Raw genomic sequence first — 144179 nt, forward strand, 5'->3', positions numbered from 1 at the left:
GCCTCTCGTTGGTGCGTGGAGGCGATCTCGGGCATCTTCCGCGACACGAGGGCGCCCGGGGCAGCAGCCTTGGGTTTGACGGAGGAGGTGGCCTCTTCTTCGCCGGAGAGGGTCGGCCTGCGGTTGGTGGTGGTGGATTTTTGATCTATCATCACCAGCCGGCGGTGAGATGGAGGTGCATGGAAGCCGGCGATGGTGTCGCCGGTGGAGGGTTGGGTTGGCCAGCCCGGGATGGTCGCCGACGTGGGGGTCCGGCCTGAATAAAGGCGGCGGTCCTAGGGCCTCTCTTGCGTGAAGAGGAGGACCTACCGGAGGCCTGGACTCGTGATCTGGCCGGAGGGTTGAGTTCCGGAAGGCTCCGCCGGCGAATGTAACAGTGTTTTGCCTGGAGTTTGTTGGATCAGAGGTATTCGGTCGTGCGCACCCATGCGTTTATTCCGACCGTTTGGTTCTGGAGGGAGCGGCGCGAAGCTCTTTTTCTGTGTTGACATCAAGTGACTATGGATCCATGATGAAAGTCGGAAGAAGAGAATTTCATGAAGGCCGGAGGGAGGACTAGCTAAGGGAGGTTCAAGTCTCCGCGCTGTTGAGGGGCTTGCTTGGTGTCCGGGCTTCACAGCAGCGGTATGAAAGTGGGGGCGACAACACATGTGAAGCGCGAGTCCTACCTTTCGGGGTGAAAATCCAAGGTCCGGCCTTAACCGGTTGTGCCCGGCGGTGACCTTGGTGGAGGCATTGTTTTGAGAGTGGGGACTATCTTCGGGGTGAAAACCTAAGATCTTTGATCGGGCGACGACGGTGTTGGGGCACTGTTCCCTTCTTGGAGGCGTCGTTTTTTGGAGAGTCTGCAATTCAGGTGTTGTCATAGTGGTGGATGTATTGCTGTTGTTAGGTTCGTGATACTGTAGCGGGACTTTTGTTTCTTAGTTTTCTTTTCGTTTTTTTGGCTGTGTGCATCCGTAGTGCTATTAGGGTGGTGCGTTGTTGCAGAGGCTGGGTGTAATTGGTATCTCTCGATATTAATATATTCCCTTTATCGAAAAAACAAACAGAGATTTCCTAGAGGTCGACACAGGAGACACAGACACTTCAACTTCGCAGCTGATAATTGTTTCTGTTATAATGGCTGACGCAGTTGTCGTATACATGCGTAATTTTGTTCGTGTTTCTGGCAGATGTCTCGTACAAAATGTGTTCTTTCTTACAACACCATAATAGAAAAACTGTGTTCTTTCTTACAACACCAGAATAGTAGAATGTCTCATAAAAGTGAAATATTCATTCAGTGGGAGGTGATCTTTCCGTCAACAGCGAGGGGTCTATGGTGACTTCGTTAATTTCAAGACCCAATTCGCCGGCTCAGTCTTCTGAAGGTGCTCATAAAGGTAGGATGTGTGTGTGCGTTCATAGGAGTTAGTGTATACACGTGTATGTGAGCATCTACGTTTGTACTGCGTTTCTAAAAAAAAAAAGAGCCATGCATAGTCTCACATCACTGACAAGTTCAAAACCGTTTGGCGAGTAAGTCAGCAAAGCAGATTCTCAGAAGTCCCTGAACTGAATGTTATATAGCTGAAACAAACTGTACCCATTGCTAGTTCACGTGCCTTATCTGGTGGATGAGCGAGCGCTTTGAGTATCGTGGTCGATCATATAGTCAGTGCAATCCTTGATGGGGAAAACAAAATTTATGCAACAAGAATATGACACTTATTTTGAGCTTTATCATGTGCTGCCAGCTTTGCGCGCACGCTATGCTTCCCTCAGTTTCAAGGGCATATTCGCTCTTTGGTTGCGCAATGTAGAAGCTAAGGACAAGCTCCAGGACTGGGTGAAATGGGTTGTTTAGTGCATGAAAATTTGGCTAAAAAAAGTATGTTCATTGCTGTAGAAAATTGCGTTAGTTAAAAGAGATAGGTTCAGTGTCTGAATATATAGAGAAATTTGAAAATTTTCATAATCGGTTGGTACTCTATAATCCTGCATTGGATGAAAGCTTCTTCGTAGATGAGTTCGTAGAGGGGTTAAAGCCTGACATTGTGCAATTCAATTACATCTTCCTGAAGATCTAGACATTGTTAGTTTGTTGGCCTTGCTGCAGGGAGAAGAATTGGAGTCATTGCCCTCTCTTTCTTACAAGCAATTCAAATACAGTAAAGATAGATCTGACACAAAACTGAGGATGTCAAGAAACGAGACACTGACAGCTGGGAGGACAAACTGGACACTCTCAAATCTTACAGAAGATCCAAGGGCCTCTGTTTTGTCTTTGGAGATTTATGGAGAAAAACACACGAGTGCCCAGAACAAGAGCCACTGCATGTCATTGAGGAGTTATTCGATGTGTCGTTGGATAGTACTGCATTCCAACATGCCAACAATGACACTGAATCTGAACCAAGATGATCTTATGATGTTAGCAGCAGTATGATCAAGTTGATATTGGTGGCAGTGCTTCCTCTTTCATCAGCCAGAACTTAGTGACGACATTGCAGTGCGCAAGAACAATGGCTTCAGCTCAGTTTATAGTTGCAAAAGGTACACCAAATGCACATCACTTCAATGTAGGGGATTCTGGAGAAGAAAAGGCAGAGTTGAGGTGACATTGAGAGGACAAGAAAGTCTGAAAGGGCGAAGCGCAAAATATTCGAAGCGAGGGGACACAAATAAGTGAGATGATCCCGTCCTTTCCTTTTAGATCCATCCGTCCAGGGCCGTTGTTTTCAGGGTATCATGCCAAGGCCAGTATCACTAGATATTCTCTCGTTGTTAGGGCTGCTGCAGACTAGTGGAAGCTGCTTAGTTTAGTCACACCTCGCCTAGGGGAAGAGGATACGACCAACTTATAAGGGGGAGTTTCCCTCCTATCTTCAGTTCGGGTTTGTGGGATGGAGTGGGCTCGCACTTGTAGCTGGGATGTATGTGCATAAACGTCCTAACCTGGGAGTCAGGATGTAAATGGCTCGTCCGCTGGACATAAATGGAGACACCGCTTCGGCCGCATACGCGAATACAAGTTTTTGTGGCAGCCGCTAATTATTTTCGGCGGCTTCGTGCGGATTTGTGGCGCCGCTTCGGCCGCATACGACGATTGTACTCTGTTGCATGTGGCGCTCTGTTCTCCTTCTCTTTTTTTATAGTGGCGCCACAACGTAGCTGGCGGAGAGCGCGGCGGAGGTGTCCCCGGTGGAGGCGCATCCGACGCCGGCGATGGGGCGGGAGAGCGGGGCGGCGGAGGCGGTTGACCTGGCTGACGAGCACGGTCATGCCGATGTCCTTGAAGGAGCCGGTGTGGGAGATGCCGCAGTGCTTGACCCAGAGGTCCTTCATGCCGCCGAGGTGGTCGCGGCCGAGGCGCTCGGCCCAGAAGAGGTTGGAGTTGCCCTCGAAGAGGGAGACGATGTGGTCGGGGTGGATCCCGGGGAGGACCAACTCCTTCTTGGACCAGACGCCGGAGCCGTAGGACCAGGTGGTGCGGCCGACGCGGGAGTCGAAGAAGTCCCGCCAGTAGGAGCCCGGGTGGCGGGCCAGGGCGTCCATGTCGTGGCGCACGTCGAGGAGGCCCCCCGAGCCGGAGCGGTACACGATCTCGTCCATGTCGTGCGGGTCGCCGTCGGGCCCCGGCGGGAAGGGCTCGTACTCAGGGCGGAGAAGTCGTTGCTCGGGGCGCGGTGCCGTGCCGCCTCCTCGCGGATGTTCTCGTCCGCCGGGCGCCGGTGCTTGGCGGGGGCGGCCGGGGCCGCGGCGGCGTCGGTGGCGCAGCGGAGGCGGTGGGGGGGAGAGGGGCGGAGGCGGAGCGGGGGGGCGGCGGAGTGGGGGAGAGGAGGAAGGAGAGGGAGGGGACGTGCTTGACCCGCTCAGTTCAGCTACGTGTAGCCAGCACGTTGCGAGTTGCGCCGCCGGCTCCGGCGGACTATGCGGCTCGCCACTTTAGCCACTTAACCGATGCGGCTTGCCGCAACGGCCATATAAATGTTTTTTCGCGGGCGGCGTATGTGGATCCGTCAGACGCCGCTGCCATTTACATCCTGATTTAGGAGTGTTGGGCTAAGCCTGAGTGGACACTAACATCTGATATCAGAGTCAGCATCTCCATGCCTTCCTGAGGGGTTTCTTAAGGGGTAGGATGTTAAGACTGTGACCTGTGGAGGCTGCTTAGCTTAGTCCCACATCGTCTAGGGGAAGAGGCTACAACCATCTTATAAGGTGGAGTTTCCCTCCTTCTCATTCCGGGCTTTTGGAATGAAGTCGGCTTTCCTCTTGTAGTTGGGACGTATGCGCATAACCTAGATGAGTGTTGGGTTAAACTTGAATGGACGCTAACAAATGTGTTGTCATTATGCTGCTATGACATGATTTGGGAAAAATAGCTAGAAAATTACAGTCCCTTGTGGGTCCACTAGAAGCGACAGATCATATGGTTTACTCACTAGAGACACCATATTACACTGCATGGGGCCGGGTACATACAATTACTCACAATTGAAAAAATCTGCATAAAAATGTGGAGCATGCTTCGCTGAGGCACCTTCACGCATGCCGCGCAGACCATTAACCATAAATGTGCATCCACTTGCTCTTTGGAAAAGTCGAGCAACAAAAGCAGAGTGAGGTCACACCACTGGCTCCCCTGTCAGCAGAACTGTTGGAGAAATATAATTATGTGTTTGGAGAACCTAGTTGAAAGGATCGTATGACACCTAGGGGGGTGAATAGGTGTAATCTCAAATTTTAATACTTCTTCAAATTAGGTTTGACACAAAGGTAAATTCTCTAGATATGCAACTAAGAGAATTCACCTATATGACAAGATAGCAAGCAACAATACAAGATACACGTAGTAAAGGCGGTGAGAGGATAGAGGTAACCGAGGTGGAGCACACGGAGAGACGATGATATGATTCCTGTAGTTCCCTTCCTTTGCAAGAAGGTACGTCTACGTTCGGAGGGGTGTGGTGACACGAAGTCCAACCAATGCCACGAAGGCTCATCCTATTCTCCTGTGAGCAACGCCACAAAGGCCTAGCCCACGCTCCACTAAGCGGTTGCCTTGAGGTCGCAACCAGCACCTTTACACGAAGCTTGGGGCACACATCCACAACCAAATTGGAGGCTCCCAAGATGTAACCACGAAGCTTTACACGAAGAGTAGCTTCGAGGTCACCTCACAAAGATCCACTAAGAATGTTGATGAAACACAAATTCCTTTGGTGGAAGAGTAGATCTAGGTCATCTCTAGCAAATCCTCAAGTATGGTAAAGTTTGGGTTGAGGAGTAGAGAGATCTAGGCAAAATGGAGCTCAACAATGGTGTCTCAGATTTTGGGGAAGAAGTGAGTCAAAGAACTATTGGAGAAGACTAGTAAAATGCCCGTGCGTTGCCACGGGTAACATAACATGTAAAGAAAAAAGTTAAAATACAAACATCAACCATCCCTAAACACATATAAAAATGACTCGGATTTTTGGTTCTCAGGAGACCAACACATAAATAAATTCAAAGTATAGTTGACACATAGGAATATAAACTATTACAGCCCACAGGTTACAAAACATGTAATCAAGACCAACACATAAATAACTTTAAAATAATAGTTGTCACATAGGAACATAAACTACTATAGCCCACGGAGTTTACACACCACATTTCTGAATGTGTACTTCAGGTGCACTCCTCATCCCAAAGCAGACTGGTCTGAAGCAAATCATCACTTAAAGTAGCTTTGTAGGCTCATGCAAGAAACTCAACAATATTAGATTTATATGGTGATGTACTTTCACTCGATTTCTTAGTAAAATATTGGCCTATCACCTCTTATAAGATGTTCTCATAGGCTATAACAGACGTATAATATTTTTGGCAAGCAAGTTAATAAATATTTTAGTTTGCAGTAATATAAAAATAAAAGACCTACAATCTGGACTATTACAATTGAAGCTAAAATAACTGAAAATGGTGAAAAACGCATGTACCGCCTGCTATCCTAACCTACTCCTCGTCGTCGTCGAGCGGGAAGAATTCCGGTATCTTCCACGGCTAGTTGGCAACCGGCAGAACATACGCCGGTGCCGCCGGTGGTGGAGGTGGAGGTGGAGGAGCCCACGGGTTGAAGACGGAGGTGGAGGCGGCGGCGGGTGCGGGGCCAAGTTCTGCAACGCCCCTTGTAGGGCTTCGTCCTCCGTAAGGCCTGGCGGCATGATGTCGGTGGCGTACCGGGGCAGCGACGGCTGCATCGGTCGGTCCACTTGCGACACGAGGACGCCGAGCTTCTCGATCTCCTTGTCGGTCATCGTCGGCGGGTAATCGAACTTCCGGCCCTCCGCCATGGCCGCCCGCCGCCAGTCGTGGAAGACGTAGGCGACAAAGTCGTCTGAATCGTCCTTGGATTCCTCGTTGTGGATGGCCAGTGCGTCGTATTCTTCGTCGTCTTGTGGATGCGCAGGAGGAGCCGGCGGCTACAATGTTCGACGACGAGGCGGCGGTGGCCGCTCAAACGGGAAGTCCCGGTCGCCGAGGAAGCTCGCCTTCCTCCTCAGTCTGGTGCCAGGTGTGCCATTGATTGGAGTCTACGACGAAGGCGAGATCGTCGCGAGGTCCGGCGGCCCCCGTATCTCGGGGCTCCTCTTAGGCTCGCGACGGGGCACCAACGGGACAGGCACCCGGCGACAACTGAGCCACCAGCCGCCGCCAGGCAAGTGGACGTCCCCTCAGCGGTTGCATGTCACCCAGTTTGCGTGCAACACCAGCGCCATATTGACGGGGAGGGGCACCATGTTCGTCCGCGTGTCCTTCTTGGTGCCGTTATTGGACGCCTCGGAGTCGTGCTTCTTCTTCCCAATGGTGATGCGGCGGCCCGGTGGTGAGGGTGGGAGCGGAGGTGCCGATGGTGTGGGCGATGGCAGGAACGATTTCGATCACCTTTTAAAGGCCAGGCACGCGGGGACACGATACTATTGATGGTGGATTGGTGGCGCAGAAGTCTAGCCGATACGACGGTCGCGGAAGCGATGCGCTCGAAACAGGCTTCTAGACCGATGCCAGACGGACGCATCCGAGACGCAAATATGCGTTGCGTATGCGTCTTCGCGGACAACCTGATCACAATTGCTGAACCTGGGTAGAGGCGCATTTTTCAACCGTGCGGTGGCAAATAGTCTCTCCGCTTCTATTTGCGTTGGGTCATTGGAGATGCGTTTATCTGAAGTAGATAATGATCGTGTGAAGCAACGCGTCTCCAGTAGCGTGACGCTGCTTGCAAGTGGTCCGCTCCACCAGCATGAACATAGTGATTGCTATGGAACGGGGAAGATGGCAAAGGGCAGCTTTCGACTATATCGTTCTCCGTCCTCGTGCCGATCACCGCCCAACAAACAGAGATTTCCTAGAGGTCGACACAGGAGACACAGACACTTCAACTTCGCAGCTGATAATTGTTTCTGTTATAATGGCTGACGCAGTTGTCGTATACATGCGTAATTTTGTTCGTGTTTCTGGCAGATGTCTCGTACAAAATGTGTTCTTTCTTACAACACCATAATAGAAAAACTGTGTTCTTTCTTACAACACCAGAATAGTAGAATGTCTCATAAAAGTGAAATATTCATTCAGTGGGAGGTGATCTTTCCGTCAACAGCGAGGGTCTACGGTGACTTCGTTAATTTCAGCACCCATTCGCCGGCTCGATCTTCCGAAGGTGCTCATAAAGGTAGGGTGTGCGTGTGTGCGTTCATAGGAGTTAGTGTATACATGTGTATGTGAGCGTCTACGTTTGTACTGCGTTTCTAAAAAAAATAAGAGCCATGCATAATCTCACATCACTGGCAAGTTCAAAACCGTTTGGCGAGCAGTAACTGTTAAGTCAGCAATGCAGATTCTCATAAGTCCCTGAACTTAATGTTATATAGCTGAAACAAACTGTACCCATTGCTAGTTCACGTGCCTTATCTGGTGGATGAGCGAGCGCTTTGAGTATCGTGGTCGATCATATAGTCAGTGCAATCCTTGATGGGGAAAACAAAATTTATGCAACAAGAATATGACACTTATTTTGAGCTTTATCATGTGCTGCCAGCTTTGCGCGCACGCTATGCTTCCCTCAGTTTCAAGGGCATATTCGCTCTTTGGTTGCGCAATGTAGAAGCTAAGGACAAGCTCCAGGACTGGGTGAAATGGGTTGTTTAGTGCATGAAAATTTGGCTAAAAAAAGTATGTTCATTGCTGTAGAAAATTGCGTTAGTTAAAAGAGATAGGTTCAGTGTCTGAATATATAGAGAAATTTGAAAATTTTCATAATCGGTTGGTACTCTATAATCCTGCATTGGATGAAAGCTTCTTCGTAGATGAGTTCGTAGAGGGGTTAAAGCCTGACATTGTGCAATTCAATTACATCTTCCTGAAGATCTAGACATTGTTAGTTTGTTGGCCTTGCTGCAGGGAGAAGAATTGGAGTCATTGCCCTCTCTTTCTTACAAGCAATTCAAATACAGTAAAGATAGATCTGACACAAAACTGAGGATGTCAAGAAACGAGACACTGACAGCTGGGAGGACAAACTGGACACTCTCAAATCTTACAGAAGATCCAAGGGCCTCTGTTTTGTCTTTGGAGATTTATGGAGAAAAACACACGAGTGCCCAGAACAAGAGCCACTGCATGTCATTGAGGAGTTATTCGATGTGTCGTTGGATAGTACTGCATTCCAACATGCCAACAATGACACTGAATCTGAACCAAGATGATCTTATGATGTTAGCAGCAGTATGATCAAGTTGATATTGGTGGCAGTGCTTCCTCTTTCATCAGCCAGAACTTAGTGACGACATTGCAGTGCGCAAGAACAATGGCTTCAGCTCAGTTTATAGTTGCAAAAGGTACACCAAATGCACATCACTTCAATGTAGGGGATTCTGGAGAAGAAAAGGCAGAGTTGAGGTGACATTGAGAGGACAAGAAAGTCTGAAAGGGCGAAGCGCAAAATATTCGAAGCGAGGGGACACAAATAAGTGAGATGATCCCGTCCTTTCCTTTTAGATCCATCCGTCCAGGGCCGTTGTGTTCAAGGTATCATGCCAAGGCCAGTATCACTAGATATTCTCTCATTGTTAGGGCTGCTGCAGACCAGTGAAAGCTGCTCGGTTTAGTCACAGCTCGCCTAGGGGAAGAGGATACGACCAGCTTATAAGGGGGAGTTTCCCTCCTATCTTCAGTTCGGGTTTGTGGGATGGAGTGGGCTCGCACTTGTAGCTGGGATGTGTGTACATAAATGTCCAAACCCGGGAGTCAGGATGTAAATGGCTCGTCCGCTGGACATAAATGGAGACACCGCTTCGGCCGCATACGCGAATACAAGTTTTTGTGGCAGCCGCTAATTATTTTCGGCGGCTTCGTGCGGATTTGTGGCGCCGCTTCGGCCGCATACGACGATTGTACTCTGTTGCATGTGGCGCTCTGTTCTCCTTCTCTTTTTTTATAGTGGCGCCACAACGTAGCTGGCGGAGAGCGCGGCGGAGGTGTCCCCGGTGGAGGCGCATCCGACGCCGGCGATGGGGCGGGAGAGCGGGGCGGCAGAGGCGGTTGACCTGGCTGACGAGCACGGTCATGCCGATGTCCTTGAAGGAGCCGGTGTGGGAGATGCCGCAGTGCTTGACCCAGAGGTCCTTCATGCCGCCGAGGTGGTCGCGGCCGAGGCGCTCGGCCCAGAAGAGGTTGGAGTTGCCCTCGAAGAGGGAGACGATGTGGTCGGGGTGGATCCCGGGGAGGACCAACTCCTTCTTGGACCAGACGCCGGAGCCGTAGGACCAGGTGGTGCGGCCGACGCGGGAGTCGAAGAAGTCCCGCCAGTAGGAGCCCGGGTGGCGGGCCAGGGCGTCCATGTCGTGGCGCACGTCGAGGAGGCCCCCCCGAGCTGGAGCGGTACACGATCTCGTCCATGTCGTGCGGGTCGCCGTCGGGCCCCGGCGGGAAGGGCTCGTACCAGGCGGAGAAGTCGTTGCTCGGGGCGCGGTGCCGTGCCGCCTCCTCGCGGATGTTCTCGTCCGCCGGGCGCCGGTGCTTGGCGGGGGCGGCCGGGGCCGCGGCGGCGTCGGTGGCGCAGCGGAGGCGGTGGTGGGGAGAGGGGCGGAGGCGGAGCTGGGGGGCGGCGGAGTGGGGGAGAGGAGGAAGGAGAGGGAGGGGACGTGCTTGACCCGCTCAGTTCAGCTACGTGTAGCCAGCACGTTGCGAGTTGCGCCGCTGGCTCCAGCGGACTATGCGGCTCTGCCACTTTAGCCACTTAACTGATGCGGCTTGCCGCAACGGCCATATAAATGTTTTTTCGCGGGCGGCGTATGTGGATCCGTCAGACGCCGCTGCCATTTACATCCTGATCTAGGAGTGTTGGGCTAAGCCTGAGTGGACACTAACATCTGATATCAGAGTCAGCATCTCCATGCCTTCCTGAGGGGTTTCTTAGGGGGTAGGATGTTAAGACTGTGACCTGTGGAGGCTGCTTAGCTTAGTCCCACATCGTCTAGGGGAAGAGGCTACAACCATCTTATAAGGTGGAGTTTCCCTCCTTCTCATTCCGGGCTTTTGGAATGAAGTCGGCTTTCCTCTTGTAGTTGGGACGTATGCGCATAACCTAGATGAGTGTTGGGTTAAACTTGAATGGACGCTAACAAATGTGTTGTCATTATGCTGCTATGACATGATTTGGGAAAAATAGCTAGAAAATTACAGTCCCTTGTGGGTCCACTAGAAGCGACAGATCATATGGTTTACTCACTAGAGACACCATATTACACTGCATGGGGCCGGGTACATACAATTACTCACAATTGAAAAAATCTGCATAAAAATGTGGAGCATGCTTCGCTGAGGCACCTTCACGCATGCCGCGCAGACCATTAACCATAAATGTGCATCCACTTGCTCTTTGGAAAAGTCGAGCAACAAAAGCAGAGTGAGGTCACACCACTGGCTCCCCGTCGCGCAGAACTGTTGGAGAAATATAATTATGTGTTTGGAGAACCTAGTTGAAAGGATCGTATGACACCTAAGGGGGTGAATAGGTGTAATCTCAAATTTTAATACTTCTTCAAATTAGGTTTGACACAAAGGTAAATTCTCTAGATATGCAACTAAGAGAATTCACCTATATGACAAGATAGCAAGCAACAATACAAGATACACGTAGTAAAGGCGGTGAGAGGATAGAGGTAACCGAGGTGGAGCACACGGAGAGACGATGATATGATTCCTGTAGTTCCCTTCCTTTGCAAGAAGGTACGTCTACGTTCGGAGGGTGTGGTGACACGAAGTCCAACCAATGCCACGAAGGCTCATCCTATTCTCCTGTGAGCAACGCCACAAAGGCCTAGCCCACGCTCCACTAAGCGGTTGCCTTGAGGTCGCAACCAGCACCTTTACACGAAGCTTGGGGCACACATCCACAACCAAATTGGAGGCTCCCAAGATGTAACCACGAAGCTTTACACGAAGAGTAGCTTCGAGGTCACCTCACAAAGATCCACTAAGAATGTTGATGAAACACAAATTCCTTTGGTGGAAGAGTAGATCTAGGTCATCTCTAGCAAATCCTCAAGTATGGTAAAGTTTGGGTTGAGGAGTAGAGAGATCTAGGCAAAATGGAGCTCAACAATGGTGTCTCAGATTTTGGGGAAGAAGTGAGTCAAAGAACTATTGGAGAAGACTAGTAAAATGCCCGTGCGTTGCCACGGGTAACATAACATGTAAAGAAAAAAGTTAAAATACAAACATCAACCATCCCTAAACACATATAAAAATGACTCGGATTTTTGGTTCTCGGGAGACCAACACATAAATAAATTCAAAGTATAGTTGACACATAGGAATATAAACTATTACAGCCCACAGGTTACAAAACATGTAATCAAGACCAACACATAAATAACTTTAAAATAATAGTTGTCACATAGGAACATAAACTACTATAGCCCACGGAGTTTACACACCACATTTCTGAATGTGTACTTCAGGTGCACTCCTCATCCCAAAGCAGACTGGTCTGAAGCAAATCATCACTTAAAGTAGCTTTGTAGGCTCATGCAAGAAACTCAACAATATTAGATTTATATGGTGATGTACTTTCACTCGATTTCTTAGTAAAATATTGGCCTATCACCTCTTATAAGATGTTCTCATAGGCTATAACAGACGTATAATATTTTTGGCAAGCAAGTTAATAAATATTTTAGTTTGCAGTAATATAAAAATAAAAGACCTACAATCTGGACTATTACAATTGAAGCTAAAATAACTGAAAATGGTGAAAAACGGTGCTGAAATCTGGCTAAAAAGCTGTTGAAATCCTACTAAAGAACTAAATTCTCAAATTTTGAACTGCCTAAAATAAACGAAAACAATCCAGTAATTTTCGTCCAATTTGAGGATAAAGTTAGTGAGTAAATCTCATTTTATGTTCCAAGACCAAATTTTAAACTCAAAATTTATATTGCCACGAAAAATGTAAAATATCCAATAAATGCTATAAATTACGAATGTTTCGTCTGATTTGAGCATACGGTTTGTGAACAAACCTCATGTTAATTTCACGGGCAGAATTTGAACTCAAAATTCATACTTCCCATAAATTTTTGAAATAAATTCAGCAAATCATATAATTTGCATTATGCATTCTTGGGAAGTTTCAGTGAATTCATGGTTTGTGATTAAATACAATTTCAGTCCGGAAACGACTAAGGGTGGGGGAAATTTTGATTGCTCAACTCCTGTCCGTTGGATTGGCTTTGGATGGCGAGATGTCGCCAAAGTCCAGCGGTGACTTTTAATCTCAACGTCACTGGAAGCTGCATTCAATCTCACCATCTATATCATTCTCTTTTCTCTCTCTTTGACCAAATCCTCTCGCCATTGCCCCTCTCGACGGCACATCACAGTACTGAAATGCAACCTTGGGAGCTTGGGAGAAGTGCTTATATTAAAATTCTTTTAACTCTGCCATAAGAAAAAAAAAAGAGGTCAAAATCAAGAGTTACGCTCATTCCAAGATAACTTCTTGGATGCAGCCAAGAAATTGTAAAACCACTCAATGATTGTGTAACGACTATGCTCTCACTCACTTCTTCGTGGATGCAGCCTCTGGAGGTTTGAATGTGGGAGGCAAGCTGTACCTTTCCTCCAATACTCTCGCCAGTCGCAACATCCTCACCCCCTGAGGCGCTTCCTTCACTCTCATTTGTGTCTTCTTAGTTCTTCTGTTCAACAGAGCATTTGAACACAGAAGGAGAAAGTTGGTAAGCCATATGGTTTGGGGCGCCGTACTGTTGGTAGTAGCACACTCTTATTTGAGTTGTTAGCATAAAACCACCACATTTCCAGCTAAATGTCCATTTTAGTACCACTTTGTGTTTCGGGACCAAAAACCACCACATTGTGGTGGATTTCTGCTCCCGAAACACAAAGTGGTACCAAAATAGACATTCATATCCAATCTTTCCCTACATAGAAGGAGTAAGGAAGCAAGAACTTACTAATGTAGATAAGCCGATACACAATATCTTTTACATCCACACTCGATTTGCTGATTCCTCAATGATCATCCAATATCCTGTAGAGTAAGTAAGTTTTATTTAGAATTGCGTACTCAAATAACATTGTGCTGTTATTAGTAGTTTCATACCTGGTAGTATTTTCTTGTATGATGGAACAGCTCTTTGCCACTGTTATATTTTCTGTTTGCTGCGCATTGTCCTGCATAATGTAGGATGAGCCAATTAGGTGTACACAGTTATTAGTTAATTATGCAGCGTTAGCTTAAAGAATGAAAAGTCTTGGATGTAGATTGGTAGATGAATTTTAAGAACCAAACAGTATCTGTCAAAATATCTAGCGAGTGCATTTATACCGAATGAAAGCAAATCAGTTGGTAGAACAAATCTGAACGTAGAAAGGACAGGAGAGACACATATAACAATATAATTTGAACTATTAAACTGCCACTTGTAGTGGGCACTTTCCTGTGTGTGAATTGGAAAACATCACGTACCAGTGCACATAAGTTGGCAGGTTCAGTTTTGATAACCCAAGATACTATAGGTTTCAAAACCTGTTCAAGTGCAGGCTGTGCAGCAGATACTACAATATAGACAAATAGACCACAAATGAACTCTAATGTGAATGTGATATTTAGAACAAGCATCAAAACGAAATTGTAGACTTACAGAAGACTTGCGCTGGCAGAGATGTACATGCAGATGCAGTTCAGAAACTCAGAGAGGTTACTTTGGCCGTGACTGCAAATATTTATGGTGCATATACCACGTAACAAGTTCAAACTGTGAGATGTAGCTATGAAATGATAAGATGGCAGATACACGATCCAATGAGATAATACTCATGAGGATTGTATAGAAGATGCATGGAGAGAGAGGTCACCGGACGCATGAAACCGTCGACTGGCGAGCTACAGTATCACTGAATTCTTCCCGTGGAAGGGAAAATACTTCAGATTCGTGTGCATTGGTGTCCCCTCTATGACCGTAGAGTGGGAGTACAGGACGAGAAAGCCAACCTGGAGAGTCGAAGAGCCGGCCGATGGAGGTTCCTGGATGCTGGATCTGAGACATGGGGGCAATGTGATGCGGAGGCTATGGAGTTGGGTTCGATGGGGTGGGGGATGAGAGGCGATTATAATCTGGGCATAGCTTGTAGTGGGCGTAGCTTAGATGGTACGGCCGGGCTCGTGCTAGGCGGAGATCGAAAGGGAAGGCGACGTCTCGGGGCGGCAGCGGAACGCAAGGGGAGCTCCCATCGGTGGGCGATGGTACGAACGAAGGAAGGAACAGGGGAGTAGGTCGAAGAGGATGTGCGACGAAAGGGCTCTTGGATTATTAGATGGGCTTGGCCCAATTAAGCCCGTTCGGGCGATCGGAGAGACGACGCACGACGAAACGAGGAAGCGCGACGACGAAAGACGAAGCAACGAGGAAACGTATTGGGATGGCAGAATAAGGAACCAGTTTAGTCTTTTTAAGTAGTAGAGATAGAGATAGAGAAAGGGGTATAAATACCCCCGCAGGAAACAGCCGTTGGAAGTCTTACCGGTAGTACCGGCCAGGTTGGGGCAGTAGAACGGGCGGGGCCACTCGGAGCAGGCCACGGGGCCAGGAGCGCGCGGGCCGGGAGGGGAGACCGGAGCCTCCGGCCGGGGTACCGGCCGAGGTACCGCCGGGGCTCCAAACTCCCCTGGCAACCATCTGTGGCACACGGGCCACTTCCGGTACCTCGGGCGGTACCACGCCCAGAGCCTCCGGCCGTGGCCAGGCCGGCGGTACCGCCCGAGCCTCCGGCGGCGGCTCCCCTTCCTCTTTTTTTCTTCTCTTTATTTCTTCTCTTTTCTTCAATCCTCTTCTTCTTTTCTTTCCTTTGTTTTCTTTCTTTTCTCTCTTCCAATCTTTCTTCCAACAAGTCCAAGCAAGAAACACATTTCATTAACCGAAATAGATTCTTCAAGCTCTTCAACTCTTCGGCACAACGATCATCCCTTTATCCTTCAATTCTTATACAACAAAGTTAGTCGGATAGAAATATTGTAATCAACACCAAAACCACTTACTATAGGAGATATGTTCTTTCAATCTCCCCCTTTTTGGTTTCTTGATGACAACATAAGATTTGCATAAGAATTGAGAATTGAGCAACGAAATTATTAAAAGGATATAAGCTCCCCCTAGACATGTGCATCCAATAAAATTAGCATTTGACAAAGAAGCACATCATCTAGGATCAATATACTCTAGCAATTTAGATTAAGCAACAAGTGCAAGGGTAAAGGGTAAGCAAACAAAATCATCACTTGCATTTGAGAAGAGACAAAGCATATGAGTGTAAAGACAAGTGTTGAGTTTAGAGATCATACCACAAGTAGTCCACTTAGTCTTTACCATAGATAGCTAGATAGATAATGTCTCATACATAAATAGATAGCCCTATGTCTCACACACATAGATAAGGTCCATAAAACATAATAAGTAGTTCTCAACAATAGATAACCATAAGTCACAAGCATAAAGAGTCAAAGAAAACGCAAGCTTGTGACTTCCCATGCAAATCCCGAACCTAATAGAACTCTTCTACCCCTTTGAAATCAAGACGCCAAAAAGGTTGAAGAGCGATGCTAGCGTCCCGAGATACTCAAAGGAATTCCCCGCCAATATCGGAGTCGACATCGTAGGAGGGTCCGTCTTCACCATCAGACCACTGGCTATGAGCAGAAATCCACTGAGGCTTTGGAATGATATTCTCTTCAGATCCTGGAGGAGACACTTCCACACCAAGCTTTCTCATGATGCTCTTCTGACGGCGCCGAGCTTTCTTCTCGGCCACATAGGAGTCATACATACGCTCCTGAATATCCAGCTGGAGACAGAAGGTCTTCTTTACCTTGATCTTGAGCTTGGTGTACCAAGAAGGCTCGAGCACAGGGTCATATGCGGAGTTGGGCGGAGGGCCCCCAAGGGCCATATGAGCAATAAATCCATCGATCCGGCGAGCATGAGCAGTGGAAGGATCTGAAGGACCTGCTGTAGGAGCTGCTGTGTCTGAAGGAGCTTCTATGGCTGAAGGAGCTGCTGTGGCTGTGGCAGAAGGTGGGAGCCCATGATCTTTGATAAGGAGGTTCTTGCGAGGATGCTCAGTAAGTGGTGAGATTGGCTCCAGAATAGCACCATCAAATTTCTGACGCCACACCTCAGAAATATGCTTCATGATAAAGGGAGCAAGGAAGGAGACCTCTTTTCCACCATACGCAGAAAAATCTGGTTCCATAGGCAATCCATGACATCCATATTCACACCCTTGCCCCTCCGGAGGTGTGTTTGAAGCATCAAGTCAATGACAAAAGAGTGAATCTCATCAACGTTACCTACTTTGACGGCAACGGTCTCACGGTAGATGCGAAGCATGATATCATAGATGGGTTGGAGACCGGAAGTGAACCCAAGCTTGCATCTACTGGGCATATAGAGTGGCTCAAGAACATCCTTGGTGCTTGCATTAGAGTTCCCGTGAAACGTCCAACCACGATCACGGTCGTCCTCACAATTTTCCGGAATGGGATAGCCAAGAATCTGTCCAAAGTTGCTCCAATTGGTAGTGAGTACCTCATCACGAGTCATCCAAGTAATGGAGCGAGCTTTATCATCATGAAAATAGACCGTGGCATAAAACTGAGTCACAAGGTAAGGATCATAGTTGCATTGGAAGGTCATAATGGGAAGCATACCAAACTCCTGGCAAATCTCGAGTGCTTAATGAAAGTATGCATCCTTCTTCAAATGGTCAATGTTGATATACCATTGATCAACCACTTTTACCTTGGGAGGATAGACTTCATTGAAAATTCGCTCTTGGACCTCGGTGTAGAAGTGACGGTTGTGGACATGAGAAGCCCGTGGCCCCTCATAGGGGTTAGAGGTCCGGATAGCCATGTACGCATGAAGGCGTACGTTGCTATAGGACACAATAGCCTTCTTCCCTTTCTTCTTATTGGCCAAAGAAGCACCGCGAGCAGTAGTGGCACGAGGTAAAACTTCATCTTGTTCAACAATCTCGTCCTCAACGGACGGAACCCCTCGTCTATTCTGTGGTCTTGCCGAACATGATCCACTGGCACCTGTGAAATAGACGAACAGCGTAGATGGATGATACGTCCAAAACGTATCTACTTTCCCGAACACTTTTGTTATTGTTTTGCCTCTAATTTGTGTATTTTGGATGCAACTAACACGGACTAACGCTGTTTTCAGCAGAAGCTGTTACGAGTGTCTCGTTTTTGTGCAGAAATCCAACTTTCGGGAAAATCCTCGGAATTTATGCAGAAGGCCCTATTTTCCCAGAATACTGACGGAGCCAGAAGGACAAGTAAGGTGGAGGCCCGAGGGCCCCACACCATAAGGCGGCGCGGCCTAGGGGGGCCCACGCGGCACATGCGGGTACTTCTGCTGAATCTGAAAACTCTCATAATATTGATAATATTTCTGCTGTGCTTGATGATAGTGGTTCATTGGGATCTTTTCTAGATGCTACGATTGCTAGGTCTAGACAAATTGAAAATACTGAAACTCCTAATGCTACTACACTGTTAATTCACCTGAACTTGATTATTCTAGTGATGATCTCGATGAAGATTATGTGGAGCTTAATGATGATTTTATTGAAAAATGCAATGCTACTACTGATGCAAGAAAAATTAAAAAGTTGCTTGCGAGAACATGCTTCGTTAGATATAAAGCTGTCTCCCGATCCTAAGTTTGCCACATCTCCTATAAACATTAAGGATAAAGATTATGATTTTTCTCTTGATTTATCTCATATAGCTATTGTTGAGAAAACACCCTTTTGTGGTACTGAAAAAGAAAGTGCTGTTGAACACATGATTGAGCTATCTACTCTGAGTAGCTTGTTTTCTGATGATGTTAAGAAGCGTACTTACTTTGTTGCTAAAATCTTTCCATTCTCATTAAAGGATGACGCTAAAACTTGGTATAATAGTTTGCCACCTAATTCTATTAAAAGTCCAAAAGAATTGCTTGATGTTTTCTTCCGTAAATACTTTCCCTGCTAGTGCTCAACATATTGCTTTGCGAGAGAATCTAGAATTTTGACCAGGGAGATGGAGAGAAATTGCCGAGGCTTGGGCTAGATTTTGCTCTCTTATTAGAGCTCGGCACTGATCATGATTTGGAAAAGCATGATTTACTTGATATATTTTATAGTGGACTAACCATTGAGTCTAGGGCATACCTGGATAGTTGTGCTTGGTTGTGTTTTCAGGAAAAGAACTCCAGGACGATGCTGAAGAATTATTGGCTAAAATAGGCCGGAATCATGATGATTGGTCTACACCTGAACCAACACGACACCAATACTTGAAGAAGAGGGGTATGATTAAATTAAATGATGAAGATATGAGGGAAGCCAAGAAGTCTCTCAAGGAGAAAGGTATTAAATCTGAAGATGTGAAGAATCTTCCTCCCATAGAAGATATATGTGAGATAATTCCCCCTTCATCCATGATTGAGGTAAACTCCCTTCAACGCTTTACTAGGGAAGATATTCCGTATTCGAAACCTCCTGCACAATGCTTAGATGAGTTTGATAATTATATTGTTAAGCAAGAAAATTTTAATATGAGAGTAGAAAATCATTTAATGGAAAATTCTCGAGCTATTAGTGAATTGCATGATATTGTAGAGAGAACCTCCAATGATGTTAAGATGCTTGTTAAACATTTTCATATGGTTCAAACTCAAATTGATCAACTCACTAAAGTGCAAAATGACTTGTTGGGAAATAATTCTAAAGAAAAACATGCTTATGAAGTAACAACTAGAGGTGGTGTTTCTACTCAGGATCCTTTATATCCTGAGGGACATCCCAAAAGAGTTGAACAAGATTCTCAACGAACTAAAACTAGTGCTCCATCTAAGAAAAAGAAAAAGAAACATAAGAATGTTATAGAATCCTCTGAACCTGTTAATGATCCTAATAGCATTTCTATTTCTGATGCTGAAACTGAAAGTGGTAATGAACATGATAAAGATAATGATAAGAATGATGCTTCGATAAAGAAGATGTTGAAGAAGAACTCGAAAAGCATGCTAAAAATAAAAAGTACACTAAAGAAGATTTTATTGCTTGAGAAACATGGTAATGAAAGAGAACCTTGGGTCCAAAAGCAAATGCCTTTTCCTGCTAAGAAACTAAAATGAAAGGAAGAAGAACACTATAATAAATTTTGTGATTGGATGAAACCTTTATTCTTGCAAATCCCTTTGGTTGATGCTATTAAATTGCCTCCTTATTCAAAGTATATGAAAGATATTGTGTCTAACAAAAGGAAAATCCCCAATGAGGAAATTTCCACTATGCTTGCTAATTACTCTTTCAATGGCAAAGTTCCAAAGAAGTTGGGCGATCCGGGTATACCTACTATTCCTTGTTCTATTAAGAATAATTATGTTAAAACTGCTCTATGTGACTTGGGAGCCGGAGTTAGTGTTATGCCTTTTTCTCTTTATAAGAGACTTTACTTAGATAAGTTGATACCTACTGATATATCTTTGCAAATGGCTGATAAATCTACTTGCTATTCCTGTTGGTATATGTGAGGATGTTCCTGTTCAAGTTACTAATAAGCTGCTTGATATTAACTGATTTTGTTGTGTTGGAAATGCTGAAGATGATAATATGTCTATTATTCTTGGGAGACCTTTTCTTAACACCGCGAGGGCTGTTATTGATTGCAATAAAGGAAAGGTTACTTTCAATGTTGATGATAGGGAGCATACCGTTTATTTTCCCAAGAGGATTGAGAAAGCGTGTGGAGTTAATACTATTTCTAATGTGAGAACTATCAAAGTGGGAACTATTGATTGTCCTATATATGAGCCTAAAGAAGAATATCAAACTCTCGTGATTGGATCCATATCAATACAATTCAAGGTAACATGATTGATTTGAGGTTTATTTCTTCTTATGCTATGTAAAATTTATTTGATGGCAAGACTTGATCAACCTTGTTAACAAATACTTTTTATATGCATAGAGGCGGTAAACAACATCTCTTTCTCACTCCACTTGCTCTAGTTGCTGTAGCACTTTTAATTTGCAAAGTTCCTTAGTTAATTGGAGATTTCAAAAAATTTCCTGGCCAGTAATAATAAACTTAATACCCAGAAATGTGCATTTTTCAAAGTTTTAAAAAATTCGCAAAAATTATACCGTTGGTCCTATTTTTTGAAGAGGCACCTGGGAGCACCAGAGGATGACCTGTGGGGCACCCCAGGGTGCCACACCATAGGCCGGCGCGGCCAAGGAGGGGGGCGCGCCACCCTGTGGTGTGGGCCCCTCCTTGCCCCCACTACTAGGAAAAAGCCTATAGTTGGAGGCAATAGGTACCGGCGCACCACCAAGGACGTGCGCCGGTGGTCATTGTTGCCGGCGCACCTCATTGTCGCCGCGCCGGCGATGAAGGCCTTCTGCCGGCGCACCAGTGTTGTAGGCTCACCGGCGCTATTTCCTGGCATGGCCTCGGCCGATTCGGGCCAGGCCCAGAGTATTGCCGGCGCACCAACCCGGGGGTGCGCCGGGGGAACATTCTCTATTGCCGGCGCAGCCCTGGGCCGGTGCGCCGGCAATGATTCTTGGGCCTGGCCCGGGGTGATATAGCCGAAAGGGATATATGCTGCCGGCGCACCCATGCCCTGGTGCACCGGCAGTAACCTGGGCAGTTATTTCTGCTCAACAACCACTCCCCCCACTACTACCACTCCACTCCTCCACACAACCCGACCCTTCTCCCAACCCACCTATTTTTTGCCCATTTCTATCCCAAATTTAGCCAATTTGACCAAACAAAATCATATTTTTTTACCAAATCTTCCCTTCCTACATGCATCTCCCACATCCCCCTATGTAGATCTAGATCTACTATCCCGCATTGACCGCTCAATCTAGATCTAGATCTAGAAAGTCGGCTTCCATACGCCGTGGTAGCGGCGCGACGTCTCGATCTTGTTGATGAGTATATCAAACCAATAGGTGATTAATGAACAAATTGAGGAATGAAATCAACGTATATTGGACATTAATTTGAAGCAAAGCTCGTGTGTGGCATATATATATGTTGTGTTTGTGCTTGTGCTTGTGTGTGTTGGCGTTGAAAATGAGTTGCCAACGTTGCGCCGAAATGTTGATTCTTTAAGTTTCCGTTTCGGCACATTTACGGCGCTCCTATGTCCTACCGTGTAGGAAGGTCATGCCGAAATTTTCCGTGAAAACTACCGACGGATGCATGGTTCTAATCAATTATGTAATCTTACCATGCAGGCGATAATGGTTATCGAGATGAGTGAAAGCATCGTGATGAGATATCCGAAACACGCGATCATCGACATGTATGAAAATAACCGCATGGAGGTATTTTGTCCGTGCCGGAGATGCAAACGAGGGAAATGGTTTGACCCGTATTCAGGCAAATTGCAGGGGCACCTGCTCACTAATGGTTTCATGCATGGACACACTCAATGGATGAGTGATGATGGCGCGGAGGTCAATGGGGCGACGACAGCAGGTGGTAATAATGGTCGGCAAGAAGGAGGGCATCATGATATTGATGACGATGAAGAGTTTGTCGCACAGGACGATAACCTTGACGACGACAATAACCCTGACGACGACGAAGAGGTGCCGCTAGCTTCGGTCGTGCGGGACCCTCATCTTCAAGATCTGCTTCTCGAAAAGACGAAAGGCGCCAAGCGGAAATCAAAGCTTGAGCAACTCGAGATAGACTCGAATACTCCGTTGTACGACTCAGGTCGCGGGTTGGGGGAGTCTCGCTTGAGAGTAGCTCTCGATGTGCTGCGAGATGAAGGCGAAACACGGATGGACGGACACAAGCGTCGACGACATCCTGGAATACGTGAAAGATCTCCTTCCTGCCGGGAACACGTGTCCTGGTAGTCTAGCCGAGGCCAAGAGAATCACGTGCCCTCTCGACTTACCCCACGAAAAGTATCACGCCTGCATCAACGATTGTATCATGTATCGCAAGGAGCACATGGACAAGACCAAATGTCCTGTGTGTGAAGCTGAACGGTACAAGAAAGGGAAGAAGAAAGCTCCTCGGAAAGTTGTGTGGTACTTCCCGCTCGCCCCCGGCTTCAACGGTTCTACGCGGACCGCAAGGAAGCAAAGCTCATGCGTCGGCACGCGGAAAGAAAGGAGGCGGTGTTGAATGATAAAGAGCGGATTGAGCACCCGGTCGCGACGCACCCTTCGGATGCAAGCCGGTGGAAAGCATTAGACAATGAATTCGGAAGTTTTGGGGCAGATCCCGAAACATCGGGTTGGAGTGCGAGCACGGACGGATTCAATCCGTTCGGAAACCAGAGCAGCACACATAGCACATGGCCCGTGTTTGTATGGATCTACAACCTCCCGCCCTGGCTGTGCATGAAGAGGAAGTACATACGGATGAGTATGCTAATTCAAGGGCCGACACAGCCAGGAAACGATATCAACATGTATCTCGAACTATTAAAGGAGGAGCTTGAAACGTTGTGGGCGGAGGAAGGGGTAGATACATGGGACGCCGTCGCGGAAGAATATTTCCCTTTGAGAGCCGCGTTGATCACGACGGTGCAGGACTACCTCGGATACGGTTACATTTCGTGCCGGGTGTGCCATGGACACAAGGCATGTGTCGGGTGCATGGAAGAGACGATGTTTTTGCAGCTTGGTAAGGATCCCGGCTCTTCGAAAACGGTTTACATGGGGCATCGAAGGTGGCTACGGAAGACCGACCCGTGGAGAAAGCGTGGAGATCCGTTCGATGGTACAAATGAACCCCGAGGACCTCCACGTAAGAAGAGCGGCGAAGAGATCGATACATTACCGAAAGGTTGGAAGGAGTGCCCTGCGCCGGGAAAGATTCGTCAAAAGCCTGGAGAGAAGAAGAAGAAAAAGGAAACGACGCCGCTCATTGGTGTATGGAAAAGGAGGTCCGTGTTTTGGGACTTGCCGTCTTGGAAAATTCTCGATACACCTCACCTGCCTTGATGTCATGCATATTACAAAGAACGTGTGCGAGAGCTTGCTTGGCACTCTTCTCAACATGCCGGACCGGACCAAAGATGGGCCGAAAGCAAGACACGACCTGAAAGTTTTGGGCATCGGGGAAGAGCTTCGGATCCCGGCGGCCCAAGAGGGACATTCGGAGGAGGAGGCGGACGGCGGTCGAAGCGCAAAAGGATTAAGCAGCCGGACTATTATTGTCCCCCTCCTGCTTCACTTTTAGTCCGGCCGAGGTCGATCAATTTTTCAATTGCCTTCTAGGAGTCGAGTGCCCTTTGGTTACTCCGGGCTAATAAGCGGATACATGGACCCCAAGAAACGAAACTTCAGCGGCATGAAGTCTCATGACCGTCACGTGATGATGACGCAGATTCTTCCGGTTGCAATCCGAGGTATAATGGATGACCATGTCCGGTGCAACGCCGGTCGGGCTCAGTAACTTCTTCGACGTCATAACTCGGAAGTCGATAAGCGTGAAGAAACTCGCAAGGCTCCGGGAAGAGATCGTGGTGATCCTATGTGAGCTTGAGATGTACTTCCCACTTTGCATTCTTTGACGTGATGGTCCATGCTGTTGGTCCATATCATGGATGATATCGTCGAGTCTAGGGCCGGCATTCTTACACAACATGATGCCGTTTGAAAGAATGAATGGGGTCATTAAAGGATACGTTCGTAACAGGTCACATCCGGATGGAAGCATCGTACGGGGCTGGCTCACCGAAGAGTGCATCTCTTTCGCACGAATTATCTAGACATCGAGGACCTCGTTGGTTTGCCTCAAAACAAGCACCTCCGCGAGGTTCGAGGGAGTAGGCCACAAAAATGGAAGGAAGGAACTGCACGTGCACATGTCCGGTCGGACTTCCGACTTTGACGAGGGCCAACTTAGTAGCGCTACAACACATTGACTTGATCGATCCTTGGTTGAAAGAGCACAAAACCATGATAGAGAACGAGTGGCAAGCCGATGATGACGGAAGCAGAAATATACAGAGAGCACAACTCCTCTTTCGCGCGCTGGTTCAAAGACCACATTGATGCTAATCCCCCACCAATGGATTCGACAAGGATAAACTAGTATTGGCCTTGTCACATGGCCCCGCGCCCAACATCATGACTTACCAAGCGTACGATATCAACGGGTACACATTCTACACGGAAGAAAAAGACAAGAACGAGTGTTTACCGGAACTCGGGGGTAACGATGGATTCTCGGACGGGTGACGTAAAGACTAGATACTACGGAAGAATCGAGGAAATCTGGGAGCTTAGCTACGCTGGGGAGAAAGTGCCGATGTTCCGTATCAGATGGGCTAAGAGCGTCAGAAAAGAAGACCGGTATTTCACCACCATGTTTCTACCCGAAGCCAACAAATCAAAGTCCACGAACGCCACCGCGCAGAATGAGCCATGGGTACTGGCAGAACACGTGCACCAATGCTTCTTCATAACCGACCCATCCGAGGCCTAGCCGTGTTATCGTGAGGAGAGGCAAGAGGACCATCGTCGGAATGGATGGAGTCGCCAACGAGGAAGACTTCGAAGGACAAGTCGGAGACCCAATGATGGAAGAATCCGAGGACGAAGAGACAACATACACCACAAGAAGAAGCAGGACCACGCTACCGAGGTCGGGTCGACCCTTCAAAAGAAGAAGTCACGACACGGGGCTAAATTATTCAACGACGAGCAAGAAAAGCAAGAAGAAAGCGAAACACTCTTCTCAATCGATGATGTAAAACTTTATTTGCAATCTATAACTCATATTTTGTGTAATTCATAACTACTCATATGGTCATGGCCAATATTTTATGTATGACTAATTAATATTGTGTTGGTCAATATTTTGTGTATGTATATATAACTCTTTTTTTTTTGTAATGCATAACTCATTTTTTTGTAATGCATAACTCATTTTTGTATAGGATTTGGGGGGAAAGAAAATAAACATAAAATAAAGTGAAAACAAATAAAGAAATGAAGAAAAAGTAAAAGTAAAATAGAAAAGGAAATGGCCAGCCGGGGGCTGAGGGACAAGTCCCGAGTATAGCCGGACCCATGTTATTGCCGGCGCACCACCTGTTTGGTTCGCCGAGGTACGGTTGTCCCCGGCGAACCAAACAGGTGGTGCGCCGCATCATATGGGTCCGGCTATACCTGGGACTTAGCCGCACCGCGCGACACTTCTCCCTCCCCATTCCCCAATCGAGACGAACCCTAACCGCGCCACTGTTCTTCTCTGCTGCCGCCACCGTCGATCTCGAGCACCGCCGTCCTCACAATCTCCCTCCACCAACATCCCCCTCCACCAGCCCCCACCAGCCCCCACCTGCCCCATACACGCCGCCGCGCGGAAGCCCTGGACCAAGAGGACCCGTACGTTGTCGCCGCCGTTGGAGACGGGGACGTCGGCACCACGGCCGTTGGAGTAGGGGACATCAGCGCTGCCGCCGTTGGAGTAGGGGACGTCAGCACCGTGAGGTTTGGTTCCCTCTCCCCTTCCCTCTTCCCTTCCCTCTCCCCCTCCCCTGCCCTCTTTGGTTCTCCTCCAACAAAGAAATTTTGTTCAACGAAATCCTCCAATAGTTCTCTGCTCGTGTGATTACATTTAGCATCGGTTTCTAGTTCTTGTAGTAATGAAATTGAAACACAATGCGATAGGGTTTGAAACTAATTTTTCTAGTTCTTGTAGAAAATGAAATTGAGCAGCTGCAGAGCATCTTCTCATGTCGAAAATGAAACAATTAAGCTCATCTTGAGTTACGGACGAGACACGAAAATTTGTTGTCTGTGGAAGTTAACGCAAGAAATCGATTTAAATGAATGAATATTGCTGTCTCCTTGTTGATTTGCAGTTCTGGAACATTAGTTCCTTCACTTTTGGTTTACATACGGTTCTTACTGTCAAACAATTAAGCTAGTTGAGTTTTGCCAGTTGTCCAGCTTAGTTGGAGAAGAACTAGGTAATTAATGCTATGCTACCTCATATTGATTCTCTGGTTTGAAATTTTGACAGAGCACTAAAATGAATTCATTCTCTGGTTTGAAATTTTGACAAAGCACTAAAATGAATTCATTCTCTGGTTTGCTAGGTAAAGAAGCAGCAGGTTTAGTTCACCAAACCATTTATAAAATGCCCAGAAAATGCTAGCATCTTGACTGGTGTTCTCTGGTTTAAAAATGCTACTGCATTTATTCTCTGGATCAATGGATCAAAAAAGAAAGAATGCTACTGGGTTATTTTTATGCTGATGTAAAATGCCACTGTAATGTATATGCTGAAATGCTACTGTAATTTATATGGTGATGGTTATGGTGATGGCATGGTTATGGAGATGGTTATGGTTATGGTTATGGCATTTATATGTTTGCATTTACTGTTACGAGGATTGAGTTGCTATTGAGTGCCGGAATGTCGATTCATTTCCGTTCCGGCAATTCTAGCACTCGGCATGACCAATTTTTAGCAAAGGTCATGCCGAATTTTTCCGTGAATTCTAACTCTTTTTCATCTTCTATTAGTGCAAGCCACCATGTCGTCTCAAGAAGAGTTAGAGGAGCACTACAATAGGCACTTCTTTAGGACGGAGGAGGATGCCGAGGCCGCTGGTGTTGGCGGCGACGAGGACCATGAGATGGAGGATGCCGCTGGGGGTAGTGCCGACGAGCCGAGCGGCAACGAGGCAAGCGACGCCACCGGGGGTAGTACCTACGAGCCTAGCGGCGATGAGGCAACCGGCGCCGCCGGGGGTGGCGGCGAGACAAGCGGCGACGATCCTAGCGGCGCCGCCGGGAGTACTGCCACCGGGACAAGTGGAGCCAAGAGGCCGCGGAAGGCAAGGCGCCAAAACACGGTCGGCACCGGCAGAGACACAGTCAAAGAGGTGGACCCCGCCAGTGGTTTGCCGGTGGAGCCTAAGGATGTTGCCAAGGGGTACGGCAACCAATTGGCATGTATCCTCCGAGAGGTCATCAATCTCAACGAGACGGATCTCCGAGCTGAGAGCAAAGCGCATTTGCGAGCCCAGCTCATTGCGAGGTTGCACTCACGATACAAGTTCCTAGGCGACTACGCCTCCATTGATGAATCCAAGAACATTGTGAACTCACAAGCCCTCTTGAAGTTCACCAAACACCTCAGCAGCTATAAGTAGATGGTGCGGAAGATGATTGCTGACGGGAAAGGTTTCGAAGAGGTCCACTCTGCCTTTCCGCATGTCTCCCAGGCGGACTTTGATGCTTTTGTGGCCAATGAAGAGCTACAAGCAACGAAGAATCGCAAGTTGTGGGGGAAGGAAATGCGGGAGCTTAACATCGGCAACCACAACCTTGGGAGCCGTGGGTACGAGGGAAAGGAGCCCTATTGGGCGAAGGAGGACGATGCGTATGTAAATGCCGGTATTGAGAACCCCTGGCTCAAGTACAAGGACCCGCTTGAAAGAAGATTCATCAGGTCGCGGTACCATAAGAAGAAACTAACCGGGGAACTTGTCACGGACCCCAAGGTCGTAACCGACATAATTTGGTTCACGAACGACCAGAAGGTCCTGTCGTTGGAGAAAAAACTGGTAAGCAATTTACCGGTTTTATTAGATCAAGTATCGTTCATATAATAGTAGCAACATTTCTAAATGGTTCACGTTTCTTCCGCAGGAAGAAGAAAGACAAAGACTTTCTCAAGGTGACGAAGGCTCCTCGTCCCAGGCGTCGATGGGCAGGGTAGCATGGGACAAGCCTCTCGTACGGGCGCTAAACATCGTCAATGAGCATTCACCTACGAGAAGGCCGCATAGAGGCCGTGTGGCTGGCGCCGGTACAGGCCACAAGCATGATCACTATGGCTTGTCATCTGCGGCCGATAAAAATGCGCGTAATGAGAGGAAGCAGCGGGAGGCGGAGGAAATGAGGGAGTCAATCCTAGCCCAAGTCCAAGCTGGTTTGGTACCGCAATTGGTACCGCAACTCAAAGCTACGCTCGTACCTGAAGTCAAAGCTGAAGTCGCCGCTTCAGTCCAAGCAGATTTCAACGCTCTACACGCGTGGTATGAGGGTGGCAAACAAGGCCCCCCCCCGAAAATGCAAGTGCTTAGCTTCAACGGCAGCAACTCGATGGTGCCGCCGTCCGCCGGCAATGACAATGTTATAATGGAGACTCCTCCGGCCGCCGGCAATGTCGCTGGTGCTAGGGATTCACCGTCTATGCCGGGTAGCAGCCCCTCCGTCACTTGCACGCCCGCCGCCGCATGTGCTGGCCCGTCGACATTAGCCGAGCTCAACGCCCTCACGGTAATTAACTAATGTGTACATCAAGTTAATATATTAGTTTCGTCATCCTTGCCCTCTCTCTAACGCCATACACATGTTCTCGCAGGCGCTCTCAACGCCATGCACCTTCTCGATGAGAGTAAATGACGAACTCAAAGACGTCGCGAGGGGGTCCATCCTTCGGCCCCTGGATAAGAAGTGGCACACACGAGATATGGCGGATGACGTTTACCGGGTTGAAGTGGATCGGGCATTACCGGGCTATGAGGATTTGTTTCCTCCTAATCAACCGCATGGTGCCGATGACGATAGCCCGTTGAATCCGGCCTCACCGAAGGGTTGGGTACTGCTATGGCCGAAGACCCTAATTCGGATCAACACCTACTCGGGGTCGACGGCGAGCAAAGACAAGCACCTTGCGGCGCCACATGTCGGCGTCCCTCCACGACAGCCCGGCGGCGCCCGTGGTCATCGCCCCACCGGAACGGCCGGCTGCGCCGGAGGTCGGCGCCCCACCACAACAGCCAGCTGCGCCAGAGGCCGAGGAATACGAACGTGACAACTTCCAATGGGATATTCCTACGTCTTCACAAGTTGTCCATGAGGATGCGCCGGGCTTGAAATATGTGTGCTCCAAGAAGCTGTTCGATTCTCAAGAAACGGCTGAGGAGGAAAATCCTGAGGAGGTCGCCACCGCCGCCGTCAAAAATATGTTGAGCCCAAACACACTCCGTGCTACGGCCACTACGGCGATGGAGGGTCCATCAGTACAACCCAAGAAGAGGAAGAGGCAAAATAAGAAGGACGCCCAAGACAAGGCGGCGGCGGCCAAATCCAAGGACAAGGTCCCACTCCTTGACAAGTTGCCAAACAATTGGCGACCTCTGCATCACTTGGGTCAACCGATGCTGCCGGAGCATGTCGTGAAGAAACTCACCCCGGATATGAGGAGCTTGCATGAGACTGTCTTGCATGTGGAGAACCTTCTTCTCAAATCAAAAGATCCTGGTTACCCTCTCTTGGTGGAGAAGGTGCCAACTGGCATGAACTTCGTCGAGAAGTACCCCGCGGACTTGTGCTTCATCCGGTTCAACGACATCTTCAGCATCTATCGCATGCAAGCGCTCCACTTTAGTGTGGTTCGCCTAGTTGCTCTTAGCTTGTCCGCCCGGATTGTTAAGGAGGAGACGCCGACCATCGCGATAATGGACCCCTTCTATATGCGGGAGAGCATCATCCGCAACGGCGGGGATCGGGCGATTGCCACCCAGCAGGTCGAGGATTTCATGCTGGCGAACATTAAAAAGGGCGCCATTCTCATCCCTTACTTCCCCGAGTAAGTAATCACTCGCTAGTCCCCCATTACCATTCTATTCTATATCTCCATTTGCATTTCCAACGGTTAATCCGTGTGTTTTCCGCAGAGACAAGTTCTGCACCCTCATCGTCGTGCACCCGCAACACTCGCATGCAGTCTATCTCGACTCGGGTAGGGACCACAAGAAAGACTACACCCACATCAAGGCCCTTCTCAATGATGCTCTCACCGGCTTCGCCAACAAGGCGAGCCCCCTCAAAGTAGAGAGGAAATCCCGAGGAGGCTTGGTCTTAACCCACACAACCAACTTCCCCTGCCTCGGGCGGTCGACGCCCGACAATGGGATGGATGCGTGGTACGCCATCCTTCGGATGCGAGGAGTACATAAAGTACGCGAGATGACATGTTGCTGCCGAGAGAATCTCGAAACAGGTTTGCAAACATGGCGGATGTCCACGATAGAGAGATTAGAAAGAGCCGGGGTCGCATCCAGGCAGTTCATTTGCACGATAATCTCGCAGGATGTCAACAATAGGTCCGGCGAGTTCTTCTACGGCTATGGTCTACCACCTAATGACGAGATAGAACTCCGCTTGGAGATGTCGCGTGATGAGAGGCCGTTCAACTCGCTTGAGGGCTGCCGTCCATTCCCCCTAGGCGTACAACCTGATCCTACGACGGGAACACTTGCTAAAGCTTGAACGATATGTCCTTGAACTTCCGTATTGTAATAATTGCTATATATTCCCATAGAATCGACTAGTTGCTTTTATTTAGTTGTATGAATGTGCATGTGAACATGTGTCTATAGTTTCATTTACTTTGCTATATATTTCAAGATTATGGCGTACATAGCTTAATAATTATTTGCATTTACTCGACCACTACTTGCCTCGTATTTGGAGTTCGCCGATGATTAGAATGTTCGGTCAATCGTACACTCGGGGGTGGAGCCGGTGAGCCTTGGTGCGACGGCCACAAGTATCAATCTATTGTGCATCCTACCTAGCCTCACTGACTCCATCCCTGGATGTTAATATTTGTTTCGACCGATAAAGTATGAGGCACGCTATTTAATTCATACTACTTGTCTTCTATTTGAGTTCGCACTTCTTAATTGCATTGGCCGATGATTAAAATGTTCGGTCACTTGTACACTCCGGGGTGGGGCCAGTGAGGCTTGGTGTGATGGCCACAAATATCAATCTATTGTGCATCCTACCTAGCCTCACCGACCCCATCCCTGTATGTTATTATTTATTTCGACCAACAAAGTATGAGGCACATGCTATTTAGTTCATACTACTTGTCTCTTATTTGAGTTGGCACTTGTTCATTGCATTGGTACTAACGTTTTACTTGTCTTGTGAATGGAGATGCCGACGACATATGTCGTGTACAAGGGGAGGGTTCCTGGAGTCTACGACGGCCGGGAGGACTGTCGGAGACAGGTGCACCGTTTCAGCGGCAACAGCTACAAGGGATACCCCACTAGGGTGGAGGCGGAAGGAAGATACGCCCGTTATCTAGCGGGAGAGATGAGGGACATGAGGAGGAACCGGATGAAGACCATGGCCTTCGTGATGATGGTCATCATGACCATGTTGGTCATGTTCTATGTGATTGTAGTTTAGGTTAGGACCTACATTGTGAGGTGTATGACGATACTTGTGACGACTATGTACCAAGACTTCTAACTTTGTGAAACTTTGTTGTTCGGTGTTGCATATGCACATGTGTTGTATGAATCAACATTCCGAAACGAGACTTGCGTATTTGTGTACTGATACCGAAATGAAACTTGGCTCTCTATGTGCTTCTCATATTGCATGTAATACTCGTATAAATATGAACTGCGTTGTAAATATATACTGCTGTCAAATATGTATTGTAATATGCTGGAAAAAAGCTGAAAAAAGAATTTTCGAATTTATTGCCGGCGCACCTAAATGACCTACTGCCGGCGCACGTGGCATGCGCCAGTGCTGGAAGCACTACTGCCGGCGCAGCGGATGGTGCGCCGGTGAAACTGGTCCTTTGCCGGCGAAGCGTCGAAGGCGCGCCGGCAGTATCCATCTATCGCCGGCGCACTGCCTGGTGCGCCGGCAGTGGCCATTTATCACCGGCGTGTTCGCACCGGCGGGCTCGTGGTGCACCGGCAATGGGCCTTTTAGGTTCGCCGGCGGTAGGCCTTTTCCTTGTAGTGCCCACTACTTCATCTCTTTCTCCCAGCATCTTCTCTCTCCCGAAAAAACTCGCACCAGGTTCCTCTCACTCGCGTTTTTGCTCAAGAGCTCAGGATTTTTCGATCTCTTTGCTCAGCCCAGATTTCTGTCTGAGATTTGGCACATTTGCTCTTCGGTATGTGACTCCTCCGATTATCCAAGTAGAATTTTGCTTGGTGGGGTATATCTTGAATATTTTGCTGCTGTAGGTAACATGTTTAGTGAGCTTGCATGCTTGTTCTAAGTTGTATAAACTAGTTTTGATGCATGATTAGTACTCTAGCAAGTTCCTATAGTAGTTCCCTTGATTATATGTCACCAAATCAAATTTTATATTATTTGTTGAAAAATTTCAGAAAAGAAAGATGAAGAAGTTTAACTTTGGAGAATTGTTCAAGAAAGGAACAACCAGCACCGGGAGGCCTTCTAGGGCCGCCACCCGACTTAGGCGATCGTACAATGAGGATATCATCGCGCCTACCTTCGTGCTCGAAGAGGACAATGGGGCTCCTAATGCTTCATCCTTCCCATGTTATGATTTTCTGACAAATGCAGGGATATTGGATGATTTCTTCACCCTTGTCAACAAGGCGGGCTTAACCACCTACGTGGGAGACGAAAGGGAGCAATACTACATGCTCACCAAAATTTTCGTCGAGAGCTTCAAGTTCAACAATACGCAATATGAGCCGACAGTTGCATTCAAGATCTATGGTAATCCTGTTACTATGGAATTGGAAGATTTTTGTCGTGCATTGGATATTGCCCCTGTAGGTATAGCAAGAAGGATTGATGACAACCCCCGGGACTTGTTGGAGCTTTATCGAGGGATCACCAATGATGATTGTCGCACCATTCAGCGTGGCAAGATAAGGAACATTCAACTTCCCGCCATTAAATATTTTGCATATTACATTGCTACTAGCATTCTTGGTAGGGAGAACACTAGCAATATTTCTAGTTACCATCTTGCTTTCTTGAATATTGCACTTACTGGACGGACATCTTATCATCTTGGTTCTCTTATTGCTCGCCGCCTAACTAACAGGGGGCCTATTTTTGGAGGAACTATTGCATTGCGCGTTTTAACACATTTAAGACTTCCTATTGATCCTAACGATGTGCCATTAACCCCTAGGAGGCTTGACATCGCTGCTATGAAAAGCCATCATTTTGTTACCACTGATTCCACTTTATATAATATGGTCTATAGAATGTTGTTTGCTGACGGGGATGAGAAAGAAATCCCTCTTCCCCAGCCAGGTTTGTTTTGTATTGACAGGCAATCATGGTCGCGCACTAAGGAGGAGGTGGATGAACATATGAAGATACAAGATTTCCACCAGCAGCATGACTCCGAGGACGCCGAGCCCTCCTATGACTACACCATCACGTATCCGGGTGCTTCTTCTAGCACATACCCGGAAGATGGTCCATCTTCGTCGTACTACGGAGATACTACCTCATGGGGTCGATGGGATTGAACTCCACTTAGGCCAAAAGCCTAAGCTTGGGGGGAGGTTCCCCAGGTTGTTATCTAACTTTCATTAGTTGAACACTTTTCGAGCTGAGCAACGTAAGATTTTTGTAAAAATCGATTTCTGTACTGCTGTCAGGTTTTGGCAGATTTCTGCCATCTCGCTTTTCTGTGTTTCTTTTAGTTTTCATTTTCTTGTTCTTGCTTTGTTTCTTTCTTAAAACACAAAAAGACCAAAAATATTTCTGCTGTTTCTCTTCACCATTTGTTTATCTTGGTTTCTTGCATTTGTTTCGCTTTATTTGCTATTGCTAGTTTGCTATAAGAAAACCCAAAAAGATTTTGCTTTGTTCGCTTGTTTCCTTTTGTTCTTGTTCTCAAATTCGAAAACACCAAAAAATATTTGCTGTTCTTCTTTGGTTTGTAAAGTTCATCTTGAGTTCAATGGTCTTCGGTGGCTGGAGCGTGGTTTTCATTTCATATTGTCCAAGGTACACAAGTGAAAGGCAATAATGACGATCTACGACAATTGGATTGTGGTGAGAGGCTGGTATGAACTCTATTTGTTTTCATTTTTGTACATATACTCATCCATGTGAGCATGCTTAGTTGGTTCATGTGAGGTATATGTTATTTGAGAAAGTCTAGTAGTTTATGATCTCTCATGTTTAGCTCCAATTTATTAATATGAGTAGCATGTCATGGATGTTTGCTTGCATTGTTTTATTCATAAGTAAGTATGGCATTGTGGTATCCTCCTCTGAATAATTCATTTATATCGACTTGGCACATGCTCACGCATGCATATGACTGAACAAAAAGTCAATTAAGCCTCGATGATCTATATTGCTTCGAGTTCTTGTATCATTTTTATGCCTCCGTTAATTTATTTTGCCGCAAGCATGATTATGACGATTCTTGCTCTCTTGATTTGTCGCTCCCTAGTCTATTGCTAGCCTTCACTTGTACTGAGCGGGAACGCTGCTCGTGCTTCCAAACACCTGAAAACCAAGTTGTTCCAAAGTGTCCACCATAAATACCTATGCATGGCATTTCAAACCATTCCAAGTAAATTCTCATGCGCTACCTTTAAAACCTTCAAAATATTTCTCAATTTGTGTTTATGTTTCATAGCTCATGAGGAAGTATGTGGTGTTTAGCTTTCAACCTTGTCATTTACTTTTGACGGACTCTCATATGGACTAGTGGCACATCCGCTTATCCAATAATTTTGCAAAAAGAGCTGGCAATGGGATTCCCAGTCCCGAATTAATCAACTTAAATAGACACTCCTCCATGGTATGTGATTGTTGGATGGCACCCGAAGGATTCGGTTAGCCATGGCTTGTGTAAGCAAAGGTTGGGGGGAGTGCCATCATCATAATAAAACTAAAATAAAAAGGCACTCCTTCATGGTATGAGATTGTTGGCAGGCACTGATACGTCTCCGACGTATCGATAATTTCTTATGTTCCATGCCACATTATTGATGTTATCTACATGTTTTATGCACACTTTATGTCATATTCGTGCATTTTCTGGAACTAACCTATTAACAAGATGCCGAAGTGCCGCTTGTTGTTTTCTCGCTGTTTTTGGTTTCAGAAATCCTAGTAAGGAAATATTCTCGGAATTGGACGAAATCAAAGCCCAGGGGCCTATTTTTCCACGAAGCTTCCAGAAGTCCGAAGGAGAGACGAAGAGGGGCCACGAGGGGGCCACACCCTAGGGCGGCGCGGCACCCCCCTTGGCCGCGCGGCCCTGTGGTGTGGGGCCCCCGTGCCGCCTCTCGACTTGCCCTTCCGCCTACTTAAAGCCTCCGTGACGAAACCCCCAGTACCGAGAGCCACGATACGGAAAACATTACCGAGACGCCGTCGCCGCCGATCCCATCTCGGGGGATCCTGGAGATCGCCTCCGGCACCCTGCCGGAGAGGGGAATCATCTCCCGGAGGACTCTACACCGCCATGGTCGCCTCCGGAGTGATGAGTGAGTAGTCTACCCCTGGACTATGGGTCCATAGCAGTAGCTAGATGGTTGTCTTCTCCCCATTGTGCTATCATTGTCGGATCTTGTGAGCTGCCTATCATGATCAAGATCATCTATATGTAATTCTATATGTTGCGTTTGTTGGGATCCGATGAATAGAGAATACTTGTTATGTTGATTATCAAAGTTATGCTTATGTGTTGTTTATGATCTTGCATGCTCTCCGTTATTAGTAGATGCTCTGGCCAAGTAGATGCTTTTAACTCCAAGAGGGAGTACTTATGCTCGATAGTGGGTCCATGCCTGCATTGACACTAGGACGATGACGAGAAAGTTCTAAGGTTGTGTTGTGCTTGTTGCCACTAGGGATAAAACATTGATGCTATGTCTAAGGATGTAGTTGTTGATTACATTACGCACCATACTTAATGCAATTGTCCGTTGCTTTGCAACTTAATACTGGAGGGGGTTCGGATGATAACCTGAAGGTGGACTTTTTAGGCATAGATGCAGTTGGATGGCGGTCTATGTACTTTGTCGTAATGACCAATTAAATCTCACTATACTCATCATGATATGTATGTGCATTGTCATGCTCTCTTTATTTGTCAATTGCCCAACTGTAATTTGTTCACCCAACATGCTGTTCGTCTTATGGGAGAGACACCTCTAGTGAACTATGGACCCCGGTCCAATTCTCTTTACTTGAAATACAATCTACTCGCAATACTTGTTTTTACTGTTTTCTCTGCAAACAATCATCTTCCACACAATACGGTTAATCCTTTGTTACAGCAAGCCGGTGAGATTGACAACCTCACTGTTTCGTTGGGGCAAAGTACTTTGGTTGTGTTGTGCGAGGTTCCACGTTGGCGCCGGAATCTCCGGTGTTGCGCCGCACTACATCCCGCCGCCATCAACCTTCAACGTGCTTCTTGGCTCCTCCTGGTTCGATAAACCTTGGTTTCTTTCCGAGGGAAAACTTGCTGCTGTGCGCATCATACCTTCCTCTTGGGGTTGCCCAACGAACGTGTGAAATACACGCCATCAAGCTCTTTTACGGCGCCGTTGTCGGGGAGATCAAGACACGCTGCAAGGGGAGTCTCCACTTCTCAATCTCTTTACTTTGTTTTTGTCTTGCTTTATTTTATTTACTACTTTGTTTGCTGCACTAAATCAAAATACAAAAAAATTAGTTGCTAGTTTTACTTTATTTACTGTCTTGCACTCTATATCAAAAACACAAAAAAATTAGTTTACTTGCATTTACTTTATCTAGTTTGCTTTATTTACTATCGCTAAAATGAGTAATCCCGAAGTTGAAGTTCGTTCATTTAAGCAACAAGGGGGAGAATGTTTAAAAGATGCTTGGTATAGAATTAGTGATGCCCATAATAGGTGCACTAAGAAACACTCCACCACTATCCTACTCAGGAATTTTTATGTTGGTATCTCTAGCTGGAATAGATATGTTCTTGATTGTCTCGCAGGAGGTAACTTCCTAGGTGCTCCCGCTTTAGAAGCTAGCTGCATTATTGAGAGTTTATTTGGAACACCACCTGTTAATGAAACTAAAAGTGAAACCTCCCTTGAGGATGTTATGAAAAAATTGGAAACCATAGAGAAAAATTGTAGCATTGAAACTAAATTGGAGATATTACTGGATAATACTGATAAACTTGATAAAATCCTAGGAGGAATTAATGAAAGAATTGCTACTCTAGAAACTTGTGCTATCCATGATAATCAAACCCATAGAATTGGTAAACTTGAAGAAGCTATGAGAAAATTGGGTTCAACTTTTTCTTCTCTTAAATTTAATGAGAAAGCTTATGTGGGTAAGGAGCAAAAATTCATGTATGTCTCTAAGGTGCCTAAACCAAAGAATTACTATAGGCCTAAAATTGATAAAACTCCCAACACCGCTGGTAATGATGTTGATGCTTCATCTCTCGATGTTACTTGATACACACTTTCGCGCCTAGGCTGAAAGGCGTTAAAGAAAAGCGCTTATGGGAGACAACCCATGTTTTTACCTACGAGTACTTTGTTTTTATTTTGTGTCTTGGAAGTTGTTTACTACTGTAGCAACCTCTCCTTATCTTAGTTTTGAGTTTTGTTGTGCCAAGTTAAGCCGTTGATAGAAAAGTAAGTACTAGATTTGGATTACTGCGCAGTTCCAGATTTCTTTGCTGTCACGAATCTGAGCCCACTGCCCTGCAGGAAGCTCAGAAAATTATGCCAATTTACGTGCATGATCATCAGATATGTACGCAATTTGAGCATTTTCATTTGAGCAAGTCTGGTGCCATTTTAAAATTCGTCAATACGAACTGTTCTGTTTTGACAGATTCTGCCTTTTATTTCGCATTGCCTCTTTCGCTATGTTGGATGAATTTCTTTGATCCACTAATGTCCAGTAGCATTATGCAATATCCAGAAGTGTTAAGAATGATTGTGTCACCTCTGAATATGTCAATTTATATTGTGCACTAACCCTCTAATGAGTTGTTTCGAGTTTGGTGTGGAGGAAGTTTTCAAGTATCAAGAGAGGAGTATGATGCAACATGATCAAGGAGAGTGAAAGCTCTAAGCTTGGGGATGCACCCGGTGGTTCACCCCTGCATATATCAAGAAGACTCAAGCGTCTAAGCTTGGGGATGCCCAAGGCATCCCCTTCTTCATCGACAAATTATCGGGTTCCTCCCCTGAAACTACATTTTTATTCGGCCACATCTTATGTGCTTTTTCTTGGAGCGTCGGTTTGTTTTTGTTTTTGTTTTGTTTGAATAAAATGGATCCTAGCATTCACTTTATGGGAGAGATACACGCTCCGCTGTAGCATATGGACAAATATGTCCTTGGTTTCTACTCATAGTATTCATGGCGAGGTTTCTCCTTCGTTAAATTGTTATATGGTTGGAATTGGAAAATGATACATGTAGTAATTGCTATAAATGTCTTGGGTAATGTGATACTTGGCAATTGTTGTGCTCATGTTTAAGCTCTTGCATCATATGCTTTGCACCCATTAATGAAGAAATACATAGAGCATGCTAAAATTTGGTTTGCATATTTGGTTTCTCTAAGGTCTAGATAATTTCTAGTTTTGAGTTTGAACAACAAGGAAGACGGTGTAGAGTCTTATAATGCTTTCAATATGTCTTTTATGTGAGTTTTGCTGCACCGGTTCATCCTTGTGTTTGTTTCAAATAAGCCTTGCTAGCCTAAACCTTGTATCGAGAGGGAATACTTCTCATGCATCCAAAATACTTGAGCCAACCACTATGCCATTTGTGTCCACCATACCTACCTATACTACATGGTATTTTCCCGCCATTCCAAAGTAAATTGCTTGAGTGCTACCTTTAAAATTCCATCATTCACCTTTGCAATATATAGCTCATGGGACAAAATAGCCTTAAAAACTATTGTAGTATTGAATATGTAATTATGCACTTTATCTCTTATTAAGTTGCTTGTTGTGCGATAACCATGTTTACCGGGGAACGCCATCAACTCATTGTTGAATTTCATGTGAGTTGCTATGCATGTTCGTCTTGTCTGAAGTAAGGGCGATCTACACTGAGTTGAATGGTTTGAGCATGCATATTGTGAGAGAAGAACATTGGGCCGCTAACTAAAGCCATGATTCATGGTGGAAGTTTCAGTTTTGGACAAACATCCTCAAATCTCTGATGAGAAAAGAATTAATTGTTGTCAAATGCTTAAAGCATTAAAAGAGGAGTCCATTATCTGTTGTCTATGTTGTCCCGGTATGGATGTCTAAGTTGAGAATAATCAAAAGCGAGAAATCCAAATGCGAGCTTTCTCCTTAGACCTTTGTACAGAGCGGCATAGAGGTACCCCTTTGTGAAACTTGGTTAAAGCATATGTATTGCGGTGATAATCCAGGTAGTCCAAGCTAATTAGGACAAGGTGCGAGCACTATTAGTACACTATGCATGAGGCTTGCAACTTATAAGATATAATTTACATGATGCATATGCTTTATTACTACCGTTGACAAAATTGTTTCATGTTTTCAAAATCAAAGCTCTAGCACAAATATAGCAATCGATGCTTTTCCTCTATGAGGACCATTCTTTTACTTTCAATGTTGAGTCAGTTCACCTATTTCTCTCCACCTTAAGAAGCAAACACTTGTGTGAACTGTGCATTGATTCCTACATACTTGCTTATTGCACTTATTATATTACTCTATGTTGACAATATCCATGAGATATACATGTTACAAGTTGAAAGCAACCGCTGAAACTTAATCTTCTTTTGTGTTGCCTAAATACCTTTACTTTGAATTATTGCTTTATGAGTTAACTCTTATGCAAGACTTATTGATGCTTGTCTTGAAGTGCTATTCATGAAAAGTCTTTGCTTTATGATTCACTTGTTTACTCATGTCATACATATTGTTTTGATCGCTGCATTCACTACATATGCTTTACAAATAGTATGATCAAGATTATGATGGCATGTCACTCCAGAAATTATCCGTGTTATCGTTTTACCTGCTCGGGACGAGCGGAACTAAGCTTGGGGATGCTGATACGTCTCCGACGTATCGATAATTTCTTATGTTCCATGCCACATTATTGATGTTATCTACATGTTTTATGCACACTTTATGTCATATTCGTGCATTTTCCGGAACTAACCTATTAACAAGATGCCGAAGTGCCGATTCTGTTGTTTTCTGCTGTTTTTGGTTTCAGAAATCCTAGTAAGGAAATATTCTCGGAATTGGACGAAATCAAAGCCCGGGGGCCTATTTTTCCACGAAGCTTCCGGAAGTCCGAAGGAGAGACGAAGAGGGGCCACGAGGGGGCCACACCCTAGGCGGCGCGGCCCCCCTTGGCCGCGCGGCCCCGTGGTGTGGGGCCCCCGTGCCGCCTCTCGACTTGCCCTTCCGCCTACTTAAAGCCTCCGTGACGAAACCCCCAGTACCGAGAGCCACGATACGGAAAACATTACTGAGACGCCGTCGCCGCCGATCCCATCTCGGGGGATCCTGGAGATCGCCTCCGGCACCCTGCCGGAGATGGGAATCATCTCCCGGAGGACTCTACACCGCCATGGTCGCCTCCGGAGTGATGAGTGAGTAGTCTACCCCTGGACTATGGGTCCATAGCAGTAGCTAGATGGTTGTCTTCTCCCCATTGTGCTATCATTGTCGGATCTTGTGAGCTGCCTATCATGATCAAGATCATCTATATGTAATTCTATATGTTGCGTTTGTTGGGATCCGATGAATAGAGAATACTTGTTATGTTGATTATCAAAGTTATGCTTATGTGTTGTTTATGATCTTGCATGCTCTCCGTTATTAGTAGATGCTCTGGCCAAGTAGATGCTTTTAACTCCAAGAGGGAGTACTTATGCTCGATAGTGGGTTCATGCCCGCATTGACACCGGGACGATGACAAAAAGTTCTAAGGTTGTGTTGTGCTGTTGCCACTAGGGATAAAACATTGATGCTATGTCTAAGGATGTAGTTGTTGATTACATTACGCACCATACTTAATGCAATTGTCCGTTGCTTTGCAACTTAATACTCGGAGGGGTTCGGATGATAACTCGAAGGTGGACTTTTTAGGCATAGATGCGGTTGGATGGCGGTCTATGTACTTTGTCGTAATGCCCAATTAAATCTCACTATACTCATCATGATATGTATGTGCATTGTCATGCTCTCTTTATTTGTCAATTGCCCAAGCTGTAATTTGTTCACCCAACATGCTGTTCGTCTTATGGGAGAGACACCTCTAGTGAACTGTGGACCCCGGTCCAATTCTCTTTACTCGAAATACAATCTCTCGCAATACTTGTTTTTACTGTTTTCTCTGCAAACAATCATCTTCCACACAATACGGTTAATCCTTTGTTACAGCAAGCCGGTGAGATTGACAACCTCACTGTTTCGTTGGGGCAAAGTACTTTGGTTGTGTTGTGCAGGTTCCACGTTGGCGCCGGAATCTCTGGTGTTGCGCCGCACTACATCTCGCCGCCATCAACCTTCAACGTGCTTCTTGGCTCCTCCTGGTTCGATAAACCTTGGTTTCTTTCTGAGGGAAAACTTGCTGCTGTGCGCATCATACCTTCCTCTTGGGGTTGCCCAACGAACGTGTGAAATACACGCCATCAGGCACCCGAGGATTCGGTTAGCCATGGTTTGTGTAAGAAAGGTTGGAAGGAGTGCCACATAAACGTGCAAATAATTCATGGGAGCCGCTCTTGAAAGTCCGGTTGGCAAGGTAGTTGGTGTACCCATTACCATTCGTTGACAACAACAAACACCTCTCAAAATAATTTTACTCCTATTTTAGAAATGAAAAGCTCTAGCGCATGTTAATCCCTGCTTCCCTCTGCGAAGGGTCAATCTTTTACTTCTATGTTGTGTCTCCATTATTTCTTTGAGCACTATCTTGAGAGCACAACTGTCATTCTTAGTATAATATGCTTGTCTCAAAATATGATTGATTGTGGTATAACTTTGATGCTTTTATCTTTGACAATCACTACTTCTAGTCTTTCTATGAACTCCGGAGGTGCTCGGGCATTTATGTTTTGCCGATCAAATACGGGCAAGCGAGATACCACTTTATCATACTCTCTTATGAACATTGCAATCCTGCTTATATACATGATTCATGATGCTTATTATTAATTGTTGGTACCTCTCCATGATTGACATAGCTGCCAGATGATCTTATTTGCATGTATCTCATTTTGAACTGTTTAAGTATTAGCCATAGCATGAGAATATATACATCATATGAGCAAATGTGTTCGTGAAAGTTCTTTTATCGCTCAGTTGTTAACTGAATTGCTTGAGGACAAGCAATAAGCTAAGCTTGGGGGGAGTTGATACGTCCAAAACGTATCTACTTTCCCGAACACTTTTGCTATTGTTTTGCCTCTAATTTGTGTATTTTGGATGCAACTAACACGGACTAACGCTGTTTTCAGCAGAACTGTTCCGTGTCTCCTTTTTGTGCAGAAATTCAACTTTCGGGAAAATCCTCGGAATTTATGCGAAGGCCCTATTTTCCCGGAATATCGACGGAGCCGAAGGACAAGTAAGGTGGAGGCCCGAGGGCCCCACACCATAAGGCGGCACAGCCTAGGGGGGCCCGCGCGGCCCTATGGTGTGGCCCCCTCGGCCGGCCTCCGACGCCCTCCTTCGGACTACTTATCGGCCTCGACCTAAAAACGCATGGAGAGAAGTCGAAGTCGCCAGAAACCCTCCGTAACGCCGCCACATCGCGAAACTCCGTCGCGGGAGCCGAAGTCTCCGTTCCGGCACTCCGCCGGACGGGAATTGGAGGAGATCATCGCCATCATCACCGCCAACGCCTCTCCATCAACCAGCCATGTTTCCCCCATCCATGAGTGAGTAATTCCCCCGCTGTAGGCCGAAGGGGATGGTAGGGATTGGATGAGATTGGTCATGTAATAGCATAAGATTGTTAGGGCATAGTGCCTAGTGTCCGTAATTGGTACTTTGATGATATTGTTGCAACTTGCTATGCTTAATGCTTCTCACTAGGGCCCGAGTGCCATGATCTCAGATCTGAACATGTTATTGTTTCATCATGATATTCATTGTTTTATGATCTTACCTGCAAGTCGTATACACATGTCGCTGTCCGGAACCAATGGCCCCGAAGTGACAAGAATCGGGACAACCGGAGGGGATGGTAGTGATGTGAGGATCACATGTGTTCACGGAGTGTTAATGCTTTGCTCCGGTACTCTATTAAAAGGAGTACCTTAATATCCGAGAGATTCCCTAGAGGCCCGGCTGCCACCGGCTGGTAGGACAAAAGATGTTGTGCAAGTTTCTCATTGCGAGCACGTACGACTATAATTGGAACACATGCCTATTGATTGCTTTGTACTTGGACACCGTTTTATTATTATCTCGCAAATGCCCCGCTATGATTGTTACATGAGTTTCTCTCATCCATGTAACGCCCGTTCATCCGTCCCCGTGCCTACGTATTTTAATCCTCGCTGTTTACTAAAATCACTACTACTCGTCTTTGTTACTCTCTGTCTGTTATTTCACTACTGCTACTGCTATAAAACTGTTACTACTGATAAACTCTTGCGAGCTAGTATGTTTCCAGGTGCAGCTGAATTGACAACTCCGCTGTTAAGGCTTTCAAGTATTCTTTGTCTCCCCTTGTGTTGAATCAATAAATTGGGTTTTACTTCCCTCGAAGACTGTTGCGATCCCCTATACTTGTGGGTCATCAATGGATATATGGGATAAGTGCACAAGCTCATCTATATGAAAAACAAAAATGACTTTGACCCAAAACAAACATGCATGATGGTGAGAAAATTTTTCTTGGCCACACATTAGAGGTTAATGGTACTACATACTAGAGGACATAGATCAACAATTGATACAACCTCTTAGTGCAAGATTTAGCCAAAAATCTAAGCATGTAGTACAACAAAAACACATGTATGAGCCTAAATTACAGACAAAATACGCGGGAAGAGGGGCCAATACCGGAGGCCATGGAGGAGGAGAGGTTGGGGAAGGCTCCCACGGAGCCGATCTGGCCGGAGGAGGCCGGGGCGGCGGCCGGCGCGGCGGCTGTGCGAGCGAGTGTTTTGGGGGCGCTGGGGGTTGGGGAAGCGGTGCGCTGGGAGGAGGAGAGATGGGTTCGACCCAGGCTCTCGTGAAGAGGTACCGGCCACGGGCTGGCGGTAGTACCGGCCAGGCCCCGGCGGTACTACCGGCCTGGCCAGGCCCGAGTCGGCAGCCTCCCCCCTTTAAAAAAAACACTTGGGCTGTTTTTTTTTTTTTTTGATAAAAAATGGTTTTGAGGAGGACACCTCCTCCTCCAATTTAGATTTTTACAAACATGAGTTTTGATATGCAATTTTATCATGAGCTTGTTCAAGAGATAGAATGTTTTAGAGGTGAGAGAATGGCTTAGGATGGACACTCTAAGAGAGGTATGGTACTCTGGACTCAATTTTGCAAGGATCAAATAAAGAGAAAACCAAATATTGAGCAAATTCCCATAAGAACATGAAAGACCAAAAAGGAGCAACTCATTAAGATCCAATTAAGAACAACTCTTCACAAGAAGAGGTAGGTGGCCTAGGCCACCATATATGAGTTATAAGGTATGGCACCGCGAAGATATATCTTGGGCTCAAAACCAATACTCATAACTGAAGCTCACATATCATTAATTGATATAAAGGGAATGATCTTTCTTAATGTTGGCATTATGGGGGGAGGGATAGCTCAATAATTTAAACCGCACTCCCCCTATTTCCATGCCCACACCTAAACAAAATAGAAGTTGAAGAATAGGTACGTATGCAAATTGTTCAAACCAAGCTACTTGAATCTATGATATTTAGCTCATTCCTCAAGTAACAAAATCTTGCTTCATCAAGAGGCTTCATGAATATATCTGCAAGTTGGTCATGGGTACCAATGAATGACAACTCAATATCACCCCGGGAGACATGATCTCGAATGAAGTGATCCCGAATCTCAATGTGCTTCGTTCTTGTGTGTTGTACGGGGTTGTATGCAATCTTTCTGGCACTTTGGTTGTCACATAAAAGAGGCACTTTGTCACAAGTGACACCGTAATCCTTTAAAGTTTGCTTCATCCATAAGAATTGTGTGCATCCTCTAGCGGCCGCCACGTACTCGGATTCGGCGGTAGAGATAGCTATACAATTTTGCTTCTTAGAAGACCAACACACCAAGGACCTACCAAGAAATTGGCATGCCCCGGAGATTCATTTCCTATCATCCTTATCTCCCGCCCAATCCGAGTCCGTATAGCCAACAAGTGAGAATCCATAACCCTTTGGGTACCATAATCCAAGTCTTGGGGAATGAACCAAATATCTAAAGATTCTTTTGACCGCCACTAAGTGGCTTTCTTTAGGAGCGGCTTGATACCTTGCACATACACCTACACTCAACACAATATCCGGTCTAGATGCGCAGAGGTAAAGCAAGGAGCCTATCATGGAGCGATATACCTTTGGATCCACGTCCTTACCACCGGGATCAAGAGCAAGATGGCAATTGGTAGCCATTGGGGTCTTTGCACCATTCAAGTCCTTCATATTGAATATCTTGAGCATGTCTTGAATGTACTTGGCTTGGCAAATGAATGTTCCTTCTCTCAATTGCTTGATCTCAAATCCAAGAAAGAACCTCAATTCACCCATCATGGACATCTCAAACTTGTTGGTCATAAGCTTTGAAAATTCTTCATTAAAAGCTTTATTAGTAGAGCCAAAGATAATATCATCAACATATATTTGGCAAATGAAAAGCTCCCCATCAACGCTCTTAGTAAAAAGAGTGGGGTCGATTAGCCCGAGTTGAAATCCACGGTCTAGTAACAACTCTTTAAGGTGCTCATACCACGCACGTGGGGCTTGCTTAAGGCCATAGAGTGCCTTGTCGAGTTGATAGACATGGTTAGGGAACTCGAGATCCTCGAACCCGGGAGGTTGCTTAACAAAGACCAACTCTTTTAGAGGTCCATTAAGAAATGCACATTTAACATCCATTTGTTGCAATTTAAAGTTATGGTGAGAAGCATATGCAAGAAGGATATGGATGGACTCAAGGCGAGCCACGGGAGCATAGGTTTCACCGAAGTCAATGCCTTCCACTTGAGAGAAACCTTGAGCCACCAATCTTGCCTTGTTCCGAATGACAATGCCATGTTCATCTTGCTTGTTCTTGAATATCCACTTCGTGCCAATAACATTGTGACAATCCTTGGGCTTCTCTACTAATCTCCGTACTTGTTGCGCTTGAAGTTATTGAGTTCTTCATGCATAGCATCCAACCAATCCGGATCTTCAAGTGCATCAAAGACTTTCTTTGGTTCCACCATGGAGATGTAAGCTTGGTGATCACTAAAGTTGGCTAGTTGTCTCCGGGTGGTCATTTGCTTTCTCAAGTCACCAACAACTTTGTCAATAGTGTGACCTCGAAGTTCCAAAGTTCTTGCAACTCTTATTTTGCGACGGGCTTCAATGTCTTCAAAAGAGCTTTGAGACATCACTTGGTCTTCTTGACTATTTTGATCCCCGTCTTGACCATTAATTTGAGCTTGCTCAATTGCTTGAGTTTGCTCTTCATCATGAGGTTGATCTTGGACACCACTTGGGGTTGCACCATCATCATTGGGTTGTTCTTGATCAACACTTGGTGCTTCTCCATCAATCTCATTAGGTTGATCTTGCTCATGAGAGGGAGGGTCTTGAGCTTGTTCTTTGATTGGTGTAACATTGTCCACAAGATTCAGAGCTTGTTGAGCTTGTGAGGATGAGGGCTCCACTTGAGTAGAGCATAGTCCTTCCCGAGGGGCCACACCGTGTCCCTCAATGGGGAGGTGAAATCACGTTCCCATTCTTACTATGGCGTCTTGAGGTATTTCATCATCTGCACAAACATCAACTTGCCCCACTTGGGAGCCATCATTTTCTTTGAATTTCACACTACAAGATTCAATGACAATAGCCGAGACTTTGTCAAAGATTCTATAAGTGTGAGATTCGGCACCGTAACCAACAAAAATGCCCTCCAAAGCTTTAGGTGCAAATTTAGACAAACGAACTCCTTTGATTTTATAGAAACACTTACAACTAAATACTCAGAAGTAGGAGATATTGGGCTTGTTTCCGGTGAGGATTTCATAAGGAGTCTTGTTCAAGCCCTTGCGGAGATAAAGCCGGTTAGCGGAATGACATGCGGTGGAGATGGTTTCGGCCCAAAAGTCATATCGGGATTTATACCCCGACAACATAGACCTTGCCATATCCATGAGAGTCCGGTTCTTCCTCTCCGCAACACCATTTTGTTGAGGGGTGTATGCAGCGGAATATTGATGGCTTATCCCCTCATCACTAAGAAAGTCATTGAGTGTGTAGTTCTTGAACTCGGAGCCGTTGTCACTTCTAATTGCCAATATAGTGAGGTTGTGTTGACGTTGCACCTCGGTGACAAAGTCGATGAAGATTTGTTGAGTTTCATCCTTCTTCTTGAGAAAGAGAACCCAAGTATATCTTGAATAATCATCAAAAATAACCAAACAATGTTTCTTCACACCAAGACTTGCATGAGTAGTGGGACCAAAAAGGTCCACATGAAGGAGCTCCAATATTCTCTTGGAAGAGATGATGGTCTTGCTTGGATGCGGAGAATCATGCATTTTACCTTCAACACAATCCCTACAAACATGATCTTTGGCAAAACAAACATTGTCCTTTAGTCCCACAATATGGTTTCCCTTGTGGAGACTTTGCAAAGTCCTCATGTTGACATGGGCCAAGCGGCGATGCCACAACCAACCCACGTCCGCCTTTCCGAATAAGCACATCACATTTGTAGTGATTTTCCCGAAAAGTCAACCACATACAAGTTGTTTTCAACGTACCCAACGAAAGAGAATTTTAGAGTCTTGCTCCACAAGAGAACCACAATATCAATATCAATGAAGACGGCGAAACCCATCTTGCCTAGGGCATGAACAGACAATAAATTGTAACCAAGAGTCTTGACAAGCATGACGTCCACAAGAGTAATGATGTGTGCAACCACAACCTTGCCAAGACCCAATACCTCGGATTTGGAGTTGTCACCGAATGTAACGATCCACATGTCCAAGTTAGGCCTCAACTCCGTAACGAGGTCCTTGCCGCCGGTCATATGACTTGTGCAACCACTATCAAGCACCTATTTTGATCCTCCGGCGGCATAGTCCTACATGAGATCAAGTCTTTGTTTTAGGTCCCCATTTTGGAATGGGTCCTCTTTTGTTAGTAACAATGGTCTTAGGAACCCAAATAGACCACGCAATATAACCATCATATGGACCAACATATTTAGCATAGACATCTCCATAGTAATCATGGAATAGCACATAATGAGGGTTATATTTCCCCGCAAAATTATTATGAGTGGTATTGTCCCTAGTGACATCACCACCCACAACATTTTTCTCCTTTGCTTGTGCGGGCTTGGCCTTCTTGTTCTTGTTTGTGTTAAGCCCATATCCAATCCCCTCCTTCCCATTGTTTGATCTTTGATTGCTCAAAAGATCATCCAAAATTTTCTCACCTTGGGGAGGAAAGGACTTAGCAAACTTGGCCTTCAACCTAGTGTTCTCCTTAATAACATTCACATGATCACAAGAAGAAAAAGAATGAATAGGCATATCATTTTTAGTTAATTTAATTTTAAGTTGCTCATGTGACTTGGTAAGGGTAGAGAATTCACTTTCTAAGGCCTTGTGAGTCTTTTCAAGTTTCTCTAACTCCTTAGTTAGTTTAGCATGACCAACACCAAATTCAACTTTTTCCTTTTTAAGCACATTAGATAAGGCAATAGCATGATCACGCTCTTTAGTGAGGTTGGATAAGGTTTCATTGTGAATTTTCTCAATGGAAGACAACTTTTCCTCTAAAGCTTCTCTAAGCTCTTGTTCTTCCCCGAGAGCTTGAGATAACGCACCAATCGGCATTTTCTCTCTCAAATCTCTCCTTGAGATCAAGGAGATCATTGGCATGTGCAAGCCTATCCAAGATAACTTGGACATGATTTTTTGGGTTCACCTTGCAAGTTAGAGATAAATTCATCCAAGCTAATAATTTATCCCTTTATCTTGAGACTCTCAAGATCACCTTCCGAAACAATAGTCTTGGAGATGGGTTTGGATGAAGTAGTTACCTCGGAGGTCTTGACCATGAGGCACTTGTTGAGGTTGAATGAGAGGTCCTCGTTGGGAGATTTGAAGAGAGATGTCATAGGGGTAGAGGCACTAGAGGCCTTTTCACTTAATGTGTCTTCGTGAGCATCTTCTTCATCTCCGGAAGTGAGAGCATGAGAGGCCTTGACCATGAGACATCTTGCATTTTTGGAGGAGTCCTCATTGGGAGATTCAAAGAGAGATGATGAAGGTGTAGAGGTGATAGCAATGGCGGCCACCTCACTTCTTGAGTCGTCTTTGTCATCTTCTTCTCCGGAAGAATACTCCTCATGGGCAATCAACACATACTTTGATGGCTTCTTGGTAATGTCATAGCCACTTTTCTTGACAAATGGCTTCTTGCGAGGAACCTTTGACTTGTACTTGAGGATGAGCTTTCCACCATGATCTTCTCTATTCTCATATGGGCACTCGGCAATAAAGTGATCTTGATTGCCACAATTATAACAAGTTCTAACTCTTGGGCCCTTGGCATCTCCTCTTTGGTTTCCCTTTAACTTGTACTTGGAAGGATCTCTCCAAAAGGATTTTGTGAGAAGAGCAATATGACCATGTAGATCACGTTTGAGTTCTTCGGAGTGTCCTTCATACTTAGTTTCCATCAAATCTTCATCATCCGCAACACTAACATGTGCCTTCAAAGCAAGGTTTTCACTTCTCTTCATCCCAATAGCCCGGGCACGACTATCAACCGCAATCTTTGACTCAACTTTGAAAGCATCCATTTCTTGCATGACATCATTGGAGGTCATTTGCTCAAAGTTGTGCTTGATCTTGAGAATCCTTAGATCGGCCGGTTCAAAGGGTAATAAGACATTGATGTACTTCCTCTTGATCCAATCATCATCAACATAAGTGGCACCAAGGTCTCGAAAGGATATAGCAAGAGCCTTGAGACTGCGGTACATATCCCGATGATGTTCACCATCTTCCATGTAGAAACCTTAGGCTTTATTGCTAACCTCTTGGAACTTATTTTGCCTCATGCTTGAGCTTCCAAGGAATACTTCGGCGAGAATATCCCAATCATCCTTGGCGGTTGTTTCTTTCTCGATGTAGGGTCTATCATCCTCACTAACGGCTTGTTGAATCATATATAAGGCGGTGGCATTGAGTTGGCAATCAGCTACTTCCCTACGAGACAAACCATTAGGATTGTGAGGCTTGTATCCTTCAACAACAATTATCCATAGTTCAATAGATGAGGAATTTAAATAAGACTTCATCTTGGTTTGCCACAAAGAAAAAGCATTAGGATTAAGTGATGGTGGATCTCCTCGTGGATTAATGCGAGGGTGAGGAATGGGAGGATCCGGAGAATACACGAGCGGAGGAGCAACCGTCGAGTACACTCCGGTGGCATTAGGATCTAACTTGGGAAGAGACTCACCACTAGTCTCTCCATCCTTGGTTTCGGCCTCCGTAGAGGCACCAAGGGAGGTTTTATCAACAATAGGAGTGATAACCTCGGTAGTGGTGGTAGGAGGGATAGGAGGTTTATTGGCTTGCATAAAGCTCATCACCATCTCCCTTAATTCACTTATAGAGTCATTCATCGAGGAGATTGATGATTTCAATTCCTTGATGTCTTCCATGGATGCGGGCTCCCCCTCATCGGCCATACTCTCTTAGGCGGTAAAGCTCGAAAAAGAGCCGAGGCTCTGATACCAATTGACAGGATCGTATGACACCTAGAGGGGGGGGGGGGTGAATAGGTGCAATCTCAAATTTTTAATACTTTTTCAAATTAGGCTTGACACAAAGGTAAATTCTCTAGATATGCAACTAAGTGAATTCACCTATATGACAAGATAGCAAGCAACAATACAAGATACACGTAGTAAAGGCGGTGAGAGGATAGAGGTAACCGAGGTGGAGCACACGGAGAGACGATGATATGATTCCCGTAGTTCCCTTCCTTTGCAAGAAGGTACGTCTACGTTTGGAGGGGTGTGGTGACACGAAGTCCAACCAATGCCACGAAGGCTCACCCTATTCTCCTGTGAGCAACGCCACAAAGGCCTAGCCCACGCTCCACTAAGCGGTTGCCTTGAGGTCGCAACCGGCACCTTTACACGAAGCTTGGGGCACACATCCACAACCAAATTGGAGGCTCCCAAGATGTAACCATGAAGCTTTACACGAAGAGTAGCTTCGAGGTCACCTCACAAAGATCCACTAAGAATGTTGATGAAACACAAATCCCTTTGGTGGAAGAGTAGATCTAGGTCATCTCTAGCAAATCCTCTAGTATGGTGAAGTTTGGGTGGAGGAGTAGAGAGATCTAGGCAAAATGGAGCTCAACAATGGTGTCTCAGATTTTGGGGAAGAAGTGAGTCAAAGAACCACTGGAGAAGAAAGGGGTATAAATACCCCCGCAAGAAACAGCCGTTGGAGGTCTTACCGGTAGTACCGGCCAGGTTGGGCTGGTACTACCGGCTGCAGTCGAATGGGCGCGGCCACTCGGAGCAGGCCCCGTGGCCAGGAGCGCGCGGGCCGGGAGGGGAGACCGGAGCCTCCGGCCGGGGTACCGGTCGAGGTAACGCCGGGGCTCCAAACTCCCCTGGCAACCATTTGTGGCACACGGGCCACTTCCGGTACCTCGGGCGGTAACACGCTCGGAGCCTCCGGCCGTGGCCAGGCCGGCGGTACCGCCTGAGCCTCCGGCGGCGGCTCCCCTTCCTCTTTTTTCCTTCTCTTTATTTCTTCTCTTTTCTTCAATGCTCTTCTTCTTTTGTTTTCTTTCTTTTCTTTCTTTTCTCTCTTCCAGTCTTTCTTCCAACAAGTCCAAGCAAGAAACACATTTCATTAACCGAAATAGATTCTTCAAGCTCTTCAACTTTTCGGCACAACGATCATCCCTTTATCCTTCAATTCTTATACAACAAAATTAGTCGGATAGAAATATTGTCATCAACACCAAAACCACTTACTATAGGAGATAATCCGATGAAGATCGTCGGATTTCATTGCCACTAGTGGCACAACTAGTGAAAACAAAACCATGACATTATTGGCATGTTGCTTGTAAGAAAGAATGGGGATCAGTGGAGACTTTGCACGGACTACCGTTAGTTAAATGAGTTGACAATTAAAATCAAACACACTCTTCCAGTAATTCATGAGCTCTTGGATGAACTTGCGGGGTCATAGGTGTTCATCAAGTTAGAATTACGCTCAGGATATCATCAGATCAGGTTGGCTGCAGGGGGGAACATAAAATAGCCTTTCAGCAGCTTTGGATCTACCAATATATCAACATACATTTGTAAAAACTAATGCCTCTGAAATTCGAATGGGAGTAGTTCTTTTGCAGGCAAGCCATCCTGTTGCATATCTTATTAATCCAAGCACCAAGTCCTCAAAACCAAACTTGATCAACTTATGAAACATAATGGTTGGCTATTTTGTTTGGCATTGACACAAGGAATTTGAACTACATATAGAAAATAGGAGTTTGCTACACTTGTCATATTGGGCATTGTTAAAGTAACAAGGATGCTGATAACGATGAGAACACATCATTAGCATAACAATGGTGTTAAACAAACCCTACCAAATGATATACTAGGATATCACATTATCACGTACTGTTAGTAGAATCGTAATGTTGTTAACATATACTTGCGTCCTTAGACCATGAGAATGTCGAGTGCCTTCATACCAGAAGATTTACTTTGAGGATGGGTGATCATTATGATGATCTTCGGGAACTTCGGAAATGTATATATGTCCAGGGACTTGATATTTCAAGATTGATATTTGCTCCTCTTGGTGATGGACAGATAGGCTCAGGGCTCTCCCGGTATTACAATCTCCATCATCGCCTGGCTAGACATAGTGTCATATGATCACATGGATATCAAAATATTAAACGAGAAAAAGAGAACAAACTGGTAACTAGGATAACTTGATACTGTGATCAAGTTGTTGCTTAACAAGGATACATAAATATCCCACCTCGGGTTTTTTATGTATCGTAAAGCAAAGGAAAATATATATGCAGACAAAAGGTTCACTCAATACTATTCGTGTATGGGTAGGATTCAATATGGATTCCCACATCCCTCTATTAATATTAATTATATACGAGAAGAAGTTCCGGATCATGTCTACATATTACCGAACCTGCGACATCATACGCTTAAGGTTCATCAATGTGTTGAGTACTAGATGTGTTAGGAGGATGTGTTAGGAGCATGAGAGAAACACATCAAAATAGTTTGGTGGAATCGAAAGTGTATCAGAGCGAACCCGGAATAGTTTTGGAAACCCGCAAAAGTCTCGGAGTACCCTAAATGACACCGAAATATTTGGGAAGCTTGCGTAATATTTTGGAACCTTCCAAAATGTCTAGAGAGGCTGCATGGACTACCCACTTGGGCCACTTGGCTAGGCCCAAGTGGGAGCATACACATGGGTCGGAGTGGGGGCCAAGGTAGGGCATCCCACCTTGCTTGGGGGCAAAGAAAGGGTGGCTAGGGTTTGTAGATGATGATCTGCATGGGGTTTGGTTGTGCGTATGATCAAAGTTTATTGTGGGCTTCGAGATCTCCAGATCTTGTGTTTCATACACCCCACATGTTAAATAGTAAATTGAATAATCCTGCTTGATGATAACATATGTACCTAACGGTTTGGCTTGACAACCTAGCAGGCACGCTAAAATATGCAAAAACCGGTAGAGGCGTCTAACTTATTTTTGCATGATGAATATGTGATGTGGTATAGGCTTCGGCATTTCACTAAGATTGAATGATATGCTATATGATGTAATTATTTTTTGCATGTCATGCCTGTAATGGTACGACATTATGGCATGAGTCATATGATTTTCATTTGTTCGACATGTGTGTCAAACTTCATGTAATGCATTTATTCTATTAGCTACAGAGAGAGATAGCAATAGCTATATTTGCGAGAACATAAATATGATGATGTTGCAACGGTGGACCTCGATTTTGTGACATACGTGAAAGAAGGTTTTCTCCGCCAAAGGTGTTGAAGGAAGGGGGATCGGTGTCTAGAATTTCTTCCATGCAAAGGGCCTACGCCATATAACAGAATATTATATATTGCCTATAATGTTTATCCCTTTGATGCAGCTTGTTTGATGCATATAGTCAGATTTTATAGGGTGATCCCTCAATGGAAATATCAAGTAGTTAGCGTTAACGGAGTGTAACACTGCCTGGAATAATTGTCACTTCGAGGTGCCCCATGTCTCATGGGTACGACAGACTTGTCGCGTATGAGGCGGGTGTGAACCGTTCGCACAACAAGAACAGTTTGTTGTCTTGATGTTCTATAAACTTTGCATTGAGGGGGTTTAAGGAGTATTAGTAGTATTTTAGGAGTCTGTATTAGGTTATATTTCCTTTCTTGTACCTCAAGTATTATGTATCATTTTTTTTCCATTGGGCTATCAATAGAGACAGGTTGCTCTCATAACATTCAACACATACGATGCAAAAAACAATGATGCCCTTCACATAAAATTCTGGATGCTCCTATTATATATGTTCAGTTGGAGTACTTATGGTTATCATGGAGTTCCTATCTCTTTAAGAATTCTAGATGTCCAACCTCGCTTGTCATCTAGGCCAGCAAAATGGACCATGAAATCTCCATCTGAATAAACCCCTACAAAATCAGTATTCAATGAGCAACTATGCAGATCAAAATGTCAAAGTATCAAGTAACAAAACCTATCTGGTGAGAATTTACAAAAAAAAAAAAAAGATCCATGCACCATATAAACATGAACATCGACAGATTTCTATAAACAAAACCAGGAAAGATTTTACGTACATCAAGGATTGTTTGAAATTATTAATTCTGTATTATGATTAGCAATAAAAGAATATTTTTTTGAATGTTGACCTTTGTATTTTTTCCATGTATCTTAACTTAGAAGATATCAATGAATTTTTTTTTTTGTTTCTTCTAACACAAATTGAATTTCAGGGTGACATGTCGAAGAGGTGTTTGATGATCCAATTGTGGAGTTACGTGCACTAGCCAGTAAGCCGCTTCGCCCCAAACCTCAACACTCCCCTTATGTGCAGCTCTCTAAAGCCTAAACATTGATCGGAAGTAGGCATTCATTTTTTAAAAATCTCACATGTGTGCCTCCCTCTCATCCCGGTTCTTCAACTCAATACCACTTGATTATGATACATTTTTTAAAATCCTGCATGCTTTTTTATGACTAACAAACTCCTGGTTTAATGCAGTTTCTTTTTTTTTCTTTAGAGGGGGAAGACCATGTATTTGGAAATATAACACATCAGCCACATATATCATGTACTTAGTTAATACTAGAATGCGATGTTTTTTGCTAGAAAGTATTAGTATCATTTGTTGTGTAACAGGTACCAGTGTACCACTTCAATTAGTGTCTGCTAACTTAAGTTTTTCCAAAGCAAATGAAGCATTATGGGCACTCAATATGAGCATAGTAGATAATGAGATATCTAAATAACACTTTTGAAAGTCCAGTCTTCAATATCAGTTGAGTGGCTCTTTCACTTTTAAATGAAATGCTTGTAGAAGATATGTAATGAAGAGTGAGTAAGAATATAAGTAAACCTTTCCATGTAGTGGACGGGTGGAAGATCAGGGCGTGAAGTGATTTCCACATAGCCATCCAATTCCAAGGGTATGAGTTGAAGAGGCACTGCATTTTTGCTATATGGACGTGTGCTTGCATTTCTTCAGGTGATAAGTGATCTATGATATGCTTAAGTGCGAAATTATCTCCACTTTTTGTGGAACCAAATTGTACAAATGATGAATGGTTCCACCATGTATCCAAAAATCTCTCACTCCATTTTGACCTCCTTACGAAGAACAGTCCTGCATGAGAAGGAGAGCATGGTTAATATTTGATGGATGAGCGGTTTGTATCTATTTTTGTGCAGAATTTGCTGCCTATCAGATCAGAAAATTAAGGTTCAACTATGGTAACGAAACAATGAGAAAAATGGAATCATTTATTCTGAATTTGTATTTCTAAGTATGCGCCCTGTGATATTAATATGATGTATCTCGGTGTGTATTATGTTGCTCTGTTTGCTGCTCTAGGATATAGGTCTGGATCAGCCTCATCGCAAAAATGAGGTAAACAAAATTATCCTATGCATGTTCTGAAGATACAGCAGTATGCTCGTCAGGGAGGAGATCGATCAGACCACACAGGACCCAGGAGACAACCACTAGTCTAGTGGAGTGGAGTGGAGTGGAGTGGGGTGGAGTTCTTTTTGACTCTTTTAGCTCCATGATAACAATGTATATAGAGTAGTAGAGGATCTTTCTATCTAATCAAAAGACAGAAACGATTGTCCTTTCCTCAAAAAGGAAAAGGTCACAGTAGTAGGTGCTGAGTTATCTGTGCTAATGAGTGTGACATATGACAAAAGTTGCCTTGCAAAGTGATTTTGATAAAAAAAGTAAAGTAGAGCCTGTACATAGAGGTGAATAATGTGCATGGTTTCCATACCGGCGTTAACTCCATTGATATCCTCCGTCAGAATGAGATCAGGGGATGTATGAAAATCACTATGCCCAATCACCGAAAACAGAATCGTCTCCTTGGGTACAAGCAATCAGAAGAGAATTGTATTAGTTCGAGGAACTCTAGAGTAAGCATCAAATAGGATTAATCCAGTGCTTCTTACCAACGCGATGTCCGGGTTAGTGACAAGCGTGTCCTGAAAATTATTAAGGATCGATTAATAAACAATCGAGATTGGTTCACAGGACTAAGAGCCGTTGCATAATTTTTTGGCGCGACTCACCGCGTCATTCCAGAATAGCCAGTGGTGGCGGTGCAGGTGGGCGCGGAGGGCGAGGACCTTGCTCCAGGCGGGCGGGCGACTGCGGTCGACGGCCTCGGGCGGCAGCACGGCGAGGCCGTACCCATGCACGGCCGCGTAGGCGCGCCTGTTCTGCGCGGTGGCGTTCAGCATGCCGCGGAAAGACCGCCCCCGCGCGCCACGGCTCTCGTCGGAGAGCGTGACGATGGAGAAGCTGAGCCGGCGTCCGGCGAGGGGGGTGTGACGGGCGGCGAGGGACAGGCACCGGCGGCCGAGGGAGTTGGCGCGGCGGAAGATGACAGCTGATAGGGGTGGGAGGAGGAAAAGGAGGAGGAGGGGGATTAGGAGAAAGAGGCGGCGGTGGCGGCGGAGGCGAGGACGAACATGCGTGGGGCGGCGCGGTCGTGCGGCCATGGGAGGTCGTCGCCGGTGCCTGTGACAGCGCTTGGATATTTCAGGCTAGTCTGCCAAGGTCATGTGACGTTTGGAAGCTGGCGGGCTGGCGGCAAGCAGATATACAGAGAAGCAATGTGGAACGAATATGCTCTAATCTCTGGACAGTACTAACTTAAGACTTGTCCTTACGAGGAACAGTATTTCAGAAGAATTCTTTGCTCGCGACAGTATACTATTCCGCGCCGATTCAACGAACAAGCTTGTCCAGTTTGAACGGATTGTTCCTCGAGCTAGCTGGACGACAACAACGGCATAATTATCGTTATGAGACTAATCAGTAACCTGAACAGCTATTCCAGTCAGACATCACATCACATCACATCATGACCCGATACGTAGTTATCTTACGGCCGTCGCTGACAAATTTGCTTAACTTGGATCATCAAGCTATCCTTGTGCTGATGTAAGATTGAGAATCATAAGCAACGACCTTGCCATAATAAACTACTATTCAATCCTATCCACTTCGGGATCATTTCCTATGATATATGGAATCTATTATATACTAAAAGCAAAATGAGGGTTTTTTCTTCCAGGCACCATGTTAATTCACATATGCTAATAAAATATAAGCCGATGATATTAATTATAACATCTAAGATTAAAAGATAATAAGTGTTACATGCAACAACATATGTGTGTAGGATAACGTTGCATAGAAAACAAAAATTTTCCTACCGCGAACACGCAATCCAAGCCAAGATGCAATCTAGAAGACGGTAGCAACGAGGGGATATCGAGTCTCACCCTTGAAGAGATTCCAAAGCCTACAAGATGAGGCTCTTGTTGCTGCGGTAGACGTTCACTTGCCGCTTGCAAAAGCGCGTAGAAGATCTTGATCACGATCGCTTCCGGCGCCACGAACGGGCAGCACCTCCGTACTCGGTCACACGTTCGGTTGTTGATGAAGACGACGTCCACCTCCCCGTTCCAGCGGGCAGCGGAAGTAGTAGCTCCTCTTGAATCCGACGGCACGACGGCGTGGTGTCGGTGGTGGTGGAGAAATCCGGCGGAGCTTCGCTTAAGCGTGCGGGATGTGGTGGAGGAGAGAGACCGCTAGGGTTTGGGGAGAGAGGGGGTTGGGCGCCGGCCCTCTAAGGGGTGCGGCCAAGGCTGAGCCAAAGAGTGGCTGCCCCCTCCCTCTCCTCCTCATTATATAGGTGGAAGCCCCAAGAGTTCTAGTCCAAGTCTTCGAATAAGACCCCAACACTAAAACCTCCCATATGTGGGAAACCTACTCAAGGAGGGAGTCCCACTCAAGGTGGGACTCCCACCTTTCCTTGAGGTGGGGTGGCCGGCCACCTCTAGGTGGAGCCCACCGGGACTCCTCCTTTAGGGTTTGGCTGGTCAAGCTTGTGGAGTCCTTCCGGGACTCCACTTTCCATAGTGCGTTTCTTCCGGACTTTTCTAGAACCTTCTAGAACCTGCCATAAATGCACCGGATCATTTCCAAACTTGGAATATGACTTCCTATATATGAATCTTATTCTCCGGACCATTCCGGAACTCCTCGTGATGTCCGGGATCTCATCCGGGACTCCGAACAAATATTCGAACTCCATTCCATATTCAAGTTCTACCATTTCAACATCCAACTTTAAGTGTGTCACCCTACGGTTCGTGAACTATGCGGACATGGTTGAGTACTCACTCCGACCAATAACCAATAGCGGGATCCGGAGATCCATAATGGCTCCCACATATTCAACGATGACTTTAGTGATCGAATGAACCATTCACATACAATACCAATTCCCTTTGTCACACGATATTTTACTTGTCCGAGGTTTGATCTTCGGTATCACTCTATACCTTGTTCAACCTCGTCTCCCGACAAGTACTCTTTACTCGTACCGTGGTATGTGGTCTCTTATGAACTCATTCATATGCTTGCAAGACATTAGACGACATTCCACCGAGAGGGCCCAGAGTATATCTATCCGTCATCGGGATGGACAAATCCCACTGTTGATCCATATGCCTCAACTCATACTTTCCGGATACTTAATCCCACCTTTATAGCCACCCATTTACGCGAGTGGTGTTTGGTGTAATCAAAGTACCTTTCCGGTATAAGTGATTTACATGATCTCATGGTCATAAGGACTAGGTAACTATGTATCGAAAGCTTATAGCAAATAACTTAATGACGAGATCTTATGCTACGCTTAAATGGGTGTGTCCATTACATCATTCATACAATGACATAACCTTGTTATCAATAACATCCAATGTTCATGATTATGAAACTAATCATCCATTAATCAACAAGCTAGTTAAGAGGCATACTAGGGACTTCTTTGTTTGTCTACATATCACACATGTACTAATGTTTCGGTTAATACAATTATAGCATGATATATAAACATTTATCATAAACATAAAGATATAAATAATAACCACTTTATTATTGCCTCTAGGGCATATCTCCTTCAGCCTCCCACTTGCACTAGAGTCAATAATCTAGTTTACATTTGTAAAGATATAACACCTTGGCCTTCACGGTGCTTTATCATGTTTCGCTCACGAGAGAGGTTTTAGTCAACGGATCTGACATGCTCAGAACCGTATGTATTTTGTAATTAATTTGCGTCTCAACGCATCACTTATTTCCAAATGAGTCGGCATTAAATATGTTTGGTCTTCTGGTGGAACCTTAATTCCGCGGTTTGAAATATGTCATTAATATTGTCACACACAATATAACTTCAAAGTTCTGACTCTGTCGGAAATACACCAAGTTCTCAAAGAACCTCTTGACTTAACATCCTTTGTCATTGTCAAAACAATGACATACTCTGCCTTCTTTTGTAGATTCCGTTACAATATTTAGAACTCTTCTAAATCTAGCATAGACAACTTCTAGCTCATTGTGCTACCTTTTAAACAACACTTAGTCTAATTTGAGATTGAAATTATATTTTATATGTGACAAAACCAATATCGGTGTAACACCTTACAGCGATTTGTTTGTCATTTCTTCATACAAAAAAATATATATATATCCTTAGTTCTTCTAAAGTACTCGAAGGATATTCTTATCGTTGTCCAATGATCATCATATGAATCATTCTGGTATATGCTCATAACACTTTATAGCACATGATATCTGATTGTGTACATATTATTCGTGATCTATAATCACTCATGTGTTTTTACTCATTGAGTGTCGGATACACTCAAGTCTTGTTAAACCTTCACATGACAAGAACATTTTCTTAATATTTCTATATTGAACTACTTCAATATCCATCATATGTACTTTGACTTAAACTTATTTATGTGTTTCAATCTATCTTCATAGATCTTGACACTAAATTTGTTTCAGTCCATATCCTTTCATTGAAGTTAATTCTCAATGAAACCTTTTTAATCAAGTATGTAATTACATCATTTATAACCAACTATATGTCATCTACATAAGTATTATAAATATGTCTCAGCGCTCCCACTTAATCTCTTGCAAATGCAAGCCTCTTCATCGTCTCTGATGAAATCAAAATCTCTTTGACTATTTCATCTGGTGAAGATTCAACTCCGCGATACTTACTTCATCCAATTGAAGTTCGTATACCTATCTAGTATTCCACGGACCAGACAAAACTCTTGGTTGTATCTTGTATACACCTTTAATACACACTTCGATAAGTAATGTATTTTGCCATCCTTCTAACATATCTCATAAAAGAAATATGTAGTGATTACTAGAATAATCCATATAGACTATAAGCATTGCTACGGAAGATCTAATCTTGTCGTAGTCAACTCTTTGAACTTTGTCGTAAACAACTTTTCGACAAGTCAAGCTTTTTCAAAGATATTTCATCCAAGTCCATCAATTTTATAGATCCATTTACTTTCAAAAAGTATTCATCTATCTTGGATTTGATGGCGTATAGCCATTTTAACGGAGTCAGGGCCCATCATAACTTCTTTGTTTGTAGTTGGTTTATCATTGTTCAAAATCAATCCTGTGTCCACAAATCATTTATTTGATCACAAAGTAAACCATACCTACAAGGTTCAATATGTACTTCGATCTCCATGGCTAAAAACACTTTGTAGTCATGAGAGCCATGATCGTCGTGGCCGCTTCCGAAACCAATTCCGATGCTGCGCTACTCTGATCATTATGCTCAGGTTCATAAACCTTATCAAATTATATTGTCCTCCCACTCAAATACTTCACTCGAAACAATTTCTCGGAAATAAGAAACATTGCCAAACACTTTTGTCTTTGTCTCGTGGGAAGAATTCCCAATTAAATCTCTGGGATAACCAACAAAGACATTCATCCGATTTTGGTTGTAAACTCTTAGACCAAAATTTAAAGAAAAGACTATTAGGGTTTATACCCATACCATAACTTGTATGGTGTCATTTCAACGGATCATGATGATGCTCTATTTAGTGTAAAAGCGGTAGTCACTAAAGCATAATCCACAAAAATATAATGGCGTCATAATATTTTATCTCATCATTAATCCAACAAGGTTTGGATACATATCTCGGATACTATATCATCATTATGATACTCCAAGAAATGTGAGTTGTAGAACAATTTCATAACTCTCTTAGATGTTCGCTAAAACTCGTAATTCAAATATTTCCACCATGATCCAATCATAGATATTTGATTTTTCTATTACGATGATTTCCACTTCATGCTGAAATTTATTTGAATCCTATTCAAATGTTTCAAACTTTTCCTTATTGAATATATCCACACATATACTCAATTCATTGTTTGAAAGTTTTCATGAAGTAGAAGAATCTTCTGCACACAACTATGCCCAGTGAACCACATATATCATTATGTATGTTTTCACTAAGTTAGTTGCCCGTTCAACTCTTTGGCCTATGAACGGTATTTCAGTCATTACCTTTTAGAAAAGATTTTGCAAGTGTCAAACGATTCAACAAATCGAATGACTCCAAAAATCCATTTGCATGGAGTTCCTTCATGCGATCCTTTCTAACATGACCTAAATTGCGGTTCCACAAATAAGTGGAATTCAAATCATTTGCCTTATGGCATTTTTAGCGTCGGTGTTATGTATGTGTGTTTCACCATTAAGATTTATAATAACTTATCCATCGTACATGGAGTAATGTCATAATTTGAACAACTCATTGTTTTCATTTGACCGAGCAAAATAACAATTATTAAGTTCTTTATTATAAATTCTAAGGGCTAGATAGAATGCCTATCATATTCCTTGTCAGTCACTTAGGCCATTGTATTCTTGTATTGCGTTGTTTTGTATGACACTTCATACCAACCAATATGGTACTAATACCCAAGAATTTCATTGTGTGACTTAACTAGGAATACAACCATAACATGTATATCATTTATATACACCTGAGCTAGACTTTCTAGTCTTTTCTTTTCTTTTGCCAAAATATCTTTTGCAGTTTCTCTTTTAGCTTTCCTCATTATTCAGAAAAACATTGCAACATCAATAACTTCTAGGTTTGTTGGTCAAATACCAATAACCTTGAGGTTCTTACTTTGAAGTTGATCATCATATGACAAGTGTTTCAGATTTCACTATTAGTAAATTTGTAATACGATGAACAATTTCACTCATAATTTTATCCATCAATTCATGATAACTTTACGAGATCATGTCTGTACATGCTAGGCTCATAAAGTTTAAACCTTAGTATTCGCATATGCAAATCTGGCTTGCACCCGTTGGAAGCACACGTAGAATCTATGACACCCGATCATCACGTGATGCTTCGAAACGACGAGTCTTAGCAACGGTGCATACTAAGGACAATCACTTCATGGATATGCGAATATCGTTAGTGCCCCAATAGTTGGAGGATTGGGACGCCTTGCGTCTTCAATCTTCGTACATTCCCATAAAACTTATGAGTTTATGTAGTCTCACCAAATTTATATTCTATCATCTTGCAATAAGGTCTTAGATATCACATATATCTCGTACCTTGATTATTTCTGAAAACTAAATTTTCAGCTCCTTACTTTTCAAACAGATTTGAACTTCAAGTTTCACGGAGACAAGATAACTTTAGGTACTAATTGAAACCATAGCTCTCTGAATCAACAAAGTGAGTTTCACTAAATGTTTGCAATAGGACTTAATCATTTCTTGATTCATTAACAATACGGTACCAATCCGTAAAGTTTCTAGTCAGATTTTAACGAGTATTTCTATCTCAATTATAAGACTAGCGCATAGTAGTAAACGGATGCCAATACTACAAAATTAATTCAAAATACTACTCGGACTATGTTTATGATAATTAGTTCATGTTTTAATCTAATTACTAATGAACTCCCACTTAATACAACATCCCTCATAGTTGTAAAGTGGTACACGATCCAAATCTACTACACCAAAACCGATCATCACGTGAGATGATGTAGTTTCAATGGTGAACATCAACATGTTGATCATATCATCCATATGACTCGTGTTCAACCTTTCGGTTTCCATTGCCCCGAGGCCATGTCTGTACATGCTAGGCTCGTCAAGCAAACCCAAGTATTCCGCGTGTGCAACATGGCTTACACTCGTTGTATGTCGAGTTTATCACACCCGATCATCACGAGATGCTTCAAAACGTCGAACAATGCAACGGTGCATACGAGGGAAGAACACTTTATTATCTTGATATTAATGTGAGGGATCATCTTATAATGCTACCGTCGCGATCTAAGCAAAATAAGATGCATAAAAGGATTAACATCACATGCAGTTCATATGTGATATGATATGGCCCTTTTGTCTTTGCGCCTTCGATCTTCATCTCTAAAGCACGGACATGATCTCCATCATCAACGGGCATGATCTCTATCATCGTCGGCGTAGCGTCAAGGTTCATAGCGCTGTCTTCATGGTTGTTCACCTCATGTAGCAACTATTACAACTACTTTGAAATACTACTCAACATGAAAATTAAAGACAACCATAAGGCTCCTGCCGGTTGCCACAATACAATAATGATCATCTCATGCATATTCATCATCATATCATGGCCATATCACATCACCAAACCCTGCAAAAACAAGTTAGACGCTCTCTAATTTGGTTTGCATATTTTACGTGGTTTAGGGTTTTCGAGTAAGATCTAATCTACCTACGAACATTAACCACAACGGTGATACTAGTGTTGTCAATAGAAGAGTAAATTGAATCTTCACTATAGTAGGAGAGACAGACACCCGCAAAGCCTCTTATGCAATACAAGTTGCATGTCGAACGAGGAGCAAGTCTCATGAACGCGGTCATGTAAAGTTAGCCCGAGCCGCTTCATCCCACTATGCCACAAAGATGCAAAGTACTCAAACTAAAGATAACAAGAGAATCAACGCCCACAAAACCATTGTGTTCTACTCGTGCAACCATCTATGCATAGACACGGCTCGATACCACTTGTAGGATAACGTTGCATAGAAAACAAAAATTTCCTACCGCGAACACGCAATCCAAGCCAAGATGCAATCTAGAAGACGGTAGCAACGAGGGGATATCGAGTCTCACCCTTGAAGAGATTCCAAAGCCTACAAGATGAGGCTCTTGTTGCTGCGGTAGACGTTCACTTGCCGCTTGCAAAAGCGCGTAGAAGATCTTGATCACGATCGCTTCCGGCGCCACGAACGGGCAGCACCTCCGTACTCGGTCACACGTTCGGTTGTTGATGAAGACGACGTCCACCTCCCCGTTCCGGCGGGCAGCGGAAGTAGTAGCTCCTCTTGAATCCGACGGCGACGACGGCGTGGTGTCGGTGGTGGTGGAGAAATCCGGCGGAGCTTCGCTTAAGCGTGCGGGATGTGGTGGAGGAGAGAGACCGCTAGGGTTTGGGGAGAGAGGGGGTTGGGCGCCGGCCCTCTAAGGGGTGCGGCCAAGGCTGAGCCAAAGAGTGGCTGCCCCCCTCCCTCTCCTCCTCATTATATAGGTGGAAGCCCCAAGAGTTTGTAATGTCCCAGGTTTAGAGACGATCGAGGGGTAGATTTTAGAAAGGGATGTGCATTGCATAGTAAATTCTGGGGAAATTTCGCGCTTTTTAACAAAAACTGCATCGAAGGGGAACAAGTTTCTCTCTCGACACCTTACGGGGTTAGGGTTTCGAGAGTGCGACAAACTTGTTTCTCACTTCACTAGTTTAGGGTTTTGAGAAGAGAGGGAGAGTTCACATAATTGAATTCTAAATGTTATGACATGATTGAATTCAAACCAAGGTTGAATTTGAATTTCAAATTCAAACATTACATAATTACTTAAATAATTCAATTGAGGAAATTCATTAAGTAAATGATCAACAATAAATAAGATGAACAATTATATTAAAGTAAAGCTCATTAGAGAAAACTTTGAGCTTTATTGAATAACACACAATATACATTGTCTTTACATTATTCATAAGGGAAATAAATGAATTACAACACATTACATAAATGGGCAGAATAAAAGAAAGAAAAATAAAGAAAAATTACAATTTAATGATCCTAGACTAAATACTACAAGATCATCTTCATTTGATCTTGAATGTGATGAACTCCAAGTCCATTTTTAATCCATTCTTGATCCCTGCACAAAATTACAGAAAAGAAGAACAAATTATGCCAAGTGGCAAAGCCACTTGGCAGATTAGAAAAGAAGTTAAAATGGTGGATAATATCACAGCTCTGCCGAGCTGATCCACACCAAGCCAGGTTCACGGGATCCGGTGTACACACACACAAGCAGCACACACAGCAGGTGTGCATGCTCACCACCAAGCCACTTGCTTGTGCATGTGGCACAACACACACACGGCATCGGTGAGTCACCCAAAGTAACCGAGACCAAGTCTGTCGACCGGGGAGAGCATATGAGCACCATATATAACCTTTCCAAGTGCTCAAACCCTAGCCATTTGTTCATCCATCGACGACGGCGGTGGTAAGTTCATCAAGAACGACCAAGAACACCAAGAACAGATGAACAGCTAGAGCTGTTCCATCTATTCACAATCACCAGAAATTAAACCAAGACTTCAAGCTTGCTAGGAGGAGCAGGGCAAGCAAAAGACCACCAGAAGCAAAACCTCTACACCAACACTCATTTTCTAGGAGGCTGGAGTGAGGTATACCACACAAAAGCACTGAGCAAGATCATATCTTGCTCATAAATAAGCATATCATGCATCACGGAAGCACGGGAGGGTAGAATACCCGGTGTGTGTCATCATACGGCTAGCAAGCCATGTGGTGCAAGCATAGATGGGTAAGATCACTAGGTAAACATCCTATGGGAACAACGGTTATGCAAATCCATGCATAACTAGAGAAATCCAACCAAGAATGAAACCATAGCTAACCTAATCCACACACTTAGCACCTACGACTAGCTAAGGCCATCGGACATTAGACAAATCATTGTCTATTTGATTTCAACATCAAAAAGCTACTGGAAATCCAATAAATGAATCACCAGACAACATTTGGTAAGCAACAGCAAGCCATCAGATAGGGGAGCCATCCCAGGGCAGCACTTGTATACTGCCAGGGTCACCTCAACCCTTAACCAATTCCAGCAAAGAAACCATGCACGAGATATCATCACCCGAGTAGGGTTCAAAAGGAGGGTTAGGGTACACAACCAGGTGTTGGCATCCATCTAACCCTACCAAATCCATTGAGATGATCATCACTGAATCTCGAGTTCACATCATTTATCCATCTAATCAAGCAAGGATAAACGGATAAATGAAACGAGACAAGCAATTGATGCACCGAGTCTTGCCAATAATCAAATGGATCATGACGAGGCATCAATTGATGCTTAAGCAAGCAACGACACACACCGAGGCCAGGCACTGTGTGATACACAAGAGAGCAACGAGTGAGGCACGGACACCAAAGGGCAGTCTGTTTCAAGCAAGCGGTGATCATATGAACACCGAGAGGCTTGATAGAGCATGCTACTGCATACTAGAACTCATTCTAGGCAATTCACATATAAACGAGATAATTACATAAGCTGAACAATTGCCTCACAGATAAGAGCATCAGGCTTTATAATTGTATCCAGAAGCACATCAAAGGCTTGATGAACCAAAGGATCACAATATACAAGATAAGCACATGACAATTTATCACTGAATCACACTGCTAAGCCAACAGTACAGCTCAATGGAGCATAATCATGAATCTGAACTCAATGAACCAGCCCAGAGGCACTGGCACTTGCAAGTATGCAAGGATTAACCACCACAATCAAGCCAGGGACAAGATTAAGCACACACGGGATGCCCTAGTGACGGTAAGAATGAATAGGTGCATGCCATTAAGCCATGAGCATCAACGATGCTCATGAGCAATCACGGGAGGGCCACGACCGGAGATGAAAATGAACGAGAAATAGCTAGGAAGCACGAAGCATGGTAATCACAGCGGTAAGCTAAGCATAGCAGATTCACAATAGAACGAGCAACATAAGCTATGGCCATGGCGATAGAGCAACCACGGCGGCTAGCCGGAAGCGCCGCGGTAGCACACACGCGAGCACGGCAAGCACAAGCGATAGAGGCGAGGCCGGCGGCGGGGCTAGTCGAACAGGAGCGAGATGCGAGCGAGAGGGAGAGAGAGAGAAAAGAGGCGTAGAACACTCACCGGTGAGGTGAGCCGGCGAACACGGCCGTGGCGGCCACGGCGGCACACGCCGGGCGAACGGCGGCGCCGGCCGGGCCGGGCCGCGGCGGAGAAGCGGCACCGGCACCACCACGGCGAGGCTCGCGGTGGCGATACGGCGCCTGAGGCGCCAGGAAGAAGCCCACGGCTTCTCCAGCGCACGGCGGCGATGAGCGCCGAAGAGCCCGGCGCACCGGAGGGTCGAGGTCGAGCGAACGAGAACGCGAGCGTCGGATCGACGCGGACCACCGTGTCCGCCGTCGAGAGGCGGTTCAGATCCACCTAACCTCACCGGCGGCGACGGCCGGAGTTGGTCGGGGTAAATCGATGAAGGGGCGGCGACGCGAGGATCGCCGAGCCCGTGAGGGCTAGGGTTCGTGCGCGAGTGGGGGAGAAGGGGTCGGTGCGACCGGCCGAGCCACTAGTGGCTCGGGTTAGGGTTAACCCGGCTGGGCCGCAGCGACGGGTGGGCCCGGGGGCAATTCGGTCAATTCATAAATCCAATAAATACAGAACTTGGAAATTATATAAGAAATGCTTAATAGCTCTAAAAAAATAATTAAAAATATGAAAATAGATCAGCATAAAATTCTCTATCATAATAAAATACAAAGAGGAATTTTTGAAGACAATTAAGAATGAGCCTTAATTTGAGGATTTAAATAATCATTTAAATCACACATATAATTTTCAATAATAAAAATAAGTCCATTAATGCCTTTGGACTTTAAAACACCTTGACAACATTTCAAGGTTGGATTTACCCTAAATCAAGTATCTCTAAGATGTTCTTAGTATCTAACCTCTCATAAAATAACAACGACATCGGAAGGAGGGGAAACAAACCCTAAAACTGGAATCATGCATTATTGCTTCTTTAAACATTGCCCTTATCGGACAATGATGCTATTTTTCAGAACAAGAGGACAAGGGTCAGTCCATACCTTCCAAGCTGCAGAACTTTGCGGTGTTCGAGGCAAGTTCATCACTTGCTCATGTCATTTGAGTATTTCTATCAAATTACTTGCAAAGTATTATGGTTATCACTATTGCACAAAAATCAAAACCACTACTTTCATAACTATGAATATGACTAAGTGGTGGGCAATGGAACCATGGATTGTGTTGATATGGTGGAGGTTCCATTGCACGGGCTTGTATCCATCTAGGATTAAACAACAAATGTCGCCGGTGATTCTTGTGCCGTAATATCCGTGTTAACCATAAGATCCGGAGTGGGACGGAGTAGTCAAAAGTGTTTCCACCTCTCGTTCATCAACGGATGCGCTTTACCGTAGACACTTGTATCTGTCAGGGCAAGCGGTGGGCTGGGGAAGCCTTAAGTCCCCACGGCATAGTCCGTAGACACTTGTCGCTCGAAGTGCAAGCGGTGGGCTGGGGAGGCCTAAAGTCCCCACGGTATTGCGGTCTATGATGGGTTGCGGCTACCGGCGAAGGAGTTTGGTTCGATCCCAAACTGTTGTCGTGGTCGGGGTCCATCCTTAAGTGGTATAAGAGGACCGACGAGGACCCAGGGTCGGGGTATGCAACAAAGGGTGGGTGTTCGAGGTAGCGGAGGAACATGATTGGCTAGACCTTATACCGGGCCTCACACCGAAGGAAGTGTGGACGGGAAAGCTGCCGGTTGGCACCAAGGTTAAGATCTCTTATGGGTAAAGCAACACACCTCTGCAGAGTGTAAAGAAGCTGTGACTTGTCACTCCCTGTTCCGGGATTGAGGAGCTGCGAACGCGGCCGGAAAGGAGCTCCATGAAGTTCTAGTAAACCGGTGAAGGCTGACGGACATAGCTCTTTGAAATAAAAGCAATCTATTGAAGAAATGTTTATCAAAACTTGCATTGGTATTAGACTTACTGGTCTAATATCGTAGCTAGTGCATTAAACACCTCTTATCTATAATGAACTTGTTGAGTACGCTCGTACTCATACCACTCTTAAACCCCATGCTTAGATTGTCCGAACCATGCGGAGGAGGACGACGACAACCATGATGGAGCCGAGATCATCGGCTACGAGAAACCAGACCTCTCAGGAGGAGTGGAAGGCGTAGACTACATCATAGTCTATGGATCCGGAGAGGCTTCCGGAGGAGAACAAGCCTAAGGATATCAGGAGGAGGAGTAGTAGCCGAGCAGCGCGAACTCTTACTATTTAGCTGCTCGTTTAAATAAATGTTTAGTTTAATGAGACAATGGTATTGTAAGTTAAGTTGGGTTCGCCCCGAACCCAGGAGTTATCCTCTCAGAACCCAAGAGGAGCTCCGAGACGACTTGTGTATGTATATTGTAATAATATGTGAATGAGTTATGGACCTTGCTATGTTCTGTTGTACTACTGCGAGGGATGTGATATTTGCGGAATGGTACTTCGCGAATGTTATATCAACGACCGGCATACTACAACATGCGGTGGTATGCGGGGTCACCACGGTTGGTATCGAGCAAAAGCTTTGACCTTAGGTTGGAACCTAGTAAATGGGACTAAAACGTTAGGAGTCAAATAGGATTAGTAAAGAGTTCTCTAAAAATATGGTGTATATTCAATTGAGAATACAACAATCATATCTTTTAGTGCGATAATTCTTTATTATCTCTATTATGATGCATTATTACTAATCTCATAATCTTTCTAATTCTACAGCCAACATGGCAAGTTCACGACCGGGAAGAAACGTGAAAGTTATGGATTCAACGCTGAACGAGTACCAGGGAGGACTGGCAGATATCCTACGAGCCATGTTACTAGAATTTGGGTGCGATCCCCAGATTCCAGTAAAGAAGTACATGTTTTATGATGGTCCGGTGTTGGCCAAGTGCAGAGTAGGACTGCGACTTCCCGAATCTTTGGGATTGAGCGTAGTCATGCCAGCTGGGGAAGCAAGGACAACCAATACAGCCTACCATATAGCTGTTATGAGAGCCATAACAGACATTCGGGAGCATAAGACGAAAGCGCTTATGGGTTCCGAATTCACCCACATTCCTCATATGGAGGAGGATAATGATCCCATGCTTGAACCATTTCAAATATGCCAAAAGTAAACCCGTTGAAGCAGCCAAATATATGGATAATAGCAGTAACTTCATATCATTACTCTTTCGGTTGAATAATCATCGATAGGAGCTATTGATACGATGCTTGAGGAGTTCACTGAACCCAAGGAGGAGAGTAGGGGCAAAGAACCTATGGAGAATGTGGTACACACACCGGTTTATTCAGCTGGTGACTACATCGGTTTTGATCCACTTGCACGTGAACCTACACCGTTACACCGGGAACTATACGGGTAGTTCCTATGGGGGATACGAAGGCGGCGAGGAATCCGGAAACAATCGGCGTTCCGAGACTCCAATCGAGAATTCTAGGGGTTGGCGTTGGGGAGATGATACGGGAACCCATAGTACTACTTGCGTATTATGATGGAGAGATGAATGATGACGCAACAACCCGGAACCGAGCTATCCTAGTAATGAAGGAGTGGATGGAGGATATCCGACACGAGGTTGAGTCGGGTATGGGTTTTGGTAATCCTTATGGTGGGGCTACGGGAGAGTACACCCGATGGGTGGATTATGATGCACTCAACGATCGGTTCATGAACACCGATTCCTCCTTAGGATCATCATCTGACTCGGATTACAAGCCAACGGGGAGACCTTATGTTCCAGGGTCTATCAGGAGGACGACACGTTCGACTGGATGGAAGCCTGGAATGTACCGGGAGTGAAGACCAATTAGAAGACCACCAAGGGAGGCGTGGCTATAATACACAAGTACCACGTGTATTATAGTTTGTAATATTTGTAGAAATTTGTACATATACTTTAATAAGTGAGTTTGCATACTCACATCGACTTGAGTTATGTAATAAGACCACTTATGTATGTTAATATATGGTATGTGTTTTGTATGATTTGGATTTGCTTCTTGATTTCCATTGCGTGACTAGTTATGTGCACAATGTTGAGCTCAGAAAACTTGCGCATGGAGTAATTATGAGTATCATCTTGTGTTGCAGAACTAGGGGGATTATGTCGGGAACGTTAGGAAACGAGACGGAAGCGCAGCGCATGGAGCGCGAAGCAAAGGAGAAGGAAGAGGCTGAGGGTGCAGCCAGAGATCGGTTTCCACCACCACCACCACCCATGACGCAGCAAAACTTTATCCGGTACATGCAAGCGGCGGAAGAGAGGCAGCGTGTAACACTGGAGCTGCGAGAACAAATTCCTTCGGGACCTGATGCGGCGAGAATAGGGTGGAGAGACCGGAGAACCAGGGAGTCTCATTAGCGGACTTCCAAAACACCAAGCCGATATCTTTCGCATACGCACCGGAGCCGATGGACGCGGAAGATTGGCTGATGGATGCGAGCGCAAGCTCAACAACGTTGGATGCAATGACCAAGAGAAGGTCCGATATGCTACCCATCTGCTATGTGGACCTGCCGCAGCATGGTGGGACAATATTGTAGCCGTGTATCCGGCGGGAAAGGTATTCACCCGGGAGGAGTTTGCAAGGAAGTTCGGGGAATCCAATGTCCCCGAAAGTATCGTGGAACTGAAGCGTCGAGAGTTCGAGAGTCTCGAGCAGAAGGATAAGGCAATCCTGACATATGTCAGGGAGTTTTCTAAGCTGTCCCGGTATGCTGTTGAGGAAGTTAATACCGAGGACAAGAAGAAGAAGAGATTTCTTAGGGGGTTAAGTCCCCAGTTTAAGGTGCAGCTACGGATGATGAGAGCAACGGAATTCCAAGAGCTGGTGGATGCAGCCATCACTCTTGAAGATGACTTTAAACAACTGCAAGAAGAAAAGAGGAAGAAGGCCAAGTATGAGCCGAAGAGGTTTGTTAGTAACAAGCCCAATACCGAGCTTGAGTTTCAAGCCACGGTATAACAACAACAACAATAACAACAGCAATCAGAGGAGGAACCAAGGATATCAGTCTGCAAATCAGATTATATGTCATTCCTGTGGTTTAAAAGGACATGTCATGAAGGATTGTAGGAAACCCAAGATCATATGCTTTGGGTGTCGTCAGGAGGGGCACATGCTTGAAGGACTGCCCCAAGAAGAATAGTGGAGGAGGAGGAAATCGAGGAAACACCGGAGGGAAGCTGGAAGAATAAGAAGCCCTTCGGCAAGTTGAATTGTACCGGTCTGGAGGAGGTGGTCAACTCGACCGGGCGGTGATAGGTACGCTTCAGATACTCACTCATCCTGGCAAAGTACTTTTTGATACTGGTGCAACTACATCATTCATTTCTCAACAATTCATCACCAAACATGGGATTAGTTGCACTAAGTTAGATACACCCATAACCATACTTTACGCGGGGGAACGATATTAGTAACCCATGCCAAACAAAAACAAGTCATTATGATCAATAAGTGCGCGTTTGACGCGGACCTGTTCATTTTACCGATGAAGGACATTGATGTCATTCTTGGTATGAACTGGTTAGAAGCTAATGGAGCATTGATCGACTGTGTAAACAAGACGGTGTCTTTGAAAGGTCCCGATGGAAGTAGAATGATCTACCAAGGCGACAAACATACACAGATTGAAGTGGAGCTACAGCTGAATAGCATGAAGGAAGTGAAGTTAGAAGATATCCCTGTAGTAAATGAATTCCAAGATGTGTTTCCTGCGGAATTACCTGGTATGCCACCAGATAGGGAGATAGAATTCACTATCGACCTAATTCCAGGAACAGCTCCGATTGCCAAAGCACCATATAAAATGGGGCCTAAGGAATTGAAAGAACTGAAGGAGCAATTGGATGACTTGGAACAAAAGGGATTCATTCAAGAAAGTGTTTCACCATGGGGATCACCTGTGATCTTCGTGGATAAAAGGGATGGAGGAAGAAGGATGTGCGGAGACTACGAAATCTGAACAACGTCACAATCAAGAACAAGTATCCACTTCCAAGAATACAAGATCTATTTGATCGAGGTTAGAGGAGCGGGAGTCTTTTCCAAGATTGATCTAAGATCCGGTTATCACCGAGATAAAGATCAAGAAGGAGGACGTTCGAAAACAGCCTTTGTTTCGAGGTACGGACACCATGAATACCTTGTAGTACCTTTTGGATTAACCAATGCCCCGAGCAATATTCATGAATCTCATGAATAAGATCTTCATGCCATATCTAGACAAGTTTGTCATCGTATTCATCGATGATATCTTGATATATTCCAAGAACAAGGCAGAACATGCCGAACATTTGAGGTTAGTGTTGCAAACACTAAGGGAACATCAACTCTATGCCAAACTTAGTAAGTGTGAATTTTGGCTAGATCAAGTGGAATTTCTTGGTCATGTCATTAGTAAAGATGGGATCGCTGTCAACTCGAGCAAGGTAGCAGCAGTTTTAGAATGGGAAGCACCTAAGGCTTGTCAAGGAGATCCGAGGATTCCTAGGAATGGCGAGGATATTATCGGAGATTCATTGAAGGATTCTCCAAGATAGCAGGACCAATGACAAAGCTGTTAAGAAAGAACACACCATTCGTGTGGTCAGAGGAGTGTGAGAAGAGCTTTCAAACTCTAAAAGAGAAACTCACCACGGCACCGGTGTTAGCGGTTCCTGAAGTTGGCAAGGATTACACCGTGTACTGTGACGCATCCAAGCATGGATTGGGTTGTGTACTCATGCAAAATCGGAAAGTGATATCTTATGGATCGAGGCAACTCGGACCTCATGAAGTAAACTATCCAACACATGACTTGGAATTAGCGAGCGATCGTATTTGCACTCAAAACTTGGAGACATTTTCTCTATGGAGCTAAGTGTGAGCTCTATACGGATCATAAAAGCCTCAAATATTTCTTCACTCGGAAGGAACTCAACATGAGGCGAGAAAAGATGGCTAGAATTGATTAAGGACTATGATCTGACAATCAATTACACACCAGGGAAGGCTAATGTTGTAGCAGATGCCTTGAGTAGAAAGAGTACCGGAGGAGTAGAACAAGAAATATCACCGGAGTTGAGGAAGGAAATAAGCCAAGCCCAAATACAACTTTGGGAGAAGGAAGCCCATGAAGGATTATCGGCGTTGCAAGTAGCCGATGAGTTGAATGTCAACTCTGAAGAATGAGATAATGATGGGTCGGTTGGACGATCCATTCATTGTAGAAGAGATGAGGAGAATAGATGAGGGAAGACCATCGGAATTTCATCGTGGAGAATCCGGATCATTATGGTTCCGAGAAAAGAATTTGCGTTCCGGATATTGCTGAAATTAAGGAAGTAATACTCCGAGAAGCTCATCAAACACCATATTCCATACATCCGGGAAGTACAAAGATGTATATGGATCTAAAGGAACTATTACGGTGGAATAATATGAAGAGAGAGATAGCACAATATGTTGCGGAATGCCATACACATCGGCGAGTGAAGGCTGAACATCGAGTCCGGCAGGGAAGTTACAACCTCTACCTATTCCGGAGTGGAAATGGGAGGAAATAGGGATGGATTTCATCACCGGACTACCCATGACTAATAAAAAGAAGGACATGATATGGGTAATCGTGGACCGGTTGACGAAAAGTGCACACTTCTTAGCAGTAAATCAACAGGACAAAGGAGAGAAACTTATTGATCTTTACATCAAAGAGATCATGAGTAAACATGGAGTGCCTAAGAAGATAGTGTCGGATCGAGGATCCGTGTTCACATCAGCATTTTGGAAGCAACTCCACGAAGCTTTGGGATCCAAGTTGGATTATAGTACCGCTTATCACCCACAAACAGGCGGACAAACTGAGAGAACCAATCAGATTTTAGAAGATATGCTTAGGGCTTGTGCCCTAGACTTCGGAGGATCATGGGAGGAGCATCTACCTTTAGCAGAGTTTTCATACAACAATAGTTACCAAAGCAGCATCAAGATGGCACCATTTGAAGCTCTGTATGGAAGGAAGTGTAGATCACCAATATGTTGGTATGAAGCCGGAGCAAGCAAAGAGTTCAACCCTGATTATGTCAAGGAAAAACAACAAATCATTGACATTATCGGAGACGAGGCTTAAGATAGCCCAAAGCCGGCAAAAGAGTTACGCGGATCGGAAGAGGAGAACTTGGGAGCCACAAGTTGGAGACATGGTATATCTTAAGGTAAGCCCGATGAAAGGACTTCGGAGATTCGGAGTAAAAGGAAAGTTGAGCCCTAGATACATAGGACCCTTCAAGATGCCGAGTCGGAATCGAGGTTTAGCCTTTGAGTTGGATCTACCGGGAAGGTTAGCTCAAGTTCATAATGTATTCCATGTGTCACAACTTCGGAAATGTTTGAAGACCCCAGATGAACCAATATCACATGAGGAGCTTGAGTTACAACCATACTTGACATACATCGAGAAGCCAGCCAAGATTCTCGAGGAAAGCTGGAAACAACTCAGAAATAAGGCGATCAAGTATTGCAAGATACAATGGAAGCACCACCCCGAGAGGGAAGCCACCGGGAAAAAGAGGAAGACTCGAGGAAAACATACCCCGAGCTGTTCGGGTATTACAACCACAACTTCGGGACGAAGTTTTCTTTAAGGGGAAAGGCTGTAATGTCCCAGGTTTAGAGACGATCGAGGGGTAGATTTTAGAAAGGGATGTGCATTGCATAGTAAATTCAGGGAAATTTCGCGCTTTTTAACAAAAACTGCATCGAAGGGGAACAAGTTTCTCTCTCGACACCTTACAGGGTTAGGGTTTCGAGAGTGCGACAAACTTGTTTCTCACTTCACTAGTTTAGGGTTTTGAGAAGAGAGGGGAGAGTTCACATAATTGAATTCTAAATGTTATGACATGATTGAATTCAAACCAAGGTTGAATTTGAATTTCAAATTCAAACATTACATAATTACTTAAATAATTCAATTGAGGAAATTCATTAAGTAAATGATCAACAATAAATAAGATGAACAATTATATTAAAGTAAAGCTCATTAGAGAAAACTTTGAGCTTTATTGAATAACACACAAGATACATTGTCTTTACATTATTCATAAGGGAAATAAATGAATTACAACACATTACATAAATGGGCGAGAATAAAAGAAAGAAAAATAAAGAAAAATTACAATTTAATGATCCTAGACTAAATACTACAAGATCATCTTCATTTGATCTTGAATGTGATGAACTCCAAGTCCATTTTTAATCCATTCTTGATCCCTGCACAAAATTACAGAAAAGAAGAACAAATTATGCCAAGTGGCAAAGCCACTTGGCAGATTAGAAAGAAGTTAAAATGGTGGATAATATCACAGCTCGCTGAGCTGATCCACACCAAGCCAGGTTCACGGGATCTGGTGTACACACACACACAAGCAGACACACACAGCAGGTGTGCATGCTCACCACCAAGCCACTGCTTGTGCATGTGGCACAACACACACACAGCATCAGTGAGTCACCCAAAGTAACCAGACCAAGCTGTCGACCAGGGAGAGCATATGAGCACCATATATAACCTTTCCAGTGCTCAAACCCTAGCCATTTGTTCATCCATCGACAGCAGCAGTGGTAAGTTCATCAAGAACAGCCAAGAACACCAAGAACAGATGAACAGCTAGAGCTGTTCCATCTATTCACAATCACCAGAAATTAAACCAAGACTTCAAGCTTGCTAGGAGGAGCCAGGGCAAGCAAAAGACCACCAGAAGCAAAACCTCTACACCAACACTCATTTTCTAGGAGCTGGAGTGAGGTATACCACACAAAAGCCTGAGCAAGATCATATCTTGCTCATAAATAAGCATATCATGCATCACAGAAGCACAGGAGGGTAGAATACCCAGTGTGTGTCATCATACGGCTAGCAAGCCATGTGGTGCAAGCATAGATGGGTAAGATCACTAGGTAAACATCCTATGGGAACAACGAGTTATGCAAATCCATGCATAACTAGAGAAATCCAACCAAGAATGAAACCATAGCTAACCTAATCCACACACTTAGCACCTACAGCTAGCTAAGGCCATCAGACATTAGACAAATCATTGTCTATTTGATTTCAACATCAAAAAGCTACTGGAAATCCAATAAATGAATCACCAGACAACATTTGGTAAGCAACAACAAGCCATCAGATAGGGGAGCCATCCCAGGGCAGCACTTGTATACTGCCAGGGTCACCTCAACCCTTAACCAATTCCAGCAAAGAAACCATGCACGAGATATCATCACCCGAGTAGGGTTCAAAAGGAGGGTTAGGGTACACAACCAGGTGTTGGCATCCATCTAACCCTACCAAATCCATTGAGATGATCATCACTCGAATCTCGGTTCACATCATTTATCCATCTAATCAAGCAAGGATAAACGGATAAATGAAACAGGACAAGCAATTGATGCACCGAGTCTTGCCAATAATCAAATGGATCATGACGGGCATCAATTGATGCTTAAGCAAGCAACGACACACACCGAGCCAGGCTCGTGTGATACACAAGAGAGCAACGAGTGAGGCACGGACACCAAAGGGCAGATTGTTTCAAGCAAGCGGTGATCATATGAACACCGGAGGCTTGATAGAGCATGCTACTGCATACTAGAACTCATTCTAGGCAATTCACATATAAACAGATAATTACATAACTGAACAATTGCCTCACAGATAAGAGCATCAGGCTTTATAATTGTATCCAGAAGCACATCAAAGGCTTGATGAACCAAAGGATCACAATATACAAGATAAGCACATGACAATTTATCACTGAATCACACTGCTAAGCCAACAATGCAGACTCAATGGAGCATAATCATGAATCTGAACTCAATGAACCAGCCCGGAGGCACCGGCACTTGCAAGTATGCAAGGATTAACCACCACAATCAAGCCGGGGACAAGATTAAGCACACACGGGATGCCCTAGTGACGGTAAGAATGAATAGGTGCATGCCATTAAGCCATGAGCATCACCGATGCTCATGAGCAATCACGGGAGGGCCACGGCCGAGAGATGAAAATGAACAGAAATAGCTAGGAAGCACGAAGCATGGTAATCACAGCGAGTAAGCTAAGCATAGCAGATTCACAATAGAACAGACAACATAAGCTATGGCCATGGCGATGAGAGCAACCACGGCGGCTAGCCGAAGCGCCGCGAGTAGCACACACGCGAGCACAGCAAGCACAAGCGATGAGAGGCAGGCCAGCGGCGGGGCTAGTCGAACAGGAGCAGATGCGACGAGAGGGAGAAAGAGAGAAAAGAGGCGTAGAACACTCACCGGTGAGGTGAGCCGGCGAACTACGGCCGTGGCGGCCACGGCGGCACACGCCGGGCGAACGGCGGCGCCGGCCAGGCCGGGCCGCGGCGGAGAAGCGGCACCGGCACCACCACGGCGAGGCTCGCGGTGGCGATACGGCGCCGAGGCGCCGGGGAAGAAGCCCACGGCTTCTCCGGCGCACGGCGGCGATGAGCGCCGAAGAGCCCGGCGCACCTGGAGGGTCGAGGTCGAGCGAACAGAGACGCGAGCGTCGGATCGACGCGGACCACCGTGTCCGCCGTCGAGAGGCGGTTCGGATCCACCTAACCTCACCGGCGGCGACGGCCGGAGTTGGTCGGGGTAAATCGATGAAGGGGCGGCGACGCGGGGATCGCCGAGCCCGTGAGGGCTACGGTTCGTGCGCGAGTGGGGAGAAGGGGTCGGTGCGACCGACCGAGCCACCAGTGGCTCGGGTTAGGGTTAACCCGCCGGGCCGCACCGACAGGTGGGCCCGGGGGCAATTCGATCAATTCATAAATCCAATAAATACGAGAACTTGGAAATTATATAAGAAATGCTTAATAGCTCTAAAAAAATAATTAAAAATATGAAAATAGATCAGCATAAAATTCTCTATCATAATAAAATACAAAGAGGAATTTTTGAAGACAATTAAGAATGAGCCTTAATTTGAGGATTTAAATAATCATTTAAATCACACATATAATTTTCAATAATAAAAATAAGTCCATTAATGCCTTTGGACTTTAAAACACCTTGACAACATTTCAAGGTTGGATTTACCCTAAATCAAGTATCTCTAAGATGTTCTTAGTATCTAACCTCTCATAAAATAACAACGACATCGGAAGGGGGGGAAACAAACCCTAAAACTGGAATCATGCATTATTGCTTCTTTAAACATTGCCCTTATCGGACAATGATGCTATTTTTCAGAACAAGAGGACAAGGGTCAGTCCATACCTTCCAACTGCAGAACTTTGCGGTGTTCGGGCAAGTTCATCACTTGCTCATGTCATTTGAGTATTTCTATCAAATTACTTGCAAAGTATTATGGTTATCACTATTGCACAAAAATCAAAACCACTACTTTCATAACTATGAATATGACTAAGTGGTGGGCAATGGAACCATGGATTGTGTTGATATGGTGGAGGTTCCATTGCACGGGCTTGTACCCATCTAGGATTAAACAACAAATGTCGCCAGTGATTCTTGTGCCGTAATATCCGTGTTAACCATAAGATCCGGAGTGGGACGGAGTAGTCAAAAGTGTTTCCACCTCTCGTTCATCAACGGATGCGCTTTACCGTAGACACTTGTATCCGTCAGGGCAAGCGGTGGGCTGGGGAAGCCTTAAGTCCCCACGGCATAGTCCGTAGACACTTGTCGCTCGAAGTGCAAGCGGTGGGCTGGGGAGGCCTAAAGTCCCCACGGTATTGCGGTCTATGATGGGTTGCAGCTACCGGCGAAGGAGTTTGGTTCGATCCCAAACTGTTGTCGTGGTCGGGGTCCATCCTTAAGTGGTATAAGAGGACCGACGAGGACCCAGGGTCGGGGTATGAAACAAAGGGTGGGTGTTCGAGGTAGCGGAGGAACATGATTGGCTAGACCTTATACCGGGCCTCACACCGAAGGAAGTGTGGACGGGAAAGCTGCCCGGTTGGCACCAAGGTTAAGATCTCTTATGGGTAAAGCAACACACCTCTGCAGAGTGTAAAGAACTGTGACTTGTCACTCCCTGTTCCGGGATTGAGGAACTGCGAACGCGGCCGGAAAGGAGCTCCATGAAGTTCTAGTAAACCGGTGAAGGCTGACGGACATAGCTCTTTGAAATAAAAGCAATCTATTGAAGAAATGTTTATCAAAACTTGCATTGGTATTAGACTTTCTGGTCTAATATCGTAGCTAGTGCATTAAACACCTCTTATCTATAATGAACTTGTTGAGTACGCTCGTACTCATACCACTCTTAAACCCCATGCTTAGATTGTCTGAACCATCTGGAGGAGGACGACGACAACCATGATGGAGCCGAGATCATCGGCTACGAGAAACCAGACCTCTCAGGAGGAGTGGAAGGCGTAGACTACATCATAGTCTATGGATCCGGAGAGGCTTCCGGAGGAGAACAAGCCTAAGGATATCAGGAGGAGGAGTAGTAGCCGAGCAGCGCGAACTCTTACTATTTAGCTGCTCGTTTAAATAAATGTTTAGTTTAATGAGACAATGGTATTGTAAGTTAAGTTGGGTTCGCCCCGAACCCAGGAGTTATCCTCTCAGAACCCAAGAGGAGCTCCGAGACGACTTGTGTATGTATATTGTAATAATATGTGAATGAGTTATGGACCTTGCTATGTTCTGTTGTACTACTCTGAGGGATGTGATATTTGCGGAATGGTACTTCGCGAATGTTATATCAACGACTGGCATACTACAACATGCAGTGGTATGCAGGGTCACCACGAGTTCTAGTCCAAGTCTTCGAATAAGACCCCAACACTAAAACCTCCCATATGTGGGAAACCTACTCAAGGAGGGAGTCCCACTCAAGGTGGGACTCCCACCTTTCCTTGAGGTGGGGTGGCCGGCCACCTCTAGGTGGAGCCCACCCGGGACTCCTCCTTTAGGGTTTGGCTGGTCAAGCTTGTGGAGTCCTTCCGGGACTCCACTTTCCATAGTGCGTTTCTTCCGGACTTTTCTAGAACCTTCTAGAACCTGCCATAAATGCACCGGATCATTTCCAAACTTGGAATATGACTTCCTATATATGAATCTTATTCTCCGGACCATTCCGGAACTCCTCGTGATGTCCGGGATCTCATCCGGGACTCCGAACAAATATTCGAACTCCATTCCATATTCAAGTTCTACCATTTCAACATCCAACTTTAAGTGTGTCACCCTACGGTTCGTGAACTATGCGGACATGGTTGAGTACTCACTCCGACCAATAACCAATAGCGGGATCTGGAGATCCATAATGGCTCCCACATATTCAACGATGACTTTAGTGATCGAATGAACCATTCACATACAATACCAATTCCCTTTGTCACACGATATTTTACTTGTCCGAGGTTTGATCTTCGGTATCACTCTATACCTTGTTCAACCTCGTCTCCTGACAAGTACTCTTTACTCGTACCGTGGTATGTGGTCTCTTATGAACTCATTCATATGCTTGCAAGACATTAGACGACATTCTACCGAGAGGGCCCAGAGTATATCTATCCGTCATCGGGATGGACAAATCCCACTGTTGATCCATATGCCTCAACTCATACTTTCCGGATACTTAATCCCACCTTTATAGCCACCCATTTACGCAGTGGTGTTTGGTGTAATCAAAGTACCTTTCCGGTATAAGTGATTTACATGATCTCATGGTCATAAGGACTAGGTAACTATGTATCGAAAGCTTATAGCAAATAACTTAATGACGAGATCTTATGCTACGCTTAAATGGGTGTGTCCATTACATCATTCATACAATGACATAACCTTGTTATCAATAACATCCAATGTTCATGATTATGAAACTAATCATCCATTAATCAACAAGCTAGTTAAGAGGCATACTAGGGACTTCTTTGTTTGTCTACATATCACACATGTACTAATGTTTCGGTTAATACAATTATAGCATGATATATAAACATTTATCATAAACATAAAGATATAAATAATAACCACTTTATTATTGCCTCTAGGGCATATCTCCTTCAATGTGTACAAAATAAACATATGTCACGTAGGCTACATAGGTATAAACGTTATCGTGAAAAATGGCTGGAATATAACTTGGAATCAAGCGTGTTCCGGGTAACCACACTATTCCATGAGATCCAAAAATATGCACACGATACAACCGGTATATATTAGAGTCCCTTTGTAACACGGAGGTGAACTTTAAAAAGAAAGATAGGTGCTAGAATTTAGGATTAAACAACGGTGGAAGGCTTATCCATTGTAGAGTTTATTAATCAACGGAATCGTGTTCAATCATGACACATGAATGAAAATATGTCCCGGGGCTAATTAACTAGAACATGGCATGAGCGTTTACCAAAAAAGAAAAAAAACCCTAGAACGTGGAGCATGCCGCGAGTACTTGCAAGGAGACATGCACCAATATATACTACTACTTGGATTGCAAAATGGGAAATTGGTACAGATGCATACATGATAGTTTACTAATTATTTCAATCAAGTCGGGCATGTTTTATTCTTATATGTTTTTAAAAAAATTCATATGTCAGAATTTTTTATACAAATTCGAATTCTAATTAGAAAATTTATATTAATATCATTATTAAAGACACAATATGATAGAAAACAGAGAGATATGCAATAAATTCCCGTGAAAATGCTCTCTTCAGCAAAACCAGTTGAATAATTATGCCAAACAATACCTTCTACTTAGTGTGATAAACATAGGCGAACTGAATTGTATTTTTGAATTGGAATAATTTGAGCTTGATGCTGTCATCATATGCTAATATTTGGATAGTCCATCCTAAATTAAAGAAATAATATTAAAAATGGATTAACTAAAAAACTGATGAAGATACAACAATAGTGGACACACTATCTACGGCAACGGCTCACATTATAAACATTTTTTTTATCTTGATGATGCACACACGACTAAATCACCACAGATTTCCGCTCGATTATGTTTCATATTTAGTATCCACATAGTGTGTCAATACTATTTTTAATTAGGGACTTGATAAGCGTACACTTAATTCTTATGAAACATTTTCGAGGATAATGCGTTGTTCGTATGGTAGACCTATTTTGACTATTGTATGTGTATTTCTCTCATGTAAGAAAATCAGCATAAGGACGCATGTCATTCCAATTGCACAGTAAAATTGACGACTGATTAAGAGTCTTGAACTATCCTATTCAAGCCGCTTAATCATATAGCATAACACAAAAAAATACATGTGAGTTTATGTGTAGAATAATTGAATGAGGAATGGGATAAGTGACAGTCAGGATAATTTAGAGTCATACTTATGGCCTAAATAAAAAATCATTTATCTTTAGCAGTATATTCATATAAAAAGAATAACCAAAGTTTCACCACATTCATGTTTCTACAATATTGCATATTGTGACATGGAGTTAGTAAATGATAGAGATAAATATCATAACAAAGTTAATTACTGATATTTAATGTTACCAACCTATTAAGGAGGATATACATTTTTATCATAATTCAATGATTATAGTCCGGTCTACAGATCCAATATCACTTGCATTTGTGCATGAACACATGGCATGCTAATATTTTTTCCTAAAATATCAGATTTCCCAAGATGTTAGTGGCATACATGATATTTGGTTTACGAAAATATGATATTTTCTTTGTCAAAACATTTGAGATTGTTATAGAACAATGTTGTTTATTGTCACATAATGAGAAATTATGTGATATCAATGAATTGATATTTGTATTTCTTCAAATTTTTCATACAACTACACATGTTACCCTCGCATTTGCGAGGGCCACAGTGCTAGTTAATCATGAATGATACTACCGGACATGATACCTCATCATGTATGCTTGCGAAATTGAGGGAATAACTGACGCCATACATGAATATCAATCATGCTAAAAAAAATTATTCTGATAATAATTAAGTATCTTATTGAAAGTTGCAATAAATTTCACATGCGAGTTTAAAACAACACTCAACTCAATTGATGAAACATCAAAGGAATCTTACACCGTGTTACAAATAGACCCCTTTTAGCAGAGGGGACAAAAAGCAAAGTAAGTGTCTACCACTAAAAAGATGAATTGTTCCAATCACTCAGCTTGGAAAAGAGGGCAATTGTCTATTATTCCTACGATGTATGTAAACAAAACTAAGGGAGACACATGCGTCATGACAGTTCCTTACTCTGGCCCATTTATACTTGCAGAGTCATTGTGCACCCATTGATCTTCAATAGATGTTCTTTTATTAAATTACATCCTTGTTTGTCACACCTTATCTAAAATATATCTTGGACACATTCATGTTTTGCTAAGACATGCTCTATATTAATCAAGGGTCTGTTTGGCTGCTCACAATCAATTTCTCGTTTCTATCAGACCAAAATTTGTTCGTTTAGTGGGCTTGTTCGCATGAAAAACTGCACAACACGAATTTTAAAGCAGGCCAAAAGTTAACCCCGGTGAAACACTCGATCCCACCAGTTCTCCAGGGACAGGCTCTGGTGGGGGCAAAGGTGGAGCATCCTTTTCTCCCTCCATGCAGTGGATGGCTCCAATGGTAAGCTGTGTAGACATTATTTTAATCCTCTAATCCTCTCCTCTTCCTCAATAATAAGGCAAGCAATCTACCAAGTAGCAAGGACGTACTACAAATTGACCCGACCACCATTGCCATGGCATCCAAGTGTTGTGTGTGCACGTCCTTCATTCTGGCCGCCCTCCTTGTTGGCTTCATGTCGTGGTCTTTGGACCTCCTCGTTGTCTTCACGAGAAGCTTAGTTGTTTTCAAATTATCACAGCGTGGCGGCAGCCGGAGGGATCCCCATGGCTTGATGTTGTATTCAGGCATAGCAAATTGGTGCAGTGTTCAGGCATAGGAGATTCAGGCAACAACAAGATAAATCAGATAGCTTGAAGGAATCAGATAATGCTTGCTCATGATTCATGCAGAGAAGATTCAGGCAACTACAAGGTAAATCACTTGATCCTTCCTCTGGTCTTGATAATTTTCTGCAACGGCTTGCCTTGGAGCTATTCTGTTGCCGATGGCGCGAATAAGACATACATGATAGATTATTAGTGAACTTGTGCCATAGATTAGAGTTGATAAATCTTCCATTTGCATGCAACAAATGCTGAGTATTTTCAGAGATACAAAATTGTGAGCTACCAAACACAAGGTTCCATTTCTCCCTCAAAGACGAAAAATGAATTGTTAGCAACCAATCGAAACGCACAACATGATTTGGCACTTGGCTCAGTTGAACATGGCTCTACGGAGAAGAGCTTCACAGATGTGAGAAAACGCTGCTAGCAACCAATCAAGCCCCAAGAAACCTTGGTGTATTAAGATGCACATCCCGTACTCTGTTCTTTCTCAGTAGCAACTTTCCCTCGTCTGGCTCTTCGCAAGTCCATCAACTGCCAGCTGAACAATTATCTCTACTACTTAAAAAGAATGAACGTGTTCCCCCTTCTCCCCCTACTTTCGTCGTCCTTTTGGTCATCCGTCCCACCAAAACAGGGAAAGTCTCACACTGCAATCCAGCAATCAATCAGTCAATATCACTCACGCTGCAATCTAGCACTTTGGTCATCCTAACTTTCCCAGAATATCAACTCGCGCATTTAATCAGCCTGGGCCGCTTTAGGAATCATCAGCCTAGAAATCACGCTATGGTAATCTCACAAATTACCTTCCTCGGACATTTACATAATAAACTCCTAAATTTCATAAGACCATTTCGTCCTCCCACTAAACCACAAGATTTCAGAAAGTTTCCAAAATAAATGGCGTGCACCCAAACTCCATGATTTCATCCTACATAAATCACATTAACACACCGCTGAAATCCACATATTTGAAAAATAGAATAGCAAGACTCCATAATTTCAGCCTACATATTTGGAAAATAAAATAGGACGTCTAGGAAGATTCCATGATTTCAGCCTACATAAATCACATTAATACATCACATCCACATATTTGGAAAATAAAATGGGATGCCCAGAGACAATTATCTCTCCTTTTGTTCCCCAAAAATCACCATCGCTTTGATCTCCCAGACTCCAAAACATCCCTGCCACATTGTGGCGGCGCTACACGAGCCTGTCAGTCGCCGTGGGCGAGTCTCTCCGGCACCGCCACCTCGATCCTGCACGCGCCGTCGGCCGCCAAACACACGACCCTGCTCATCGCCGCCGCGCGAGTCTCCGCGACACCGCCACCTCGATCCAGCATGACGTCATCCACCACGAGCCAGTAAGCGATACCTCCATTCGAACCTACCTGCCGATGTCACGCGAGTCCCAACGGCGCCGCCGCATCGACCGTCAATGCCGTCGGTCTCCACGAGCCAGCACACGAGGCCGCCACGCGAGCCTAGCCGCCTTTATGTACCGCAACATGCTGACCTGATCAGAGACCACGGCGGCTGATGGTAAATGTTTTCGCTACATTGACAAGCTCCAGAGATGCCGATGCCTCCGATGACAACAAATTCGTTCTCACAGGTTGGTACCTCCATGCTCCTCATATGCATTTCCGCCTCCATCCCCCGTCCTCCTCCGCTCTGCCAGGCCATGCACGGAGCGTTGGGAGCGAGGAATCGCTCGCCAATTTCTAACTTCTTCAGGCCGATTTAACTTCAAACTCGCGCTCTGCCTCGTCATTGTCGTCCCCTTCAAGTTCTACAGGTAGTACTCGTGGCCCTCAAATTCTTCTCGATCTGCATATTTGTGGATCCTAGAACGAAGATTGAATTCAAGCTCTAGATACTTGTAAGGGAGCATCCATGTGTCGGTTGTATCGAGCTCAGGTAGGCCGCCGACACGGGATACATCCACACCCCGCTCCAGATCGTATCCACGACATTCTAATAAGGTGAAGTCGATTGCTCTTCAAGTATTTGATTTAATGCCTCTGTGGTGTATTTGTTGTTCTGTGTGACCATTGTGCAGCTTTGACTATTGACGCTTTTATAATTGCTAAGGACATGGTCCAATACTGTTTTTGATTCACGTGAACGGAAGAATTTTGGGACTGTGCATTGTAATGTTTCAGAATCTAACTAGGCTCGTAACCATAAGAGACATAATAATCTGCTTACCTAAATTTGAAAGGTACATAACAATCCTACTATTTTACATATGCTCTCTTCTGAATCGTTCATCTTTTTAATCAGGAAGCACCCGCTATTATTTTGGGTAATCTGAATAGTTCATCTATCTATAATCGTTTCACACTAGCGTGTATTTTTACATATGCTATGCGTAGATGATTCATCTACTCGAGTAGGCGAGTATCACCACATGAGTATATCTGATAAACTTGGTCTACTCGGCAATTGAAGATATTTTGGGTTTATTTCTCAAGTGTGAGAACTACTTCTCTATTAAGATTATTTAATAGTTTGGGCCAGGTTTAGAGGAGTACAGAGGCTTCCAATTAATTTATTGGACACTGATACTTTTGTAACATCTCAATTTTTACGATAGCCAGATGGGCAATCCTCTCCGAGGAACTCAAATCCTGAAATGGTGATCTTCTGGTAATCATGATTGTTACTTGAGTTGTCTTTATGATCTATATTGTGGAATTCAGAAGTATCAGCTGGGGTGCTCTTTAGCTCGCGATCTTGTGTCACTTCCTCCTCCGGCGCCACTTCCTCCTCTGGCTTCCTCGAGGAGATCGGCGACGAGGAGATCAATCGATGCGCCATTGAGGCGTCCAGGGAGATGATGACACGGCACTGACCCCACTGATGGCCACGGGCCACGACATCACCGGATCTTGCCGTCCCAGGACCCGAGGAGGGTGAATTGGTCGGAGGAGCTGATGACACGTGCTCGCGTGGAGGGAGGATAGGGCTAGCACTAGCAGATCAACAACGGGGTGCGTCAAATATGGTGTTTCTTTCTAAATCATCACATAAGGTACAACTGTAGGTTAATCATATCATTTCCTTTTTTTTCATGTAACTAGCCATGGGTATCAACCAGATTATCATGAGTAGGTACCGGTGTATGCTAGACATCTATGGGGAATTCAGGTAATAAGGCTCAATACTGCTATACTAGCCAACACCTTTTTATTTATGAATGAATTATCTTTGGGCGTTTTCTCTTGGTTTTATATCAACAAATGTTTAACGTTGTCTTTATTTCTATTTCTATCATAAAAAGAATGTGAGATCAAGTTCAGACAGCATTATGTAGTTAGCTTCTATAACCGAATGATAGATATAGATATTAGGTCGTTTTGTACTGATAAACATTACCGAGTTATGTGCAAAAATTTGGAGCATTAAAGGAAAAAAAATTATAGCTCTACTGAAGATAATTTTTTTATTCTGCTTCATTCTGACCCTCTTTCTGCTTGCATATGTACATCTATATGCTAGGGCTGTGGTCAAAGTACAAAGGCTGTGAGGATGTGTGCATGTAGAGGGCTAAAGGCAAGAGCTACGGACCTCTCCATGTTCCCGTTCCGCAGTCAATTATATTTCAGATGTGATGGTCGATGTGGGCCTTTTCTCCTCTTAGAACCAGAAAAATATGATCTTCCTCGAATTAGCATCCTGATTTAGTTCAGTTTTGCAGGTTACAGTCGTGGCCAGGTCTCGATGTGTTGAACTGCAGTGTTGATTCTATTAAGCTATTGTGGTAAACAATAATGTTTTCCGTCCTGATTGAAAGCATTTCAGTAAGGCCAGATGGATAAATTAGGATAATTAAATGGTAGGTAGAAAAAGCGAGATATTTGCGCCCCTAATCGAAATCCCAAGAATATGGATGTTTCTATTACTCTGTCTATGTAAATAAAAAAAGCATACATTCTCTTAGATACATTCTCTTTTGCATTTGCAACTTTGGATGTGTCTTGAAGACAACCTTAGACTACTTAGAAACAATCTTTCACTTTAAGTTTTACGTCATGTATGAAACATGATATTATTTTTATTTGTTTCAGGGTTTTTTCTAAACATGTAACCGTCAAGATGTATATGGATTAAAAACGAAATTAGTCAAAGGAAGACAGCTTTGATTTCAAATGCATATTAAAGTTATTTTTTGAAGTCGTCTGCTGCAAGATAGGAATGAAGTGAAATCTTAGCATGCAGAGATAATTATTGGTTGTTGCCTTCATGCATATGATGTAGAATTACATTTCATATTGATCTATCTTTTAGGCAAAGTATTTTGCTTGCAATATTATCTAGCCATCTTTTTTCATCATGTGAATTTGCAGTGTGTTTTCTTTGCATATGCGGTAAAAATTTCTTTATTGTTTCCCGTAGCAACGCACGGGCATTTGTACTAGTGAAGCACAATAAGTGAGAACAATAGGAAGCAAGGAAACATAGTACTACCTCTGTTTTCATGAAATAAGGTGTTCTTGTTTTACGTGTTTTTTATTTGACTAAGAATTACTTCAAATAGATAAATATTATTGTTATGGAATTAGTATCATTAAAAAGTGTTTTTTAATACGAATCCAACGATACTAATTACATATAATATATTCAGGATTTTGTTGCTCAATTTTTATGGTCAAAATTTATCTTATAATACGCGTGCATCTTATTGCTTGAAACGGAGGTAGTACTCCTATTGTATGGACAAATATGAAGTACTTAAACATACTTCCGTATGGTTCATTATTTATCCAATTCGTGGAGCTACCTGAAACAATCATAACCACATATTCTATTGTCAAATCACATTCAACTGCCAGCTGAACAATTATGAAACACAAATGGCCATGGAGTAGCCAAGATGCCACTTGGTTTATTATACACACACGGTTGCGAAAAAAAGGTAATTGACACACAAGCATGTTCTCCAAAAAAAAAAAAATACACACATGCATGTATAATTTTTGTTGCCACCGTTTCACGACCAGATGCACACTGCATCTACAGAGCGTCTGACATTGAATTAATCAAATGTCTAGAACATAGTCTCTGACGTGACGAAGGTAGTACTTTGGCTCACAGGTACGTATGAAACTATTGTAAAAAAATGCATCAAAAAATAAAAGGAAAAAGTCTGTTCTAAACCTTGAATTCATAGATGAAGTCTGAAACAAACCTCAAACTCTTAATCCCTGAAAACTGAACCCTCAATTATTTGATCCCGGTCAGTCCCGGCTGATTTTCGCTGTATGCTCATTTGATAATCTGGGAAGCTGACGTGCCACTTGGAAATCAGGATTAGAGGAGGATTAGGTGCCATGCTGGCCTGTACGACGGGACCTGAGGGTATGCCAGTTTTTTCCCTCCCTGTTCGTCCGCAGGAAACGGAACCATCTCCGTATTCCTATGTTCCCGTTCGAAGCCGCTAGGTAAGGCAAAATTAGGGTTTTAGAGGGAAATGGCTTGTCATCAGAGTTAGGAGAGGCTGCCGGAGGTGTTGTATGGACTCTCTTCGGCCCGGCATAGTTTCAAGGAGGCGGAGGAGGCTGCAGGATGGCGCGGTGGAAGAGGATGCGCTGCAAGGACGGCGCAGACGGGAGGAGATGAGAAGCTCGGACAGAAGCAGGACGACGCGGCGGAAGATGATGCGCTACAGGCGGAGCGACTAGGACGAGACGAGCAGCTCGCCGCAGAGGCAGAGGCAGCTAGGCGCAGTCATCGAAGCGGAAGAGGAGGCAAGGTCGTCATGGGAAGCAACGATACTGCTTCAGGGCTGGTGTTGTTGCTGCATTTAGATAGCAGATTGTGTACAATTAACGTGAATCCTCAATTTTGAGGTTTAGGTTAGAGAGAAGGAAGATGAATTTTATGTGTATGCGCTTGTTCTGTGCAATGATAATCTACTGGAGTTGTCTCCAAATGCAAAGACTGAATAATTCAGTAATGTTAGGTTTGCAATTGTCTCCAAATGCAGTCAGAGTGTTTGCAGATTTTGAGTTATCTTGTATGTGAAAGAGAGTCAGATGCATTCATTCCCATGTGTGTATCAAAAATTATGTAGAGGGAATGCTACCTAAATTGCATGAAAGAACCAAGAGTGGGAAGAGGATTCGTACTACTGCTATCCATGTCATCCCCCAGGCGGCCAAAAGATGAACTGGGTTGGAACAGAATGCATAGTCTTGTTCACATAATGACCATACTATAAAATCAGTTAAATGACCAGACTATAGAATCAGTTAATTACAATAACATAAGCTGAACTGCAATATATGTTAAGACATATAAAATCATAATTTTATCCCACAAAACTGAAGCATATGTTTTTTTATAACAGCGTAACAGACTGCAAAATGTATACTGAATACAAGACAACAACTTGGTATTACATAGGAGGGAATATCATTCAGCATGTTCAAACACTAAAGAACTAGCACATAGAATTTGAATGTCAGGATCCAAGAAACAGAAGAAGCTACATAATCATCGAAGGTCAAAGATCACTTCTTTGGCTTCTTGGCTTGCACATTCTGTTGTTTGGTACCCTTTCTCTTTTCTCTAACAAATTCTGCACATTCTTTTCCCTTGCTCTTATTTTGCTGGTTTACACTGAATAAACGTGCTCTTTGTGGGCTTAATTAGTAGGTTGCATAGGGGTTGCGTTACTATGAAACTAAATGGGCTAAACCAAAAACCACCACACAAACGGAACTGGATAGAACGAATATTATACATAAAATAAACATCTACGTTGACGTGGAAGGTTACCGCGGGACTAGGCAGCCCCACTTTTCATGCATTGTTGGGTTATATGGTGGGCCCGCTGAGATAGCATAGCTGCATTTAAGAGAAATAGATTATTGGGCGTGATCTTTTTAGTTTGTACACGATTATAAAAGCTGTATAAACGATCGATATGGAAAAGACTCCCATTTCTCTTTCTCTTGGTGAACCGAGGTTTGTGGGAAAAGCCTCGGACCTCGCGGTGAAGTCTCCTCGATGCGACGCGGTACGTCGCTGCCGGTAGCCTTGGTTGTGTGGGTTGCAAGGACATTGGTTGGTGGTCCTCTCAGGCGGCGTGGCCCGGAGTTGGCAATTTTGGCGTTGATAGGAGGACGGGGTCGATATGGTGGCGGAGTTGGACCATCATGGGTTCAGGTGGAGTAGGGGTTGATAAGAAATGAATGTGGACATGTCAGCGTAGGGTGGTGCTATGGTGGTGTGCGTTATTGGTGGCCAGATCTGATGGCTACCGTGGAGAGCGACGGTGGTCAACCTCGAGGTGTCGGCTTTGCTCCAGGTCGCATGATGCGGGTGGCCTGGCGTAGAGGTGGTGTCGGGGTGGTGCTTGATGGATGACGATAAAGATAATTTCTGCCACATTGTTGACGGTCAGAAACCCCCTGGCGGGCAGAGACGGTCAACACGGTAGAGCCGGGAACAACTAGGGCTGCGGCTGGCCCCAGTCCCTCAGAGCGACGGCCCGCAAAGCCTCCTGGTCGCACGTCCGATGTTTATCACAAGGGCGTGCCACCTGACCTATACCTGGTCAGGAAGGTGTGGATGATGCCTCGCTTAGTTTCCTGCATGGCATACACGTAAACATTAAATACGAGCCTCGATCGGCTCTCAGTTATCCTGTGAATCGGCTCAAAGAGCCGATCCACCCATGATCCGGACAAGGTGTCCGAATATATGGTGGTCCTGCTTGATCAAGAAATAGCTAATGAGATCTACGAAGATTTAGGGTTTTCACCGCATAATCGGATCGTCCTACTCCAGGTTGGGCCTCGCGGCCACGCACGGTGATCGTAAGCCGATCCTAAACAAGGCCTAAAAACCAACACGAGGTTGATCCCCGGAACATCCTGTTTAGGGCCAACGAACGACACCCTACGTGCCGCTGGATCCTCCCCCTTTGTAAGGCCTAACTATTGCGTGATATTAAACTAATCCTTGTAGAACAAGGAGCAATCGTAACGGATCAGATCTACTAAATAATGATCAAGCGGGTGCCGCCCCTACACCTAAGACAGGTGTAAGGGCGGCTAGATATGCAAGGGTTGCACTACGACAAGCATATGATACGAAGAACAATGCTAACCCTAACATATCTATGATAACTACGTTGCTCGCCATCAAAAAGGCTTCGAGATCGAGCAACGCATGAACAACATGAAGCTTAGGCTGCCTAGATCGCAAGATGCGATCTAGGCAGCATGTTGCTTACCGGTAGAAACCCTCGAGACGAAGGAGTTGGCGATGCGCCGAGATTGATTTGGTTGGTTGAACGTTGGTTGTTGTTTATTCCATAAACCCTAGATACATATTTATAGTCCAGGGACTTTCTAATGTGGGTCGTGCACCAAACCGTGCACGAGTAAGATTCTAACTTCTAAACTAAAATGTGATCTAATATGTTACAGATACACGGGCAATTAAGCCCAACTTGGTATAAAAGGCCGATTCACGTATTTCTTCCATGTATATTCTTCAAGTCCATCTTGATCGCGGCCCACCTGTGACTCGGTCAAATTCTGTTGATAACACATGCCCCCTGGTTTTGGAAATGACATTTCCAAAATCATTATGCTCTTCTTTCGTCGGGTCATGTCGTGGCAGAGCAGAAAACCGCCGCAGAATCCTCATCATGATGCCTTGCCCTCTCCACTCCTCCGCGTGGCCGTAAAACTTTCCTGTTGGGCAACATCTCCTCGGAAACTGCTGTGGCATTGAATTTCCCTCATATCCCTTTTATTTAACCGTGCTCAACAGCTTGCGCCTCCTTCGTCCTCATCGCCCTAGCACCAAAAAACCCTCTCGTGCCACCATGTCTTCTTCCTCCTCCTCCGAGCTTTCCTACGGGTCCGACTCCTCCCGCGAGACGCCGCCGGAAATCCGTGCCCCAGAAGAATGGGACGAGGAGAGCCACGCCTCCTCCATTTGGTCCGAGGACGACAAGTCCTTGACCAGCGGGGATGAAGATCTCCAGTTCCTCGCCGACGGAGAACTGGAGTCGGAAAGCGAGGACGACCGGTTCCCCTGGGACGGCTGCCCCACCTCTGAAGAAGAGGAAGAGGAAGACGACGACGACGACGACTCCCTCGAGGGCTACCCGCCGGCGAAACGCCTCCGCATGTGGTGGGACGACGACAGCAGCGACGATGAAGACGGGGATGAAGCTCCCGTAGAGGGCTACGGGAGTAGCGACGAGGAACCCATCGGCAGCAGTGCCGATGAGAGTTCTGAGGATGACGACGAGGGCAGTGATGGCCCGTAGATTAGGATCTACTAGTATAGGCCTAGCAGTAGTAGATTGGTCAGTAGACCCTTCTTTTGTTCTTCCTTCTTTGCGCAATCGGCTCTTCATTGTAAGAAATCCCAATATTACTGAAGAATTTCCCTTAACTTGATTTCGCCGACTTCTTTCATGCTGATTTTGTCGACTGTTGGCCTAATCCATGCTTAATGACTGATGGCAACGCATCAGTTTCTCACGATAATTTGCGAGACAGGCCAATTCAGCCATCCCTCCAAGCTAGCCAGCTCTACCGATGACGATGGCACAGCCGATCTTAGTAGGCTGGCGACTTGATCTTGAGCAGGCGTCTTTTAAAAGAGACCTGGAACTGTCTGAGATGCTCGAACTGATGACTCCGTAACAGAACACCACTCTCCAGACCAGTTGTGTTGTAGGGCTAGCCGATTCCGACCAAATCGGCTCCCCAGAGCAAAGATCTTTAGGGCGAGCTGCCCCCCGAGCCTTAATCAAGGCGAATCAGCCACATGTGCCGCCATTAGCCTCAAATCATGACGTAGCCAGTCGATTTTAACAACATCGGCTCCCCAAGGCAGAGAACCTTCAGGGTGAGCTGCCCCCCGAGCTTCTTCAATCTACTTCTTGCGCCTTGCAGGCCATATTGGCTCCTTTCCTTTGGTGTCTCTGAGGCAACCCACCCTTGGCCTGATCTGCACATCCAGGCTGCTCTTGGCATTGAAGAGAGGATCCGAGCCCCTAAACCACTCCATTGAGGAGTTCTTCCATCATAGGCTCCCTTCGTGCTCCATTGACCCTCTGATCGTAACAGTTATTCCTCTTGAGTCGATGGCCATGCATCGGCTTTCACATCCTTAAGTCGATGTCTGCTGCATCGGCTGTACTCAAAAATTTTCGAATTTTAGAATTTTTACGGCCGACTTGTGCATCGGCCCCCATACTTCAACACCCATCACCAAAAGATGAGATACTTCTACTGCATACCCTCGTGTTTTATCCACCTGGGTGCCCCCCGAGCCGATTCTGTCAAGAGAATTGATGGTATCGGCTCTGTTGGATAACATGTTGAACCCAAGCAGAATGGATGGTGAGGATAATTTTGGCCGATTGCTGGAATCGGCCTCCCGTTGCTTGCTCGGTGAAGGTTTTGTGATGTCCCTTCATAAATTTTTTGGGGCCGATCACAAGGATCAGCCTCGCCACGTTTGCTTATTGACGTGCTCTTGCTACTCGTTCAGGCCGGTAGATAAAACCAGCCCAATCTCTGACTTTATCATGTTGGTGCGCTTGCTGTCGTCCACCTTGAGTGCATCATATAATCGTGGAGCACTAAGCTTCGTCGGAAGAACGAGCACCACGTTTGTGCCAGCCGATGTTTCATCATTGGCTTTCCTTTGCTTGGGGCGCCACTCCATTTTCCGTGGACGACCCTCTTCATCCAGGGTTCGCTGAACCTTCGCAGCCAGATCAGGCCTTGCCTTCCTTAATGTATGCAAGTATAACCTCTCGGCTTCTTCCAGGCCGCGCAATCGCTGAACCCTGCGTTTCTGGGAACGGCTGAGTCCATCAGGGCACCACCTTGGCCGGTGGTACCTGTCTTCTTCTTCTCCCTCGTCTTCTGAATCTTCGAGATCCTTCAACCGAGGGGACTCAGCTCGTTTGCTCTGTGGCGGGAGAGGCCCTAGGCGCTTGAATACGGACACGTTGGCTGCCTCCTTCTTCTTCCGGTTGCATTCTGGGCAATTGCCGATTGTTGGCAATCGGCTCATTCCTGAATCCCAGCAGTGTCTGAAGAAGGGACAGTCCCAGTGCCTATCCTTGTCGACTCGCTCCCCCAGCTTTTCCTTGGCACGGCGCTCGTGCTCCTCCTCATCATGATCATGCCGACGACGTCTCCCGTCGTCCCTAGCCGTACGATCTTCTTCATCATCGCCGTCGCATCGCCGGCGTTGGTCATACTGACTCACATACTTGTTGAGGAGGTGATCAGAGAGAGGTCGTTGATACCTTATGTTTTTCACCTCTCCCTCTGTGACGTAGCGCTTTCCGTCTTGGCGGAGCCGATCGCGTGGAGCGGCTTCCTCTGTATCTTTGCTATGAGAGCAGCTGCCCTCATCTCCATCCTTGCCAGCGTGGTGTCCAAGATCTACCATATTGATTTTGCACGAGAAATCCGGCTGGCACCCTCCGTGGTAAGCATACTCCACCATGTTTACGGCGGGGAAGGGGTGTGTGTCGACCTTCATGGCGTACTGGTTGAAAATTAACCGTCCGTTTTCTATCGCCATTTGGATATGCTGCCGCCACACCCTGCAGTCGTTGGTGGTGTGGGTGAACGTGTTATGCCACTTGCAGTATGGCTTTCCGTTCAGCTCTTGCACCGTGGGGAACTTGTGGCCTTCGGGTACCTTTATATGCTTCTCCGTGAGTAAGAGATCAAAAATCTGCTCCGTCTTGGTCACTGATGCGCGTGGTTGACGTATTGTCTTTTCGTTCGACACGCGTCCGTTGGGAACCCCAAGAGGAAGGTGTGATGCGCACAGCGGCAAGTTTCCCTCAGTAAGAAACCAAGGTTTAATCGGACAAGTAGGAGTCAAGAAGCACGTTGAAGGTTGATGGCGGCGAGATGTAGTGCGGCGCAACACCAGGGATTCCGGCGCCAACGTGGAACCTGCACAACACAACCAAAGTACTTTGCCCCAACGAAACAGTGAGGTTGTCAATCTCACCGGCTTGCTGTAACAAAGGATTAACCGTATTGTGTGGAAGATGATTGTTTGCAGAGAAAACAGTAAAACAAGTATTGCAGCAGATTTGTATTTAAGTAAAGAGAATTGGACCGGGGTCCACAGTTCACTAGAGGTGTCTCTCCCATAAGACGAACAGCATGTTGGGTGAACAAATTACAGTTGGGCAATTGACAAATAAAGAGAGCATGACAATGCACATACATATCATGATGAGTATAGTGAGATTTAATTGGGCATTACGACAAAGTACATAGACCGCCATCCAACCGCATCTATGCCTAAAAAGTCCACCTTCGAGGTTATCATCCGAACCCCTCCAGCATTAAGTTGCAAGCAACGGACAATTGCATTAAGTATGGTGCGTAATGTAATCAACAACTACATCCTTAGACATAGCATCAATGTTTTATCCCTAGTGGCAACAGCACAACACAACCTTAGAACTTTCCGTCACTGTCCCGGTGTCAATGCGGCATGAACCCACTATCGAGCATAAGTACTCCCTCTTGGAGTTACAAGCATCTACTTGGCCGGAGCATCTACTAGTAACGGAGAGCATGCAAGATCATAAACAACACATAAGCATAACTTTGATAATCAACATAACAAGTATTCTCTATTCATCGGATCCCAACAAACGCAACATATAGAATTACGGATAGATGATCTTGATCATGATAGGCAGCTCACAAGATCCGACAATGATAGCACAATGGGGAGAAGACAACCATCTAGCTACTGCTATGGACCCATAGTCCAGGGGTAGACTACTCACACATCACACCGGAGGCGACCATGGCGGCGTAGAGTCCTCCGGGAGATGATTCCCCTCTCCGGCAGGGGGCCGGAGGCGATCTCCTGGATCCCCCGAGATGGGATCGGCGGCGACGGCGTCTCTGGAAGGTTTTCCGTATCGTGGCTCTCGGTACTGGGGGTTTCGTCACGGAGGCTTTAAGTAGGCGGAAGGGCAAGTCAAGAGGCGGCACGGGGGCCCACACCATAGGCCGGCGCGGCCGGGGGTGGGGCCGCGCCGCCCTAGGGTTTGGCCACCCCGTGGCCCCTCTTCGTCTCGTCTTCGGACTTCCGGAAGCTTCGTGGAAAAATAGGCCCCTGGGCTTTGATTTCGTCCAATTCCGAGAATATTTCCTTACTAGGATTTCGAAACCAAAAACAAGCAGAAAACAAAGAATCGGCACTTCGGCATCTTGTTAATAGGTTAGTTCCGTAAAATGCACGAATATGACATAAAGTGTGCATAAAACATGTAGATAACATCAATAATGTGGCATGGAACATAAGAAATTATCGATACGTCGGAGACGTATCAGCATCCCCAAGCTTAGTTCTGCTCGTCCCGAGCAGGTAAAACGATAACACAGATAATTTCTGAAGTGACATGCCATCATAATCTTGATCATACTATTTGTAAAGCATATGTAGTGAATGCAGCGATCAAAACAATGTGTATGACATGAGTAAACAAGTGAATCATAAAGCAAAGACTTTTCATGAATAGCACTTCAAGACAAGCATCAATAAGTCTTGCATAAGAGTTAACTCATAAAGCAATAATTCAAAGTAAAGGTATTGAAGCAACACAAAAGAAGATTAAGTTTCAGCGGTTGCTTTCAACTTGTAACATGTATATCTCATGGATATTGTCAACATAGAGTAATATAATAAGTGCAATAAGCAAGTATGTAGGAATCAATGCACAGTTCACACAAGTGTTTGCTTCTTGAGGTGGATAGAAATAGGTGAACTGACTCAACATTGAAAGTAAAAGAATGGTCCTCATAGAGGAAAAGCATCGATTGCTATATTTGTGCTAGAGCTTTGATTTTGAAAACATGAAACAATTTTGTCAACGGTAGTAATAAAGCATATGCATCATGTAAATTATATCTTATAAGTTGCAAGCCTCATGCATAGTGTACCAATAGTGCCCGCACCTTGTCCTAATTAGCTTGGACTACCTGGATTATCACCGCAATACATATGCTTTAACCAAGTTTCACAAAGGGGTACCTCTATGCCGCTCGTACAAAGGTCTAAGGAGAAAGCTCGCATTTGGATTTCTCGCTTTTGATTATTCTCAACTTAGACATCCATACCGGGACAACATAGACAACGGATAATGGACTCCTCTTTTAATGCTTTAAGCATTTGACAACAATTAATTCTTTTCTCATTAGAGACTTGAGGATATTTGTCCAAAACTGAAACTTCCACCATGGATCATGGCTTTAGTTAGCGGCCCAATGTTCTTCTCTCACAATATGCATGCTCAAACCATTCAACTCGGTGTAGATCGCCCTTACTTCAGTACAAGACGAACATGCATAGCAACTCACATGAAATTCAACAATGAGTTGATGGCGTTCCCCAGTGAACATGGTTATCGCACAACAAGCAACTTAATAAGAGATAAAGTGCATAATTACATATTCAATACCACAATAGTTTTTAAGCTATTTGTCCCATGAGCTATATATTGCAAAGGTGAATGATGGAATTTTAACGGTAGCACTCAAGCAATTTACTTTGGAATGGCGGAAAAATACCATGTAGTATAGGTAGGTATGGTGGACACAAATGGCATAGTGGTTGGCTCAAGTATTTTGGATGCATGAGAAGTATTCCCTCTCGATACAAGGTTTAGGCTAGCAAGGCTTATTTGAAACAAACACAAGGATGAACCGGTGCAGCAAAACTCACATAAAAGACATATTGAAAACATTATAAGACTCTACACCGTCTTCCTTGTTGTTCAAACTCAATACTAGAAATTATCTAGACCTTAGAGAAACCAAATATGCAAACCAAATTTTAGCATGCTCTATGTATTTCTTCATTAATGGGTGCAAAGCATATGATGCAAGAGCTTAAACATGAGCACAACAATTGCCAAGTATCACATTACCCAAGACATTTATAGCAATTACTACATGTATCATTTTCCAATTCCAACCATATAACAATTTAACGAAGGAGAAACTTCGCCATGAATACTATGAGTAGAAACCAAGGACATACTTGTCCATATGCTACAGCGGAGCGTGTATCTCTCCCATAAAGTGAATGCTAGGATCCATTTTATTCAAACAAAACAAAAAACAAAAACAAACCGACGCTCCAAGAAAAAGCACATAAGATGTGATGGAATAAAAATATAGTTTCAGGGAGGAACCCGATAATGTTGTCGATGAAGAAGGGGATGCCTTGGGCATCCCCAAGCTTAGACGCTTGAGTCTTCTTGATATATGCAGGGGTGAACCACCGGGTGCATCCCCAAGCTTAGAGCTTTCACTCTCCTTAATCATGTTGCATCATACTCCTCTCTTGATCCTTGAAAACTTCCTCCACACCAAACTCGAAACAACTCATTAGAGGGTTAGTGCACAATATAAATTGACATATTCAGAGGTGACACAATCATTCTTAACACTTATGGACATTGCATAAGGCTACTGGACATTAGTGGATCAAAGAAATTCATCCAACATAGCGAAAGAGGCAATGCGAAATAAAAGGCAGAATCTGTCAAAACAGAACAGTTCGTATTGACGAATTTTAAAATGGCACCAGACTTGCTCAAATGAAAATGCTCAAATTGAATGAAAGTTGCGTACATATCTGAGGATCACTCACGTAAATTGGCATAATTTTCTGAGCTACCTACAGGGAGATAGACCCAGATTCGTGACAGCAAAGAAATCTGGAACTGCGCAGTAATCCAAATCTAGTACTTACTTTTCTATCAACGGCTTAACTTGGCACAACAAAACACAAAACTAAGATAAGGAGAGGTTGCTACAGTAGTAAACAACTTCCAAGACACAAAATAAAAACAAAGTACTGTAGGTAAAAACATGGGTTGTCTCCCATAAGCGCTTTTCTTTAACGCCTTTCAGCTAGGCGCAGAAAGTGTGTATCAAGTATTATCGAAGGGTGGAGCATCAACATCATAATTTGTTCTAATAGTAGAATCATAAGGTACCTTTATTCTCTTTCTAGGGAAGTGTTCCATACCTTTCTTGAGAGGAAATTGATATTTTATATTACCTTCCCTCATATCAATAATAGCACCAACAGTTCGAAGAAAAGGTCTTCCCAATATAATGGGACAAGATGCATTGCATTCAATATCCAAGACAACAAAATCAACGGGAACAAGATTATTGTTAACGGTAATGCGAACATTATCAACTTTACCCAAAGGTTTCTTTGTAGAATGATCAGCAAGATTAACATCCAAATAACAATTTTTCAGCGGTGGCAAGTCAAGCATATTATAAATTTTCTTAGGCATAACAGAAATACTTGCACCAAGATCACATAAAGCATTACAATCAAAATCTTTAACCTTCATCTTAATGATGGGCTCCCAACCATCCTCTAGCTTTTTAGGAATAGAGGCTTCGCGCTCTAGTTTCTCTTCTCTAGCTTTTATGAGAGCATTTGTAATATGATGCGTGAAAGCCAAATTTATAGCACTAGCATTAGGACTTTTAGCAAGTTTTTGCAAGAACTTTATAACTTCAGAGATATGGCAATCATCAAAATTCAAACCATTATAATCTAAAGCAATGGGATCATCATCCCCAATGTTGGAAAAAATTTCAGCGGCTTTATCACGAGCAGTTTCAGCAGTTTTAGCGAGTTTCAGTGCAGTTTTTCGCGCTTTGCATTAGAAGTGGAAACATTGCTAACACCAATTCTTTTATTAGTATGAGTAGGAGGTGCAGCAACATGTGTAGCATTAGCATTACTAGTGGTGGTAATAGTCCAAACTTTAGCTATATTCTTCTCTTTAGCTAGTTTTTCATTTTCTTCTCTATCCCACCTAGCACGCGAGTTCAGCCATTAATCTTATATTCTCATTAATTCTAACTTGAATGGCATTTGCTGTAGTAGTAATTTTATCATCTAAATCCTCAGGTTTAGCAGCCATTTTATTAATTAAAGAAGATTGTGATGCAGACATGTATGAGATTCGGGTTTCAGCACTAGCAAGTTTAGTTTGCAACCCCGAGATTTCCCTATTCAGATTTTCAAGTTGATTTCCTATATTCTTCAACAAGGTAGATTGCTCATTCATAACAAGATTCAGTAAAGCAGGTTTAACTTCAAAGAATTCTGCTGTAGTAGCAGGTGGAGCAATATGTGTGCATAAGAAATCATTATTATTTGTGGTTGTGAAGTCACACAACTTAGTATTTTCAGCGTTGGCCATTTTAGCAACAGTAAATAAAGCAAACTAGATAAAGTAAATGCAAGTAAACTAATTTTTTTGTGTTTTCAATATAGCAAACAAAATAGCAAATAAAGTAAAACTAGCAACTAATTTTTTTGTATTTTGATTTAGTGCAGCAAACAAAGTAGTAAATAAAACTAAGCAAGACAAAAACAAAGTAAAGAGATTGAGAAGTGGAGACTCCCCTTGCAGCGTGTCTTGATCTCCCCGGCAACGGCGCCAGAAATTTGCTTGATGCGCGTGGTTGACGTATTGTCTTTTCGTTCGACACGCGTCCGTTGGGAACCCCAAGAGGAAGGTGTGATGCGCACAGCGGCAAGTTTCCCTCCGTAAGAAACCAAGGTTTAATCGGACCAGTAGGAGTCAAGAAGCACGTTGAAGGTTGATGGCGGCGAGATGTAGTGCGGCGCAACACCAGGGATTACAGCGCCAACGTGGAACCTGCACAACACAACCAAAGTACTTTGCCCCAACGAAACAGTGAGGTTGTCAATCTCACCGGCTTGCTGTAACAAAGGATTAACCGTATTGTGTGGAAGATGATTGTTTGCAGAGAAAACAGTAAAACAAGTATTGCAGTAGATTTGTATTTCAGTAAAGAGAATTGGACCGGGGTCCACAGTTCACTAGAGGTGTCTCTCCCATAAGACGAACGAGCATGTTGGGTGAACAAATTACAGTTGGGCAATTGACAAATAAAGAGAGAATGACAATGCACATACATATCATGATGAGTATAGTGAGATTTAATTGGGCATTACGACAAAGTACATAGACCGCCATCCAAGCGCATCTATGCCTAAAAAGTCCACCTTCGAGTTATCATCCGAACCCCCTCCGAGTATTAAGTTGCAAGCAACGAGACAATTGCATTAAGTATGGTGCGTAATGTAATCAACAACTACATCCTTAGACATAGCATCAATGTTTTATCCCTAGTGGCAACAGCACAACACAACCTTAGAACTTTACGTCACTGTCCCAGGTGTCAATGCGAGGCATGAACCCACTATCGAGCATAAGTACTCCCTCTTGGAGTTACAAGCATCTACTTGGCCAGAGCATCTACTAGTAACGGAGAGCATGCAAGATCATAAACAACACATAAGCATAACTTTGATAATCAACATAACAAGTATTCTCTATTCATCGGATCCCAACAAACGCAACATATAGAATTACGAGATAGATGATCTTGATCATGATAGGCAGCTCACAAGATCCGACAATGATAGTACAATGGGGAGAAGACAACCATCTAGCTACTTGCTATGGACCCATAGTCCGGGGGTAGACTACTCACACATCACACCGGAGGCGACCATGGCGGCGTAGAGTCCTCCGGGAGATGATTCCCCTCTCCGGCGGGGTGCCGGAGGCGATCTCCTGGATCCCCGAGATGGGATCGGCGGCGACGAGCGTCTGCGGAAGGTTTTCCGTATCGTGGCTCTCGGTGCGGGGGTTTCGTCACGGAGGCTTTAAGTAGGCGGAAGGGCAAGTCAAGAGGCGGCACGGGGGGCCCACACCATAGGCCGGCGCGGCCGAGGGTGGGGCCGCGCCGCCCTAGGGTTTGGCCACCCCGTGGCCCCTCTTCGTCTCGTCTTCGGACTTCCGGAAGCTTCGTGGAAAAATAGTCCCACTGGGCTTTGATTTCGTCCAATTCCGAGAATATTTCCTTACTAGGATTTCGAAACCAAAAACAGCGAGAAAACGACAAGCGGCACTTCGGCATCTTGTTAATAGGTTAGTTCCAGAAAATGCACGAATATGACATAAAGTGTGCATAAAACATGTAGATAACATCAATAATGTGGCATGGAACATAAGAAATTATCGATACGTCGGAGACGTATCAGTCACGTCGAAGTCGAACCCTTTTGGAGGGCCTTGTGGCTTCACCCATTTGCAGGTCACGGGGCCTGTCGCTCGAGTCCATTCAGCCACTGCTACCTCCCGATCTCCCGCAGCACCTTCATCCTCGTCACGCCTCAACCGGGGTCACCACACGCTTGAATTTGTCTCGGTAAACATCCGGGTGGCGATGCTCATATGCTGACAGCCTACGCACCATGTGCGCCAATGAAGGGTAGTCCGCTTAGGAGGCCACGTCCTAATCGATGATGAGAGACCCACCACCGCCAATTCGACTGCTTCTTTTTCACTTATATGAGCCGAAAAGCATCGGTTCCTAATGGTCCTGAAGCGGCTGGACGTATTACGACACTTGTTTCCCAGCGCTACGTCGTACTTGCGCTAGATCGGCAATACCAACATCGGAAGCCTCCGAGTGATACTGCTCATGGAACTGCTCTTCCAAGCTGCTTCCAAGTCCGGATGGAGTTCGGTGGCAGCGATGTGTACCACCCGAAGCCGATCCTGTGAGGGACTGTGCGAAGAACCTCACGCGCAACTCGTCTGATGCTGAGATCGTGCCCAGCTGTGCCAAATACCGGCTCACATGCTCGATGGAGCTGGAACCATCTGATCCACTAAACTTCGTGAAGTCCGGGAGCCGATATTTGGGTGGTAGCGGGATCAGTTCGTAGTCGTTGGGGTACGGCTTGGTGTAGCCGAACGTCTTCCTTTTCGGCATCATGCCGAACTGATCTTTCAAGATTGCACAAATCTGATCCGCTGTGATGGCTGAAGGTGTCGAACCCTGAAGATTCGCCGGGGTGGCATACTTAACCAGCCATGCTTGCTTTTCCGGTTCTAAGCCAAGCTGCGGGAGGCTGGGCTTTGGAGGTTTGTCGGAGTGGCGTACTTAGCTAGCCACGATTGCTTCTCGGGATCAGCTCTCGACGTTCCTCCTGCCGTTCCGGAGGCCCCCGATATTGCAGCCTGGTTCGAGAGTGCCCGGGCGTTGCGGTCCGGTACGTATGCGCACGCGTATCCGTGCGGGATCTCCTTGGGTGCCTCGGGTAGGAATTGGTAGTCACTAGGATCACCACCAATCTTGTAGACGACGTATGCCGATGAGTTCGGCAGTTCCGGTGCTGCCCATGCGAGCAGGCTGGGGCTGGAGTGGCATCTCTCCTTTGAAAGTCCCCAGAGCTGGTCCCGACGGAGAATACCGGTGGCTCATGATTTCCTGGACCACGCGCGGAGCGACACGCTCCAAAGTGTTCACCAGGCTCTCGGAGTGGCGGTGCGGCGAATGAGCCACCATGTAGTTGATTTCCTGCCGCGGCGACCTGGTGCGTTCTTCGACGGGCGGAAAGGTCCACTCCATCGAGTGCGCCTTCAGGTGTGAAACCCTTCCACCTGACGCCATGGGAGCGGGTTCGGTGGAAAGAGCCGACGAGTTCGGCTTCGAGGACCGCCTTGATTTCGTCATGTTTCTTCTTGAGCTCATCAGGCATATCCTCGTACTTGACCGGAGTGTCTTCCGCCATCTCGGATGTAGATGGCGATGCGGTGGATGTCGAAGGTCGGTCCCACCGGGCGTGCCAGAATGTGTTGATGGTCAGAAACCCACTGGCGGGCAGAGACGGTCAACACGGTAGAGCCGGGAACAACTAGGGCTGCGGCTGGCCCCAGTCCCTCAGAGCGACGGCCCGCAAAGCCTCCTGGTCGCACGTCCGATGTTTATCACAAGGGTGTGCCACCTGACCTATACCTGGTCAGGAAGGTGTGGATGATGCCTCGCTTAGTTTCCTGCATGGCATACACGTAAACATTAAATACGAGCCTCGATCGGCTCTCAGGTTATCCCGTGAATCGGCTCAAAGAGCCGATCCACCCATGATCCGGACAAGGTGTCCGAATATATGGTGGTCCTGCTTGATCAAGAAATAGCTAATGAGATCTACGACGATTTAGGGTTTTCACCGCATAATCGGATCGTCCTACTCCAGAGTTGGGCCTCGCGGCCACGCACGGTGATCGTAAGCCGATCCTAAACAAGGCCTAAAAACCAACACGAGGTTGATCCCCGGAACATCCTGTTTAGGGCCAACGAACGACACCCTACGTGCCGCTGGATCCTCCCCCCCTTTGTAAGGCCTAACTATTGCAGATATTAAACTAATCCTTGTAGAACAAGGAGCAATCGTAACGGATCAGATCTACTAAATAATGATCAAGCGGGGTGCCGCCCCTACACCTAAGACAGGTGTAAGGGCGGCTAGATATGCAAGGGTTGCACTACGACAGCATATGATACGAAGAACAATGCTAACCCTAACATATCTATGATAACTACGTTGCTCGCCATCAAAAAGGCTTCGATACGAGCAACGCATGAACAACATGAAGCTTGTGCTGCCTAGATCGCAAGATGCGATCTAGGCAGCATGTTGCTTACCGGTAGAAACCCTCGAGACGAAGGAGTTGGCGATGCGCCGAGATTGATTTGGTTGGTTGAACGTTGGTTGTTGTTTATTCCATAAACCCTAGATACATATTTATAGTCCAGGGGACTTTCTAATGTGGGTCGTGCACCAAACCGTGCACGAGTAAGATTCTAACTTCTAAACTAAAATGCGATCTAATATGTTACAGATACACGGGCAATTAAGCCCAACTTGGTATAAAAGGCCGATTCACGTATTTCTTCCATGTATATTCTTCAAGTCCATCTTGATCGCGGCCCACCTGTGACTCGGTCAAATTCTGGTGATAACACACATATAGTATGTCGGTGATTTGGATGTGTTAATATCTATATCTATCGGGCTTCCCATGTTGTTGGTTTCATGGAAGAGTTCCGGGCGAATGCCTAATACTGACTTGTCGATGCTGGCATTGGCGGTGTACTTATGTAGGTTTCCTCCTTGGAGGGGCTTGTAGTGGATTCGCTTCTACACCCTCGTGGGGTTTGGGCTCTTCGAGAGAAATCCCTAGTTCCGGGTTCCCAGGCAGACGACAACGGTGGACATCACTACCTTCTTGGAGGCATCATCTTGGATGACTTTCATTCACTTGTCCACACGTGCTTCTCCACTCGTCGAGTTTGTGGATGTCGGGGTAGCGACCCAGAGTGGATTATGTTTGAGCGTCGAGGCGGCGGCCTTGTAAACCATGGGGGACAACAACTTCATGGGGTGGAGCTGTTGCTGGCTATGGCTTGAGCGACACTTTTGTGTCGCTACTGCGTCAAGGTTGTCGGTTTGGTGACACGTCCTAACGGGGGATACATGTAGTATGTCAACTCGGCGGCCTACGATGTGGTGCGATGGCCGTGATATACGGGGAAGACTAGGTCGTCTGTCACTGCATGCATATCGAGAGCAAGTGGTGGTATGTAGGTGTGCCTGGCCCGGTAGGCGGTATCGGTGGATCGCGTAAGACACATCGGAGGGATGGAAGTTGGGGCAGTGGTTCTGAGAGTTCCGCCACAGTGAGGGTGTGTGACCTAGCATCGTGAGGGTGACGAGGCTGTTGTCGGTGTTGGTCAATGGTGTGTCAAGTGTTGTCTTCGGCGCATGGTCTTGTGGATCGTCAGCCTATTCACCTATGCAGGACCACCCTTGGTATGCTCCTCCCAGATCAGTCGCGATGCTTCCTCTCCGGCAGCAATGGGAGTCCCGATAGTTCTGTAGAGTGTGTCACGGGTTGTTTCATGTTTGTGTGGTTGACGCCTTTGGTGGAGAGTTGTTATGTTCTAGATTCTTCAGTGGGCATGGCTCCATGGTGTTCCTATTTATATGGACGTGGTACTTGTTGTATGGTTTTCGTTCTATTTTTCGCTAATTAATTGGATTGGCCTATATCCATTGCACGGTGTGGCACACCACATACTCCAAACAACTTCGTAGTGTAAGTAGACCATCATCCACACGGCCACATTGGCATCTTCGCCATCCTTCATTTTCGATTATTGAGAAAGTTCTTAGAATAAATAATCTTCCTTTTTCGAATGAACATTATCAGTCTGTTTATTGATGCACGTAGAAATGGCAAAGGCCATCAATTGCCTTATCCTAGGTCTGCAAGTGTTTCTAGTGCTCCTTGGAGCTAATTTTCTCGGATGTTTGAGGACATGCAACTGTTTATGTTGGTTGTTATAAGTACTGTGTGAGTTTTATCGATGATTTTAGGAAGTTCACATGGATCTATTTGCGTAAAAAAAGTTTGATGATTTTTCATAAATTTCGTGATTTTCAATAAAATGTTGAGCATCTATATATTTGACAGAACAATTCTTGGTATCCAATTCGATTAGGGTTGTAAATTTCACAAATTAAGCCCCTTCTTTGCACATGTTGGAATATCTTAATATGTGTCTTATCCCCATGCTCACCAATAGAACGATTATGTGAAACGCAAACATCGTCATATTATGGAGGTTGGCCTTTGTATTTTAGCACATGTGTTATGCCTCTTAAGTTTGGGGATGAAGCTTTCCTATATCTTATTAATAGTCTTCCTAGCAAAGTAATTACAAATCACACACCCACCAAAAATTTGTGCAAAACTCCACCAAATTATTCTTTTCTTCACATTTTTGGATGTGCAGTTTGGCCAAACCTTAGCCCCTACAATCAAGAGAAACTTTAGTTCCGTTCCAAACGATGGCTTTCTTGGGCTATAGTGGTCTTCACAATGGTTAAAATCTGTCTTGACATTTCTATCGGTCATGTCTACGTTTCGCGGGATGTCATATTCGATGAATACATTTTCCCGTTTTCTCAACGTCATCCTAACGTCAGAGCATAAATTTACACTGAACTTCTTTTGTTGCTTTTGATTCTTCCTAATCCTTCCAAATCTGATCGGGAGAATGATTTGAGGCATGACCATATGTCTGTATCTCATAATTTTTCACTTGATGATAGTATGCAAGAGACTTGTGTTACAGATAATCTGGGGCCGATCCCGAGTAAGTGTTGATTCCTTGGACGCATCGGCGGGTGATCCCATCGTATCCTGCTTAGGATCTGGGTTGCCAGGCCATGCCGGCCCGCCTAAGCCCGTGTCTCTTTCCGGGAGAGCCAGCACGCGTACACCACGTGGAGCGTCCACAATCACATCCTCATCCGCAGTAAATTTATATCCCCGCGTCCTCGGATTGGACCTCATCTTCCGCAACACCACTAAGTGCAACGCCTGATCTCAAGAGATATGGGATAGACTCCGCTGCGTTACACACACACACACAAGGTCTCAAAGCGGTGTTTTTCGATGATAGTCATATTTCTTGGTGTAATTTTGGAAGTAGAACCTGAGCATTTGGAGGAAGCCCTCAAACATGACAAGTGGAAAGGGGCTATGGATGAACAAATCTTAGGCTTGCAAACCAATAGCACATGGCATCTTATTCCTCGATCACAGGGGCAACAATATCATTGACTAAGTGGTTATATAAGATCCCGAAGATACGGTGGCACAATTGGTTGATACAAAGCTCTTGTGGTGGAAAATGGATTTAAAATGAGATATGGTATTGTCTACAATGATACCTTCGGTCCAGTTGTAAAGCTGCAACTATTCAGTTAATTCTGTCTTTAGTTGTCTCTCGAAATTGGGATATGCCTGAGTTAGATGTGAATAATACATTTCTCCATGCTGTTATGGAAGAAGAGGTTTATATGATACAACCTTCTGGGTACGAAAATTCTCAGCATCTTTGCTATGTGTGTAAACTTGATAAAGCTCTCTATGGTCTTAAGCCGGCTCCATGTGCTTCGTATTATCGACTATACTATGAACGCCATACCCTCGGTTTCACTCCATACAAGACTGATACTTCTGCTTTTTTGTACCATAAAAATATGTTATTATATTGATTCTCATGCATATATGTTGATGACATTATTGTCACAATCTCTTTGATGGAGGCTGTTGATGTGGCGACTTAAAAAAACTACCACAATTTAAAAAATTATAAGAAAACTAACGGTTGTGTCTTTAATTGTTTCAAAAAACACTAATCGAAACATTTACGATGTTTGACGCTGTTTTTGACATGATGACCCCACTGTCTGGTTGATTAATTTCGTGGCCTTTGCGGCGGTGGCGGAGAGCGGAGGAAGGTAGTTTCCTGCCGTCCTTGCTAGGCGGTGAGGTTAGGGTCTTCTTGCCGTCCGCTTCCGGCTGCAAGATTTGTGTTGGCGGGGCAAGCGAGGTAGTGGCGCCGCCTCCGTCCGAAGATTTTGTCCCTTTGCTCTGTCCCTACTGCGGCAACGCTCACTGCGCCATCGGCGGTGAGCAGGAGGGTTTGTACATGAGTGTGGGCTGCAGAACAACCGCAGTGGCGCATCCTCGGTGGCAAGGGGACTGGAGCAGGAAGGAAGGTTGAAGGAGAGCGGACCCGACAGTTCTTATCCAATATGTTTTTTAGATAAAGGAGCATAGCCCTAACCTCTACATCAATAGATGCACACGGCTTTGCTTTATTAAACCATAGTACCAGTTCACCAAAAATCACCTATTACATTCACAGATGAACTAAGGTCGATACATGGATCAACCATAATAAAATGTGGCACGCAGAAAAGCTATGCATTTGCTATTCTATTAAGATGTCGACATCCAGTAGCGTGAAAAAAGAAGTCTTGAGCAACCACTAGCATCCGGTTGCATCCACTAACCATATCCTCCCGCTGCTCCGACGGGAGAAGGAAAATCCATTGTTGAATCGAATGAGCAGCTCGTCGGATAACCTGCAAAAAATTAGTTCAAGTTTGTTTGTTAAATATAATATCATTCCTACTACTCCAAATAGCCCACCAAAGAGCAGATACGCCAATATGAATCTTCTCTTTATCATTCTTTCCCACACCATTAAGCCATTTAACAAACATATTAGTAATATTAGATGGTGGAGGGATGTTATACATAAGATACATCACACGCTAAATAATTTTTGCAAAAGGGCAGCTAATGAACAGATGATTAACGGTTTCCGCAGAATCACAAAAACAACATTTTTAACATCCATTCCACTTCTGTTTAGCTAAGCTATCTTAGTTAGGAGCACCTTGTTACTGAGGAATCACATAATGTTTTTTGATTTTCAATGGGATCTTTAATTTCCATAGATACTTACGAAAGTAAATAGTGTACTCATTCATCAAATCAAGATACATAGAATTGACTGATAATAAACCCAAATCAGTAAATTTCTAAACAAACTTATCCGGATCTTATCCAATATGTTGGAGAGGGAACGGTGGATTCGGGGACTGCAGCGCTCAGGGACGTTCCACGGCCGACGTGCCACGAGGAGAAAGGTTCCGCTGCTGCGCGACCGGATACTCTATCGGTTCTTAAAGCTTGATTGTGATGAGGCACTTCAGCTCCACGGGCAAGCGGTTTCTTGTCTATGTTATCTGGCTGCCTCTTCGGCGACAAAGGACAACAGCGACGAACCGCGGTTGTTTCGACGCAGAGGATCCTGCAAGTTTGTTTCTTCCAGGGTTTCTGTGTTGTTGTTCTAGGATACCTGTCCCTCCAGGATGCTTCGGGTGTGTCATCGCGTGCAGTACCAGTTTTTGCTAGATGATATATCTAAGACCCAATTCATCAAATTATCTTAGTTAATTAGGTGCATATGATGAAATATAAACTTGTAGTAAGATGGTAAAATATGTGGCCCAGCAACGAAAATAGGTAAGTATTCCTCGCATTTTCTGCTCCAAAAGAATTCTGAACAGGAGAGCATGTTCGAGGTTTATGTCCTAATTTTGTAAGCAGAGATGAAACAGCTGCTTGTATAGCAAAATAATTAAACACTCAAACTAGAAGAATAATACTAGCAGTGGCTGTGCTACTTCAGGTTCAAACTCCGCCGAGTGGTCATGGTCTTGTAGGATTTTTTCCCTTCCTTTTGGAAAAAGATAGGCAAAGCCCCCTGGTTCCATCGATGAGCAGCCATAAGTCGCACTTTTTCATCATCCGAACAGACTAAACCTACATCGCTTCTTCAGACCTACTGCAAATCTCAGTGATGCATAAGATGGGATGCTGGCCTAAGCTATTACAAAACGTCTTCGTGGTGGAGTAACAGGAAGTGCATGCGTGGTGTTAGCTTCTCGCGAGGACTCCTTTTGCTGATGTCTCCTATTCTCAACCCAACCTCTCGGTGTTGTTCTTGCATTCTTTTCCTAACGGTTGGTGTAGGAGTTGCTGATCAGAATGATTCTTAAAGACTGGGGATAAGATAACACACCCATTATATATAGGCGGTGGCATATAAATTGTGAGTCAGGCGTATAGCCGATTAGCCGCTGGGGCATTTATCTCGGAACGATTTTGTGGTAGTAGTAGTACTTTTTTTTACTAAGATCATCATGTTAACTCAAGTTCAGTGAGTCACAGCGCAGTCTCGGTCGCTAGTCACTTGATTCTGGACGCCACCACTTGTTGTTCCTACACATCACGATGGATATTGTACATTTATAATATATTTTGGTGCATGAGACCTTAAATGGAGTTGATTGCAAGCACCATGTGAGACACCTAGGATCATTTATCGTTCCCTCAACAACAAAAAAAATAGAATCATTTATCCTAACCACATGCGCAACAGTCCAAGTGTGCATCAGCTCCTGCCATATACATTAATATACTGTGAAATAATTATCATCGGCCAATCGATTTGTGAAGCATGGATGTAGCCCGGCGACGAAAAATAGTAAGGTGCAGGTGATGTAAGCCGTCTCTAGAAATTTAGGGCTCCAGTGCAAGAATGGAGGCTCTAATTTTTTTCAACAAAATATCCGTGTAACTAATATAAATAAAGAATACTTTCATTGAGTTATAATTGTTTTTGCGAAAAACACCCCAAATCTATTAACCAATCACAGCAGTACAAAGGATCTCAAAGAAAACTGAAATTACAAACCAGACCCTGAACCACTCCTCTGTAACCGTCGACGCGGACCGGAGACACGCCGCTGCTCTGCCTCCGCCGCGCCTTCCCGGAGCCTGCAAGAACCTTGATTCATCCGGCAGCAACGATGCAGACCGGAAGTCGCCGATCTCGGTCTCTGCGTACCCGCACGACGACGAAGAAGAAGAGTGAAGCACCACCGTGAAGAAGTCGTTGTCTCCCTCTCCGAGCAGCGAGGAAGAAGATCCGGAGCACCTCCTGTACAGGCGACGGAAACCAGTGGCCAAGGCCACAAACTCCACGCTGCACCACCCCCAAAGCCTCCACAGCTTGACCAGGAGAAAGCAAGCTGCAACGAAGACGAGGTCGAGGGACAAAATCTCCAGGGATCGGTCGCCGCCGCCGCCACAACGAGCCGACCAAGAGCACACCCACTCACCGAATCGGCAGATCCGGGAGCCACAAACCTACACAGCCTCCCCGACGTCGCCGTGGAAACGGTGAAAGGAGGGGAAGGATTTATTTCACCGAAGCCACGCCATCGTCACTGTCTTCAACGACGCCGGTAGGAACACCACCCTAGACTACCTAGGACCTATAAACACGCACGACGAGGACCAGGGATCCCCTCCACCTCCCGGCGCCGAACGTCGGCCGGAGGAAGGGGGAGCGACGGATTCGCCGGCGAGACTCGACACGCTGGAGTCCCCTCCTTGTCCGCCTCTCTCTACTGTTCACTCATTGAGTTATAACTTACCGTGTATTATATCATATAATACTTAGAGATATATCAAAATAAGTTTCTCCAAGACATAACGAAATTAATCCTAATTTTAACAAATTTAAGACATCTATTTATGAATAGAGGTAATATATTAGTTACTACTAGTCGATGTTAAGAGTAACCCTGACATGTCCTAAACGTTCTAGATGTCAAACACACATCAAATGGGAAACGACACAAACCATCCAAGCCAAATGGAATGGAACTCAAATATATAAAGGCCGACGGCCTTTGCTGCTCCCTCGTTGCTTTGGTCACTATTCACGCGCATGAACAATGCAAGTGAACAGTGCATCGTTTTTCTTTTCTTTTTTGGATTTTAAAAAATTCCTCGTACTATTTTCAAAGAATTTGATGGTAATTTATCACAGTAGTTCGTCGGTTTTCGTAATAATTTATTGTGCTAACAATATTTGAAGACCTTGACAGTAGATCGCTGGTTGAAATTGTTAGCTTTTGTAATAATTTGCCGCGTTAACAATATAGTAGTTTTTTTGCAAGGCGGTAACTACCTATAATTTCCAAAATAATTTCTCGGTGCAGTCCATAAACGTCAACAACAATTTTCCGGTGTCAACTATGAAATAGATCGTTAATTACCTAATATTTAATTATTTGAGGATGCATATTTCAGCGACGATAAATTCTCAACGGTGCAACAATGTGGTAATTTCAACCTCAAGTTTAGTTTCGGCGGTAAATTTTTGCGAGACGGCAACTACCTATATTTTTCTAGAAAGCAATTTCTCAGTAGATATATTGAGCATTGCCGATGTCAACTATGAAACACACCACTAACTACCTACTATTAATTATTTATGGCCGCATATTTCTCCAGCGGTTATTTTGCAACGACGCACAAGGGTAGTAGTTTTTACACGAACCTTCAGTCTCAACCGTGGTTCTAGACAGTAATTATCGACCGATATTTCCTTAGTACTGCATAATTCTTGAACGGTGATTCAAAGAAAAACCCAACATCCGTCCCCTCTTTTACTAGGGAAAATAACGTTGTGTTCTTCTACGTTAACATTGAAAAACTATACTTACTTCACCATATGTCACATTTTCACCTGGATGACCTTCTTCTACGGTAACTTTAGAAAAAATACTACCATTTCCTTTTGTAGCAAGAAAACAAAAGCACTCCACCATCCGCCGCCTATTTCACCGGCACTTCTGCGGTACATCAGGAACCAGATATTGATTTATTTCTACAATATTTTAACCAACGATCTAGAAACAAAAGCACTCCACCATCCGCCGCCTATTTCACTAGCACTTCGCGGTACTTCAGCAACCCGGATATTGTATTATTTCTACAAAATTGTAACCAACGATCCTGATACCAAGGGCGCGGTCAAGTTTTAGATGTTTGTTCAGATGTTTTTGAAAAAAAATCCCGCACTCTTAAACCTATAAATCGTCGTTTTATAAAAAGAACGCCACACAGTAGAGCACGCCGCGCCGCGAACTTCCTAGTGGAACTCAAATGTGCATATAAACCGACAACACCAAAAAACATCCTGCACGGATCAAGAACGCCCAATGAGATTGAGAGCGCAACGGCCTCCATGTCAGGCTCACCTGCCGCCGCCATGTCCCAATCTCTGTAGCCGGGGAGCATCTCTCTGCCATGGATGAACGACCTCCGCAAACAGAAAGGCCCCCACCCGCCGTCGGCGCAATCGGTTGATCGACTAAAATCATGGATTGACCTTCGTTCGATCAGGTCTAGACTAGGGTCAGACTCGGGTACGGTTGGACTTCGGCTGATTAGGCCAGCGTTGCGGGAGACAGAGGCAAGGACGGCTCAACCTTGGGCCTGATATTGCGAAATGTTCACTGGGTATTTTTTTTGCGAAATGTTCACTGGGTGGCAGGGATTTGAGGGGCCTAGATGTAATGTACACTTGTAATAAGATGGTAAAACTATAAAAAACTATCCATTAAAATCCAACTGTCAAAGATGTGGTCGCTACCTGATCACAATAAAAATCCTGACGTTCCCTCTATATAATTTACAAAAACTAGTGGAGCATGAATGCAGCCCAATAACGAAAATGAGCAAATATGTTGGAAATTGCCGGTGCAAGCTCGAACTGTGTGCCACTTTGGTGTTCATAGAGCTTGAACCTTTTATAAACAATTGGAGTGTATAATTTACCCAATCTTTTGACCAACCACCAGTCAATTGGAGTACCATCCGTTGCAAAGCTGCAAAGCCTTCCTTGTATATAGACGCGCCTACACCCCGATCGCTGGGTTACTTCAGTTCGTACTACCCACCTGCTGCGAGAAAATATCATACAATTGAGGAAACTTTCACGTAGGGAGTAGTCACCACACCACGCATCATGCCAGAAGTCAGCATCTACCATCTCCAATCACCATAACCCTCCCCTATATAGACTTGTCTAATTTTTGCTAGATATTTCCATGCAGAGGTTGAATATATATAGAGAGAGTCCCCTCGCGTCGCTCCACAGGGTGACACCAAGGGCCCCGACCCTAGCGCCACCTCGACCTCACTCTTGTCCTCCTTCCGCCGCTGCCGTGGGCGCCGTCCATGGTGGCAGCGGGCTCTGGTGCCAATGGTTGCCTAGGCGGGTGGATGCAGCAAAGATCCCATGGCGCCGCTGGGGGGCGGCGAGGGCGGAAGGTGATCACACACTATAAAAATAATCAATAGTGAACTGGTGTCTTCCCTTTTTTTTCTTCATTTCCCCCATTTTGTACCATTTCATCCATGCTTAGGATTGTGGTTTCACGCAAATTGACGTCTTCCAAAAGGGGCTCTTAACCATAATTTCTTCAATTGAGCAAATGTGTCCTCAAAACCTTAATCAAATGTATTGATAGGACACTAATACAAGTACAATTTTAGATCACTAGATTATACAAGACCAAAGTAGAACAAACAAAAAACATAACCCATTGCATACCTAGAGTTTATTTCAACCACACCCCATATGCTGGCAAAAATATCCCCATGTCCTCCTTAAATACCCCGCGTAGGACATTGTTTAGAGTTGGCTTTTTGTTAGATTAAGAATTATATATTGCAAAGAGAAAGAGTTAGTTTCCTACTAGGCTAGACATAGTTCCTTTTTTCAAAATCGGGTTTGCGCATAATTCGCTAAAACATGCATACTTTTCTCATGCAGAATCCGTTTTGAATGTATGATCACTCAAATTATTTAAGAAAAACACGTGCATCTGAAATATTTCACCATAAAATTAAGGTGAGGCGGCTGCCCTAACTTGGCCTATTGCGAGCTCTGCCCCTGGTTCTCTACGCTTCCATCATTTACACCACGTCTCACTAACAGCCTTATGTGAGATGCATTCGAAGTTTCATGAAACAATGGCATCACCTCATGTTTAATTATATGTCAGCATGCATGATAGAATTCAGCTGGAATTCCGTCTGGCGCTGGGTCTTTATTCTTTACCATCAGGTTCAAAACTTTTTTAACTACTTCCTCGCAGAAAGGTTGATCTAATAGAGCATTATCCTCAGCAGATAATCTCTCACCGTACTCATGCGAATATAGACTAAACATACTCATGTTCTTCAAGCTTCATGCAACTCTCTATGCTGCATCAGATGGAATGTTGAACTGAGCAATTGCAAAACATCATCGTGGTGGAGCAACAGAAAGTGCATGCCATACTATTAAATACTGTTAACAGGAAGCTTCATGCAACTCTTTATTTGCCGATGTCTCCTATTCTCAACCCAACCTCTCGGTGTTGTTCTTCGATTCTTTTTCTAACGGTTGGTGTAGGAGTTGCTGATCAGAATGATTCTTGAAGATTGGGGATAACACACCCAATATATATAGGCGGTGGTATATGAATTGTGAGCCATGCTTCTAGCCGCTCGGACATTTATCTCGGAACGATTCTGTGCTAGTACTTTTTACTGAAGATCTTCCTGTTAACTCAAGTTCAGTGGGTCACAAGTCACAACGCAGTCGGTCGCTATCACTTGATTCTGGACGCCACAACTTAATCCCACACCTGACGATGGATATTGTACATTTATAAAACACCTGCCGAATTAACATAGCAGGTTGTTCTAGAAGCAAATTGTATGTTGAGCTGTCACACCTCTTTTAGATAATATATTTTGGTGTAGGAGATATTAAAATGGAATTGATTCAAAATGTACCAGTGCAAGCACCAACCGACAACGAAATGAGTAAATTATTAGGGGCACGTTATGCAATGTTAACTTGTAATAAGATGGGACAACTACCCAAAAAAAAGTATCATCTACCGTACGCTAAAATCCAGCCGTCAAAGATGTGTTCCCTCCCGGACAATAGAATTCAAACGTTCGATCTATATGGTTTGTTGGAGCATGAATGAAGCCCAATGACGAAAATGAGGAAATGGGGTGTATAATCTACTCCGTCTGCTATCACGCCAGTGGATCGTGACTTATCGGGAGGCTTCCTGCGTCTCATCAGTGGCGATGAGAAGGGTAACAGATCGAAGCATTAGGCAATGGCATGTAGGGAGGGGTTGGCATTGGCGGCTCATCTCCTCTTGAGCCGAATCAGGGTGGCATCAGACTGTAAACATGTCATTCGCAGCCTCGAGGAAGAAGGAAGAGGGCTCCTATGGTCATATAGCTATGGAGCTTAAAGCGAGGACAACTGAATTCCAAGAGGTTCAGTTTGTTCACGAGAGCCGTTCATGGCGACGCGCATGGCTTGGCAAAGGGTACGGTGTCTAGAGATTTATGCGGTCATGTGTGGTTCCAAATTCCACCCGAGGGTGTCTTTTTTTTATGAGGAATTCCACCCGTGGGTATTTGTATGCACTATGATTTTATTTGAATAAAGTGGGTTGTGAGTTCTAAACACAAAAATCTACCCAATCTTGTGACCAACCACCAGTCAATTAGAGTGGAGTACCATCTGTTGCAAAGCCTTCCTCATATATAAACGCGCCTACGCCCGATCGATCGATGTGCTACTTCACTTCATACTCCGCACTCAACACTTAAACACGGCAGGAGAGAGCGAAATGGAGGCCAAGACGAGGAGCCAAGAGACGGCCGGCGACAATAGCACCCGCCCAGCGCCGCCGGCGCTGCCATGGTCGGCGCGGCTGCAGATCTTCGCGCTCAGCGCCGCCACCGACCTCGCGCAGCGCAGCAACGGCACCGTCAACCGCTTCCTCTTCAAGCTCGGCGACAGGCAGACGCCCGCGAGGCCGAGCCCGGACGCGCTGGGCATCCGCTCCACCGACCTCACCGTCGACGCCACCCGGAACCTCTGGGTGCGCGTCTACTCCCCGGCGGCGGAGGCAGCCGGGGCGGCCCCTCTCCCCGTCGTCGTGTACTTCCACGGCGGCGGCTTGACGTTCCTCTCACCGTCGTCCTTGCCGGTGGACGGCATGTGCCGCCGCTTCTGCCACGAGCTGGGCGCCGTGGTCGTCTCCGTCAACTACCGCCTCGCGCCCGAGCACCGCTACCCGGCCGGCTACGACGACTGCGAGGAGGTGCTCCGCTACCTCGGCGCCACGGGCCTCCCCGCCGACATCTCCGTCCCGGTCGACCTCTCCCGCTGCTTCCTCGCCGGGGACAGCGCCGGCGGCAACATCGTCCACCACGTGGCCCAGCGATGGACGTCATCCTCCCCCTCCGACAACCCCGTCCGCCTCGCCGGCATCATCCTCCTGCAGGCGTACTTCGGCGGCGAGGAGCGCACCGAGGCGGAGCTGAGGCTGGAAGGCGTGGCGCCGCTGGTGAACATGCGCCGGTCGGACTGGTCGTGGAGGGCGTTCCTGCCGGAGGGTGCCGACCGGAACCACCCGGCGGCGCACGTGACGGGCGAGGCCGGCCCGGAGCCGGAGCTGCAGGAGGCGTTCCCGCCGGCGATGGTGGTCGTCGGCGGCCTCGACCCGCTGCAGGACTGGCAGCGCCGGTACGCCGCCATGCTGGTGCGGAAGGGGAAGACGGCGCGCCTGGTGGAGTTCCCCGACGCGATCCACGCCTTCTACGCATTCCCGGAGCTACCCGACGCCGTCAAGCTCGTGCAGGAAATCAAAGCATTCATGGGCAGCTACGGGTCCGTTCACTGATTGCTCCACTATCTACTTGAGACGAGCTCGAACTCGTGCGTGTACTCACTGCTTCGTCATAAATGATCTGCATGTGCGCCGTTGTGCGAAGAAGATGATCTGAACGAACTTATGTGTTCTGAACTTACTGATGAATTGCGATTTGGCGTTTGCTCCGGTACAAACTCGGAGTAAATTTCAACACAAGAAAGGCTGAGGTCGCTTGATACTTGATATCCCTTCATTATTATTACGTCCCGATAAAGGATGCTTTATTACTTTAAGAAGCAACTAGCAAGGTGGCCCTCGCAAATGCGAGGGCACTATCTTTAGTGTGTCAAAAAATAGTTGATGACTTTTCTGCAATTTTAGTTAATTGTCGTGAGTAAGTGATCATATATAATAGGCGCTTAATCTAAGAAAATAGAAATTTGGTAGGTAATGATTTATTTTTTGTAACATTTGAATTTCTAAGGGCTTAATATTCAAATCTACTACCATATTTACAATATTCTTCTGTCAAAAATGAAGATAGGGTCATCTAAGAAAATTCGTTCTTCCCGGTTTCTTTTGACTTCTATTAGACATTGAGAGCTGAATTTATGCTTTCACCAATTTATATATTAACCAAACAAACAACAAAATCTTAACAAACAAATCACTTATCTGACTTGAAGTTTTGATTTAGCAATACTCATATGAAAATATAGTTGAACACTTTGGCAAGAAATACATGGTTCAACGTGTGTATCCACCGGTTGCGGAAGGTTTGAACGGTATGTCTATTTTTGGGAATTAATGTGTTGGTTGTTTAGGATATCCCACGCACAATACTTGATGATTTATTTCATGGAAAATGATTGGACGCAAACCTTGTATAGAAATTTTTGTCCTCGTTGATATTAAAAACAAATCTATTTGTACGCGAGAGGGAAGAGATGACATGCATTCGGACATTAGTGGTGATGGATGGCTGCATGGTCGCCGTCCGCGATATGTATGCAAATTGGTTGTCGACCGGAGACGATCTGCTGCCGGATATCCACGGTGATGAGCGGCAGCATGATCGCCACCCACTGATCTATATGTAAGATGGCGGTTGGTTGGACGCGCAAGGACAAGGCTACCTAGCATGGACGTGTAGCTAGTTATGCCCCTGGGCAGCCGGATGGATCGGATCTGATGCTTCCGTACCAAGCTAGCAAAATGTGGTACTCTAATTAAATGACCATGCCAACGTGTTGATGGAGTATTTAATCTGGGTGTAAGCCAACAACGATCAACTCACCTGTAGGATTGGCCAACAAAGAACCCTCACGCTCACGGCGCTCTGTGCTAGGAGGGAGAACGAACGTATTGGTTTATTTTGCGAACCGTGAGTGAATAATGTCCAACCATGAACACATGTAGATCTGGCTCAGATATACTTGTGCCGAAATATGTCGTTGAGGTCACACATGGTTATTCTTGCTAGTAAGATGGAGTTGGCCGATACTATTGGTCGCCGGAATCTCAGCCTTTATGTTTATCTTTTTTTATTAACGTACTTTGAATATATGGATAATTATTTTGTCATATGTAGTCAATTTTTTTGAGAATTTGTTCATGAGGAAATACTTTTGTACACCCACGCATGAGTATGGGTGTTTTCGTCACCGTTCATTTATTTCCTTGAGATTCGTGTCCACCATGATAGATGGGAAGATTGCTTTCTCTCTTCTCTTTTTGAACGGTGACGAAAACACCCACATCCATACGTGGGTGTACAAAATCCACTCTGACTATTTTTACTTCAAATTTGTACTCCTTCATTCTGAATAAGATGTCATGGATTTGGCTAAATTTACTTTTACGTCAAATAGTGTGTAGATACATTTAAATTTAGATAAATATACTACATCCTTTTCGGAGCGAATGGAGTATTATTTTACATATTATTTAATAAAAATAGTTGTGTTCTTGCATGGGTTTTAAAAGAACTATTCTGTACTTCACTGTCCGAGTTCACGAATTGACCTTAGGCCAGTATGCATGTATTTTCCATGTAACAGTTGACATGCATATGTTTATCTCTAAATAGGCAAATAATATTATATATGTGTGGATATAATGAATGCACTACGGTTTTGAGGAGAAAAGGAATATTTAAATTGGTCTAGTGCATGAATGTATTGGAGTTGGAAACCAAACCAATTAAATTTAACGTTATTTTTCAAATATGGAAGTGCTAGTTGAAAAAAATAGAGTTGGAGACAAATAAAACTAATCACGTGCATGTATAGTAATGCTTGTGGACTCCTTTTACTTTTATTTCATGTAGACAGAGATATGTACGTGTAAAACTAATATACTATGTATGTTCAAAATATATGCTGGTACACGTTACGTGAAGTCTTTTAATCTTAACCATAAGTTGGAGACTAATAAAACTGATCACGTGCATGTATAGTAATGCTTTTTCCTTTTATTTTTATTTCGTGCGGATACACATGTACGTGTCAAACTGACATACTATGTATGTCCAAAATAATGTTGGTACATGTTACGTAAAGTCTTTTAATCTTAACCATTAAAACTATAGATCTAACTGTTAAAATATTTTGTCATATGTAGTCAATTTTTTTGAGAATTTGTTCATGAGGAAATACTTTTGTACACCCACGCATGGGTATGGGTGTTTTCGTCACCGTTCATTTATTTCCTTGAGATTCGTGTCCACCATGATAGATGGGAAGATTGCTTTCTCTCTTCTCTTTTTGAACGGTGACGAAAACACCCACATCCATACGTGGGTGTACAAAATCCACTCTGACTATTTTTACTTCAAATTTGTACTCCTTCATTCTGAATAAGATGTCATGGATTTGGCTAAATTTACTTTTACGTCAAATAGTGTGTAGATACATTTAAATTTAGATAAATATACTACATCCTTTTCGGAGCGAATGGAGTATTATTTTACATATTATTTAATAAAAATAGTTGTGTTCTTGCATGGGTTTTAAAAGAACTATTCTGTACTTCACTGTCCGAGTTCACGAATTGACCTTAGGCCAGTATGCATGTATTTTCCATGTAACAGTTGACATGCATATGTTTATCTCTAAATAGGCAAATAATATTATATATGTGTGGATATAATGAATGCACTACGGTTTTGAGGAGAAAAGGAATATTTAAATTGGTCTAGTGCATGAATGTATTGGAGTTGGAAACCAAACCAATTAAATTTAACGTTATTTTTCAAATATGGAAGTGCTAGTTGAAAAAAATAGAGTTGGAGACAAATAAAACTAATCACGTGCATGTATAGTAATGCTTGTGGACTCCTTTTACTTTTATTTCATGTAGACAGAGATATGTACGTGTAAAACTAATATACTATGTATGTTCAAAATATATGCTGGTACACGTTACGTGAAGTCTTTTAATCTTAACCATAAGTTGGAGACTAATAAAACTGATCACGTGCATGTATAGTAATGCTTTTTCCTTTTATTTTTATTTCGTGCGGATACACATGTACGTGTCAAACTGACATACTATGTATGTCCAAAATAATGTTGGTACATGTTACGTAAAGTCTTTTAATCTTAACCATTAAAACTATAGATCTAACTGTTAAAATAATTTTGATGATGTGGATTAACGTGGTATCTCTATTTTAGACTCTCGTATTGTGCTTTTAGTATATAATAGATTACATCCAGCCTCTGCATAACCAGGATGCACACAGCCGTTTTGTTGTCTCAAGTCCAAAAGGATAAAAAATAAAAATTAGGCGAGATACATATCGGAACGATGAATCATATAACGCCTAAGGTGTAGGTGGGGTATCTATCCGTAGATTATGCTGCCACCCATGTAGGGAAAAAGTATCCCTCGCCGTAGCCTCCAACCGTGTACAGATCTCCGTAAATAGGTCTCGGTTCTCCACTCTCTGAAGAGGTAACCATGAACAGAGAATACCTGTACATCTGTAGATGATCTGCAACAAAGAGCAATTTTTATCATTAAAGATCTTGTCATTTCTACATAGCCAAAGCGCCCAGATAACTGCTAGCGCCCCCACCCTAAGAAGCATCTTAAGCCTTGAATCTATACCATGAAACCAATTGCCAAAGACATTGGCGACACTGGTCGGAGGATACAGGGTAGACGCTACTTGGATGACTGACCATATAGATCTCGCGAACTGGCACTGGAAGAATAAGTGTTTGATTGTTTCGTCCTGATGACAAAAAACACACCGTGTACTTCCATGCCACTTCCGCTTAACAAGATTGTCTTCGGTGAGAATAATCCCATGACGAAGATACCATCCAAATATTTTAATTTTTAATGGTATCTTCATCTTCCAAATCTTCTAATTGCTATCAACTGGTAAATCAGAAAGAAGGATCGCATTGTAGAAAGATTTTACGGAAAAAGTACCATCTACATGAAGGTTCCATCTAAATTCGTCTAGTTCAGGCGATAAATGAATATCTCCGAGCCGTTGAATTAGGGTATTCCATGCCACAAGTCTTTGTCCAAGTAAAACCCGTCTGAATGTCACATTCGGAGGTGAGGTAGCCATTACAGTAGCAATGGTATCACCTTGTCGACGAGCAATCCTATACAGAGCAGGATACTGTTCACTTAAGGGTGCATTGTCTAGCCAAGCATCTTCCCAGAACCGTATTTGTGCTCCATCCCTGATTGAGAAAGTACCATGGCGAAAGAAAACATTTTTTGTCGCCATAAGACCAGCCCAGAAGTGAGAATCCCCAGGTTTCCAAACCACTTGGGATAGTGTCTTCAAACCGATATACTTTCTCCGAAGAATAGTTTGCCAAGTCCCATCCTCAGTAAGTAGCTTAAACAACCATTTACCCAGTAGAGCTGAATTCTTGACCTCCAGGTCATGAACTCCAAGCCCTCCTTGATCTCTGGGACTACAAACTATAGTCCACTTAACCAGTCGATATTTCTTTTTCTCGCTGTCCCCTTGCCAAAAGAATCTGGATCGATAGTAATCGAGTTTATGCATAATTCCTTTCGGTAGGACGAAGAATGATAACATATACAATACCATATTTGTGAGTACCGAATTAATGAGTACCAATCTTCCTCCCAGGGACAACAATTTACCTTTCCAACTACTAAGGCGTTTTTGTAATCTTTCTTCCACTAATTTCCATTCCGCGATTGTAAGTCTCCGATAATGAATCGGAATACCCAAATAACGAATAGAAAATTGGCCTTGCCCGCACCCAAACAACTATGTATACAGAGCCGTATCATTTTGGGCATCACCGAAACAGAACAATTCGCTTTTATGGAAATTGATTTTCAATCCTGACAACTGCTCAAAAGCCGCCAAAATTAATTTCAGATTTTGAGCTTTTTGAAGATCATGATCCATAAACAGAATTGTATCGTCGGCATATTGAAGTATAGATAAACCACCATCAACCAGATGTGGAATCACTCCTTCAATCTGGCCATCAGCCTTGGCCCGCTCTATGAGTATAGCCAGCATATCTGCTACAATGTTAAACAACATCGGTGATAACGGATCCCCTTGGCATAACCCTTTTCCTGTTTGGAAATAGTGGCCGGTGTTATCATTAACCCGGATTGCGACACTACCTCCATACACAAAATCATTTATTAGAGCGCGCCACTCTGGAGAAAAACCTTTCATCCTGAGTGTCTGCTGTAGGAAAGACCACTTGACTTTATCATACGCCTTTTCAAAATCTAGTTTTAAAATGACCCCATTTAATTTCTTAGAATGCATCTCATGTACCGTCTCATGCAAGACCGCCACTCCATCAAGGATGTTCCTTCCTTGCATAAAGGCTGTCTGTGATGGCTGGACAACATGATCCGCAACCGTATTAAGTCTAAGGGTGGCCACTTTCGTGAAAATCTTGAAACTTAGATTTAAGAGGCAAATAGGTCTATATTGTTGAATCCTTTATGCCTCATTAACTTTCGGTAACAAGATTACTTCACCAAAATTTAGACGAAATAATTCTAGTTGTCCAATGTGAAGGTCACTGAACAAATCTAGAAGGTCCGATTTAATCGTATCCCAGAAAGTTTGATAAAACTCCGCTGGAAAACCATCAGGACCCGGTGCTTTGTTGCATTCCATTTGGAAAATTGCCTTCTGAACCTCTTCCTCAGTATAAGGTGCGGTTAGTAGACCATTTTCTTCCATAGGGGTATATCGTCCGTTAAGTTCTCATTAAGAGAGAAGGTGCTTTCCTCCGGAGGAACAAACAGACCTTTATAATAATTAATAATGTAAGATTTGAGTTGCTCATGGCCTTCAATCAACCCTTCATCTTGAATAAGAGAGTGAATACGTTTTTCCGATGTCTCCCATTGGCTAAGCCATGGAAATATCGCGAATTTGAATCTCCTTCCAATATGAATTGAGCTTTGGAACGTTGATACCATTTGAGTTCCTCCTCGCGAAGAAGACTCGCCATCTGCGCATTTGATTGATTTTTAAGTTCAATCTCTTGCGTAGACAACGGTCTAACCTCCGCAACAGCCTCAAGCTCATCAATTACTTTTGATAAGCGGGCCTTCTCTTTTTTAAGGATACCAGCCGTATGGGCAGCCCAACCAGAGAGATGTTTGCGCATTGCCCGCATCTTATTATTCCATCTCAAAATTGGAGTGCTGCCCCCGACCGTTCTCTCCCAAACCTTCTTAACCATATCATGAAATCCTTCTCGATGTAGCCAGCCAAGTTCAAATTTGAACGGTTGTTTGCAAACAGGACGGGGATTCCCAGTAGTTAGGAGGATGGGAGCATGGTCAGACAATTTTTCAATACGTTCTAGTGCACGGACTGACACCATAGGATATTTATTTTCCCATTCGGTGTCCATCAACACGCGATCTAGTTTCTCGTATGTGGGTTCAGGCAAGCTGTTGGCCCAAGTAAACTGTCGACCGGACATAAACACCTCTCTTAAATCAAGGCTATCAATGACAGCGTTGAACAAGAAAGGCCAATGTCCATCGAAACGGCCTTTACTTTTCTCATGAGGAAATCTCAACAAATTAAAATCGCCTCCGATTAAAATCGGATTAGGATTATCTTTTGTAAGATTTACCAACTCATGTAAAAAGTCAGCCTTAAAAACATCCTGGGCGGCACCATATACAGCAACCAGACTCCACGTGAAACCGTCTGCTTTATTCTGAATGTCGAGCTTAATGTGATACTCTCCATCAGAACTAGCTAAGACAGTCATGGTCTCTATACGGACGCCAAGTGATGGCGTGTATTTCACACGTTCGTTGGGCAACCCCAAGAGGAAGGTATGATGCGCACAGCAGCAAGTTTTCCCTCAGAAAGAAACCAAGGTTTATCGAACCAGGAGGAGCCAAGAAGCACGTTGAAGGTTGATGGCGGCGGGATGTAGTGCGGCGCAACACCGGAGATTCCGGCGCCAACGTGGAACCCGCACAACACAACCAAAGTACTTTGCCCCAACGAAACGAGTGAGGTTGTCAATCTCACCGGCTTGCTGTAACAAAGGATTAACCGTATTGTGTGGAAGATGATTGTTTGCGGAGAAAATAGTAAAAACAAGTATTGCAGCAGATTTGTATTTCAGTGTTAAAGAATGGACCGGGGTCCACAGTTCACTAGAGGTGTCTCTCCCATAAGATAAAAGCATGTTGGGTGAACAAATTACAGTCGGGCAATTGACAAATAGAGAGGGCATAACAATGCACATACATGACATGATAAGTATAGTGAGATTTAATTGGGCATTACGACAAAGTACATAGACCGCCATCCAACTGCATCTATGCCTAAAAAGTCCACCTTCGAGGTTATCATCCGAACCCCCTCCAGTATTAAGTTGCTAAACAACGAGACAATTGCATTAAGTATGGTGCGTAATGTAATCAACAACTACATCCTCGGACATAGCGCCAATGTTTTATCCCTAGTGGCAACAGCACAACACAACCTTAGAACTTTCGTCACTCGTCCCGGGTGTCAATGCGGGCATGAACCCACTATCGAGCATAAGTACTCCCTCTTGGAGTTAAAAGTAAAAACTTGGCCGAGCCTCTACTAGAAACGGAGAGCATGCAAGATCATAAACAACACATGTATAATAACTTGATAATTAACATGACATAGTATTCTCTATCCATCGGATCCCGACAAACACAACATATAGAATTACGGATAGATGATCTTGATCATGTTAGGCAGCTCACAAGATCCAACAATGAAGCACAATGAGGAGAAGACAACCATCTAGCTACTGCTATGGACCCATAGTCCGGGGGTAGACTACTCACTCATCACTCCGGAGGCGACCATGGCGGCGTAGAGTCCTCCGGGAGATGATTCCCCTCTCCGGCGGGGTGCGGAGGCGATCTCTGGATCCCCGAGATGGGATCGGCGGCGACGGCGTCTCATTAAGGTTTTCCGTATCGTGGCTCTCGGTACTGGGGGTTTCGTCACGGAGGCTATTTGTAGGCGGAAGGGTAGGTCAAGAGGCGGCACGGGGGCCCCACACCACAGGGCCGCGCGGCCAAGGGGGCCGCGCCGCCTATTGTGTGGCCCCTCCGTGGCCCCTCTTCGTCTCTCCTTCGGACTTCCGGAAGCTTCGTGAGAAAATAGGCCCCGGGCTTTGATTTCGTCCAATTCCGAGAATATTTCGTTACTAGGATTTCTGAAACCAAAAACAGCAGTAAAACAAGAATCGGCACTTCGGCATCTTGTTAATAGGTTAGTTCCAGAAAATGCACGAATAAGACATAAAGTGTGCATAAAACATGTAGGTATCATCAATAATATGGCATAGAACATAAGAAATTATCGATACGTCGGAGACGTATCACCAAGTAAAATGCCACCGGACCTACCACGAGGCGGGCGAGAAAACCACTGAAAGTTAATCCCGCCTGACAGTCGGTCGAGAAAACTTTGTGTGAAATTTCGCCTACCCGTCTCCGATATAGCAATGAAATCTAAATCATAATCTCTACAACCATCGGCTATGTGGGAATACTTAGCCAAGTCACCAAGACCTCTGCTATTCCGAAACATGCCATTCATCGAGAAACTATTTTAGATTTAGTATTCTTGCTATATCTACGAGATTTCTTTCCAGCCGACGATCGAGAACCACGTTCAGAAGCTTGTAGATCAGAACTAAGCTCCACGCGTTCTAAATCGACTTCTGAAATATTACCAATAATAGCCGAGAGAAGCTGACCATCTAGGATGTCATCCTCTTCCTCATCGTCTACTACTGCTGTTTCATGCCCAGTGGAGACATTCGGAACCACCGTTAGATGGTCAAGCAACATCTGTCTCAACACATTGGCCGAAACTGAAATCTCAACAGACCGACTACCCATATTAACCCCTATGCTACTCAAATTTGAAGAAATACGAGTATCTGAAAAAGAAACAAACTGTCAACACCCGGATTTTTAAGTCCAGATGCCTATTATGCCATTCATCGCAATCCCAGGAATATTGTTTTTGCGAGACATAATAGATTAATATCACAACACATCATTCATTACAACGCATAATTGTCTTACAACAAGGGATCACATGATCCAGGTCTCATTACAATACTAGTTGATCTATTGATCAATTACAAAACACATAGTGGAAGCGAAGTAGCGTAGTAGTAGTCCATCTATTCCACAGGCAACCGTTGACGTCGGAGTGATCCTAGTTGTCGTAGACGTCCCGCTGTCCTTCTTCCGGGTTCCGGTACTCTTCTTCATAGTCTCGGCCATTTGAATAGCCGGGGACACGGCCGTGAGTACTTTAAAGTACTCGCAAACTAATACTAATGTAAGTAGTATCAACTATAATAAGGGGGTTCTAAGCTCTAGTTTCATTTGCATAAAGCCGGTTTTATTTCATAAGCACTTTAGTAAACAAAACCTCTTCATTTGCCTAACTTACTCAAGTGGGAACATTAGTGTCATTCCCACAACTCGGTTGTGATTCAAGTCAATTCACCCTTCACCATTCAACCTTTTCAAGAAATTCGACACCGGAAACTCGTATGGCCTTTCCAACCGTCCGTAACCGTGGACACGGCTATTCCAATAGGTTTACACTCCGCAGAGGTTGCACACTTGTGCCACAACATTTGATTACATCCGTCGGGGATAACCCCGAATCATCGTAACTCAGTACGCGGATCATCAACCTTAACCTTTCACTTATATATCCTAGTATAGGCACCTCTCCCCATGAGCTTGGCCTCCCGGTGAAGACGGACGGTCAGCTCGGGAACCGCACGAGGCGTGGGCCGGACATTCACCTCAGTTCACATCATTTCTCAACAACGGAGGCAGCCTCGGCATAACCCCTATGATGCTTGTTCAGAGGGAACCCATACTAAGACACACAAACTTCCAGTTAAGCCCTACCCATAATCAGGTATTGTGGGGGTACTTGTAAATTGGAAAGGTATCGCATCCAAACCAATATCAGTTTTAATCAAAAATCACCATCTTCTCTTAGTCATAACACCTTTCAAAAATCATTCAAAACAACTTCACTTCACCAAGTTCCCATCTAGAGTAGTCAAGTTTTATTTGTTAGCAATAGCACTAATCATGAGGGGTGCTAACTTAGCTTTTCTTGCTCTAGGCTAAGGTGGTACTCTTGTGCTACTCTAGACCAAGTGAAACATGAATCAAAAGGTATCTCTGATAAAACAACATCAATAAAACTTGCATTGTAAAAACTTGGGATATGACCACTAAGCATAAAGTAAAAGAGGGTGATGCATTGCTCTTGAGAGATTTGCACTTTGCAAGTGTATTAGCTTGCCTTGGTTGGGGAAATGATCAAAGTGATCTTCTTCTCCTTCTTCTTGGTAGAATACCTCCTCCTCCTGATAGTCTCCGGTACTAGCGTCTAAAATCGAATACGAGGTATACAATCACCACACCAATCTTAAATACTAAACTAAGCACAACATAAGTCACACAAGCTAGGCTAGCCTCACATAATACTATTAAGTTGGTGGATTGGTTTTCTTAATTAAGAAACAATAATTTCCTCTCATACTAAATTTAGGTGTTTCTTCTCCTTCTTTAGAGAAATAGATTCCTCTCATTAACTTATTACGATTTAATTTCTCTCATGAAAAAGGATATGACCTAGGTTGACCAAAGTCAACCTCTTCATACTTATCATTTAAGAAAATGATTTAAATGAGGTGGAGCACCGCATACCATTTAATCCTAACATAGTAATGATTTAATATCATCGAACAAATCTTATGAGAACTAAATGACCATAGTCCCTATCTCACAATGAAATGTTTGTGACAAGATTTAAGTGAGAGACAAACTCTCATAAGATTTTTAAATAGTTTTGGACAATATCTTTGACTAGAAATAGCCAAATAGTCCTCTAAGTAAACTATACCATGATCACTCAAAGTAACCATGCCATATTTTTGCAGAAACAACTAATGTAAGTGAAATGTGATTTATAGGAGTTGGAATCAACCCAAAATCATTTTTGGTTGATTTTTAACAATTAAACTAAGGCAGAAAAGTCCCTGTCTTATTTATTTTCTCACTTTAATTCTATAACACCTCTAGAGTTCAAACTAGTGCCATTGTGTAGAGGAAACTCTAAGCTTTCCAACAATACCCAATTCATAAATTTTGGCCCAGTAGATTTGGAGATATTTGATTTTGAAACAAGCATCTGTAAGCAAAACTAACTGAAAAGATTTAAATTTAAATTCAAAAGCTGGGTTTAGGCGGGAAAGGGTTTGGGCCGCAGAGGGGGAAAATAGTTGGGCCAGCCCAGCTAGCGTGCCACGCACGCAGCGGGCCTGCTGACAGGTGGGGCAAGGCTGTCAGCTGTTTTAAAATCGCCGAACCCGTACGTGAATGGGGGCCGTGGGATTTAAGGAGATCGGACGGCCGTGGTTTGTCCTCATCGTCGACGAGCTCCGGCGAGGTCCAAACCATACCGGCGGCAGAGGGGTCGCGGTGAGGGGCTTACCTGCGTCTAGCGGGGTCGGCGAGGCGGGCAATCGACGTTGTCGAGGACGACGAGTCGAAGGAGGGTCGCAGCAGCTCCGGGGGTGCTAGGGATCGTCGGCTTCGTCGAGCTACTGCAGCGGCGGGCTCCGGCCAAATTCTGGCGAGGTGGTGTGTAATTGGAGAGGGGAAGAGGTCGAGGAGGTTCAGGAGGGAGAGGGGAACTCGTTGGTGTGCAGAAATCGTCCAGGGAGCGCTGGCTTTTATAGGGGCGAGGGGGTGCTGTGGGGGTGCGGAGAAGGTCATGGTGGCGACGGCGCTACGGGCGGCGAAAGGGCAAGGGAGTGGTTGCGTCCTGTAGGCGACGTAGAGGCGGTCCTAGCGCGCGTCAAGGTGCAGCCAATGGGGGACGGAGGCGGTCGTCATCGTCGTGCGGCCGTGCGGTACTGCGGCGGAGGTCATCGTTGTGGGCGTCGGCTACAGGGCACCGGCGAGCCAATGAGCATGTCTACGAGGTGGCCGTGGTCCTGGTGATCGTGGAGGAGAAAGAAAGGGGGCGAGAGGAGGTCAGGGTGACGCGGGCGAGCTGGTGCACTGTGGCGGCCGTGGCATGTCCTGGCGTGCTCTGGCGTGGTGACCACGTCGGGGCACGTCACGTTCTGGGCGCTGGCGGCTTCTCCTTGGCCAGGGCTCGCGCCAGGAGGTACAGGGGAGTGTGGTGGGTCTGTTTGACAAGGTCAGAGGGGTAGGGGAGGTGAGAGGAGCAGTGGTGGCATGGTGGTGACTTGGGTGGCCGGCATGGTCATGTCCTTGGTGTTCTGGTGCACAAATTTAGTCTCTGGGTTCATGGCTTGGTCAAGTGGGGTGAGAGATGTTGGTTTGGCAAGGTTATCAGGGTTGGTGATGGTTAGAAGTGGCAAAACTAAATTAAATCCAACATGTATGTGACACATACCATGTATTTTGCAAGTATGTGTGAGAATGATCAAGGCCAATCTAGGTGAGGTCATTGGTAGTGGTTAGAGGTACAGGTTGCACTATAGAGAGGTACAAGTGAGGGAGAGAGGAGGTGGTACAAAGTTGGTGGGAGTGGTTGTACCCTAATTTTACTCTATGTAACAAAAAGATCACATACAAAGGTCTCTCTTGAGTTGGACTTTTGGCCAAATTTCTGCATGGGAGTGGTCTACATAAGGTTTGGCATCAAATGGTGGCATTGGTTTGGGTTTTGGAAGAGATTTGTGAGAAATCTAAATTTGGAGGGAATCTAGAATTTGTTTCAAAGTTGCAACTTGGCTTGACTATTCTAAGCAATGGTCAACTCTCTGGTCAAAGTGGTCAACATCAAAAGTGTTCATCTTGATGAGGTCTTGGATGAGGTGCAAAGAGTTGGCAGGGTTTGGTTTGAAAATTTCTTAATAGAAGGGCTCAAAGTGGGTAAGATGTTAAAATTGTCATATGTGACCATTATCACATGCAACAAGGTTTTTGATTTTTATTTGATTTGATTTTGGTTTCTTTGATTCAAAAAGGATTCTTTTGAGTTTAAAAGAGTTTCCAAACCATGGGCACAATTTTATATGGCCTAGGTTAAAGATTTTCAAAAATGGCCATAAACCATATGTGAGGTTTTTGCAATTTCTCAAACCTTTTTCTTTATTTAGCTTTGATCCAAAGGATCATAGTTTTGGGTTTCAAAGAGGTTGGTTAGGGTTACTCATGGTTTCCAACTATTTGGGTAAAGCAAATAGGGCATAGGTCAAGATTTGGTAAAAATGGCTAAGGGCCACATATGCCTCTATGCATATGTTTATTTGAATTTTGGTTTCTCACTTGATTTGGTTGGTAGGTACTAGGTTAGGTTTGTTCATGTTTTCAAACCTCTAAACAAGGTAAAAAGTCCCAGGTAAAAGTTTTACCCAAAAATAGTATAGGCACATAGGCCCTTTCTTTTTAATTTGATTTCTTCTTATTTGGTTTTATTTTGAAGGGTAAAGTGCAAGTGTAGGGTTTAGGGTTTTAGATCATCTCAAACTATTTTAACAATCAAACATGGCAATTACACAACCAATAATAAAGATCACCTATGCATCAAACTAAATTTAATAAAAGTTTTTGTTGGTTCCAAAATTTGGAAAAAGGTAACTCATTTTCTTTTTGTTTAAAATTTGGGATGTTACAAACCCTTCCCCCTTAAACAAATCTCGTCCCGAGATTTTAAGAAAAGTTAGGTTCCTAAGAGAGATTGAGCAACTTAATTAACAGGAAAACATACTTGGCATGGCCTGAGGGGCTTCTTGGGCTTCTGTTGCAGTCATGTTGTAGACGCGGCCGTTGTTGTTGTTCTGGTTCCTTCTTGCGGCAAAGCGGCGCTGGTTCTGAGCAGGTGCAGTGGTATTGGGAGCAGTCTTTGCAAGCCTCTTGGGGCATTCATTGGAGTAATGTCCCACAGTGCCACATTCATAGCAGGTTATCGTTGACTTGTCCTTCGGGGTGACGGGGATGGCATTGCTTCCAGTTCTTGAGCCATTATTGTGGTTGTTATTGTTGCCATTCTGGTTGTTGTTGCTGATGTTGTTGTTGGGGTGGGTGTTGTTGTTGTGATTGTTGTTGTTGTTGCCTCCGGGCTTCGGGGGTCCTCCGTTGTTGTTGGTGTAGTTGGGGCGATAATTCTGAGTGGTTGGCTTGTTGTATCTTGGGGTGAATCCTCCAGAGGAGTTGTTGCGGTACTTCTGGGCATTGTTGGGCCCATTCTGGTTCATCATTCTTCTCTTGTGGTTCTCGTTGGCTTGATGCAGCTTCCCTTCCATCTGAATGGCTGAGTCTACTAGGGCTTCGAGGTCAGTGAACGGAATGTTCACTAACACAGTTTGCATCTCGTCATGCAGTCCGTTCAGAAATCTTTCCTTTCTCTTCTCTTTGGTGTCGGTCTCATCCGGGGCGTACCTCGACAGAGTAAGAAACCTGTCGCGGTATTCCACCACGGACATCCTTCCTTGTTTGAGTTCCCGGAACTCGTCTCTCATTTTCTTGATCAGTCCTTGGGGCACATGGTACTTGCTAAACTTCAGCTTGAAGTCTTCCCAGGTCATCATTTGTCCGGCATTCATTGCGCGGGCGCTTGTCCACCAGGCTCGTGCAGGTCCTGACAGGTAGTGGGTGGCGAACAGTACTTTCTCTGCGGCTTCTACTCCCGCAACTTCTAGGTTGTTCTCCATTGTCTGGAGCCAGTCATCAGCATCTAGGGGCTCTTCAGTCTTGTTGAACATGGGTGGGTTGGTGTTCTGAAAGTTCTTCAACTTTGACCCCGGGTGGTCGTGGTTTCCATGGCCGTTGTTGTTCTGAGCAAGCTGCTGTAGTGCAGCAATGTTGGCTTGGCGTTCAACTCTCTCGGCTTCCTGGTCAGCCATCATCATCTGTAGCATCTGCATCATGGCGTCTTGGGTGTCGTTGCGGGTTGGTGGGGCCATCTAAATCATTGAGGTAGATGATAAGATAAGAGGGAAATTTCTAGGGTTTGTTTGGTTTAAAGTTTTTTTTTAAAAAAAAGTTCATAACTTGAAAATTTGAGTAGTGTTGCGGAGGTAAAAACCAACAACACTTTTCCATTCATACCAAGCATCATACATTACAAAGCTAACACACCGTTGGTTTGAAGAACCATTCATTCGTTCTACGATACAAGGGGATCCTGATACAACTCACACCTACTTAAGTGCTGGGGTGATACTACTCTTTAGAGTGGATTCTTCGTCTTCACGGGTTATGTGCTTGGCGAGAGGCGAGGGCGTTGTCCAAATCCCTGCGGGTTTTGTACAGCCTGAAGTCCTGGGGTGCTACATAGTGGTTTATCTCCGTGTGGGGTGGCATGGTCATCGATCTTCCCATGGAGTCATGTCTTGGGTAGTAGATGAAGCGAGTGTTCTTGATCTTATTCTCATTTTGTCCACACAGACGGGAAATTGCTTCCTGCATAGCTCTGACTAGTCCTTCCTTCCAAGTGTTTCCCGTTACAGAAAACCAGATGGTTTCCCATACCGGGGCTCCAAGCTTTCTTCGTAGATCAGTTGAAACTTCCCACCGAGGGGGTTCTCCGGAGTGGTTGTTGAGGGGTATTCCGAAGAACTCGGGATACGGGTGTCCTAGATATTCCACTAGTTGCTTCAAATCCTTTTCGAACCTCAGTTCTCCTCCGTGACCAAGCTGATAGCACTCCCATTGGTATTCCATATATGAACAAAGAGGAGGAGTAAATTAGAGAAGTATTCAAGTGTGCAAAGTTTTAGATAGTGCTACAAAGAAGAAGTAGAGCATGAAAATTTTCTTTTGAAAAAGATCTCAAGGATAAGAGTGAGAATAAGTTTTTCCCAAATATTTACTTCTTTGGTTTTTGAAACTAAGTTTTACAGACGTCCATTCTAACTAGGGTCTCCTAAGGTCAAACAATGGCTCTGATACCAACTTGTCAACACCCGGATTTTTAAGTCCAGATGCCTATTATGCCATTCATCGCAATCCCAGGAATATTGTTTTTGCGAGACATAATAGATTAATATCACAACACATCATTCATTACAACGCATAATTGTCTTACAACAAGGGATCACATGATCCAATCTCATTACAATACTAGTTGATCTATTGATCAATTACAAAACACATAGCGGAAGCGAAGTAGCGTAGTAGTAGTCCATCTATTCCACAGGCAACTGTTGACGTCAGGAGTGATCCTAGTTGTCGTAGACGTCCTGCTGTCCTTCTTCCGGGTTCCGGTACTCTTCTTCATAGTCTGGCCATTTGAATAGCCAGGGACACAGCCGTGAGTACTTTAAAGTACTCGCAAACTAATACTAATGTAAGTAGTATCAACTATAATAAGGGGGTTCTAAGCTCTAGTTTCATTTGCATAAAGCCAGTTTTATTTCATAAGCACTTTAGTAAACAAAACCTCTTCATTTGCCTAACTTACTCAAGTTGGAACATTAGTGTCATTCCCACAACTCAGTTGTGATTCACGTCAAGTCACCCTTCACCATTTAACCTTTTCAAGAAATTCTGACACCGGAAACTGTATGGCCTTTCCAACCGTCCGTAACCGTGGACACGGCTATTCGAATAGGTTTACACTCTGCAGAGGTTGCACACTTGTGCCACAACATTTGATTACATCCGTCGGGGATAACCCCGAATCATCGTAACTCAGTACGCGGATCATCAACCTTAACCTTTCACTTATATATCCTAGTATAGGCACCTCTCCCCATGAGCTTGGCCTCCCAGTGAAGACAGACAGTCAGCCTGGGAACTGCACAGGGCTTGGGCCGGACATTCACCTCAGTTCACATCATTTCTCAACAATGGAGGCAGCCTCGGCATAACCCCTATGATGCTTGTTCAGAGGGAACCCATACTAAGACACACAAACTTCCAGTTAAGCCCTACCCATAATCAGGTATTGTGGGCGTACTTGTAAATTGGAAAGGTATCGCATCCAAACCAATATCAGTTTTAATCAAAAATCACCATCTTCTCTTAGTCATAACACCTTTCAAAAATCATTCAAAACAACTTCACTTCACCAAGTTCCCATCTAGAGTAGTCAAGTTTTATTTGTTAGCAATAGCACTAATCATGAGGGGTGCTAACTTAGCTTTTCTTGCTCTAGGCTAAGGTGGTACTCTTGTGCTACTCTAGACCAAGTGAAACATGAATCAAAAGGTATCTCTGATAAAACAACATCAATAAAACTTGCATTGTAAAAACTTGGGATAGGACCACTAAGCATAAAGTAAAAGAGGGTGATGCATTGCTCTTGAGAGCTTTGCACTTTGCAAGTGTATTAGCTTGCCTTGGTTGGGGAAATGATCAAAGTGATCTTCTTCTCCTTCTTCTTGGTAGAATACCTCCTCCTCCTCCTGATAGTCTCCGGTACTAGCGTCTAAAATCGAATACGAGGTATACAATCACCACACCAATCTTAAATACTAAACTAAGCACAACATAAGTCACACAAGCTAGGCTAGCCTCACATAATACTATTAAGTTGGTGGATTGGTTTTCTTAATTAAGAAACAATAATTTCCTCTCATACTAAATTTAGGTGTTTCTTCTCCTTCTTTAGAGAAATAGATTCCTCTCATTAACTTATTACGATTTAATTTCTCTCATGAAAAAGGATATGACCTAGGTTGACCAAAGTCAACCTCTTCATACTTATCATTTAAGAAAATGATTTAAATGAGGTGGAGCACCGCATACCATTTAATCCTAACATAGTAATGATTTAATATCATCAAACAAATCTTATGAGAACTAAATGACCATAGTCCCTATCTCACAATGAAATGTTTGTGACAAGATTTAAGTGAGAGACAAACTCTCATAAGATTTTTAAATAGTTTTGGACAATATCTTTGACTAGAAATAGCCAAATAGTCCTCTAATTAAACTAGACCAACCATGCCATATTTTTGCAGAAACAACTAATGTAAGTGAAATGTGATTTATAGGAGTTGGAATCAACCCAAAATCATTTTTGGTTGATTTTTAACAATTAAACTAAGGCAGAAAAGTCCGTGTCTTATTTATTTTCTCACTTTAATTCTATAACACCTCTAGAGTTCAAACTAGTGCCATTGTGTAGAGGAAACTCTAAGCTTTCCAACAATACCCAATTCATAAATTTTGGCCCAGTAGATTTGGAGATATTTGATTTTGAAACAAGCATCTGTGAGCAAAACTAACTGAAAAGATTTAAATTTAAATTCAAAAACTAGGCTTAGGAGGGAAAGGGTTTGGGCCGCAGAGGGGGAAAATAGTTGGGCCAGCCCAGCTAGCATGCCACGCACGCAGCGGGCCTGCTGACAGGTGGGGCAAGGCTGTCAGCTGTTTTAAAATCGCCGAACCGGTACGTGAATGGGGGCCGTGGGATTTAAGGATATCGGACGGCCGTGGTTTGTCCTCATCGTCGACGAGCTCCGGCGAGGTCCAAACCCTACCGGCGGCAGAGGGGTCGCGGTGAGGGGCTTACCGGCGTCCAGCGGGGTCGGCGAGGCGGGCAATCGACGTTGTCGAGGACGACGAGTCGAAGGAGGGTCGCAGCAGCTCCGGGGGTGCTCGGGATCGTCGGCTTCGTCGAGCTACTGCAGCGGCGGGCTCCGGCCAAATTCCGGCGAGGTGGTGTGTAATTGGAGAGGGGAAGAGGTCAAGGAGGTTCAGGAGGGAGAGGGGAACTCGTTGGTGTGCAGAAATCGTCCAGGGAGCGCCGGCTTTTATAGGGGCGAGGGGGTGCTGTGGGGGTGCGGAGAAGGTCATGGTGGCGACGGCGCTACGGGCGGCGAAAGGGCAAGGGAGTGGTTGCGTCCTGTAGGCGACGTAGAGGCGGTCCTAGCGCGCGTCAGGGTGCAGCCAATGGGGGACGGAGGCGGTCGTCATCGTCGTGCGGCCGTGCGGTACTGCGGCGGAGGTCATCGTCGTGGGCGTCGGCTACAGGGCACCGGCGAGCCAATGGGCATTTCTACGAGGTGGCAGTGGTCCTGGTGATCGTGGAGGAGAAAGAAAGGGGGCGAGAGGAGGTCAGGGTGACGCGGGCGAGCTGGTGCACTGTGGCGGCCGTGGCATGTCCTGGCGTGCTCTGGCGTGGTGACCACGTCGGGGCACGTCACGTTCTGGGCGCTGGCGGCTTCTCCTTGGCCAGGGCTCGCGCCAGGAGGTACAGGGGAGTGTGGTGGGTCTGTTTGACAAGGTCAGAGGGTAGGGGAGGTGAGAGGAGCAGTGGTGGCATGGTGGTGACTAGGGTGGCCGGCATGGTCATGTCCTTGGTGTTCTGGTGCACAAATTTAGTCTCTGGGTTCATGGCTTGGTCAAGTGGGGTGAGAGATGTTGGTTTGGCAAGGTTATCAGGGTTGGTGATGGTTAGAAGTGGCAAAACTAAATTAAATCCAACATGTATGTGACACATACCATGTATTTTGCAAGTATGTGTGAGAATGATCAAGGCCAATCTAGGTGAGGTCATTGGTAGTGGTTAGAGGTACAGGTTGCACTATAGAGAGGTACTAGTGAGGGAGAGAGGAGGTGGTACAAAGTTGGTGGGAGTGGTTGTACCCTAATTTTACTCTATGTAACAAAAAGATCACATGCAAAGGTCTCTCTTGAGTTGGACTTTTGGCCAAATTTCTGCATGGGAGTGGTCTACATAAGGTTTGGCATCAAATGGTGGCATTGGTTTGGGTTTTGGAAAAGATTTGTGAGAAATCTAAATTTGGAGGGAATCTAGAATTTGTTTAAAAGTTGCAACTTGGCTTGACTATTCTAAGCAATGGTCAACTCTCTGGTCAAAGTGGTCAACATCAAAAGTGTTCATCTTGATGAGGTCTTGGATGAGGTGCAAAGAGTTGGCAGGGTTTGGTTTGAAAATTTCTTAATAGAAGGGCTCAAAGTGGGTAAGATGTTAAAATTGTCATATGTGACCATTATCACATGCAACAAGGTTTTTGATTTTTATTTGATTTGATTTTGGTTTCTTTGATTCAAAAAGGATTCTTTTGAGTTTAAAAGAGTTTCCAAACCATGGGCACAATTTTATATGGCCTAGGTTAAAGATTTTCAAAAATGGCCATAAACCATATGTGAGGTTTTTGCAATTTCTCAAACCTTTTTCTTTATTTAGCTTTGATCCAAAGGATCATAGTTTTGGGTTTCAAAGAGGTTGGTTAGGGTTACGCATGGTTTCCAACTATTTGGGTAAAGCAAATAGGGCATAGGTCAAGATTTGGTAAAAATGGCTAAGGGCCACATATGCCTCTATGCATATGTTTATTTGAATTTTGGTTTCTCACTTGATTTGGTTGGTAGGTACTAGGTTAGGTTTGTTGATGTTTTCAAACCTCTAAACAAGGTAAAAAGTCCTAGGTAAAAGTTTTACCCAAAAATAGTATAGGCACATAGGCCCTTTCTTTTTAATTTGATTTCTTCTTATTTGGTTTTATTTTGAAGGGTAAAGTGCAAGAGTAGGGTTTAGGGTTTTAGATCATCTCAAACTATTTTAACAATCAAACATGGCAATTACACAACCAATAAGAAAGATCACCTATGCATCAAACTAAATTTAATAAAAGTTTTTGTTGGTTCCAAAATTTGGAAAAAGGTAACTCATTTTCTTTTTGTTTAAAATTTGGGATGTTACACAAACGACTTGGACGGTTGTTTAGTACCTGCCGTGTCGAGGTTCTTCTCAGCCTTACGCCGCATGGCTCTCTGCATGGCGTCCTCATCCGTCGCCCCCGCCCCATCCGCCGCAAGAGCGTACCTCCCACTCCGCCTCACCGTCGGCTGAACAACGGGAGGAGGGACCGTGGGTGGCGGCTGCTGCAGGGTGGAGACCGGCGATGGAGAAGTCGAGGGCGGTGGAGACCTAGCCGGTGAAGGAGAAGAGGTCGTCGATACAGGGGTAGAAGGTGATGTAGCCCCCTGTATCACAGCAGCCCCAGGCGAGTCCCCCATCGCGGGGGAAAAAGGTGTCGAAGAAGAAGCGCCCTCCGTCCCATCAGCTTGCCCCTCCGCCCGTGGAGGCGGTATCACAGGCTCAACGGGTCCGTTCACCCTGAAGGTCCACTGCCCCGCATCCAGATGGTGCGACAGCGAAGCGTCCTCCGAAGACGGCAACACCTCCTCCAGCACCACGACACTCCGGCGCCGCTGAGCCTGAGGAGACGCGTACAGCTCTCCCACCGCACCGTGCAGTTGCGCATCGACCGCCCGTGATCGTATGCTGATGTCGTGAGGGACGCAGCGAGGCGCCTTCTGCACAGCCATCACGGCCCGACCGAACCAGGCCCATCTACCTTGCGGCCCTCCAGAGGAGGCCTCCAGCGCCGCGTCCGCTGGTTTGAATCGCGGCTCGAGACCCACCGCGATCACCCCGGGAGACGCAGGAGGCCGCGCAGCCCCGGCCATCTCCACGGACGAGGAGACCCCAACGACGACTTGCGCGAAGGATCGCCGCAGCCCTGCACTTTGGGATGGCGTAGATGCGGGTGACGACGATGGTTCGACGGTGGCGGCTTGAGGTCGAGCGGCGGCGAAGATGTCTCTGGAACGATACGAGAACTGGTCGATCGCCCGTGATCGTATGTTGTTGTCGTGAGAGACGCAGCGAGGCGCCTTCTGCACAGCCATCACGGCCCGACCGAACCAGGCCCATCTACCTTGCGGCCCACTAGAGGAGGCCTCCAGTGCCGCGTCCGCTGGTTTGAATCGCGGCTCGAGACCTGCCGCGATCAACGGCCGCACCGCCGGTACCTCGGCCGGCACCGAAGACGAAGCTGTCGGCGTCGCCTCCACCACCACGCGACTCGGCGTCGGAGACGCCCCAAGCACCACGGAGGTAGCAGACCCCGACGAAGGATCCAAAGGCGCGATCGCCGCCGGCCGACGTGCAGAAACTGCAGCGAGGAAGTCCCCAAAAATAGGCGCCGGTGTGACTCGACGACGCGGAAGCGGGCCTCTCCAGGGCTTCATCCGCGGCATCCGGGAAAGCCGTAGGCCTACCGGCGACGAGGACGCCGCCCTCATCGCAGACCTCTTGACCTTCTCCCCCAGCGGCGGCGACGTAGATCTTGCTCGCTCCGACGACCTGCACGACGAAAAACGTACCTCTGGCGATGCAGACCTTGACCATTCCCTGGACTCAGACGTCGGATATCCGATCTTT

The 144179-nt window shown here is 44.8% G+C and overlaps 2 protein-coding genes and 2 pseudogenes across 2 annotated transcripts; 1 reads left to right on the forward strand and 3 right to left on the reverse strand.

Annotated features, from left to right (window-relative positions):
• Window positions 1-3134: 3134 nt before the first annotated feature.
• Window positions 3135-3555, reverse strand: LOC124673499 (annotated as a pseudogene).
• Window positions 3556-9466: 5911 nt separating this feature from the next.
• Window positions 9467-9893, reverse strand: LOC124673500 (annotated as a pseudogene).
• A 45270-nt stretch (window positions 9894-55163) lies between these two features.
• On the reverse strand, window positions 55164-116972 carry LOC124673501 (alpha-1,2-galactosyltransferase gmh3-like). Its single transcript, XM_047209572.1, has 7 exons — window positions 116960-116972; window positions 114601-114683; window positions 57493-57969; window positions 57373-57405; window positions 57195-57285; window positions 56285-56551; window positions 55164-55336 (listed from the first exon to the last, which is right to left on the reverse strand). The coding sequence occupies exons 1-7, from the start codon at window positions 116970-116972 to the stop codon at window positions 55239-55241; spliced, it is 1062 nt and encodes a 353-aa protein (XP_047065528.1). The 3' UTR covers window positions 55164-55238.
• Window positions 116973-120412: 3440 nt separating this feature from the next.
• Window positions 120413-121471, forward strand: LOC124669330 (probable carboxylesterase 18). Its single transcript, XM_047205966.1, has one exon. It carries the CDS (start codon window positions 120413-120415, stop codon window positions 121469-121471), a length of 1059 nt encoding a protein of 352 aa, XP_047061922.1.
• Window positions 121472-144179: the final 22708 nt, after the last annotated feature.

Source organism: Lolium rigidum, chromosome 7, assembly GCF_022539505.1.
Source record: "Lolium rigidum isolate FL_2022 chromosome 7, APGP_CSIRO_Lrig_0.1, whole genome shotgun sequence".
In the NCBI taxonomy this organism is placed as follows: domain Eukaryota; kingdom Viridiplantae; phylum Streptophyta; class Magnoliopsida; order Poales; family Poaceae; genus Lolium; species Lolium rigidum.

Bases quoted from the DNA above. Each gene is read 5' to 3' on its own strand.
- LOC124673501 (XM_047209572.1), bottom strand. The intron at 56,552-57,194 runs GTATGGAAACCA...CTTCTCATGCAG, and splicing joins TATCAATGGAGTTAACGCCG to GACTGTTCTTCGTAAGGAGG. The intron at 55,337-56,284 runs GTTTACTTATAT...CTGATTTTGTAG, and splicing joins CCCGTCCACTACATGGAAAG to GGGTTTATTCAGATGGAGAT.
- LOC124669330 (XM_047205966.1), top strand. From the start codon at position 120,413: ATGGAGGCCAAGACGAGGAGCCAAGAGACGGCCGGCGACAATAGCACC.